At 44.1% G+C, this 124327-nt stretch overlaps 1 protein-coding gene across 8 annotated transcripts; it reads left to right on the plus strand.

The window, feature by feature from the left end:
* The first annotated feature begins 3335 nt into the window (after positions 1 to 3335).
* ADGRF5 (adhesion G protein-coupled receptor F5) lies at positions 3336 to 120696 on the plus strand. 8 transcript variants are annotated; one of them, XM_044929254.2, is made up of 23 exons: positions 22579 to 22730; positions 58322 to 58447; positions 66075 to 66129; positions 76282 to 76452; positions 78709 to 78885; positions 79014 to 79123; positions 81697 to 81755; positions 83311 to 83456; positions 86457 to 86678; positions 87661 to 87864; positions 92707 to 92877; positions 94013 to 94132; positions 94283 to 94492; positions 98002 to 98214; positions 100880 to 101032; positions 102967 to 103175; positions 104013 to 104192; positions 107352 to 108737; positions 110140 to 110181; positions 111059 to 111118; positions 111955 to 112039; positions 113454 to 113520; positions 114134 to 115396. In XM_044929254.2, the coding sequence occupies exons 1-22, from the start codon at positions 22650 to 22652 to the stop codon at positions 113516 to 113518; spliced, it is 4245 nt and encodes a 1414-aa protein (XP_044785189.2). In that variant the 5' UTR covers positions 22579 to 22649; the 3' UTR covers positions 113519 to 113520; positions 114134 to 115396. The 8 variants fall into 8 exon arrangements, with proteins under 8 accessions (XP_044785205.2, XP_044785189.2, XP_044785192.2 ...); XM_044929270.2 differs by lacking the exons at positions 22579 to 22730; positions 113454 to 113520 and adding an exon at positions 3336 to 3800; XM_044929257.2 differs by lacking the exons at positions 113454 to 113520; positions 114134 to 115396 and adding an exon at positions 120647 to 120696.
* Positions 120697 to 124327: the final 3631 nt, after the last annotated feature.

Here is a 124327-nt window from a genome sequence, read left to right on the forward strand (position 1 = left end):
CTTCCTGTTCTGTTGACAGGACCCTCAGTCATCTTTTAACCTTTTCACATCTTTTACTATGTTTCTCAACTATTCCACTTTCAGTGAAAGTAACACCCATTAATTAGAAACAAAATTGAGAATCCGTGAAGAAAATTCAACCTGTTGGTTTAAGGAATATCTTTGCTTTATTATAGATCTCTGTTGCTTTTGTTTAGTCACTAAGTCACGTCTGAATATTTTGTAACCGCATGGACTGTAGCATGGCGGACTCCTCTGTCCATGGGATTTTTCAGGCAAGAATACTGGAATGGGTTGCCACTTCCCCCTCCAGGGAATCTTCCCAACCCAGGGATCAAACCCGCGACTCATGTGTCTCCTGCATTGACAGGTGGGTTCTTTACCACTGAGCCACCTGGGAAGCCCCTTACATGTCTCTACATATACTAAATTACAGTTAACTGCACAAAACTAGATATTCAGAATAATACACCTTTACCTTATCTTTATAAGTATTATGTTATACATCTCTGCTACTACAGCTTTGTTCTCCAATCCAACAGCCTCAGCCGAGGCTTCTTAAACACGGCCCTTATATTTACATGAAGTGACCTTTTGGTTCAGAGAAACCATGAGAAGTAACCAGAATACACGAATACAGGCTCAGAAATTCTAGCAGGAACATTGTCACAAAGTATTCACAATCGTGAAAAGAAAAATAATTCTATGACTTTCAAAAAGTTCCCAGACCCAAGCAAAAAACAGAAGCTAATTTCTGTGTCCTAACAGCTACTCAGTGGCACATTCCGGACTCTCTTCTGCCCTTTGGGTTTTAGAAATCATGGGTTTGACTTATTTGCGAGCACAGGAAAGGCACCGAGGAGTCATGCAGGGAACAAGGAGTTCTAGATACTTCTAGAGGAGACGACAACCTGGACAGTCACCCCTCCCCCACCCCCCATTCCCCATCCCTCCGTCCCCATTGTTTTGCAGCCTTCATTGGACTCTCCTGTTTCTTCCTGCCTCTCCATCTTTACCTGTCTTCCCTTCCTTCCTTCCACCATCCTCCTGCTTCTTCCCTCTTTCCTTTCCTCTCTCCCATTTGGCATCACCTCGTGCCTTCTCACCTCCAACCTCTTCCCATTTTCCTTCACCCTTTCTTACTAACTTCAGTCCCCTCTCTTCTTGGCATGTCCAAAACTTCATTTTCTGAATAGGGATCATTTCCTACTCCTAACACAGTCCCTGTGGGAATGGGGATGGACAGCCCATGGCAAACTGTGGCATTTCAGTAACTGTTCAGCAACAGCCCTGCCATAGTGCCCGTGAAACTGCTCCACTCTGTCTGCCCGAATTTAAACGGTAAAACCATAACAACGATCTTATGTTTTCCTCTGAGTCATATGTTTTCCCCTTTTCAAAAAGTGGAGATCTGTAATGAATAATGCTCCTCCTGCTAAATCTCATCTTACACAAATCCTATCTTTCCGGGTCCTAGGCCTAGGGTAGATGCTGAAACAGACACCTTCATGAGTATATCAAGATTACAAGTGGGAGATGGGACAAGTGACAGAACTTCAGTGCCTTAAGCTCTCTTGGGAGAGAGAGAAGCATGGTCACCTAAGGACAAACACCGAAGGGGCCCAGCAATCTGAAAAGGACTTTCTAGAGGATTTGAGATTCGAAGGTTTAGGGGTGTGTAGAGGGCATCCTTCATAAGGAGATTTCTAGGAGAGGAGAGGGGTGGAGAGAGAGGGAAGGAGAAGGGTGTGAGGAGAGAGAAGAGGATTTGGGGCTCCAAGGTCAAGTGGGAGAGGACAGCCAGTGCTGGTCCTGAAGGCACTGTGAGCCTTGTTCAAGCATTTGACCTTTCTCCTTAGCCTGCTGAAAGATTTTAAGCTTCACATCATTTCACGAAACAGCAGTTGAGAGGTTGCTCTGACTTCGGGAGCGCTTCCCCTGAAGCGACTTAACATGCACGCACTGACTTCAGGGAAGAGAATGGATGAGGGCAAAGTGGTGGACCAAAGAACACCCAGGAAACCACTGGTGGGATTTTAACTCAGGGATGTGTTTGCGGTCTGTGCCTGCTCACACCCGCAACCCAGCCTCTGCTGCTTTGCACCAGCTTCTGAGTGCCCTGCCCTTCAAAGTCTGGCTGTCACTCCTCAGAATGAAATAGCCAGAGTCCAGCCTTTTGATGACAGAGCTTATTAGACCCAACATGCCCATGGTTCCAACCTTCCAGCTGGACATTATGGGATCTTTCCAAGGAGAACCCCTCCCCTACATCCTCTGCTTTATTTCCTCTCCACAGTGCCCAGATAATTGTATTTCATGCATATTTCCTGAGTTTTTCAGATGTTAAAAAACACCACCAAATAGAGGAAATGAACTACATGTTGATCATGAGCACTAGCCCTGGGACCTTCCGGCTCCTAAGGATAATGTTAACCCCTGTGACCCTGTCCTGTTACCTCATCACCAGCCAGAGAACTGTTCTCCAGTCATCACACATCCTTCAACCTCACTCCTCATCTGGCCTTTAGAAATGCTTTGCTGAAACCCTTTGGGGAATGTGGGATTTGGCGGGGTGTACGCCCCTTGTTCTCCTTGCACAGCCCTACAATAAAACCTTTATCTGCTCTCAAGTCCAGTGTTTCAGTTTGGTTGGCCTTAGTGTCTTTCAAGCACACGAACTTGTGATTGGTGACTCTAAGGTCGATGGGCTTCATGGAGATACTACCTACTCAAGCCACAAACGACTCCCCTCCTCAGAAGGGTCTCGTACTTGGTTTAAAGTTCTGCTGTTATCTTCTCAAAATTCTTTTTTTCCCTCGATTTTTTTTTATTATTTTGGACCTGCCACATAACATCTTAGTTCCCTAACCAGATTGAACCCGTATCCCCTGCAGTGAAATCAGAGTTTTAACCACTGAACCACCAGGGAAGTTTCTCCATTTCAAAATCTTTAATTTTTGAAGGAGTGGCCTCACATTTTCATTTTGCACTGAACCCCACCAGCTATGTAGAGAGGAGTCCTGTTGCTAGCAATCTGTAGATATTAGCCCTCAGAGAATTCTTTAAACCCTAGGGGAACATGGCCAGAGAGTTTGAGGAAGTGTTCCAGAATTAGACACAGACTGTCATCAGTGTTTCCAGGGTCAGAGCTAAGGGGGTCTGTCCCTCACTGGCAAGCCAACCCTTCCCAGGCCTGTTTCCGCCTGCCTCTGACCAATGGCTCCACATCACGGCATCTGGAGTGCGGCCAGAAAATTCTTCAGCTCCCTACAAGAGGATGAGGACGTTCTTGACTTTTGCAGAGTTAAACACTTGGAGAAACTTCAGGAAGAAAGCACTTGGTGCAAGGTTAAGCTAGCTGGCCCACCAGTCCTGCAAATTCTCATTTGCACGATTTTTAGCATGTTTATTCTCTTCTTGCCAGTGGCCAAATGACACGTTTAAATGTCTTATTTCCTCTAGGGAGCCTGGAGAGAAGCAACCAGCACCTAATACAGGAAATCGTGAAGAGATTTAACACAGGCTCCTGTATAACTTCCCTCCCCCCAGCCTCCACCCCCACCTCCAGCCACACTGAGTCTGTCGGCTTCTTCCTGCAGCACAGACTAGACGCAGTTCACCTCTGCTCTCTGAGGTCCCTGTGAGTCCGAGGAGCTGGAGTCTGGTCTTGGGAAAACCCCACCCTCCCACGGCTGATATTGAACTGGAGGCACTTCAGTTCCACCTTCCCAAAGTGATTCTCTGGGGGCTTTCCAATACAGGATTAAATTTCAGAAGCCTGCAAAGCACAGAAGAGAAAGGTGGGTTCCTGTAAGGATTTTCTTTTGTCTTGTTGACTGTGAACCAGGTTGTTCTGAATTGCGTGTCCACATGGCTTTTCTTGTAGGCTGTGTGTTTTCAACCTGTGTATCTGGTTGAGGCTTATTCATTTATAGGAATGTGGAAGGAAAAGAGTGAGAGGGGAAAAGACCTTTGGGGATTTTGAATTTGTGCATCTTTGGATAAAGAATGCTGCCCAGCAGAGTACCTAGAACATGAAGTTGAGTCTTCTTCCCTTTGGAGGGAAATCTCATGAGAAGTTGCATTTGGAGGCTTCAGTATAAAGTAAAAAGTTTACCACCTGCCTTTCCTTTTCAGCAATATAGGCCCCTCCTTAGTTTTTTTTTTTTTTTTTTTTAGTCCTTTCTGAGTTTTGTTCCTTTCAGTTAAAGATGTCCTAGGGGATTTTCTGACACAAATATAAATAGGTGTTTCTAATTTTGGGTGCTGTTGAGTTATAAGAAATGAACAAGCACTGTGTTCAGGATCTGGTGGACTGCCGAGTTATTTTCCAGAACTTGCTGTGAATCAATTGTTCTTCCTGAAGCTTCCTGAAGCTAGATGCAAGTGCCTCTCAAGTGATGGCTGAGAAAGCTAATTTTGTTTGCTCTCTTGTGATTATCATCTACAGGATTTTGCTTCCCTTGTTGTTTAGTCACTAAGTTGTGTCCAACTCTTTGCCACCCCATGGACAGTAGCCTGCCGGGCTCCTCTGTCCATGGGATTTCCCAGGAAAGAATACTGGAGTGGGTTGCCATTTCCCTCTCTAGAGGATCTTCCCGACCCAGGGATTGAACTCTTGTCTCCTGCATTGGCAGGCAGATTCTTTACCACTGAGCCACCAGGGAAGCCTTGCTCCCTTTAGCTGGTTGCTTTTTCAGTCCTTACTGGGGCTTGAGATGATGTGTCTACTGAGACCCAAAGCAGGGGTCGTTGGGTTGGGGGCGGTTGGTCAAGGTTTATTCAAATAACACTACACACAGCATGTTTCTATGATTTTTTTTTGCCTCTTATGTTTTTATTGTTTCATTTTTGTCTTCATAAGCAACTCTTTCTCTAGGAGAAATATTTTATAGTAAGTCCATAAAATATCAGTCAACTTACACCTGTTTATCTGAATGTTGACAGTTCTTTCCTTTACTGCTCTTTTCTTCCCTGAACTTTATTTCTTTCAGATGCTGAAAATTTCTTGCCACTTCTGTATTTCACCGCAGCCACAGACTCCCTCCATTCTGTTCTCCATACTCTGCTATAGGGTTCTTGGGAAAATGCAATTTTGATAATATCACTTTTCAGTGAAATACTTCCATTGCACCCACTGCTTATAGCCTTGCTTCCTATAAGGTTGTCCAGGGACCGGCTGCCTCAGTTTTCCATCCCTTCCCGGATTGACAGAATCTGCATTTTAACCAGGTCCCTGTGTAGTTCACATGCACTAAAGTTTGTGAAGCCCCAGCTTAAACTCTGATCGTTATCATCCTGCCAGCCTCACGTCTCACTCCTGACTTTCCAGTTGTATCCAGTACCTTCCAAATACATGAGATCTCTGCTGCCTGCCAGTGTCCAGCTGTGCTGTTCTCTCTGTCCCCAATAACTTCATTCATCTTTGCCACCCAACTGCCCACTGCAAGCTGATTGTTTCTCCACCCGCCTCATCCAGTCCACCTTACACTAAGTGTGCCTCAAGTCTGCAATTTTATGGCACTTAGCAGAATGCTGCTGCCATAGCCTTTAGTACATTAAATGATGGTTGCTAGGTTTATTTTCATCCTTGAGGAGTTCCTGGTCATTGATTTCTGAATGCATAGTCGTTGAACCAATGCCAGGTACATAGCTTGTACTCAGTGTTTTTGAATTCATGAATGAATGAATGGATGGACCCATGAATGGATACATTGTCCCAAGAACCCCACATCTTCAGACTGAGATCTTGAGATTGGAGTTTTCCAAGGAGATTGCCAATCTCTATAACATTTTCCCACACTCTACTTTATGAAATTTGCTGGTTTCTTTTCTTCACCACATATTTTGAGTACCTCCCATGTGCCATACCTTTTTGAATCTTTTTTTTTTTTTTACTATGAATAGCTTCTCCCGGGAGGTGTTTCTCTATCAATGCCCCCTATTCTCCACCACTCCGAGACAGAGACTCACTCATTTTTCAGCAAATATGTATCGAACACCTTTCCTACACCAGCTCCAGTGTTACTCTCAAGGAATATGATGGCCGAAGACAGAGATGTGAGTCCTGCCTCCATGCAGTTGCCCATAGAGAGGGTGTGGTTTTTTATTCTGCTTGATCCTGCTGCTTCTTAAAAAGCCTGAAGGAAAACTGAAAGCCTTATCTCTAACCAAAGCTGGCACATCCAAGTAAAGACAGCAGGAGTTCGAAGGCAGAGTGATTTAGTAGGAAGAAAGTTGGGCTGTGTTTCAGCATCTGATTTAGTCCAGTACCTGCAACTCCCTTGCCAAGTGAACTTGGGTGGGGCCACATCCATCTTGTAGACCTGGATTTTCTTAACTGGTGAACAAGACAGAGAGCGATAAGGAAAAGAAGCCCCTGTCTTCATGAGAGAACAGAGAAGAGACTATCCAGGGACCCTATGTACTCCGGTCCGTCATGTCACCAGAGGACTTGAAAGGCAGGGCTCGGTTGTTCCCTGGGTCAGACTGGCAAAGAGGAGATCTTAAGGGAGTCATTTTATATGCCCGTGGCTTAGCCATTACATTTTCCTTGTCACCTTCCATGGAATACAATGAGGCAGTGGCTTCCAGGGAGCAGCGCCGTGCAGCTTTGAGGAGTCCACTTGGCATTCGCTGTTGAGTGGAGAGCTGGTTTGAAGTAGGGCAGCTGAGGAGGGAAGCAGGGCTCATCCTCAGGCAATCTCTGCTTTTGGAAAGCAGCCAGGAGAAGGGAAGGAAGTAGCTCCACCAAGTAGTGCGCAAAGAATCCAGGAACCTATAAGACACAGAACAAAGAAGACATCCCGGACCCCGACTGTGTGCGGCACAGCTGCAAGGACTCCCTTCCTGATTACATTGGGTTTTTTCTAATTTGTGTTCATTTCACTTAGAATCAGAGGTTGGGAGCCAGCCACAGTATCCTTTGTCCCCAAGCTTTGTACCTGCATGCAGTGCATACACAGCTGGGAGGAAACAAATACTTTCTATTTGTTCTCCAGACACAACAACTAGGCTTAGGCTGCAGCAGACTCTTTAGGCTTTTTCAAGGGACCACCCTTCCCCTGTCTGAGTCTTCCCTTCCTGCTCCATCATTGTGTGAAGCTTCCAAATGAAATGCCTTCCAGACATCCTGAGTTCCTTCTTGATTCCTATTCCTTGAGCATCTCTTTGCCCAACATTTCCTGCACAACCACCTTGCCACCTAGCAGGCAAAGCATTTTCTGCCGGTCATTTCGTAGCCTCTCAAGTTAGCATTAATTTCTATCAGTAAGCACACCTTATAGCAACAGAAAAAAGAGGTTCACCCGTGTGAGGTGTCGTGGGTCTGTCGTGGGTCTGTCGTGGGTCTCGGGATGTGACTGAGATCAAGCTTGCCTATACCGGAGAACAATTTTTTTTTCATCAAAGTCATAGAGTGGGCTTAGAAAGAGGTAGAACCACTCTGAATCCTCCATCTGCCACTTCCTTTAATAAGTGGTTATATATCGAGTCTTAGATTTCTTTCTGAAACTTCAGATAATATTTACCAAGCAAGGTTGTAAATAAGATTAGTTATTTATAAAGTACCGAATATGTTGCCTCAAAAAATACATCAGATCTCAAAAGAGGAAGCTAACCAAGATGGTGAAAATGATAAAAAAAAAAAAAGTCATGTGCAGAATAGTTGAAGGAACCAGGGGATATTTGAAGTAAGAAGTAACTCTTGTAGTCCACGAAAGTTAAAGTGTTAGCCACTTAGTTGTGTCCATCTCTTTGTGACCCCACTGACTGTAGCCCGCCAGGCTCCTCTGTCCATGGAATTCTCCAGGCAAGAACACTGGAGTGGGTTGCCATTCCCTTCACCAAGGGATCATCTTGACCCAGGGATCAAACCCAGGTCTTCTGCATTGCAGGTAGATTCTTTACCAGCTTAGTCACCGGGGAAGCCCCGTAGCCCATGAATGCTGCCTTCAAATATTTAAAGATGGTTGTGTGTGGGAAAAGAGGTCAACATGAGTGGAAATTATAAGGTAAAAAGTCTTAGCTCAATGTACAGAACGACTTACCCACCATCAGAATTGTTTAAGCTGGGTGAGCTGCCTTGTGGCAGGGTGAACGCCCTGTTCTGGGCAGTATTCCAGGACCCTGGAAGCATGGCCGGGATGTTCCCAAAGGGATGCCTGCACTGGGTGGAGTGTGGGTGATGACCTCAAGGTCTTTCCCGCTCAAATCTACTAAGAGCCTTGTGATGTCAGGGTTCAAGTCCAAGCCACCAAATAAAGGTATACCAAAAAAAAAAAAAAAATTATCAGGCTACAGAGTGCCTGAGGCTGCCTTTTGACTAGCTAGCCCTACCCATCATCTGTGATGCTTTTTTAAATAGGGTCTTTGCAGCAACAATCAAAAGGTTGGACTTCCAGGAAAAAGAAAAAAAGAAACGAGAACAATGAGATGGGAAAAGTTCACTCCAAACCGCTCTTCTTGGGTTACTCTTCAACTAGATTGTGGGTTACTCCTTGTGTTTCAAACAGGTTCCTATTTGATGGAAAATTGCCACATTTTGGGATATTTTCAACTGCACTGGGGTCAGGCAAGTAATAGCAAGACTCTAATCTTTGTCCTCGATTTCTGCTCTATCTATAAAACAAAAGCACCACAATATGACTATGTATTCTTTGTCATCCAGAAATCTAATTTTTCAAAAATTTTTCATTTTTAATTGGAGGATAATTGCCTTACAACATTGGGTTGGTTTCTGCCATACAACAAGGTGAACCCGCTGGAAGTATGAATATTAATGTATCCCCTCCCGTTTGAACCTCCCTCCCACCGCTCTAAGTCATCACGGAGCACCGGCTGAGCTCCATGCGCTACACAGCAACTTCCCACTAGCTATCTATTTTACACAAGGTAGTGCTACTCTTTCCATTCATCCCACTCTCTCTTTCCCCCTGCTGGGTCCACAAGTCCGTTTTCTATGCCAGAAATCCAATTTTAAGAAGTGCAAAATAAAGTAATGCCATCTTCTAAATTGCAGGGATTGTGAGTGAAGTGTTTCCCTTTGGGAGGATGAGGAGAGCTGGCTGTAGCTGGCTGCCTGCTCTAAGCTCACCAACCGTTGTTTTCCACCCACCTTTCCTTTTCTGCTAAGTGAGCCGTATGATAACAGCCTTTCTGACAGCTAAGGACCTGGAGGCTTTTATAAAAAGGAGACTTTAGCTTAGGCAGAGAGGGCCTGTACTCAGCATCCACTGCTCCCTAGGATGTTTTGCTCATACTTCATCCTTCCAGGACACAGAAGAACTTTCTGGTCTTGTCATTTTTAACCCCACATCTTTCCGCAGTCGCTTGGGCAGCATCTTCGCATGCTTTTCGTTTTCGCAGTCTTTGTTTTGAAATCTCAGGGAAAAGAAACTGTTGTTCTTTCAACAGAAGCGGACATCAACAGGTGAGGTGTTTTGTCAAATCAAAACAAAACTACAGTATATTTTATTTTCCAGGTTTACCTAGGTTTCTTGAAAACAATAATAAAAAAAATCCTTTTGAAATATAATCAACTATGCAGGACAAAAATCAGAGAAATCCATGCAGAGCAGCATGTTTATTTTTAGATGCACATCAGCAGCACAGCATAGCAAAGCAACTGTCTAATGTCCAAGCTAAGGCCCTGGGAATTTCCTCTAACAAGCCTGCGCTTCCGCGCATTGTTACATTACAAAGGGCTGTGCAGGGCCCGAGGGCAGGGCTCCGGGTGACCCCGCCCACCGTGAAATCCGGAACCTGTAAGTCCTTAAGTCTACATGGTCCTCAGGGCTGGGGTCACTGTGCAGGTCACCCCGGCAGCTCTGGGCACATTCAAATGAGTAGGTGTGTACAATTATTTCATCTAAAAATATCTCAGAGACAACTGATGGCGTTTCAGAAACAAAGGTTCAGCTTTCTATTTGTGGCTGTGGATCTCCTCAATCCTCACCCTTGTTGTGAAGTGGACTCTGGTCTAGGCCAGAAATGGGGCTAACTCTGGGTTAGATTACAATTAATAAAGTGGTTTTAAAGCATATTTTATATATACATATTTTTTTTAAAGCATAGATGCCTATACACACAGCCCCAATACACACACACACACACACACACACACACACACACGAAAAGGAATCTGACACCTGACCCACCCTAGGTCTTTCATATTATCCTAGTTTCTGATTCTTGATTTATCTGCGAAATGGATGCAACAAACCTCACATCCTATTAGTTTGAGGAGAAATAACATGCAGTATTACAAATACACTGACCCAAACTAGACTTCTGCTTAAAGTTTTGTATTTTGGCCCTAATATACTTTAAGCTGACTCTAAGAAACTATTGTAAGAATGTCGGTTAGTGCTGGGTTAGTCGGTGGAAAGTCTTTCCTCTCTCTAAAGTGACATACAATTTTTTGTGTTTAGTTGCTATGTCCAACTCTTTTGCCACCCCATGGACTGTAGCCCACCAGGCTCCTCTGTGCATGGAATTCTCCAGGCGAGTTCCCATTTCCTCCTCCAGGGGATCTTCCCTACCCAGGGATGGAATACACATCTCCCGCATTGGCAAGCAGATTCTTTACCACCGTGCCACCTGGGTAGCCCTCTTGTAAGAATATTTGCCATCAAGTCTCCGGGGGTGTTTGTTGTTTGGAGGGTTTGTGTTTTTTGCCTTTGTTTTGGTTTGGCTTTTTGTCCTTGCAGAGGAAGAGTCCTCATTTGTTACTAAATGAACACACTGTGCTAGGAGAGTTTTCAGGCCTTTGTCAATCTCTCTCCACCCTGGGGAAGGTCAAGGCTGCCAAGCTCAGGGCTGTGTCAGGGATTAACAGGGAAGAGAAAGAGTGGGTCTCAGATCTGCAAGCAGGGGTCCATACCTGACCTGTGGGGTCGACTGTCTGCACCCCAGCAGCCGCCTGTGAGGATGGGGTCTGGCATGATCAAACACCCCAGGGGACCTGCACAGAGAAACACAAGCCCTGAGCCTGGATGAGACGGCTGGGCTCTGTCAGCAGGTGGATGGCCAGGCCTCCGCTGGGCCCACAGATGCAGGAAAAGGTGTTCTAGTCCTTTGGTGAAAAATGTGCAAATGTTAGTAAAAACACCTTTATGGATTGTTTTGTTTGCAAGTGTTTATTATCAGACACTCCTCAGGGGTTCACAGGGCAGGTCGCGAATGTCCGAAGTAGGGCCTGGGAATTTCCTTCCACCAAGGCTGTGCTTCCTCTCTTTGTTACTCCTCAAAGGACAAGTGGAAGCATTGCTCGAGAGCCTTACTTAACCCTTTCTTCTGTCCGCCTGCCCCATCGCAGACAAATCCATCTATCAGCCTTTGAAGAAGCAGAAAGATTGCAGACTTGGGTTGTGTGGGGACACCCACAGGTGCATATGCAGACAGGCTTGTATATATGTGTATGTATATGTGTGTATATATGTATATGTATTTGTGTGTATATATGTGTGTATATGTGTATGTACGTGTATATGTACATGTGTGTGTATACGTGTATATGTTTGTATATATGTGTGTGTGTTTGTATATATGTGTGTATATGTGTGTATGCATATGTATGTGTATATATATGTGTGTGTGTTAGTGGAGAGGAGATAGATAATAAAGCATAAAACTTCTTTTTTTTTAAACTTTTCTTTTATATTGGAGTATAGCCGATCAACAGTGTTGTGATAGTTTCAGGTGGACAGCAAAGGGACTCAGCCATCATATACATGTATCTATTCTCCCACAAACCCCTCTCCCATTCAGGCTGCCACATAACACTGAGGAGAGTTCCCTATGCTGTACACTAGGTCCTTGCTGGTTATCCATTTTACATATAGCACTGTGTACTGTCCATCCCAAACTCCCTAATTACCTCTTCCCCCAACCTCCCCCCTCCACCCATAATAAAACTTGCTTCTTTTTAAAAGTTCTCTTTCAGTATTACTACATACACCCAGTCATTGTTCAGACCAGAAAAAATTTCTACTTTATTTACCAAAACATACTTCCATAGTAAAAATGCTCACCCAATTTTAGCTCCCTGTCCCCATTCCCTGTTCCCAGAGTAGGCCCTTCCTAGGATGATAGTTGTTATTCCCCTTTGGAGTGGGTAAAATGAGTGGAAGGATCTTTCATGAACCAAGTTCTTTATTGAGCATAGGCCACCTGCCTGAACTCCACTAGGAACCAAGGGAAAGCAGAAGTTCTGTCTGTGAGAAAGTTCAAGCCCATCTGATGTATTTATACCTGTATGCCGACACATACACTCATGCCTTGAGGTGAGAGTACAAAGCAGTCAGGGAACTGTGTGATCCAAGTCCAGGAAGATCAGAAGAGGAACCTGAGCCCTTGTGCAGCCAGAGATGCTATTATGATACCCAGACACATTTTTCTCATGACTCCAGTGTCCTCAGCTCTCCAAGCATCAACAAAGCCAAGTACACACACACACACACACACACACACACACACACACACAGGGGGACACACAATTCACTCTCAAAAGACAGCTCTGCCATCTCAGGGGAAATTGACTCTCGACCCCAGCTCCACAAAAGTTCCTTCTTCCACACCCATCTCTTCTCATTCTTTTCCTGCCTCCAAGGAAGAGACAGGCCTTTGCTACATCCAGAGTCTTCTCAGATGGCACAGTGGTAAAGAACCTGCCTGCCAAGGCAGGGAACACAGGAGATAAGGGTTTGATCCCTGAATTGAGAAGATCCCCTGGAGAAGGAAATGGCAACCCACTCTAGTACTCTTGCATGAAGAACCCCATGGACAGAGGAGCCTGGTGAGCTATAGTCCATGGGGTCACAAAGAGTCGGACACGACTGAGAACACACACACACACTCACCCTCTCAGTGGCGTCACTACTTCACCACACTCTCCTCTGATTGGCTCTTCCCACTGTCATTTAAACCTGCGTAGGACCATCTCGTGGCAGAACCTTTACTGACCACGCAGCTACTCTTCATCTTCCTTTCCTCCTCACCGTGAAATGCAAGAAAGAATTGTTGATGTTCACGTCCTGTGTCATAAGTAACTACTCATCCAGCAAATGACTCTGTTCTGTCTCCTCATCTCCCTGACTTCCAAGACTCTCTGTGACCTCCATGACCCCAAGCCCACCTCACTTCCTTGTCTACAGCATGTGCCCTTGTGGACTACCACCTTCTGTGCTCTCCTCCTTCCTTCTGGGGTTCCAGAGTCTCCTAGTTTTCTAACTACTCAGTTTTCTTTGCAGGTTCCTTTCACCTACTGTTCCTGCCACTTCCCAATGGCCACGATCTGGATCACCTTCCCTTCTCCATCTCTATCACCTCCCTGCTGAAATTCACCTCTCTGTCCAGAGTTCTCTTTTCTCCCTTCTCTGTTAAGTAAACTATTGATCATCCAAGTGCTCAGGCACTCAGTCACGTTCGACTCTTTGTGACACCATGGACTGTAGCCTGCCAGGCTTCTCAGTCCATGGAATTCTCTAGGCAAGAATACTGGAGTGGGTTCCCATTTCCTACTCCAGGTGGTCTTCCCGACCCAGGAGTCAAACCTGCGTCTCTTGTGTTTCCTGCCTTAGCAGGCAGATTCTGTACCACTAGCACCACCTGGGAAGCCCCCACTGATCATCCAAAGTCTGTCTGAAATGCCACCAGATTACTTCCTTTTTACATGTCTCTCCATCCATGAGCTGACTTGTCTTCCAGGCATCCTTGCAACCCTTCCTTATATGGCCTTTCGTATTTGTATTCTCAGTAATTGTTCCCATACACTTATTTCCTGGAACATAGAGATGCTTCCTCATTCATCTTTGTATTCCTCACCCCCAGCACAGTTCCTGGCACATGGGGTTTTTCACTAAATTATAAAGAGTTGAGAATGTCAAAGTGTCATTTAACAGACACTTTAGTGAACTTGTCCCTAAGCTTAAATAACAGTAAACAATAAATGGCTTTACTGTTTGGGGATAAATGGTATTAGTAAATTTTTATGTAGATATATATTTAAATTTTTAAAATGCAAAAATTATATCTGAATATACTTTTTAAAGTTAACTCACATTTACACTGCTAACAATATTTCACTTTTCTTCAAGATGGAAGTTAGAGTCCTGAGCACTTCCTATTTGAGTGTTCAGTCTCTGTTTAAAAGCAGAAAGGAATGACAACTTGGATTTCATGTCGAATTAAATTTTCCCTCAGGGAGAATGTCTGAATGTGTCATGAATGATGCTGAATTTTCATGCACATGAAGTGGGGTTGCCATGGTGGAACAGGGCTAATATTTTGCCAAGGTTTTGCCACTTCACTATGCAGCTGGCATTACGTAAAATTTCCCCAGCTGCACCTGCAGGTCTTTTGAAGCCACGGAGATGGATTTGCTGAATTGTTTGAAGGAGAACCAGGGGCAGCCCAGGAGAATCAGCCTAATCACTGAGTCAGTACCAAATCCACTCAAGGTCCTGTCTCCCAGGAGCTCAAATGGCAGGGGTGGGTCCCAGAAGGTGGGGCCAGAGGCTCACCCAACTGGCTGGTGATAGTATTCTACCTCCTCCCTGGGGCTATGAAGAGAAAACATAGGAACTGCTATTTATGTTGAAAAACGTCATTCCTTTAAATCTCTGCATTAGGTTTTTGTAATAATGCATGTAAAATATTAGTACAAAAGAGCAGGAAATGGTATGTAAAATATGAGCCATAGGTAGCATGGTTTGTCCAAGTATGATTGAGAGATGGCTGGAGCACTGGTCAATATGCAGATTGCCAGGCTCTACCTAGATCTATGAAATCAAGGAGGAAAGTGGGGCAGGAAGCAGGAAGGAGAGCTGAGCTGGGGAATCCACATTTTTTTAACCAGCACTTTAGATGGTTCCTCTAAAGTCTGATGGACATTTTATTATGCATCAATAACAATATATAGGAAACACCTGGCAACCTGTGTTTAGAAAAGTGTCTACACTGGGCAGGTGGTGCAGTGGTAAAGAATCTGCCTGCCAATTCAGGAGATGCAAGAGATGCTTGTTCCATCCTTGGGTCAGGAAGATCCCCTGGAGGAGGGCATGGCAACCTACTCCAGTATTCTTGCCTGGAGAATCCCACGGACAGAGAAGCCTGGCGGGCTACAGTCCACGGGGCCAGAAAGAGTCAGACGCGTCTGAGGGCACATATGCATGCATGTTACACTGGGCACCCCTACCTTCTGTGCACCCCACTGGGGAGCTTAATGATTTTGCCATCTGGGCTCATCTTTGATGCAATATCCTTCCTGCTGAATTTGTAGCCCTTTCGTGGGCTCCAGGTTTGGAAGAGAATCCTGTACTGTTTTGTAGCATCCCTCACACCGTCAGTTTTAACAATTTGTGTGTTTATGTCTTGGCAGCTTATCTCAGCACGATATATTATAGAAGCAAGAGCTGGGTTTAGGATTTGGATCTACCCCAGCTTCTTCAATTTCTTTGATCACCAATCTATGTCATTTTTAAATGAGACTTGACAAGTTGATTAACCTTTCCAAGCTTCCCTTTCTCGAGCGGGAATAGCTAACCAGCTCCTAGCTTATTGTGAAAATTAAACATCATGCACACAGCTTTTTTTTAAAGGCACTCAGCACAGACCCTGTGACAGAGTGGATTCTCAGCAAGAGAGAGCAACTAAAAATAACAACAAATAAACAAGCTCCCACTGCATAGCACAGAAGACTATATTAAATATCCTATGATAAACTATAATGGAAAAGCATATTTTAAAAAAGAATGTATATGTATATATGTAAATATATGTATAACTGAATCGCTTTGCTGTACAACAGAAATTAACATAAAGTTATAAATCAACTATATTTCAGTAAAAAAATAACAACAAAAGTTTCATCAACACCAATCACTGAGGAAAAGAGATTAAGTAATTTGTCCAAATTTACTTAGCCAGTAAGTGATAGAACAAGGACGTAAACCAAGGTTGTCAAATGCCACAGCCCATGTTCTCAACATTTTATAGCAATTCTAATAATGTGCAACCTGGGGAGTCATTATTAACAAACAGGAATTGAGCACCAGACTCCAGTGTATTATGTGCTCCGGACATAGCAGTAGACAAACAAGGCCCTTCCTTGGACATGAGGGTGGGGACCAGGAAAATCAAAGGCTAGATGAAGAGCTCACAGATCTTTTTAATGCAGTTCAGGACATGCCTTGATGGAGGCAAGTGAGAGGCAGAGGTGTACACACAACTAGAAGGAGTTAAAGCAGCTTCTTGCCTGGAATGACCTTGACTTGGGCCTTGAAAGACAATGGGCATTAGACCAGTGAAAATAGGGGAAGAAGGCAGTTCTAGGCAGAGGCTGGAGAACACACTGCTGGCAGGGCACAGAGGAGGGTCAGAGAGGGGAGAGTAAGAAGAGAAGAATGTGATGGAGAAAAGTGAAGCTGGGAGGGTAGGCAGAAGCCCTAATGATTCAGTGTTTTAGCTGAAGACTCTTGTATGTCAAGCTTCCCCGGTGGCTCAATGGTAAAGAATCTGCCTGCCAATGCAGGAGATGCGGGTCAACCCTGGGTCAGGAAGATCCCCGGAGAAGGAAATGACAGTGCTCTCCAGTATTCTTACCTGGGAGATCTCATGGACAGAGGGGCCTGATGGGCTACTGTTCGTGGGATCACAAAAGAGTCGAACACAACTGAAACAATTAAACAGCAACAACAAATTGTATGTCACTTTAGAGAGAGGAGAGACTTTCTGTCAACTAACCCAGCAGCTGTCTATCTGCCAGTATTTCTCTAAATTTAGGCACAGCTTCTGATTCTACTGGCCTGGACCTGGAGACCAGATACCAGTATTTTCGCAAACTGAGAAGCACCATGGTAGAATAATCATTTTATATCTCAGTGATTATGAAGCTTTCTTGTGCCTCAGAATCACCCCCTGAACATTTGTTTAAGCACTGATATCTGGGTCTACTCCCTGAGTTTTAGATTCTGCAGGTCTGGAGTGGGCTCAAAAATTTCCATTTTTAGGAAATTCCCTGGCAGTCCAGTGGTTAGGACTCTGCACAAAAAAGAGTTTGCATTTCAAGCAAGTACCTAGGGAGTGTTAAAGCTGCCAATCTTCAGCACTTTACAGAGGGGAATCTCGGGGTGTGAAGCCAGGAACGTAGGCAACAGTACTTAGGCGATTCTTAATCTGCTGATTTGAAAATTCCTGGGAGGAGGAATGATTGAAATCTCTTGTCTTCTTTGCTCTAATGCTTCTTTAACTTTTAAATATTTCCATAGTGTAAGAAAATCAAAGCCAAGTATTCCTGATATTCTGGGTCATTTTGCCCTATGCTGCTGTGCTGTGCTCAGTTGTGCCTGACTCTTTGTGACTCCATGGACCGTAGGCCACCAGGCTCCTCTGTCCATTGGATTCTCTAGGCGAAGAATATTGGAGTGGGTTGCTGTTCCATTCTTCAGCGGATCTTCCCTCTCCAGGGATCAAACCTATGTCTCCTGCATTGCAGGCAGGTTCTTTACTACTGAGCCACCTAAGAAGCCCTCGTTTATGCTCTGTAAGTGGTCAAAATATGGTGACTTGGAGGGTTCTTTGGAATTTTAAAAATCCAAAATTTGAAACGTTTGTTTGCCAAGCAGGAAGTTTGTTTGCAAAGCAGGAAGTCACTTGCTGCGCAGAGCAAACACTCAGGTGGAGGGCATGCCCGCTCGGAGGCTTTAGACGTGCGACTTTTGAGCAAGTTTCTCTCCATTTTTAGAACAGCTTGAATCTGAGTCTCCATGGAAAGGGCTGTGAATGTGGAAATGAGAGATGGGTGTCTTCGTATGTGGTCAACCAGCTAAGGCAGGAAGAGGCTGGGAAATCCAAAGGCAATGAGAACAAGAAAAGTGAGGGCTTCCCTGGTGACTCAGATGGTAAAGAATCTGCTGCTAATGCAGGAGACTCAGATTTGATCCCTGGGTCAGGAAGATCCCCCAGAGAAGGGAATGGCAACCTACTCCAGTATTCTTGTCTGGAGAATTCCATGGACAGAGGAGCCTGGCGGGCTATGGTCTGTGGAATCACAAAGAGTCGGACATGACTGAGTGACTAACACTTTACTTTTAAAAACCAAACCCTACCCAAACTACCTTTTTTAAATGTCATGGTCACAAATTAATTTCTCACACCAAAGATTTGAAGAAAAATATTCGTGTGCAAAATAGCTAGTGGCCAAATTAAAAATCTTTAATACCAGTGAGTAATGAATCAAAATGAGGCTCCCAGGAACAGAAATAATTACAAATCATAAAAAAGGGTTTTATTACCAATCTGGTGTCTTAAGTTCCTCTCTCTGGAGTATTGAAATGCAAACACTTTTCTCAATATCTGGAAGCATCTGGAAATCTTCATTCATCCAAAGAAGATTCAGCTCCATTAACTATCTCTATTTCATAAAGAACAAATGGACTAACTGTATACTTTAAGATTTTCCAACAATGCAATTTTCCAAATTTTGACCTTTGTTTACCAGGAAAATGAATTAATGGAGTTCCCCCATTCCTTGGGGGCTTCCCTTGTAGCTCAGCTGGTAAAGAATCTGCCTGCAATGCAGGAGACCCTGGTTTGATTCCTGGGTCCAGAAGATCCCCTGGAGAAGGGACATGCTACCCACTCCAGTATTCTTGGGCTTCTTTGGTGGCTCAGATGGTAAAGAATCCACCTGCAATGTGTGAGACCTGGGTTTGACCCCTGGGTTAGGAAGATCCTCTGAAGGGGGGCATGGCAACCCACTCCAGTATTCTTGCATGGAGAATCCCCACGGATAGAGGAGCATGGCAGGCTACAGTCCATGGGGTCACAAAGAGTCAGACATGACAGAGCTAGTAAGCACAGCACCCATTTCTTATCCTCACAATATATTCAACCTCTGATGCAAGTTACTTAGGAGTTTTAAAACAATGAGTTCAAAGGGAAGTTACTAAAAATAACTGAAGTGGACTATGATTGTATGAAAAGGAAATAAACAGAAAACTACTTTCATTGAGTCCGAGAAACAATAAATTATTGACTCGCTGTTTCCCCTCATTTGTTTAATTTGCACATAGGGATTTTAGTAGAAACCCCCAGGTACACCAATTTGGTTGCCTAGTTACTTTGTGCCTCTGTGAGCTCACAGGCAGTGGGGTGCCTTCACACTTCCTGATGTTCCGCCCCAACACTTTTGAACCCATCTGGGTTCCAGTCCCAGCTCAGCCCTCAAGTTCAGTTAGTTCAGTTCAGTTGTTCAGTTGTGTCCAACTCTTTGCGACCCCATGGACTGCAGCATGCCAGGCCTCCCTGTCCTTCACCAACTCCCTGAGTTTACTCAAACTCATGTCCACTGAGTTGGTGATGCCATCCAACCATCTCATTCTCTGTCATCCCCTTCTCCTCCTGCCTTCAATCTTTCCCAGCATCAGAGTCTTTTCAAATCAGTTAATTCTTCATATCAGGTGGCCAAAGTATTGGAGTTTCAGCTTCAGCATCAGTCCTCCCAATGAATATTCAGGACCGATTTCCTTTAGGATGGACTGGTTGGATCTTCTTGCTGTCCAAGAGACTCTCAAGAGTCTTCTCCAACACCACAGTTCAAAAGCATCAATTCTTTGGTACTCAGCTTTATAGTCCAACTCTCACATCCATACATGACTATTGGAAAAACCATAGCTTTGACTGGATGGACCTTTGTTGGCCAAGTAATGTCTCTGCTTTTTAATATGCTGTCTAGATTGGTCATAAGTTTTCTTCCAAGAGTAAGCATCTTTTAATTTAATTCAGCCCTGCTTTTGTTCAATCCAGATGCCTTGAGCTTGGCCATATAGCTGACCCTGTTTACTCATGATTCCTATCCATAGGAAAGAATCACTAGTTAAAGGAGGAAACAGTGAGTCTCTTTTGCTTTGATGATGTCTGAAAAAAAAGGTGAATCACAGGGGGGAAGATAAGGGCCCCTGTGAAGACCTTTGTGGTGGAACATGGCAGGTGGTCTCTAGGACGGTACTTCTCAGAGTGTAATTTGCACAAGACTCACCTAGAGAGTTTTTTTTTAATGATTCTGGACTCCACCCTGAGATTCTGGTGAGAAGGCTTGAGAGTCCCCATCATTGAACCTCATGAGCTTATTAAGCATTCTCCCCATGAGGATCATGCAGTGCAGGTGCTGATTGGTACCCACCAGGATGTTCCCTCATACGGTGTGAAGAGCAGTGGGCCCCAAGGTCTCACCACTGGCTTTGAGGTGAAGTAGAGGAGAAAGCTTTCCTCGACCTCTTAGAGTCACTGGCTCCATCTGAAACTTGGACTGACAAAGGCAGGTGAACAGGAGGAAAGTATACACATTTATTTAATACGTTTCCCATGACGATGACTCCTTTATGAAGAAATGAAGACCTAAAGAGACAGTTAAACCTGAATGCTTCTTCTGTGGTACAGCTGGTGAAGAGTGGCGAGTGGAGGAAGGCTAAGGAAGGACAGAGTGTGAGGAAGTGTAGGGAACTGGCGAAAGCTTAGCAAGTCCTCTTTGCTCAGATTCTTCTCAGCATCCCTGGGGCAGAGACTGGGCACCTCTCACATGAAGGTCTTATGATCTGCTTCAGAGTGGATGGGCAAGGGAAGATGAGAGAGACTCTCCTGCTTCTGCCATTTTCCCAAACTCTGAAACTCCAAACCCCAAGATGCCATATTTGGGGGGACGGTGTCCTGAACTCCATCAGAGAGCAACCCACCTCCCGTGGCCTCATCCCACCACTTCCCTTTTTGATGGCAGCCGCCAAAGTGGCTCATTGTCACTGGCCACCTAGATGCCTGATAGAACAGAAATTACAAAAATATACAAGCACCAGTCAACAGATGGTAGGGTCTAAGGCCAGCAGAATGCAAGGCAAGAGAGGAAGATGCTTTGAAGACATGCTGAGTATAGTCTTTCTAGTAAGAAGTTTCAAGAACAAGCATTGGAATTAGTTCTGCAGGGAACAAAGTGGCTGGGCTTCCCAAACACACAAAATTTAATTACAAATCACATTGACTCACAAACTACATGACATAGAAAACATGTCTGGTTGTTGATAATGGAGGATCACCTTGGAACTAGGATGGTAACTGGAGGAGTGCATTTCACTTGGGAAGTTGGGATACACATTTGAATGGTGCAGGTATGATAGACTGACCTGCTTTGATTAATACAGATAAGAAAAAAATTGAGGATCCAGTGGAAAACCCAATAATAAGAGATTTGAACCAGTGAGGCTGGGGAGCGATGGCACAAGGGTTGGAAAGGGGATTTTGGGAAACATGTTAGAAAAAGTAGTGTGATGCCACGCACATACTCTTTATTACTTTTATGTTTCTACATAGCATGTTTGCCCATCTGATAGATAATTTATTTGTTTATTGTCAATATTACTGTGTCTGTCAAGGCCACACCAGGAAAGAAACCACACTCTCAAAGGTTCATTCATTGGAAAGGTGTAGGCTTTTAGTCAATATGGGACTTGCAGCACCAGGAAGCCCTTGATCACCTCCTGTAGGGCAGGAAAGGGTCAGAGGTTGGGGTGGGGTGTCAGAGAAGCCCGGCAAGATCTGTGGATGTGAAAGAGGGGGTTCCCCAGAATCTGTGGCTGAGGATGGAGCAATGCAGCCACTGCCAAACTGTAGCCCAGCGAGGAGGGAGGGCAGCAGATCCCCGGCGCCGCTTTCCTCCCATCCTACCATCTCCTGCTGGGATCTCCCGCTCTCCCAGATGACAAGGTGCTACAGGGTGTGGGGTGGATCCCTCGGGGCACAAAGCCAGGCAGAGAAGGGTGGGGATGGACCAGGAGTCCAGTCAGCATGCTCTTTCAGCTGGAATGAAGCTCCTCAGGGACAGTTGTGTTCATTACCGCTTATCTCTAGGGTCTCCGTTAGTGTCTGGTGTGCAGGTTTTTAACAACATCTGGTGAAGGAATGAATGATGCATGGCTTGGAAGAAGAGGCCTGGCATCTGATTATACACATATTATACTAGTAAGTTATCCAGAAGCCCACTTTGCCCACTTCTAAGTCTTGCTCTGTGAGCAGACAGACATGACTCACAGTACCCCATGGGTCCCAATGCTATACATCCAGCAGCACAACCGCAGAGGTCTCAAGGTTCACGCTCCAGAGTCTACAGATGCTAGGGGCACAGGAGGGGCTCACCCCCAGCTAACTACCCCCAGACAGGACAGAAAGGCTTTTGGGCATGGGCTGCTCTTGTTCTTTCATTCTCACAGAGTCAGAAGCTCTGAGACCAAGCATTCTAGACTGGCAGTAAAATGGGGATGAAAATCATTCATCCCTCCCAGAAACATGAGGCTTGGCTGGGCGCTGACCCACTGTCTGGCATGGTGTAAACACTTAGCAGTAGCTGTAAGGATTGTTTCCTGTCTCTGCTCCTGAGAGAGGCATGGGACCTGCGGCAGAGGCTCTGTTTTCTGCACTGGATCCTTGATCAGGCAGAGGGTCAGGGAGAAGAACAGGACAGCCCGTCCCAGAGGAGACTCCGCCCCATCCCCATGCAGAGCTTCCTGCTTCCTTCCTTCAGAGTTAAGTGGAGCGAAACTGGTTACCCTTCTGACTTCAGTCAGTGCTACACGCACACTTTTTTTCCTCCAGGTGGCCTGGGGATGCTTAGAAGAGTACTGAGAAAGAGACTGTGCCATTCTGCCTTCCTCAGGGTCAGTGAGATGTTTCCAGATGGAGCCGAGGTGAGAAGCAGGTGGGGGACTCCTGGAAGATGAGCTTCCCTGGGAGAAGATGGGCATTGCCTTAGAGTCTGGGGACTCAAGTAGTCTTCCTTTGCCAGAGGGTCTCCTCCACTTCTGTTTGCTGGTGCCAAGTCCTTCCTCCAGCCCTTTGGGTCTGTATTTCTAATAGCACCACTCCAGGCTAAAACAGAAGAGGCTAATAAAGACAGGATAGGTGACCCTCTAACACCAGTCTCCTGTAGTTGGGAGAGACAAGTTTACAAGACGCTCTGGAATCCAGGGCACAAAGGTGGGTATTGGTCAGAGGTTCCTCTGGGTTTCAGGCAATAAGGTGGTACATGTCTGGGGAGAATTTAAGATCAATAATGAAACAAACTAAATGCCTTTAAAAAGCAAAAATGATCACTGTTCAGTGGCAATTCCAAACAATGTCTGACAAAATGCTCTTCCTAAACAAATCTTTTGTTGGTCTAAGTTCTATATAATTACTGTTATCACAGGCAAGTTTCAGTAATAGAATCTAAGCTCCTAGTTACCACATTTGTATTACTTATCTTTTGATGAAGATTGTGTTCTGCATAGAAGTTAATTCAGAAAACTCTGTCATATACTGGCTCCTGGCACACAGGGACTTCGCTATACATGCTGGTTCCAAGAATAAGTTCCTGATGGTTTGGAATTGTCTGAGGTTGCTCCAAATGTTTCTGTGTGTGTGTTAGTCACTCAGTCATGTCCGACTCCTTGTGACCCCATGGATGGTAGACCACCAGGCTCCCCTGTCTATGGGATTTCCCAGATAAGAATACTGGAGTGGGTTGCCATTTCCTTCTCCAGAGCACCTTTGCATCTCCTGCATTGCAGGCAGATTCTTTATCATCTGAGCCACCAGAGAAGCCCCCCTGAAAGTGTTTCTATCCCCCTGCATTTGTACAGTACACTGCCCTGTATACTGCCATGCACGATCTGCCCCTACATTTGAACAGCAGCCTAAAAATAAGCCAAATTAGCATGGTAATTGTATACACAAATAAACTGGACAACAGTTAATTCAATTCTGTCATTCTGTGGGACTTCACAGAATTTTTATTTATGTTTAAAATTTAAAACAGTGAAGGAGAGTACTACTTGCACAGTGTACTCATTTTGTTTGACAAATACAGGTGTTAGCTCACACCGAAATGTTTTACTGAGAATTAATATTTCAGTGAAATTTTTTTTCTTTTTTAGTTGTTCTAAATCTAAAGAATTAACCAAGAAAATAAGGATTATTACTGAAAATAATGTTCTCATATAAAAGAGGGGAAAGTTAATAAAAGATCTGGTCCAGATGTCAAATATACTAGAGGCTTCCATGGTCCAGAATTATGAGTGCTGGTTGCTGCCTTATTCGATCAGAATTTACAATGCAGAGGAGTGTGTGTATGTGTGTGTGATAAAGGTGTATATATGCGTGTCTGTACCTGTGTGTATGTGTGTATTCATGGGTTTAGGGAATACACACATGTATTTTCTTTGTCATTACATAATTCTTGGGAGATTTTATGATGTCAAACATAAAAGGATACTTAAATATTGCTCTTAGTACATATAAATATCCCTAGACAGGCATTTGATATATAAGGTGATTTTGGCACTTAGGAAGGGACAATATGGGAGAATTACTGATGGAGGTCACCAACCCAAGGGCCGGAGGTCACTGATAAGAGTTCCCTTAGTCACTCAGTCATGTCCAACTCTTTGCAATCCCATGGACTGTATGTAGCCTGCCAGGCTTCTCTGTCCATGGTGATTCTTCAGGCAAGAATACTGGAGTGGGTAGTCTATCCCATCTCCAGGGGATCTTCCTGACTCAGGAATCAAACCGGGGTCTCCTGCATTGCAGGCAGAACAGCTGAGCTACCAAGGAAGCCCTTAGTGAGGGTCTAGCAGGTTCAAATAAAGAACCCCAGGAGAAGTTATGTATGTGAAACTCCCACTGGATAAAACACAAAGACCAGATCCTTCTGGCCATAAATAAGATGGAAAAGGGAACAACACTTGAGGAATTCAAGAAAACACTAAAAATATATGTGGTTTTCCCCCAGTTAAAGTTCCACGTTAGACAAGGCAAATGGAAGGGGTGGGTCCTGGAGTAATCATATAATTGTTCAAAGGTAGCTGTGTTTTGTGTACTATGCATCAACTCTAAAAATAGTTCAGTGGTCCCAAGAGGCTGGCTTTGAATTATAGAGGGTGATGTAGTTAGGAAAGGTCTTGAACTTGGAAACTTGGACTCATTGTTCTGACCTAGGTCGTGGAGTTGGAGGGGGCTGGACAACCTCCATGCAGTGCAGCAGCCCCTTGCTCCATGCTGGATCATTGCCAAGGGCCATAGCAGCCACCATGAACACCATCTCCTAACTCCATCTGTGCCTGAAACACTCAAAAAGTACAGGCTAGAACCCAGGACAACTAAACTTTGGGTTTGCCAACCCGATCACCAAACACACTGGTAGTTCAGACAGACTCTCAGAGTTTGCCATCATGGCATGAAATGGAACAGAGGAGTTTCCAAAGAGATGGCTTATGCATGACTTAGACTTCAGGAGTCAGAGAATTCCCTCAACCTCTGGATAGGGCACTTGAAAAACTAATGCTTTTCCCAATATTAAAACAAGTAAGTTGCTTTGAACAGGAGCTAGTTTATTGAGTAATATGCGTAATATCTGGTATGTGCCCTTCCATTTTCTTCAGAAGCAATTCACTTCCGGTAAAATAACAAGTGGTGTTCTCGGTCTAATGATGGACTAATCGCGCTAATGATAGACTAGCTTGTTTCCCCAAGGCTCAGTCATGAGCCATCTGCACTCCACATCTCTGGGCTTTTAAAAGCACATTCTTCCTGCTCCCTAAGGAGCTGAACTTCAGAAATGTTGATGGATTACCATTTGTGCTTCATTTTCCATCTTCATCACTCTTCCCCCCATTTTATGCTTCTCCTCCTGGAGGTTATTTTAGGCCCCTTCTTGGGGCTGGATTTGAGAGCCATTGTTGGTCACAGACACAAGCATCAGCCCAACCTTTTCCGATTTCTTTCAGAAACAAATGTTGTCATTGTGCCTGACATAATATGTATTCTTGAAAGAGCATTTTAAAAAGAATATATCATGGCTCCGAAGAACTGAGGGATGTGGAGGTGGAGAGACCCGACTGTCAGATGTGAAGCAACCTTGGAGCAGGGACTCAGATGGAAGGCAAGAGGTGTCCCTGGGGGGCAGCCAGCTTACCACAGGGATGGCCTTTGCTGGTTGACCAGAAGGTGATGCTGACCTAGTGATGTTACCCTTGTATTGTAGGTCTTGGGAAATTTATTGAGTGTCTCCTATGTGCTGAGGATTTCTAACTCTACCTTAAAAGTTATTTTCTCTCTTTGGCTAAGATGGGACTATCTCCTGCCCACCACCAACTGTCCCCTGCTCCCCGCCTACCCCGGTCCACACACGGGGACTCCTGTAGCCTTATAAATGAGTGGGGAAGCTTGGTGGGTGCAGTGTGTTAGCAGTCAAAACCATTCCATGTCTACGCCCTTGAAAATTCTGGATTCTCCTGACAGTGTATAATCCTAGTCCTTGGAAAGGGATGAACCCATAAAATAACATCTCCTCTTGATTCATTTAGTGATCAGAAAAGTATTCATTGAATATATACTATTTTCCTTGTCACAGTTACTTATTATTTTGGTACATATTTTCTTTTATAAGCCCATCTTCAAATTAATCATTTTTAACTAACAATTTTTTAAAAATCTAATAGTTAAAACACAGATTTTAAAGGATCAGTTCTCAAGAATTCAATTTTCTTTCTTAAATACATTGTTTCATGGATACCACTTGAATGAAATTTAGGGGTGGTGTCCACAAAATTGAAAGAGAAAAAAATCTTTATTTTTCATTAACCCCTAATTACTATATAGGATTTCCTTTAATTAGGAACCTAAGTGACAACCCACAGCCATATTAACAGTACATATGACTTTGTCACCAAGAGATATCGTTACTATGTTGCAGACCCTCAAAACTCTAGTTTATTCCCATCTCTTCATAAAGTGTGTGATAGTTATTAAACCTGTCTCATTAAAACTTTTAATTGAATAGATTAAGAAAGAAGCAAATATATTACTGAGTCACATTATTTTAATATTTTGATAACTATATTTCAGTATTATTATTTTGCCTTGTAATACTATGTATTTGTTTTATGCATTTAAAAGCATTATTCTGAGAAGGAATCGTAGACTTCACCAGATAGCCAAAAGGGTCCGGGGCACATATTCTGATTTTGAATCTTATCTTAATAGTCCTTTCAGCCAGGGCCAGGGAGATACAAGCTTTTTTAGTCTATGTCTAGAGATACCTTTTTCTTAAGATTTTTTTTTTTTTTGACATGAACCATTTAAAAAGTATTTAGTGAACTTGTTACAATAATGCTTCTGTTTTATATTTTGGTTTTTTGCCATGAGGCATGTGGGACCTAAGCTCCCTGACCAGGGATTGAACCCGCATCCCCTGCATTGGAAGGGCAAGTCTTAAACACTGGACCACCTAGATATATCTTTATTTTTCCCTCACTTATGAATGTTTTTTCAAGTGTAGAGCCAGGTGAGGCTACTCTGTAAGAAAACATAGGTGGAAAAGAATGCTGGGACCAGGGACCAGGCTAAATTTAGAGGGTAAATAGAGGAAGAAAGGCCACCAAGGAGATGGAGAAGGAGAAGAGACCCTTGGGTAGGAGGAAGATCTGAAGACTGGATGCTGCAGAAGCCTGAACAAAATGGGGTTTCAAGGAGGAGGGAACAGCCAACTCTGTGACATGCTGGATCAAGGACAATAAAAACAGCAAATGCACCACTGGCCGTGGAGACGTGGAAGTGATGGTGACTGTCATGGGAGCCACTAGCGAAGCACTAGGGAAGGAAGATGGATTTGACTGACGTAGAGGTCAGAGAAGAGACATGAAGTGGAGAGAAACGTTGATGTTTTCAACTCTTTGGTCAAGAGTTGCTGTGAAAGGAGCCTAAAAATATTGCAGTCAGTGAGGAAAGAGATGTCACAGCAAGGCTTTTCAAGAGAGATTCTAGAGCATGTTTGTGTGCTTCTGGGACTGATCAGTGCTGAGGATGAAAGAGGAAATGGGCCTCAGAGCCAAGAGAAGAAAGAGGCTGGTCTTTGGGAAGAGCAGGGCTGAGTCATCCTCTTACACCAGACAGAGGGATGATTTTATTGAATAAGCTGTTTGTCAGCCCTCAGGCACAGTTAAGAACTGCTCTCTGATTACATGGTTCTCCACTTCTCTCTAACCCCACTACTCTCTTTAAAAAATTTTTTTTATTAAGGTATAGTTAATTTACAGTGTTGGGCTTGTTTCGGGCATACTGCAAAGGGAATCAGTTGTATGTATATCCACTCTTTTAAGACTCTTTTTCCATGTAGATTATTACGGAGTATTGAGTAAAGTTCAAAGTTCCCTGTGCTGTGCAGTAGGTTCCTATTAGTTATCTATTTAATATATAGCAGTATGCATATGTCAATCCCAGTCTCCTAGTTTATCCCTCCTCCCTTATCCCATTGCCCTCTTGCTATCTCTGTGAATGAAAGTTGCTCAGTTGAGTCCAACTCTTGGTGACCTCATGGACTATATAGTCCATGGAATTCTCCAGGCCAGAATACTGGAGTGGGTAGTCTTTCCCTTCTCCAGGGGATCTTCCCAGCCCAGGGATCAAACCCAGGTCTCCCGCATTGCAGGAGGATTCTTTACCAGCTGAACCACCAGGTCATTTCCATATTAAAGCCTCATTGATGACTTAAACTAATTCAAGCTTATATGCAGCTCATTGGAAATGGACATGTCCACCTTTCAAAGGCATTTGAGTCAGAGCAGAGGTTGTTCCTTTGCTTAAAGCAATTTGTCTCTGAAAGTATAAGTTCAGGAATTAGGGGCAGAAGACATAGATTTTTCTGTTGCTTTTCAAATCCTCCCGCAGAGGTGATAGTCTATACTGCTAATGTCACCTGGCACCATCTTTTTTCAGACCACCATGGTGCCCTTCACTACACTTCCGATTCAGCTGTATCCTAATATGATAGGAAGAACCATTTAACATTCTTTCTTGAAAAAATATAGGCACTGAAAAAATTGGGGTGATTTATTTAGAGCTTCATTTCTGGTACTAGTTAAATTGTGGACCAAGCATCATAAAGAAAAGACTAAAAGATTAACACAAGGTTAACACTGTCTCTGTCTACTCAGAAATCATCACTCTATTTTGGGCATTAGGCTTAGGGATCAATCCCTTACCTGTACCTGGAGAATTGTCACGATTTAGGTAAGAAGAAAATGTATCTGAGTATCTGGAGAGGATCGGGGCAGGCTCCAGGGCACAATGTTAAGAGTCCCACCTGGGAAGATGGAAGATCTCAATTCTAAATCTGTCTCTGACACTAATGGGTTCTATGACCTTGGTGAAGCCTCTTAATTCCCTCTAGCATGGTCCCTGGGAAGAATGATCACTAGGCCGCCTTGGCTCTAAAATCCTTTGATTCTGATTTCTCTCCTATCATGGATGACTCTTCAGTCCATATTTGTCTGGTGGTTTTGGCATCATGGCTGTTCACTCATCAACTTGATAAATTTGGAGGTAGTTATTTCTCCAGTCAAAGGCAAAAACGGGGGAACCTCTGTTTTGGTGTCAGAGGAAGTGCTGAGGCCCTGAAAACAGGAAAGAGCCCCAGTGTCTGCATGGGAGGCACCTTAGGGGAATGGAGACTTGCAGCCCCAAACTATGGTCTGCTAAATGTTAGCAGGTGCCCTCACTGCTGCTGCAGGTACATGAAACCTGCTGACACAGGTTTCTGCACCCCGGACACACAATAGAAGAGCAGAAGTTATAAGAGGAGTGACCGCCCAGTGTTCATGAGCAAAGGAATTTGCACACTTGAGACCAAATGCAACTTCCTTCAAAATCGCTTCCTTCCCAGACCAAGACAAAAGGGCATACCCATGTCCCCCAGTACTCAGCTTTTCTCCATGATACTCACATGGCAGGGGGAGAAGGAGTCAATGACACGTGTGGTCAGTCCATAAGTCTGACATCATCCACATCACGACTGGAGCATGTGGGTGATATATGTCATGTCATGGGCATCAGTGAGCACTTTTTGCTATGTGGTATGTCACCTCTAAGAGCTAAAGGTGGAATCTGAGGGCTAGACATGGTTCCAGGCCATCACTGGTAAACCCTCCATAAAAAAAGGTCAAGACAGAAGGTCAACAAAGTGCAAGAGAAGGCTGTTGATGGCACCTCTATGGAGCTGTGTCCTGAATCTGCCTCAATTTCCCCTCTATGCTCTCCCTCTTTCAATAAAAGGCAGGAAAGGTAGTCTTGGCAATGATCCAAAACAGGGCTTCGCTTGGAGGGTACTTTGGATTTCTAGCCAAAGTTGGTGACATCACTGGAGACATAAGGTGGGTAGAATATGGCTGTCAACTGTATCCAATTGGTCCAAAAGATGGAAAGCTTTATAGCAAAGCTTCTACAGGAAAGCTCCTACAGCAAAATAAGTCTCTGAAAGATATGCACACCAAGAATGCATAATAAATCTGTCCATTAGTGGAATGGGTCCAGTAACAGCAAGTGCAAATAAAACCTAAAAGCCACAGCTGAGCACAAATATGAACAAGTCCAATTAGCAGAGACTCTGCCAAGATATACACACAAAAGATAAGAATGAGCCCATTTGTATACTATAAAACTGCCCAATTATTTGTCGGTTCCTTCCTTGTGTAAGGACAAGTCAGTGCCAGAAGGGAATTTTCCTGGCCTCACTATAGTAGATACCAAAAGAGAGAGGACCCTGGGCCACATTGGGTCAAAAAGGTTACCAACATCTGGTTGTGAATTAAAAGGAAAAAAAAAAAGGCTCCTCTGTCAAAATGTGGAAGTATATTTTGCAAGTGGAGGCTTTGTGGACTTTTGTATACCCTTCTGCTGGGTATATACTAATATTGTGGCTTTCTTAACTTTACTTGCATGTTAAACTTTCAAATACACTTCTTTAATGAACAAATAGACATCTCTGCCCTCAGGGAGTTCCCACAGTAGTGGAGGATTGGAAGGTGGAGACAACCAGTAAAATATTAATAAATAAGTACATTATAGTGTATTGGAGGGCTTCCCAGGTGACGCTAGTGGTAAAGAACCCACCTGCCAATGCAGAAGAAATAAGAGACCTGGGTTTGATCCCTGGGTTGGGAAGATACCCTGGAGGAGGGCATAGAAACCTTCTCCAGTATTCGGAGGAGCCTGGTGGGATACAGTCCATGGGGTCAAGAAGAGTGGGACATGACTCATGTGACTTGGCACACACGCACAGTGTTTTAGAAGTGATATATGATATGGAAAAAATTCATCAGGGAAGGGGGTTGGGAGGGCTAAAATGTGACATATGGTGGTCAGGGAAGCCCTCACTAAGGAAACAGTGTTTGGAGCAAGGTAGGAATGAGGTGAGGAGTGAGACAGGAGGATATCTGAGCTAAGAGCATCCAGGCAGAGGGGACAGCCAGTGCCAAGACTCTGGGATGGAACAAGGTGGCTCACAGGGAGGCCAGCACAGCTGGACCAACGTGGAAAGAAGAAGAGGAATTAAGTGAGGTATAGTCTGTTCATTTCCAAGGCAAACCATTCAATATCATGGTAATCCAAGCCTACGCCCCAACCAGTAAAGCTGAAGAAGCTGAAGTTGAATGGTTCTATGAAGACCTACAAGACCTTTTAGAATTAACACCCAAAAAAGATGTCCTTTTCATTATAGAGGACTGGAATGCAAAAGTAGGAAGTCAAGAAACACCTGGAGTAACAGGCAAATTTGGCCTTGGAATATGGAATGAAGCAGGGTTAAGACTAAGAGAGTTTTGCCAAGAGAAAGCACTGGTCATAGCAAACACCCTATTCCAACAACACAAGAGAAGACTCTACACATGGACATCAGAAGATGGTCAGCACTGAAATCAAATTGATTATATTCTTTGCAGACAAAGATGGAGAAGCTCTATATAGTCAGCAAAAACAAGACCAGGAGCTGACTGTGGCTGAGATCATGAACTCCTTATTGCCAAATTCAGACTTAAATTGAAGAAAGTAGGGAAAACCAATAGACCATTCAGGTAGGACCTAAATCAAATCCCTTATGATTATACAGTGGAAGTGAGAAATAGATTTAAGGGCCTAGATCTGATAGAGTGCCTGAGGAATTATGGACGGAGGTTCGTGACATTGTACAGGAGACAGGGATCAAGACCACTCTCATGGAAAAGAAATGCAAAAAAGCAAAATGGCTGTCTGAGGAGGCCTTACAAATAGCTGTGAAAAGAAGAGAAGCAAAAAGCAAAGGAGAAAAGGAAAGATATAAGCATCTGAATGCAGAGTTCCAAAGAATAGCAAGGAGAGATAAGAAAGCCTTCCTCAGCGATCAATGCAAAGAAATAGAGGAAAACAACAGAATGGGAAAGACTAGAGATCTCTTCAAGAAAATTAGAGATACCAAGGGGACATTTCATGCAAAGATGGGCTTGATAAAGGACAGAAATGGTATGGACATAACAGAAGCAGAAGATATTAAGAAGAGGTGGCAAGAATACACAGAAGAACTGTACAAAAAAGATCTTCATGACCCAGATAATCATGATGGCATGATCACTGACCTAGAACCAGACATCCTGGAATGTGAAGTCAAGTGGGCCTTAGAAAGCATCACTACGAACAAAGCTAGCAGAGGTGATGGAACTCCAGCTGAGCTATTTCAAATCCTGAAAGATGATGCTTTGAAAGTGCTGCACTCAATATGCCAGCAAATTTGGAAAACTCAGCAGTGGCCACAGGACTGGAAAAGGTCAGTTTTCATTCCAATCCCAAAGAAAGGCAATGCCAAAGAATGCTCAAACTACCTCACAATTGCACTCATCTCACATGCTAGTAAAGTAATGCTCAAAATTCTCCAAGCCAGGCTTCAGCAATACATGAACTGTGAACTTCCAAATGTTCAAGCTGGTTTTAGAAAAGGCAGAGGAACCAGAGATCAAATTGCCAACATCTGCTGGATCATCAAAAAAGCAATAGAGTTCCAGAAAAACATCTATTTCTGCTTTATTGACTATGCCAAAGCCTTTGACTGTGTGGGTCACAATAAACTGTGGAAAATTCTGAAAGAGATGGGAATACCAGACCACCTGACCTGCCTCCTGAGAAACCTATATGCAGGTCAGGAAGCAACAGTTGAACTGGATATGGAACAACAGACTGGTTCCAAATAGGAAAAGGAGTACATCTAGGCTATACACTGTCACCATGCTTATTTAGCTTATATGCAGAATACATCACGAGAAACGCTGGGCTGGAAGAAGCACAAGCTGGAATCAAGATTTCCGGGAGAAATATCAATAACCTCAGCTATGCAGATGACACCACCCTTATGGCAGAAAGTGAAGAGGAACTAAAAAGCCTCTTGATGAAAGTGAAAGAGGAGAGTGAAAACGTTGGCTTAAAACTCAACATTCAGAAAACTAAGATCATGGCATCTGGTCCCATCACTTCATGGGAAATAGATGGGGAATCAGTGGAAACAGTGTCAGACTTTATTTTTGGGGGCTCCAAAATCACTGCAGATGGTGACTGCAGCCGTGAAATTAAAAGACGCTTACTCCTTGGAAGGAAAGTTATGACCAGCCTTGACAGCATATTAAAAAGCAGAGACATTACTTGCCAACAAAGGTCCATCTAGTCAAGGCTATGGTTTTTCCTGTGGTCATGTACAGGTGTGAGAGTTGGACTGTGAGGAAAGCTGAGCGCCGAAGAATTGATGCTTTTGAACTGTGGTGTTGGAGAAGACTCTTGACAGTCCCTTGGGCTGCAAGGAGATCCAACCAGTCCATTCTAAAGGAGATCACAGTTCTGGGTGTTCATTGGAAGGACTGATGCTGGAGCTAAAACTCCAATACTTTGGCCACCTCATTCGAAGAGTTGACTCATTGGAAAAGACTCTGCTGCTGGGAGGGATTGAGGGCAGGAGGAGAAGGGGACCACAGAGGATGAGATGGCTGGATGGCATCACTGACTCGATGGACATGAGTTTCGGTGAACTCCGGGAGTTGGTGACGGACAGGGAGGCCTGGCGTGCTGCAATTCATGGCGTTGCAAAGAGTCGGACACAACTGAGCCACTGAACTGAACTGATACACATATTCGGGGCTTCCCTGATGGCTCAGCAGGTAAAGAATTCACCTGCGATGCAGGAGACACAGGAGATACAGGTTCAATCCCTGGATCAGGAAGATCCCCTAGAAGAAGGACATGGCAACCCACTCCAGTATTCTTGCCTGGAGAATCCCATGGACTGAGGAGCCTGGTGGGCTACAGTCCAAAGGGTTACAAAGAGTCAGACACAACTGAGAGACTGAGCAGGCACACACATATACATAGTGATTCTTTTTCAGACTCTTTTCTCAAATAGGTTATAATAGACTATTGAGTAGAGGTCCCTGTGCTATACAGGAAGTGCTTGCTGGTTATCTATTTTATATATAGCAGTGTGTGTATATTAATGACTCCTAATTTATCCCTCCCCCCACATTTCCCCTTTGGCAACGAAATTTTTGGTTTTCGAAATAAGAGAGTTTGTTTCTGTTCTGTAAATAAGTTAATTTATATCATTCTTAAAATTAGATTCCACACATGAGTGATATCATGTATTTGCTATTGTCTGGCTTACTTCACTTACTATGATAATCTATAGGTCCATCCAAGTTGCTGCAGGTGGCATTATTTCATTGTTTTTTATGGCTGAGTTGTATTCTACTGTCTATATGTACTATATCTTCTTTATCCATTCATCTGTTGATGGACATTTAGGTTGCTTCCCTGTCTTGGCTACTTGTAAATAGTGCTGCTAAGAACAGTGGGGTGCATGTATCTTTTCAAATTATGGTTTTCTTTGGATGTATATCCAGGAGTCGGATTGCTGGATCATGGGGTAGTCCTTTTGTTTGCTTTTCTGGATCACCTAGGACGTGCCAACACTGAACAAGGATCTGGGCATAGAATACACAAGACAAGGCCCAGCCCTCAAGGCACTTACAGTCAATGCATTAAAATGATCGTTTGAGTGTAGTGTGGTACCTGCAGAAAGACACATACCTCCTCATTTGAGGTCAGGGAGAAAAAATACTTGACTCAGCCTGGGAAGGGTGGGAAAGTCTTTGGAAGAAATAACATCTGCTACTTAATTGAAGATTAAAAGTTAGCCAGATGAAGAAGGGGGAAGGGCAAAAGCATGACACAGCCTGGAATGTTCCAGGAAAGACACATTTACTCGGTGCTTACATTTCTGCCTGAGCAAATAGCTCTGTCTCCAATGAGGCTAACCCCTCAGTCATAAATGATACCTCATATTAACACAAATGTCGATAACGTGACCAGTTGAATTAGTTACTCAAGCTGCACCATCGCAGTCAGGCAGAAGTCTAGTTTCAACTTGCCACCAACTCCAACATCTTAGAACTCAGACAAGGGCTCTTTCCCAGCGAACAGCAGCTTTAGCTGCGACAGGGCAAAGTCTTCCCATCAGCACTGGCCTCTGGGTTGCAGCCGAGACCATATGGTGGTTCCATTTTTTATTGGTCTTTGTTTTCATTGTGAAGAGAGTGCCACAAGCACGGAGTGTTCCTAGCAACAAACAGGACGGTGGGTGAGAGAGGAATTGCTCCTCAGGGAGGCAAACGGGCAGCCACCTTGACGACACCCAGTCTGATGTCGGAGTCCATGGCGCCCCACAACCCGAGGCAAACAGGAAAAAGACAGCATTTCCAAAGTGTGAACCCAGGATCTGACTCTGACAGCAGGGTGTTTTTTAAGGCAAGACGTATCCAAGTCAAGGTCCCCCACATTGTTACTCTTACTTTATTGAAGGACAGTTGCTTTACTTGTTGTGTTAGTGTTTGCTGTACAACAAAGAGGATCAGTTATATATATACATATATCCCCTCCCTCTTGGACCTCCCTCCCACCTCCCCCCCTCCCCATCACCCCTGTAGGTCGTCACAGAGCACTGAGTTGAGCTCCCTGTGTTGTACAGCAGCTTCCCACTAGCTGTCTGTTTTACACTTGTATACATGGAGCTTCTCTGATAGCTCAGTAGGTAAAGAATCCTCCTGCAATGCAGGAGACCCAGGTTCTATTCCTGGCTCGGGAAGATCCCCTAGAGAATGGACAGGCTACCCCCTCCAGTATCCTTGGGCTTCCCTGGTGGCTCAGACAGTAAAGGATCTGCCTGCAATGCAGGAGACCTGGGTTCGATCCCTGGAGGAGGGCATGGCAACCCACTCCAGTATTGTTGCCTGGAGAATCCCCATGGACAGAGCAGCCTGGCGGGCTGAAGCCCATATGGTTGCACAGAGTCCAACCCGATTGAAGCGACTAGGCAGCAGTGTATACATGTCATTCCCAATCTCCCAGTTCATCACACTCTCCCTTTCCCACCCTGTGTCCACATGTCCATTACTCTGTGTCTCTATTCCTGCCCTGCAAATAAGCTTTATCGTTATCATTTTTTTTTTTAGATTCCACATACATGTGTTAATATAAAGTATTTGTCTCTTTCTGATTTACTTCATTCTGTATGACAGACTCAAGGTTCATCCACATCTCTACGAATGACCCTCTTTTCTGAAGGTCTTCAAGCTTTCCTCTCCCGGACTGGGTAAACTCCGCTATCAGACATTCAATCCTCCCTTGCAATTACTTTCCAAAGCTCTGAGCCTGCAACATTCTTTTAGTGACCGCCCCTCTTTTTTTGGAGTATAATTGCTTTACAATGTTGTGTTAGTTTCTGCTGAACAACTAAGTGGATCAGCTATATGTATACATACATCCGCTTTTTCCTGAACCTCCCTTTCACCGCCACCTCCAATTCCATCCATCTAGGTCATCACAGAGCACTGGGCTGAGCTCGCTGTGCTATACAACTGGTTTTCCTCCTATGTTTTCTTCATTCCTTCCAGCACAGCTGGTGTCATTCATCTACACTTATACTAATCCACTCAGTTCAGTTCAGTCAGTTCAGTCGCTCAGTTGTGTCCAACTCTTTGCGACCCCATGAATCCCAGCACGCCAGGCCTCCCTGTCCATCACCAACTCCTGGAGTTCACTCAGACTCATGTCCATCGAGTCAGTGATGCCATCCAGCCATCTTATCCTTTGTGGTCCTCTTCTCCTCCTGCCCCCAATCCCTCCCAGCATCAGAGTCTTTTCCAATGAGTCAACTCTTCGCATGAGGTAGCCAAAGTACTAAAGTTTCAGCTTTAGCATCATTCCTTCCAAAGAAATCCCAGGGCTGATCTCCTTCAGAATGGACTGGTTGGATCTCCTTGCAGTCCAAGGGACTCTCAAGAGTCTTCTCCAACACCACAGTTCAAAGGCATCAATTCTTTGGCACTCAGCCTTCTTCACAGTCCAACTCTCACATCCATACATGACCACAGGAAAAACCATAGCCTTGACTAGACGGACCTTTGTTGGCAAAGTAATGTCTCTGCTTTTGAATATGCTATCTAGGTTGGTCATAACTTTCCTTCCAAGGAGTAAGCGTCTTTTAATTTCATGGCTACAGTCAACATCTGCAGTGATTTTGGAGCCCCCAAAATAAAGTCTGACACTGTTTCCACTGTTTCCCCGTCTATTTCCCATGAAGTGATGGGACCGGATGCCATGATCTTCGTTTTCTGAACGTTGAGCTTTAAGCCAACTTTTCAAGCTACCCCCAAAGGAACCAAATCTCATGACAGAGACAAGAAGATATATTTTGGAGGCATTTTCAAAGTGCCAGTCTGTGTGGAACCAGAGGCAAAGCCAGCAGAAAGCAAAAGGCAAAGGCAGTACCAAATCCCTCCATGTTATTACAACAAAAATCTCTTTCCTGCAGAAATAACATTTTTATTATTGTTCAGTCACTAAGTCATGTTCGACTACTTGTGACCCCATGGACTGGAGGCTCCTCTGTCCTCCACTAACTTCCAGAGCTTGCTCAAATTCATGTCCATGAAAATGGTGATGCTATAATAACAATAACAATAGCCAACACTTAACACACGCTTACTAAGTGCCAGGCACTTTCATAAGCATTTTTACAGGTGTGGAACTCATGCAATCTTCCCTACAACCCCGAGGTAGTTCTTATTATTACTCTGATTTTGCAGATGAGAAAACCGAGGCCCAGAAAGATGAAATAACCAAGTAAGTTTCTGAGGAGCTATGAGTGGGCAGATCTGGTGTCCACACGATTCACCCCAGGTTACTCTGGGTTTTCAGGACCCAGGTGTTTTCTACTACCTGTATTTAATATTATAGGTTTTTAGTGTAAAAATGAATCTGGAATATCTTTGTCAATTTTGTATAGGATAAGTCAATACTGCAAATATTTAGCACAAGAAATTTAGAATACAGTAGACCCTTGAACAACATAGGTTTAAGGATAATCACTTCTGCACAGCGGAAAATCTGCACCTAGCTTTACAACTGTTACTCTGTATCCTGGTTCCAGATACAAGGAGTCAACCAAGCAACTGTGGATCATGTCACACAGTTATATGCATTTAAGGGAAAAAAAAAAATCGGCGTGCAAGTAGACCCACACACATTGTCCAAGGATCGACTATATTCTAAAATATGATTTAAGCTTTTTGATTCTGTGTCTATGTGTCTTATATTTTATTTATTTACTGGCCAAGGGTGGCATTTTATTTATTTTTTATAGAATTATTTTTTAATTGAAGTATATTTGACTTACTGTGTCATGAGTGTTTTCTATAGAAAGAAAAGATTTATTTTTCATAATGATTCACCACTTTACTACAGGTAGGGCAATTAGTACTGGATTAAATAATAAGGCCCTTTATTGTGCCAGGTGGCTCAAGGGTAAAGAATCTGCCTGTCAATGATCCCTGAGTTGGGAAGATCCCCTGGAGGAGAAAATGGAAACCTACTCTAATATTCTTGCCTGGGAAATTCCGTGGGTAGAGGAGCCTGGAGGGCTACAGTCCATGGGGTCACAAAAGAGTCGGACATGAGCATGCACACACATTTTGCCGTTGATAGTAAATCCAGAGGTGACATACATCCATATCTGGCCATATGTCTAAGCATATCCCAGGGTCCAGCAAGGAGAATGATGTCACTGCACTTTAAACCTATCACAGTGCACCCCTGAGCGCATAACCAGGCCCAGGCTGGCAGCAGAGAAGAGGTGAGGGTCAGCTGTTGGGGCAACCACCACCATCTCCCATGCTGGTGTGGAATGGGCTGGAGAATACAATTGAGAATCAGTACCAAGAAGTGGAATAATAATGTTGACTTGGCCAAAAATTCATTTGGGTTCTTCCATAAGAGGTTGCAGAAAAACTCGAACAAAATGTTTGCCAACCCAATATTTTGAAGGTTCATCCTCATTTCGCCAAACACTTCACCCTTGTCCCCAGCCTGAATATGACAAGTAGTTACTGACATGCCTACAGGACGGGAGCTCTGGCTGGAAGGGAAGGCTGGCCAGGAGGAAGGGAGACGATGTGGGAGAGGGACGATCCAAGAGCTTGGAGGATTGGAGCCCAGGTCTCCAGTTCTGGAGTTCATCCTCCATGCCAGGCTTTTATCAGAGCCTTCACAGCCTCAGCAGTATTATTATTCCACTTTCACACATAATAAAACTGAGTCTCAGTGAGGTCTCATAACATCTCCAAGGCCACATAAATAGGAATCAGTGGCCCTATGGTTTGAATCCCTGCAGTCTGACTCTGGGGCCCTTGCACTGTCCTGACATTAGGAGGGTATCTCTCAGTGCAGTCTGGGGATGCCCTTTCTACTGGGGCACTTACAATGCAGATTCCTGGGCCCTAGGCGAGGGCCCATTCATCAGGCTTTCTGTGGGAAGGGCTTCAGAGTAGGAAGGTGAAGAGTATTCCACACAGAGAGATGTTTAAGAGCAACGAGGTGACCATTTGTCACTTCCCATCTGTGTTCTGACCTTGGGAAAGTCACTCTTTCTCCCTGGATCTTGGTTTCCTTGCTTGTAAAATGAGGATAGATAGGTCACTTTCATCTCAAGAACTCTAATTCTAATTCATCTTTTTTTTTTTTTACTGCAGTATAATTGCTTCATCTAATTCATCTTTAAACCCAACAAATCAACCGCAGCCTGCCTTTTTCCATGTATCTCCTTATCTTTAAACATTAGTGTTAACTGAGACAATAGGTTAAATGTTACAGAATTTGTAATTTGATGCACAAATATTCACAAATATTTCAGACTTTCCCTGGAAAATCTGGAAGAACTACATACCTCTGAATGTGGTGAATTTGAAGGGCAACCCTCCCAAAAACCCAGGGTTAGGACCAAATGATTTCACTAGGTTTTTCCATGTTCAGGACTTCTAAAATCTCTGATTTCTTGGTGCTGCTAGAAATGACACTCATTGATAATTTTAATTTTCTTTTCACTCTGAAAACACAATCTCATTTAGTGGGCATCTTTCAAAGGTTTAAACCAGGCATCCTACACTGGCCATAATCTCAACCCCATTTGCGGACTCTCTTTGGTTTCGTTTTCTGAAGTTTTTTCTCTGAAGAAAGGAAAGCGAGGATTAGGGGCTTTGGCCAAACAAGTCTGGCTACTCAGTGAATAGGTTTCCAGATAAGAAGGATCTGAAGGACTTCCCATGGGCGTGAGGGAAATAGCACACACCATCTGGGGAAGAGGACCAGGAAATCACTTCTTGTTTTCAAACAGCGGCGAGCCGTTGGGGATGGCTGTGTGAGGCTGGGAGGACCACGGCAGGGAGGTGCTGGTCCGAGAGGAGGCTGAGCTTGGCTCGGAGCTCCCAGTCCTGCCTGAGCCCTCCTCATGAGCCCAGCTTGGCTCACCCTTCGTCGAGCATGAGGCTGCGGGGCGAGTGGCCTCATAGCAGAGAGCTGGAACTTTGTTAGACGTCTGATCGGAGCCAGAGCCGGCCTGGGAACGACGGTGCTGGGCAGGTAACAGGCATTTCTCCTACTAGCGTTTGTCTCTCTTGGTAGTAAGAACTCAGGGGCACCTAGGTCACTCTGAGGCTCCTATTACGGCACTTTTCAGTTACAATCCTCTTTTCTGTAGCTGTGACTTGCATGTTGCAAGCACAAAGCATGGCTGGCCAGGGCATCGGGCGTGCGGCTGTTGGTCAAGTTGATGAGACTGTGTTTAGGAAGATGGAGTGTCCAGCAGTGAGCTGGGGTGCTTTTAGGATTTCCTCTATAATATAAAGAGCTTTCCATTTTCTATCTTTTTAATGAGTTTTCCCATCCCTGAGCCAGAAAATACCATAGAGACCAGAAGGTTCGTGAATTGCTTGCTGTGGATTTCCACGCCAGGCAGCCGGGGAGGCTACCCTGCATGTAGCAGGAGGTGTGCAGGTATTCTTGGGTCCTAGGCAGTCTGGAAACGTAAATGTAAGCTACCCACTTCCTCCCCCAGCTACTGAATGGAACAGGGTTTGCAAGTCAGCTCTGGGAAGGAGGTCAGATAAAGCACTGGGATCAAGAGCAGGCAGGCTTGCCCCAAGTGTTCTAGAAAGGAAGAGTTGCCCTGTGGTGTATGGTTTGCTTCAACTGTGTTTTCTAATACTTTACAGAAAGCGGGGTCATACCACTTCACAGCGGCTCAGTTTTTCCCTTCATAAAGAGCTAATGTTTCTGGACTTTCATTTTTGAATGATGCACGTAATGCATGGTTATATTCTTACTATAACAGAATATGTCTCACAATTTTTCAAACCCCACATGCCCCATATGTATTAGCTTCCTTCCCTCCCCAATGTTATCCACTCAATTGTTTGCCATCTATCTTACCAGTTAGATGGTAATTAGATGGTGGTAAGTGACTGATTTTTCTGTCTTCCCAGTTCTTAGGGCAAGCCAGGGCACTTAGGAGTACAAGAAATTCTCATTGTCAGATCCATGTATTGGTCTTTAACAATACCTTCTCCTCACTGTAAAGAAAAAAATAATACATGGGGAATGTGAGCAGTTGTTTTAATATTTAGAAAAGCTTTAAATAGTTTTTTTTTTTTTTTTACCATTGTTATTTATGTGTTGGTTTTGGCTTGGACAATGCATAGTATTTGTAACAACCTCCCATGGATTAAATTCTAGAATTTTCAACTAGTAGTTTGGGCTTCTCTCTTGAAGTCCATCAAAGGTATTCTGTTCTGGAAAATAAAAGAAGAGTAACTGAATAGATGGATGGATTTATACATATATAAATGACAGCTAGCCAGCTAGATTAAGTAGTTGGCTCTAGGGAAATGGGGGGACAATGGGAGAGATTTCCTTTCTTAATGAATAATAGATGTATTTAAAATGTGGGTTCACTTTCTGTTTCTTTTAGCTTTCTGTAAAAAGGTGGCCTTTAAGTTTTTTCCTTCTATTCATTATTATGAGACAAGTGAATAAGAAATAAAATACTATGAACAAATGAGTACGGGTCATGGGGATAGGATTTGCAATGAAATTACATGAGGAATGCCAAGTCTAAGAATAATCACAAAGTACTTTTCAACTGCTATTAGGCATTTTCTTGCCCTTCCCAAGATTTCTCTACTCCAAACTAGAGGGCCAGTTGGCTCTGATTTTGGACATTCTCTGGTGCTTTCTTGACCATCTTGTTAAATTTGCCCACGCTGATTCTTTCTCTGGGTATTTTGATGAATCATTTCACCCTACCACACAGTGCTAGCCCCTGACAGAGACCTCCTTCTCTTTCAACTCACTCATCACAGGTAAAGCAGGTAGCTTGCTCCCATTTTATGAAATATGAAACTGAGGAGCTCAGAATTCCAGGGGCACTGGAATGAGAAGAAGCCCAGATCTCTGCCTTTCCAACCAAGAGGTTGATAACATCATGAGGGTGAAAATCATATAGAGTAGAGAATGAATGTGATTGGCTGGATTCTATCAGTTTTGGAGCAACACGGGTTCCCAGTTGTGCTGGAAGTCTGTAGGTAGATTCAGCTATTGCCTGGTCCAGATCTGAGCACATTCTAACACCTGCCATTTATTGGCATCATCCTCAGCAACTTAGCAAAAGAAAACGGTGCCCAGACACTTCCCTGGAACAACTGAGTGAGAATCTCTAGGGAAATCTCATGCTGTTTTGCTTGGTTGGTTTTGTTTGTAAATCTCCAAAGTGATTCTTTTATGCAGCGAAGGTTGAGAACCACTGAGTCCAAACCGTAAGAGACAAAGTCTAAATAGTGAAGCAGAAGTAATACTGCTTCAGGTCGCCCAGAAGTTGGGGTCAGAAGTGCCAGCAGGGGTGAGCATCCTGTTTTAGGATCCTGGCTGTGGCTGTTTATGAGTGGAACGCCCCCCCCACCGCCCCCCCCCCCCCACACACCTGCAGGTGAGAATGAGGAGGCAACTCCAGCTCCCCAGACATGGTCCTACCTTTCGAGTTTCAACTGAAACAACCCCACTGGCTTCCATGCAGAGTCACTGGCTCCCTGTTACTTGCAGAGTTTACAGAATCTGATGAAATGTTCTAGGTAAACAGGATGTGTTCTTCTGCTGCCAAATGACTATGGTGGGAGGGGGTCATCCTTTTATTCAATGTCACTTTAACATGTGTCTCAATTCCCAGAAAAAGAAATACTAGTTATCTTTTGCCTGATCTGCCACTTTCTGGACTGATCTATATAGATGGGTAGAAAATAAATCAGAGTTGGGTTTTTGTTGTTGTTGTTTTTCAGAGCTTTTTTTAAAAAAAAAATCAGAAAATGTGCCCCTAGAAAACTTCCCTGCCAACATTCCTCATAGAGTCCAAATTAGTATCGCTCATCGCTGTAATCTTTGTCTCTAAGTGGGATCCCTCTCAGGCTCAGTTTCCCCAGGAGTTTCAACCCAGAGTAGGTGCTTTAGGAAGGCTTGTTGAGTTAAGTATCTGTGTTCACTATGGGGACGCTATGAATTCACACAACTCAGCATTTCAACTCACATTGCCTGATTGTGGTGATGATGGTTAAAATAATTGGAGTCTTGCCTGTTTCCTAAAAGATAATCACAAAAGTGAAACCTTTAAAGTCACAGCTTAGTAGAAGCATCTATACTGATAGATGTGCAAAGAGCTGTGGAATTACAAAGACAAAGAATCCTTTCCTTTAATCAGTTAATACTCCTGCTGCTGCTAAGTCACTTCAGTTGTGTCCGACTCTGTGTGACCCCACAGACGGCAGCCCACCAGGCTCCCCCGTGCCTGGGATTCTCCAGGCAAGAACACTGGAGTGGGTTGCCATTTCCTTCTCCAATGCATGAAAGTGGAAAGTGAAAAGTGAAAATGAAGTCGCTCAGTCGTGTCCGACTCTTAGTGACCCCATGGACTGCAGCCCACCAGGCTCCTCCATCCATGGGATTTTCCAGGCAGGAGTACTGGAGTGGGGTGCCATTGCGCTCTCCACTCATAACAGGAGGCAAAGCACTGGCCCTGGGGATTTTAATAATAACAGGTAATGTTTACTGAGTACTTAGTTTGTGCTAGGCACTGTGTTCAGTACTTTACAAAGGTGGTTAAGTCATGTAGTTATTTCAATAATCCCATGTCTCAGTTTCTATTATAATACCTAATTTATAGACAAAAGGACACACAATTTTAACTAAGTTGCCCGAGGCACAGAAAGCTGGCAAGTAGGCAGTCTGACCAGTCCATATGCCTAATAACTATGCTGTGCTCCAAAAACCACAATAGAGCTACAGAAAAATATGCATGCTACGGCCAGAGAAGTATTGGAGAAGGAAATGGCAACCCACTCCAGTGTTCTTGCCTGGAGAATCCCATGGATGGAGAAGCCTGGTAGGCTGCAGTCCATGGGGTCGCACAGAGTCGGACACGACTGAAGCGACTTGGCAGCAGCAGCAGCATGGCCAGAGAAGTAGCCAGGGAGGGAGATGCAGTCTATTCCACACAAAGGGTAAGAGTTCAGATTTAGCAACAGAATTGGTTATTATTGTGTGACTTTGGGTGTATGATTTAATTTACCCAAGTTTCAGTTTCTTAGTTGGTAAAATGGAGATAACTGATAGTTCTAACAATATAGGGTTTAAGGATTAAAATGAGCCTAGCACATCAGGTACACCGATCAGTCTAATGACCGGCATATAGCTGGTGGTGGTGGTTTAGTCGCTAAGTCGTGTCTGACTCTTGCGACCCCGTGGACTGTAGCCCGCCAGGCTCCTCTGTCCATGGGATCCTCCATGCAAGAATACTGGAGTGGATTGCCATTTCCTTCTCCAAGGGATCTTCCTGATCCAGGAATTGAACCCAGGTCTCCTGCATTGCAGGCAGATTTTTTTCTGACTGAGGGAAGCCTGGCATATAGCTAAAGCTTGATAAATGATAGCAATTCTTGTTGCTACTAAGGGAGTACAAAAGACCTGAAATAATGAGTAAATCTCAGAAGGGAGAAATGGGGCATTTCAGGTTGCCAAGAATAGTGTGAGAAGAAGTTAAGAGGTAGCAATCACTTCAACCAATATTTAGTGTTAATATTTATGACACATTTTGCAAAAGAAGGTACAATAAATGCTTGCGAGTAGGTCAGCCAGCCAGTTCTGTCTCCAAGTGTTACAGAAGAAAATTGTGTTGAATCTGGGTTTACATTCAGTTGTGGTAACCATGCTTGCCAGGTGAATTAGCCCAGATTTCCTCTGAGCATTTGAGAATGTTTAGGGTATCTGACTATGGCATAGTAGCAATATATGACAAATAGTGTTCTAGGCAAATGAATTGGCAGATGGTATTGGATATTGGACAGGGAGGGAAAGAGGAAGGTCGCTGCAGTCATTCTGGTGATAATGGTTCTGAGGAGATGATACCATCCACACCAATGTGGCGGCCGAGGGAAAGAAAATGCGGGCGCTGGAGGTATTCACAAGACTGAGCGAATGGCTGAATTGCTCCTCTCATTCCTGCCCTCAAGGCTTGTGACCCAGAATACCTGTGGGGTTGTGAGCCTGGGAACCTGGAGAAAGAAGCCAGCAGTTTGTCAATCTGGAAAGAGATGGGTTAGGAGAGAAGAGACGCATTAGCTCCAGATGAGCTGAATTTAGACCCAGGTGGAAATAGTGCATTTGGGAAGATGTTAGAAAAGTGACTAAGGTGGAAATAAAGTTTGGGGGATTCTCATATAAGTGGATAGTTAAAGCTGTAGACATGGACAAGCTCCCTAAGAGTGTCAAGAGAAATCAGCCAAGGACCCAGGGGAGGTTTGCAAGCCTACACTCAGACGGTGTAGGATGAGGAGGACGGAATCATAGGAGGAGGGAAAGGAGAAAAGACTGAAGTGAAGAGAGACCCCAAAGTGAAGTGAAGGAGAAAAAGGGGAAGGCATGAAGGAGGAGCAGCTAAGTGTTGTCAGAAACCAACAAGAAATCAGGAAGGACGAGGATTAGTGAAGAATATCACACTTTAGAAAATGCTTTTCATGATAAAGTGAAGTGAAGTGAAGTCGCTCAGTCGTGTCCAACTCTGCGACCCCATGGATTGTAGCCCACCAGGCTCCTCGTTCCATGGGATTTTCCAGGCATGAATACTGGAGTGGGTTGCCGTTTCCTTCTCCAGGGGATCTTCCTGACCCAGGGATCAAACCTGGGTCTCCTGCACTGTAGGCAGACACTTTACTGTCTGAGCTACCAGGGAAGCCCTTTCATGATGAGATGAGGACAAAAGTCAGACTATCCAGATTAAGAAAATCTTGGAATGGCCATGACTTCCCAGTGTGCTATATTTGGGGGGAGGGAGTTTTAATCTGTAATATTTAATTAATATGTAATATTTAATCTGTAAGTTTTAATCTGTATTTTTTTTTCATTTTAAGTAGCACACACATCTTTTCTTCAAAATAGGCAAATAATTATTTTTATTGAAGTATAGTTGACTTACCATGTTCTGTTAGTTTTTGTTGTACAGCAAAATGATTGTTATACATATATATATTTTCCATTATAAGTTATTACAAATTATTGAATATAGTTCCCTGTCATCCACTATTCTTAAATTCTAACAAAATGCCTAGGGAGGAAAATAGAAATTTAAGAGAAGTGAAGTCATTGGCCAAAGACCCCATGCCTGATGTCAGGGAGATGGAGGAACTGGGAGGTGGGAAGCGAGGGACTACAAAGATCTAAGAGGATCCTGCCAATTACTAAAATGTTGGAATAATTTAAACCACATGGTAAAGAAATAAGTGCTACCCTGGGGCCCCTGGAGGGTCTGGAGTGTCGCCTCCAGTCTCTGCCTCCATCACTCAGTCGCTTGCCTTGGGCCCTTGGGCCCAGGACCTCTGTTCTTCCAGTGATCAGAGACTGCTCTGATTGGCCCATTATTGTTGCTATTGGAAGACTCAGTATTATTTCAGATCTTACCTCATAAAGAGTAAGACCACAAAACTGTAAGGCTTGGACCCATGCCCAAGCCCTTGGAGTCTCACAGCCAACCCCAGGGCCACCCTCCATGGCAGCTGAAAAACACCTCAGGCATTGTCTTGCCAGGGCTTAGGAAAACCCCTCCACGTGGTAAATGAAAGTACCAAGATGGTTGAGACAAGAACAGAGTTAGGAACTTACTGGTTTCATGGAGATGGCAATCTCCTGCTGTAAAATCCTCCAGTGATTTACAACAAGAAGGATGAAAGGTTATCAACGCCACACACATGTGCGTGTGTTTTGGAAAACTTGACCCCATTGTGTACAAACAAATGTTCCTCTCTAATCTGATAGGACTGAGTTACCCTGACACAATGCTTCTCCTGAACCTTATTTTAAGGCAAAGGAAAATGAAACAAACAAAAAAATTTTTCAAGGCAGTTCTTTTATTGGTATTGTGTTTTGTGTTTGTGTTAAATAAATATTTAGTTTATAGTTCTGCATGTGCAAGGGAGATTCATCTCATTAGATAAGGTCAGTAAAGGCAAGTCATCACCTTTTGCTGTTGAAAACACAGATTTGTGAAGGTGGGCTGTTAGAGGAGCCCTTGAGGGTTTTTAATCTGTACTTCTGCACTCCAGGAGGGAGATTATTGATGCCATCCTGTCTTTATTGCAGTCTTGAGCAAAGAATAATATGCTCTTTGGTCAGTCACTAATCGTGTCTGACTCTTTGTGACCCCATGGACTGTAACTCACCATGCTCCTCTGTGGGATTTTCCAGGCCAGAACATTGGAGTGGGTAGCCATTTTCTTCTCCAGGGGATCTTCCTGACCCAGGGATCACACTTGCATCTCCTGAATCTCCTACATCTGCAGGTGGATTCTTTACCAACTGAGTCACCTGGGAAGCCCATGTGTGTGTGCTAAGTTGCTTCAGTCATGTCTGGCTCTTTGCAACCCCATGGACTGTAGTCTACCAGGCTCCTATGTCCCTGGGATTCTATAGGCAAGAATACTGGAATGGATTGCCATGCCCTCCTCCAGGGTATCTTTCCAACCCAGGGATTAAACCCAAGTGTCTTGTGTATCATGCATTGGCAGGCATGTTTTTTATCACTAGCACCGCCTGGAAAGCCCATAAAGAATAATAATGTCAGTCAAATTTTCAATGAAAGTCCTGAAATTTGCTACTACCATCCATCATCTGCATTAAGAAGAACTCTGCTTTGAATTATTCTCTAATAGTAGAATAATATATATGCATATTTATTTTTAGTCTCTCATCTGGTCTCTATTTTGATCAGAAGTACATGACTCAGGCATATATATATATGTGTATATATAGAACAAAACATAAGATATATCTTTGGCTTCTTTCAAAGAATACAATAACCTGTTCAGTTAGTCAGACGCAGGCCAAGATGCATGGCTTACCTTGTTAGTGTCCTAGCATACAATGCAATTCTTCTTTTATTAAAAAGAAAGCCATGTATATAGCATCACCTTCTGTGCATGATCTAAAACCAAGAAGTTTACCTATGGGAAGAATTGCCACTCTTTCTCTTCTGCTTTTTAATGAGATTTCTTGTGTTCTATATACCTGACCTCCCATTTATAGCTGAACAAAGCAGAGAATCTCCAACCAGGATGTAGTCATTTTCCTGAGCACTGAAGGGTGGGTAGAACTGAATATGCAGCAATAATGTTGAGGCAAAGGGGCAGGAAAAAAACGGAGATTAAGAAACCAAGTAAATCACAGGATTACTCTGGTTTTGCCAAAGAGTGAAAAATAGTTTGAGCAAATAATTACTCTTACATCTCAAAGATTAATTTTCATGTTTTTACCTTTGAATGGACAATGGAAAATCTCTTGCACTATTTTATTTATTATTTAATTCTCAACAATCCATTTTGCAAACGAGTAAGCCAAGTTTCAGAAAGGCTAAAAAAGAAACTTTCAATTCAGGTTCATATCTGAAGGCAAAGTCCCTGCTTCTCTATTCACTATTGCCTGTGGGGCTGGTGGAGTCAGTGAATAAAACATCAGCTGCGAAGGTTTGACCACGGTGTTTTTCTTTTAATGTTTATTTAATTATCTGCTTGCATTTTCTGTCCCCCTCCCTTTTTTTCATAGTTTTCTTGTTGTTGTTTTATTTTTATTTATTTATTTATCTTTAGGACATGCTGTGTGGCATGTGAAATCTTAGTTCCTCAGCCAGCTATCGAACCCCTTCCCCCTGCTTCAGGAGCTCAGAGTCTTAACCACTGGACTGCCAGGGAAGTCCCAGACCATAGTCTTAATTTTAAAAGCAAAACTACTCCTAGCTCAAGATCTGTCTTGCACTATTTTAAATGATGAAAAAGTTACCAGCTTTAGTTGTGTAAATGTGATAGATGCTTATTAAATATGCCAGATCTGAAAAATAAGATCCAGGTCATGGAGGGCCTCCAGCATCAGCAAACACCATTGCTTTTGTTCTGGAAGCAGTGGAGAGCTGAACAGAGGTAACAGGTGTGACGAGCGCTTGCAGAAGGTCAATCTTGTATCTATGAAGATGGTAGGGGAGAGAGGAAAAGAAGGGAAGCCATCACAGTGGTGCCTGTGTGGGGCAGTGAAGGCTTAGCTAGCATAGTCAATCAGAGGTGGAGTAGACAAATGCAAGAGAGAGTTATGAATAGGCTTGGAAACCTAAGTGAGGTTACAATGGATTTGAAATAACTGTGAGAAATTTTAGACTCTTTGAACAGCAATGGGACCATCAGAGTCCATGTCTTTCACCTCAATTTTGAAATCGCCAAGGGCCATCAACTCCTTGGCTTTGCCAAAAAGAAAATTGAGATGCAGAGAGGTGAAGTGACTTGCCCCAGATCATGAATGAATCAGTAGCAAGGTGAGGCTGGAACTCAGTTGGCTGGACTAGGGTTCACATAGAGAAAGCTTTTCATTTATTCTTGTTGATAACCCCCAAAAAGATCCCTAACCCAAATGGTACCATTTTCCCAAAGGAATAGATGGCTAAGTTTATAATTTTGTCGCTACTACGTATCAGCTGATTGACCTTGGTGAGTTACTCATCCTTCTAACCTTCCATTTCCATATTTGAATATGGAATAATTAAGGATAATTTAGTGATATTATAGGATTAATTGAGAGGGTTAAATGACATATTTCTTGAAGAGAGCTTCTATGCCTCTTGTAGCATTAGGCCTGAGACAGGTGTAACAGCACATGAATACTGAAATAGCTCTATGCCTGAAACAGACCTAATATCAGTGATCTGTGACCACCACCATCACCGCCATCACCATCACCATCGTCAGCTTTGCTGACAATTATTCTCCACCATTATAGGACAAATGACTTGTCCACTATAGGTCAATATCATTATCTAGAATTTTTGAACTCCTTAATTAATCTCTTCAGTCCTGACTAATTCAGCTCCCAGCTGCCTTTGAGACACACAGCCATTGCCAGGTCTTAGTTTTGTCATCTAAAAAAATTGGACGTGTGTGTGTGTGTGTGTGTATAGAGGGCTGGGGGTAGTGTTTGAACGAAAGGCAAATTCTTTTTCTTTTTTCCTTAGCAGATCATTTTCTTTAGATTTCTTTTTAATTGGAGGATAATTACTTTACAATGTTGTGCTGGTTTCTGCCATGCAGCAATGTGAATCAGCTGTATGTAGACGTAGATCCCCTCCTTCTTGAGCTCCCCCTACCAACACCCCATCCCACCCCTCTAGGTCATCATGAGCACCAGGCTGAGCTCCCTGTGTTACACAGCACGTCCCACTAGCTATCTGTTCTACACATGGTCGTGTATATATGTCAATGCTACTGTCTCAATTCATCCCACCCCTTCCTTCCCCCACTGTGCCCACAAGTCTGTTCGCTACCTCTGCATAAAGATTAATTCTAATCTGTCTTTCAGTTTTAACTGTGTATGTTCTGTGCTATAGTCAGATAACCCATTTTTTGATTTTCATAAAAACATTCACAGTATAAATAATAAATATTGGGTAGCAGACCAGAGGGTCAGACTCACACTTTTTGGGTGATAAAAAATAAAAAGAAGTATCATTTTTATTGAATTCTGTATTAGTTTTCTCAGAGGGCCATAATAAAGACCTGCAGACTGGGTGACTAAAATAACAGAAATTTATTTTCTCGCAATTCTGGAGCTTGGAGGTCAGAAATCAAGGTGTCAGCAGAGTTGGTTTTTTCAGAGGCTTGGAGATGCTGTCTTCCTCCTGTGTCTTCACGTGGTTCTCCCTCTGTGTAGGTCTCTTCCTCTTATAAGATCACTGTTCATCGCTTCTCAGCCTTTGGGCTAAGACAGAGTATAGTATCTGTTCTTATAAGGTCACTGGTCATATTGGATCAGGGCCCCACCCATATGACCTCGTTTTAATTTAATGACCTCATTAAAGACCTGGTCTCCAAATAAGGTCACATTCTGAGCTGCTGGGGGCTGGAATTCAACATATTAATTTTAGAGGGCACTAATCAGACCTTAACAAATGCAACCATGACCAGGCTTTTTCGAGCTTCATGGGCAGAAGTCTCTAGTCTCCACAACAATGCTACAAGGTCAGTACTGCGATCCCCATTACTCACATCAGGAAACTGAGCCTCGGTGGGGTTAAGTGTCTCACCCACAGTTAATAAGTGGTGAAGTGGCAATCAGAACACAGGCCTGTTTTGCATCAAAGCTGGTATTCTTTCCACTATAGTCTATTACAGGAAAGAGGGAATCACTGGGGCCCTAAAGCCATTGCATTCATTTTTTTTTTTCCGAGGCAGAGTAGAAAATAGCTCTGCCTTCCCTTGTTGATGGTGACTGTTCAGGAGAACAATGTGCTCTCAGGGATGGTGGCCAAGCCTTCATCACAGTGGTTGGACAAGCTACCCTTGGCAACCTCCACTAAGGGCTCAACGGACAGCTAAACATCACCCTTTGGGATGTTTTGTTCCCTTTAAACAGGGATAAGGCTCTCCACCTATGGTCTTCTCCTTTGCCTGAAATTCTCTTTTCTTTCCCCATCACATGTTTAAGCATTGCCAATCCTTCAGGGTCTGATCAGTGACCCTGGTCACTCCAAAATCCACCCAACTCCCCCAGGCCAACTTTTTCTAGTCATCTTATTACTTCACACTGCAGCTCACTTTCCCCACCACGCTCATCTGTCCATGGAATTCTCCAGGCAAGAATACTAGAGTGGGTTGCCATTCCCTTTCCCAGAGGATCTTCCTGATCCGGGGATTGAAGCCAGGTCTCCTGCATTGCAGGTGGTTTCTTTACTGATTGAGCCACCAGTGAAGCCCCGGAGACAGGCCAAAATGGGGGCAATTCTTACTGGTATTTACTAGCTGGGCAACCTGAATAAGTCTAATAACCTCTCTGAAAGCCTTCATTTTCTCATGCATGAATTAGGAGAAAACACCTACCTCCTAGTCTTATTGTGAGGCAAATTAAGTGAATGAACATACTTATAATTACATTTAGGGCAGTGTTTGGTCCCTAGTAGACATTTAGTAAATAGCATCTTTTAAGCTCACATTTTTCTTTCAGTCTCTGTTTCATGCCTTCCTGATATGATTGAGAGCTTTTTCAAGACAAGGACCATAACTTAGTTCATTTCGTGCATGCAAGTTAAGCATAACTTAGCACGATTTTAGGCCTATGGAACATTCTCTGTTGTGTTGTAACTGCGCACCACATTTGATACTACATGAAATATATGACACAACCTCAAATAACAGCCTTGGCTGCTGAATTGCATCAACTATTGGGTAGATCACCTCTGAGTCTATACTCCCATGAGTCCATTCATTCATCCACCATTGATTGATTGCCTCCTAAATGCATCCCCCCTAAGATTCTGTTTCTACGTAATTTCTTTAGTGGAGAGAGGACCATAGGGTTGTGATAGAAAGTGCCAGGAGTGTGGCTAGGGCAATGGGAAGCTGAAAGCTTTGACCTGCAGGCCTCAAACCTCCCTCTGCATCAGAAACAGCTGGGGCGGATACAGACACACCCCTTCACTCCTGCCCCCACCAGAAATGCTAATTCAGTTGATCTGACATGATGTTAAAACAACAAACAAATGAAGAGAGGAAACAAAGAAGTTCCCCAGGAGCTTATTCTGATGCGAAGGCAAGGATAAGAACGATTTAAGCAGATGATGCTCAAATACTCCAGGGAGCTTCCTTCTAGGGTGGTACTTCCCAGGGTGATGTTAAGGGTAGGAGTTGTGCTTGGACCCAAGCCAGGAGCAGAGACCTGAACTGGAGGAAGGAGGAGGCACCTGGGCAGAGGGTAATCAAATGTGGGCTTTCTTTTACCTCCTGCCTTCTTTCTCCCAGGAGGAACCAAGGAGAGTATTAAGGCTGGGGTCCCCAGGGAAGAGGGGCTGAGGACACCTGAGAGCACAGTAGGGCAGAGCTGTGTAGAGCTTAGGAAATCATTTCCAGAACAAGCCTCACTATTTCCCTCTATATACCAAGCTTGGAATCACAACTTGATCAGACCTCATAGATCTGGCCATTTCATGAACAGTCTTCTTAACTTGCAAGGTGTACAACCTCCTTGACCTCCTCCCACCCCTTCAATCAAAATTGGGCTGCTCAGGGCTGATGAAGGGATAGAGACCAGTTCATTTGAAGCCCTGGTTGTTTAGAAGATTTAGGAGAGCAGTTCCCTGATGTGTTTCAGGTCAGTTTCACAATGAATGTTCCTGGTGCATAATCCCTCTGAGAGAGAATGTGGTTTAAGACTGCTTCAAGTAATCTAGACCTTTGTCCTCCAAGAGCAGTAATGCTGAGAATCACGCCACTTCTTCCCGGCATATGATGTCAGGGTGCTTGGTTTCCCTCCCCAATCTTCTAACTTCACAGACAGGAAAAGAGTCTGAGGAACCAGGAAGTGGCTCATCCATCACAAGGTTACTGCTGAGCATGAGGTCATATCTCTCAGCTTTTTCTAAGACACAGCAGGCTCATATAGGTTGGTGAGTTTTAGTAGACTGTGTCCAGAATTTATAATTTCAAAGGATAAAGAAATTGGGAATGACATAAGATAATTCTCTTTTTCTGTCTCTGCTCATCGTTGAGTCTTTTAGTTGTTGTCTGCCATTTATGCTGGAGAAGGAAATGCCAACCCACTCCAGTACTCTTGCCTGGAAAATCCTGTGGAGAGAGGAGCCTGGTGGGCTTCAGTCCATGGTGTCGTAAAGAGTCTGACATAACTGAGCACATTTATTTTAGGAATTTGGAATAAATATGAACGTCTTGGGGATTTACAAAAAAAGGGGGAGCCCTACTCAAGATATATCACCTTGACGGTGGAATTTTACTCTGGGCTTTTCGTTGGATGGATCGGAAATTTTTTCCCGTTAGCCAAGTTAAACAGCCTCCACTAGCTTCCTCACTGATAAAAACAGCTGGAGGGTTACTGAGACATTATTGATGTAGGTGAGAAAAGTTCACTTTTAGAACTCCTCCCAAACATAGCAGGAACCCTGAAAGCGGGACTGAGCTTCAGCTGGTATCCTTGTTCATATGGGTCAGGCTCATGCCATATTGGTTGTCAAATATTTTTAATATTACCTCTCTCTCAAAACAATGGCCTTCTTCCTTTAAGTGGAAGACCTTCCCTTTACCCTTATTATATAACTGATGACTTATTTTTGGGGGCTCCAAAATCACTGCAGATGGTGATTGCAGCCGTGAAATTAAAAGATGCTTACTCATTGGAAGGAAAGTTATGACCAACCTAGACAGCATATTCAAAAGCAGAGACATTACTTTGCCAACAAAGGTCCGTCTAGTCAAGGCTATGGTTTTTTCCAGTGGTCATGTATGGATATGAGAGTTGGACTGTGAAGAAAGCTGAGTGCCAAAGAATTGATGCTTTTGAACTGTGGTGTGGAGAAGACTCTTGACAGTCCCTTGGACTGCAAAGAGATCCAACCAGTCCATTCTAAAGGAGATCAGTCCTGGGTGTTCTTTGGAAGGACTGATGCTAAAGCTGAAACTCCAATACTGTGGCCACCTCATGTGAAGAGTTGACTCATTGGAAAAGACTCTGATGCTGGGAGGGATTGGGGGCAGGAGGAGAAGGGGACGACAGAGGATGAGATGGCTGGATGGCATCACTGACTTGATGGACGTGAGTTTGAGTGAACTCTGGGAGTTGGTGACGGACAGGGAGGCCTGGCATGCTGCGATTCATGGGGTCGCAAAGAGTCAGACATGACTGAAAGACTGAACTGAACTGAACTGATTATCTTTTTTTCTGCATCCGGAGAATACCCCCTTCCCCACAGTGTGGTCCTTTCTATAATTGTATTTCTGTTGAATTGTGATTCTGTGGCTACAAAATAGGTCAACAGAGAAAAAGATGTCAATTTAATCAAGAACTATGTCCAAGGATGGTGGGGGAAGTTGGGAACGTCAGAAAGCATTGGCCAGTGGCTATTATACAAAGGGACCAGACATGACCATTTGGGGGGGGGGAGGTGTGACCATTTGGTCATTATCATGATCAAGGTAATCCTTGCTAGCTGTCAAAGGCCAATATTACAAAGTGATGAAAAGATGTGCAGTCATCTCCAATCCCTTTAATACCTCAGTCCCTTCCTGGCTCTCAAGTATTAAGGGAGACTCATTAACTATTCATGGCACCCCACTCCAGTACTCTTGCCTGGAAAATCCCATGGACAGAGGAGCCTGGTAGGCTGCAGACCATGTGGTCGTGAAGAGTTGGACACGACAGAGTGACTTCATTTTCACTTTTCCCTTTCATGCATTGGAGAAGGAAATGGCAACCCACTCCAGTGTTCTTGCCTGGAGAATCCCAGGGACGGGGGAGCCTGGTGGGCCGCCATCTATGGGGTCGCACAGAGTCAGACATGACTGAAGCGACTTAGCAGCAGCAGCAGCATTAACTATTCAGCTACTAAATTTTCTTTCCTTGATTAACTGCTTCAAAACGGAACCAGTTAATACAGGCAGAAAGTGGATGCCTAAAAAGATTAAATTGCCTCTGAAATACCTGATTCATCCCCTAGACAGTTATTACCCCCAGGCTAAATCAGCCTGCTTCATACCCACCAAAGCCTACTGCTTTTCAATAAGGAATGAGTTGCTATGCTTTCCCTATGGTAGATGCATCTGGCCTTAAATATCTATTCCTGTAACCTAAATTGCGAAGCATTTTCCAGAAGCCATTGAGTTGCAGAATTAAAAAAATGTATTTCATTGCCAGATCTGCAAATTGGGTCAGTTTTCCAGGGCCTAATGCTTCCTTCTTTCCCCTTGGGGAAGAGGAAAAGGAGGCAGCCAACAACTGGTGATTGAAACATGATCCTTGCTGGCGTGTAAGTCTTGGCTGTCTCTCCGTGTGCCATCCTGGCCAAGTCCTCTGATGCTCATGGCAATGCCTGGACCAATGCCTGCCCTTCCTGATGGCTGCCCTCTGGATTCCGCTGTCAGGGTGGTTCCACTGCAGCTGGCATCACTGAAGCTCTGCATGACTTTTAATTACATTTGAGCCTCAGAAAAGTCCGTGAGAGAGTTAGAGGAGGTCTAAGTATCCCCATTTCATAGATGGACAAATTGGATTCAGGGAAGATAAATGACTTATTCAAGGATACAATTAGATTTTTTTTTTCTATAATTTTGTTTATTTATTTATGGCTCTGTTGGGTCTTCACTGCTGTACGGGTTTTCTCCAGCTGTAGTGAGTGGGGCTACTCTTTAGTTGCAGCTTACAGGCTTCTCATTGTGTGGCTTCCCTTGTTGCGGAGCATGGGCTTCGGTAGTTGCGGCACGTGGGCTCAGTAGTCGTGGCTCCCAGGCTCCAGAGCACCGGCTCAACAGCTGTGGCCCACAGGCTTAGTTGCTCTGTGCCACGTGTGATCTTCCTGGACCAGGGATCAAACCCACGTCTCCTGCAGTTGGCAGGCGGATTCTTTACCACTGAGCCACCAGGGAAGCCCCTGATGCAATTAGTTTGGTTCCTATCTCCTGCCCCTTTGTCAAGTATTCTTTTCACAAAAATATGAATTTTAGAAAGTCACTAAGAAGAGAAAAGTAGTTTGTCCTGGTCCCTAGACCCATAGGATCTGGGATTATTCCATGTGATTCTCTACTTTTCAAATGCAACCGTGATTAATCTGGTCATCAAAAAAACCTTGTTATCATCACCAGCGTTGTAAAGCGATAGCAATCAAGAATCAATATATGATATATTCTCTATTAATATTCTATGTTATATACTCTAAAAATCTCTAAAATATATCTTGTATTTTTGTGACCAATAGGCATAGCCCATTGACATGGGTCTTAAAGTCAATTTAGGGGCCTCCCTGGTGAGTCAGTAGTAAAGAATCCACGGGCAATACAGGAGATGTGAGTTCGATCCCTGGGTCAAGAATGTCCCCTGGAGAAGGGAATGGCAACCCATTCTAGTATTCTTGCCTGGGAAATCCCGTGGACAGAGAAGCGTGGCAGGCTTTAGTCCATGGAGTTGCAGAAGAGTCAGACAGGACTTAGCAATGAAACGCACACACGAAAGTCAGTTTAATAGATTGCTGCCAGGCTTAAAAGAAGACATAGGGTAAGAGAATAGAACAGCACTGAAAACGTAAGAGTGTGTTGCATGTAGCCAAGGAAAGGACTGTTCTCTGAATCCTTTTGTTCATATGTACTGAACCATAAGGTTAAAAGTATTTCATACTGAGTAGTCTTTCCTCTTTCTCCTTTCTCTTTCCTCTTCTCTCTCCTTCTCTCTGTCTCTAGGAAACCTACCTAAAGATCTGCTATCTTTGATCCATTCGCAGGTACCATCCCCGGTCTTCCCCAGCCACCATCTCTCCTGACATTATCCTTTCATCACCCCAGGGTCTGGAGTGGACACTGTTCTCTACAGTTGATGCCTTTAAGCTCTTTCCTTTCTCCCCTCCACTGAAAATGCCCATTTGCCGTGTGACCTTGGAGTCAGCATTTCCTAGTCCTTTTCTAAGTTTGATCAACAACTCTATCTCTAAATCATCTTATTTCCATTTCAGGCAAGGCAACTCAAACTTGAAGACATGAAGTCCCCAAGGAGAACCACTTTGTGCTTTGTGATTATTGCCATTTATTCTTCCCAAGCTACACTGAGTTTGAATTTAGAGTCTATTGTTTATCATTCGGTGAGTAAATCCATGTCTGCTATATTTCCCTGTCACATTTTTTTCTGGTTTCCTGGGAAAATCATAGGCAGAAACTGCTTTACACAAATGTTCAGGGCCTTTGAGAACATGTTGCAAATGGGGGGAGGGAGTGGTGGGCCATAAATGGTATTCATCTGATAATAACACCCTGGGTACAACACGTCATACTCTGGAATCAGTGGTGATGTCAAGGGCTTCCCTCCTTAATGAATTTACCGCTTCTAGGCTTGGAGCTCCACCCTATGAAACTGACAGCCCATCGATAAAGCAGATTTTGAGGGCTGAGCAGGACATGCGTCCTCAAAGGAATTTTTTTTTTTTTTTTTAACCAGGAGCATCAGACTAAAACACATTTCAAGAGGTGTTAATTTGTGTCGTGTTATAATCACAGATCTATATACTTGAAAGGGCCATGGGTGATCACCCAAGCTTTTGTAAAACAAATTAGCCAGGTTGTTTGGTCCTTGGGAAGTTAATGGGAGTTTAGCTCACCCCCTTGTTCCTTGTGGGAATCACTGGGATCTTCTTTCCTTAGGCTACTCCATGCACCAAAGCGGGGCATATTACTGGTTATGAAATCTTATGGGACAGATGTGATTCTCTCTGTGTCAGCTTTTTCATCTGTAAAATAATGAAAATAATAGTATTGATTTACTGCTTGCTATGAGAACTAAATTAGTTAATATTTACAAAATGCTTTAGACTAGTGCCTGACACATGTAAAAAGGCCTTATCAGTGTTTGCTATTATCATTTCTCTTCTTGTATTTTTTTCTACTGGCTTTTCAAAAAGATATTTCAGTGCTACTTCATTCCATCTGTCACAACTGTTAGAGTTTTTCATTGATAGATATTAGCATCAGAAAATGTCTCCTCTTTTCCTGGTTGGAGATTTTCAATTTTAATTCTCTGTCCTCTATTCATTCCAGTTGTTGGTTCTGTTTTTGTGTTTGTGTTTGCTTGATCTTTATTCTTTATTTTTTGTGTAGCTTTTAGTATATTTCTTTGCTTTACTGGTTCTTTTATAAACAATGCATGTTTGAGATTCTTTTCTTTTAACCTGTGGAGAAGGCAATGGCACCCCACTCCAGTACTCTTGCTTGGAAAATCCCATGGACGGAGGAACTTGGTAGGCTACAGTCCTTGGGGTCGCAAAGAGTCGGACACAACTGAGCGACTTCACTTTCTTTCTTTCTTTTAATCTGACTGTGATTGGGGAGTGTAATTTATTCACATTTGACGTCATTTAAAATTCTTGCTCTTACTTTCAGGATTTTTTATGGGTTTATGCATTTCTTTCCTCTTTTTCATTTTTGTGTCTTTCTTAGTTTGACCTAGGTCTTGTCTTTTTATTTATTTCTCTCATAATTTGAGAAGTATACTTTGTGTCTCTTCTTCCAAATTGCAATATGCCGGATACAACCCTTGTGATTCTATGCAGCAGCTTGCTCTTATAAATAGAAGATGGAAACATTACTTTTCCCGAGGATGTGCATGGTCAGTACAGAAGTCTACTTACCCCATGCATATGGGGAGAAAGCCAGAGACTGACCTGATCAATGGGGTCAGCCTTGCCTCTGTTCCGGAGATTCCCAGCATTCCTGGCTACAGCGATACCCTTCCACTGTGCCAGCTCTACCTTCCCGAGCATCCATAACAAAGCTCCTCCATCAGCCTGGTGGACCAGGATATCTTCCTGGATAATCCCACCACCATCCTAAAGGGCCCCACTTTCCCCCTTTAGATATGCCTTCAAGATATAATATTTTCATCCGGTTTGGAGGCTGAAGACCTCCATTGAAGAGATGCCCTTGAAACTGCCTTATCAGCTTATAGGGCCCTAGGCTGCCACTCAGCTCCCACTTCTACATTGTAACAGTACACACGGTGTAACATACAGTGATGCCCTGTTAAAAAAAATGACCATTGTCACCATTTTTAAGTGTGCATTTCAGTAGTGTTAAATACATTCACACTGTCACACAATCCATCTGCAAAACCATCTTGCAAAACTGAAACTCTGTATCCATTAAACAAACCCCCCTCAGCCCCCCGACATGATCCCAGCTCCTAGAACTCACTGTTCTACTTTCTGACTCCATGATTTTGATGACTCTTGAGTACGTCATGCAAGTGGAATCATACAGTATTTGTCTTTTTGGCTTATTCACTTAGGGTAAAGTGCTAAAAATGTATCTGTTGTATTAATAGTATGCATCAGAATTTCCTTCCTTTCTTAAGTCTGAATAAGGATCCATTGTATGTATATCCTACGTTTTGTTAATCTGTTTATCCATTAATGCACATTTGGGTTCCTCTCACCTCCTGGCTGCTGTGAACAATGCTGCTCTGAACATGGGGGTGCAAATACAGTGTGACAGCCTTTTGAAGTGTGATTGATGATGTAGCTTCTCAAACTTCAATGTGTGCATGAATCCAGCTGGGAACCTTCTTAAAGTGCAAATTTCAGCTCAGGAAGTCTGAGGGTTGGGCTCTGGGTGTTGCCTTCTGACTAGTTACTCTTGTTCCCGTCCCAGTGATCACACTGGGAGCAGCAAGGCTGCAGATTCTCAACGCTGGGATCAACCCTGAGTCCAAAGCCCGGCTATAACTCTCACTAACTTCGGAAATTTCATCTCCTTTTTTTCATCTCCCTGAACCTGTTTTCTCACATAATATGAGAAATAAATAGTGTCTCATTCTTCAGCTTCTTTAGGATTACCTGTTCTCAGATATACATGGCTTAGCATCATGATTGGCACACAGCAAATGCATAAGATTTGGTGGTTATTTTTACTATTCTGGTACAAATAAACCTGGGTTCGCATGCCCAGGAAGAAGATATTTTAACGGGATCCCTGCTGAGACAATTGAGGCAAAGATGCAAAACTGGGTGAGATCTGTGACTATATATTTGTCATCTGGCTCCCTGGTTTGTTTGTTTGTTTGTTTGTTTTTGCACTTCTAAAAATGCCATCTCTCATTCCTGACTGTCTGCTCCCTCTTCAGGCCACTCCCCACACTCCCATTACTTGTAAAGTTCAACAAGTGGGGCATTTCCTGGAATCGGTGACCTTGTATCTTCTGACTGAAGCTTGGCAAACAGGAAATCCCTCTGGGCAGAGCTGGTCATTGTCCTCTGATACCCATCTGGGTACCTTTCCATGGACAGGCAGAGGCTCTGGTTTTTGTCTGAAATCGTACTCAGCATTAAGAGACCCTGGCAGGATCTGTGTGCAGCCTCATATTTCCCCGAACTGGGGTGACATGAGACTCAGGCAGGCAAGACTGTCCCCCAGTGAGCCCAGGCCAGATGGGCACATGGGCTGTCAGCACTGCCAGAGATGCATCACGTTTTTCACGTTCCTTGTTTTTCAAAATGTGAGAAACCGAGGCTTGGAATGAATGAATGAATGACTTTTCCAGTTAGAGAGAATAAAAGGCAGAGGGATCAGTTCTTGGTGTGACTCCAACACCTGCCTTCTTGAAATCCAGGCCCCATGACCTGGCAGTCTAACTCTCGGTGCTTAGTCAAATCTGGGTGGCCGAGGGTCTTTGCCCCCACCAGCATCACCAGTGAACAGCTCAGAGGCTTCAGTGCTTTTAGATGTTTTCCCTCCGTCTTTTCCCAATGATTGTTGTTCAGTCACTAAGTCGTGTTTGACTTTTTGCAACCCCATGGACTGCAGCACGTCAGGCCTCCCTGTCCCCCACTGTCTCCTGGAGTTTGTCCATTGAATCGATGATGCTATCCAACCATCTCATCCTCTGCTGCCCTCTTCTCCTTTTGCCTTCAAACTTTCCCAGCCTCAGGGTCTTTTCCAGTGAGTTGGCTCTTTGGCCAGCAGGTGGCCAAAGTATTGGAGTTTCAGCTTCAGCATCAGTCCTTCCAATGAATATTCAGGATTGATTTCCTTTAGGATTGACTGGTTTGATCTCATTGCTGTCCAAGGGACTCTCAAGAATCTTCTCCAGTACCACAATTCAAAAGCATCAATTTTTTGGCACTCAGCCTTCTTTATTGTTCAACTCTCACATCTATACATGACTACTGGAAAGACCATAGCTTTGACTGTACGGACCTTTGTCAGCAAAGTGATATCTTTGCTTTTTAATACACTGTCTAGGTTTGTCACAGCTTTCCTTCCAAAAAGCAAGCAACTCAATGATTACAGGGTTTAAAATCAAAAGTCAGTTATTCTCATAAAAAGTTGTGAGAAATAAAGAGTTATTCCTCACTGAATAACGGAGCCAGTAGGCAACAGCTATGTGGAAGCAGCACTTAATAGAGGTGTTCCATGAAAGTTTCAGATAATCACCATGAAGATTCAAGAAGTAGTTAAAGAGCAGAGGTTCTCAATAACTGGCCTCCTGTCCAGGGATGTGCCGGTTAAAAAAGCAGTTTTCTTTACCCTATTTGAGACCTGCTAAATCTGATTGGGGGAGGGAAGGGAGAGGAGTCTCATGCTCATGAAGATTAGAAGTGCGCTACAAGAGAGGACTGAAATGTACCTTGATTTTAACCCACAGTTGCCAGTGGCAAGTCATTAATTCTCTAGCGACCCCTGGAAAATGGAGGAAATGAAACCTTGGCCTGCTTCCCAAAGGTGACCTCTGGTAGTCACCTTCTCCTGGGCTGAGTCCCCCTGCAGCAAGCCCACAAAGAGTGAACAGAGAAAGCTTCCTGGTGGCTCCCCCTACCTCCCCCGAATCCCAGGGAGGATGGAGGCAGGAAGACAGCCAAAGAACCTTTCTTTCTGCCCAGGCTCAGCGCCAGAGCAGACTCCCGGGGAAGTCGGGCAGGAACCAGCCCTATATATCGACTTTGTTATTTCTTGGTCCGTTCACATCTCGGTAGAGCTGAGATAACCTCACGGAAAAGGAGGCAGCACCTGAGCTTGCACATTCCAAACATCAGTCATCATTCCTCTGTTCACTTCTTCAAGAACATTTGCGGACTCTCAGGTCCCTTCACATTTCCTGTGGACATTAATACTAGTCGCTGAAAAGAAGTCAGGGGTGGAAGAGGCAATAGAGAAAGAGACAAAGTACTGGTTAAGAGAGATGGGGTCACCGAGAGGAACCCAGTTTCCCCGTGCTTTCCCAGGATATCGCCTGGCAAGATGATGCTGTGCCTGTGTGGATAAGTGCAGACTTAGGAGGAAGGTTAGCTGGGTTTGAGTCCCGATTCTGCCATTTCAAGGCCGTGTGACCTTAGGCAAGTTATTTGACCTCTCCGCACCTGTGTTTTCTTATCTGTGAAATGCAGATGATGACAGTATCTACACCTTAGATTGTCATGAGGATAAAATAAACAAGCACACACCAAGCACTTAGCAGTGCCTGGCACCGGGTGTTGAAGACGTCTTAGGAACTATTCTTCTTGATATCGTTAAGATGGGAGATAACTAGGAAAAAATGGCAGAGACCACGGAGGGCAAAACAAGCTCTGTCTCAGGTGGTGCTCTCTGGTAAGGGGGAGGCGGGGGTGGGGGGAGGGAGTTCAAGGTAAACTACACACCCTGGAGGGCGGGGGTTATCTGGCTCCTTTACTGAGACTTAAAAGAAGTTTGGGATGGGAAACTCATCATAGGAAAACTCACTTGGAGGCAGGGATGAGCTAGGAGCCACATATCAGGTCAGATCAGATCAGATCAGTCGCTCAGTCGTGTCCGACTCTTTGTGACCCCAAGAATCACAGCACGCCAGGCCTCCCTGTCCATCACCAACTCCCAGAGTTCACTCAGACTCACATCCATAGAGTCAGTGATGCCATCCAGCCATCTCATCCTCTGTCGTCCCCTTCTCCTCCTGCCCCCAATCCCTCCCAGCATCAGAGTCTTTTCCAGTGAGTCAACTCTTTGCATGAGGTGGCCAAAGTACTGGAGTTTCAGCTTTAGCATCAGTCCCTCCAAAGAAATCCCAGGGCTGATCTCCTTCAGAATGGACTGGTTGGATCTCCTTGCAGTCCAAGGGACTCTCAAGAGTCTTCTCCAACACCACAGTTCAAAAGCATCAATTCTTCAGTGCTCAGCTTTCTTCACAGTCCAACTCTCACATCCATACATGACTACCGGAAAAACCATAGCCTTGACTAGACGGATCTTTGTTGGCAAAGTAATGTCTCTGCTTTTGAATATGCTATCTAGGTTGGTCATAACTTTCCTTCCAAGGAGTAAGCGTCTTTTAATTTCATGGCTGCAGTCACCATCTGTAGTGATTTTGGAGCCCAGAAAAATAAAGTCTGACACTGTTTCCACTGTTTCCCCATCTATTTCCCATGAAGTGGTGGGACCGGATGCCATGATCTTCGTTTTCTGAATGTTGAGCTTTAAGCCAACTTTTTCACTCTCCACTTTCACTTTCATCAAGAGGCTTTTGAGTTCCTCTTCACTTTCTGCCATAAGGGTGGTGTCATCTGCATATCTGAGGTTATTGATATATCAGGTCAAGGTGAGGTTATAAGCTTCGGAGCTGGCAGTGAGCCCAGCAGCAAAGCCAATCAATGTCAGTTCTTAAAGAAGCCACGTGTTGACACTAGATGAGCTTTATGGAGATGAAGCAAGTGGTTTATGCAGTCGGGGGGCAGGAGGTGTTCTGTGTGAATGGTGCCCCCAGAACAGTGTGATGCCGTGCCCCAGAATAGCACATACTATGTCACTAAAGCTATTCTAGTGTTCTACCTTGATTAATCATTTGCTCCTCACAACAACCTCAAGAGGCAAGCTATTTGTATCTGTATACTACAGGTGAGTGCTGAGGCACAGAAAGGTTAAGTAACTTGCTCACGGTCACACAGCCATTTTATGGAAGAGCTAGGATTTGAATCAATGTCTGCAGAGTACTTAACTCTTAACTATCATACTATATGATGTAACTAATGTTTTTAAGAGCTTAGTATAGTCCACATTGCAGTTGGCTTAATTCTCATAGCAATTCTATGAGGTCGACACTATTATTCCATTATACAGAAAAGAAAACTGAGGCTCAAAGAGACTAAGTAACTTCCTCAAAGTCGTAGGCGAGTAAGGGGCACAGCTCTGTACCCTAGAAGTCTGGCTCTAGAGCTGGGTCTCAAAGGCCTTGCCCCAGAAAGCAACCATAAAACCATCGAAGAGTAAAAGGGCTAGAGAAGGAGAAAATAATTTCTAAACATGCATAGCCTAAATAGTCCCAAGGCCACAGAAATACTGGGGTGGGGACAGGCTGAGTGAGTGCAGAGGAGAGGTCGTGAGACTCGTCTGAAGTGCCGCCCGAATGACTCAGGATTCAAGCCCCAGTGCAATGGAGAACAGCATAATTTATACTTCTTGACAGGCCTCAAGCTGCAGGAACTCTGAGAGACTCAGATAGGCTGATTTCTTCCGCTTCTGAATCTAGTGACTGGTCTATAAAAAGTCAATGCCAAGGTCATATTCCAGAGGCCAATCCATTGCATCTTCCCTACCCTCCCATTGCTGGTGGACCGCCATTCACAGGGCATGAGGTATTGACCCAGAGCCAGCAGCCCTACGCTCAGCTTGAACATTCCTGGGCCTGTGAGCAGAAAACCATCATGAAAAGACATTGCTAACACTCACTGACTATTTTCTAAAATGTTCTTTCAGCTTCTCCATGAACATGAACTAATGGAGGAGGATCCAGTAAGACAAAAACGAGCTGGTATGTAAACATTTCCTTGACCGTCTTTTCTAGTAAGTCCCATCAAACAGCATGTGTTGTAACTTTTTGAAACACTGGTATCTACATGATTCGATCTCCAAGCACCTCAGGGTTCAATTTCTAGAAGTAACTGCGAAGGCACTCCATTCTCTGTCAAATGACATTAAAGGGATCTTATCAACACCCTCCATCCAAGTGTCCTGTCCCATCACCACTCCTCAGATCCCGAAGACTACCCCATGGCCCTTCCCCCAGCAGCCCTGTACCACCACCAAAAAGCCGCTTCTCTCCTCTCAACCCAGCAACCTTGCCTCTTTTCTTTTTCCTTTTTCTTTTAATCTTGGCTCCTCTCACTCCTCACTTAGTCTCATGGATCAATTTAACCACTAGACCCAAGTCCTTCTCTGTTTCCCATTCCAATTTCCCCACTAAATTCCAAGGAAGAGGTCTGGGAAACACAGCTCTGCCTTTTGGAGGGTCTCACAGCAGGTGAGAGCTGTGAACACCTGCATGATGAGCCTCAGTGTCCCCTCCCCCATGTGAGACCTGGGGCAGGTGGGTCTGTCTGGAGGCTGCATTTTCCAAGGACCAGATCCTCCTTCCATCACAACAATCTTGCGATAGCATCAACCAGACGCTGTCATTTCCCTGCATAAATCTGATCATCCTCTCACATATCTCTGTATCTGCGAGAGTCACAGAGAGTCACACAGTCAGCATCCCACCCACCATGCCCCCTTTGCTTGTCTGGGAAATCAATTCACATGGATTCATGTCTTGGAAGCTCTTCCATCAATTTCCCCAGACAGGGAGGGGCTGTTTTCCTGGGTTCCCATTATCCATGACACATCCTCATGGCCCAACATCTATCCCAAAGCACTGCAATTCTTTAGCTTCCTGTTTGCCACTCGCAGGGGACACGAGCCCCCTTGAACCCTCTTCCTCTCTGTAGCCTGGCCAGTAGCCCAATGTCTCAACAGACCAGTGAACAAATAAAGAGAAGGCGTGTCTCTGTCATAGCCACTTGTGTGAATTCAGAGGCTGTGTCCCTTTTCGCTAGGAGTCTGCTGGCTTTGGGCTAGACCAAACATCTAGAAACTTCTTAACTTGTAGCACTGGGATGAAATCGTGACTTGGTCTTTTCAGTCTTGTGGTAGGAAAGAGACATTAGGCTGACAGGGAGAGCAAGCTTGCCCAGAGTGCAGGATAGAGGTATCTGGTAGACCCTTCACAGGCCATAACCAGATCCGACTCTTACCCAGTGCCTGAAATGAGAATTCGATCACATTATTAATAAACTATCAAAATGCTCACTGAAAGTTTATACTGTTGTGCTTCTCTCCTTCCCTTCCCTTTCTTCCCTTTCTTTTCTGTTTTAGTCTGCTTTTATATCCCTATGGGATTCTCACTCACCCTCCTCCTTGCGTTCCCTGAAGTGATCCACAGCAGGGGTCTCCAGCCTGCAGGATCTAATGCCTGATGATCTGAGGTGGAGCTGATGTAGCAATAATAGAAATCAAGAAAACAGCGAAAGTGTTAGTTGTTCAGTCGTGTCCAACTCTTTGCGACCCTATGGACTGTAAACATCCAGGCTCCTCTGTCCATGGGATTCTCCAGGCAAGAAGATTGGAGTAGGGTGCCATTCCCTTCTCCAGAGGATCTTCCCAACCCAGAGCGAACCCAGGTTTCCTGCTTTGCAGACAGATTCTTTACCATCTGAGCCATGAGGGAAGTCAAGTGCACAATAAATCATTCCAAAACCAACCCCCCCACCCCCCCCCCAGTCCATGGAAAAATTGTTTTCCAAGAAACCGATCCCTGGTGCCAAAAAGGGTGGGGACCACTGGTCTACAGCGCAGACTGTACTTCCTGTGCTTTAAAACAAGTATCATCATCTCTACTCCATCCCCTACAGCCCCTTGAACAGCAACAGGGCCAACGAGGTCCCCAGTCAAATATTTTGAAAGACTTCTCTTCCAAAAATCAAACCACTTGGGTTAAGTCCCAGCTCCAGTCCCTGCCAGCTTCCTCAGGAATGGTTGGTGACCCCACAGCTGGAAAAGTAACATCTTTCTGCACTTCCAACTATTTGTGACCCTTGGTGACAGCCTGAGAGATCAGCTGTCAGGGAGGAAACCACTTGCACGTCTAGGAATTTGACATTCCACAGTTTTTCCAGACACTCTTTCATTAAAAACGATCACGGCAATGATAAATCACCAGGAGAACATGTTTTCTGTTTTTTTAAATATGTGGTCCTGTGTGCTCTTGGGCCTCTGGAGTCATTTTGGAAGTGTTAATGACTCAGCTCATCACCTGTAACAGATGGTTTGGCTTTGGTACTTTTACAAATCACTGAAGCAAGAACTGATCATGGAAAGTCCCAGGCACTAGGTCATGGATACTCAGGATGTAAGCTGCAATTAAGAGCATCGCACCCCAGGAAAACTAGGAAAGCAACAGGAATGTTAAATCCAATAAAGGCCACACAGGAATGTCTGTGTTCTGGAGGCTTAATACCAAACAGAGGCAAACAGAGGTTTCAAAACAAAGAATTCTTAAAAGCAATTTTCTTTTGAGGCACTGGACCAAATATTTAGAGCTTTAAGTTTTGAGATAGAAATCACCTTTCAAGAGAGGATCAATACTCTTCTTCCTCCATCACCTATTATGTGTCAAAAATCTATCACACATACCCAAACCCACATATAGATACATACATACAAATATGTGCGTATGTGTGCTTTGTCACCCAATCGTGTCCAACTCTTTGCAATCCCATGGACTGTAGCCCACCAGGCTCCTCTGTCCATGGAATTTCCCAGGCAGGAATACTAGAGCAGGTTACTTTTCCTACTCCAGGGGATCTTCCCAACCCAGGGAATGAAATTGCATCTCTTGTGTCTCTTGCATTGTCAGGCAGGTTCTTTACCAACTGCGCTACCTTGGAAACCCACATACAAATCTCCAAATATATTATTACTATACAGGCATTGAGAGAATTAAATAATATTTAGTACATATTGTTCAATATTAATAGCATTATCTAGAGGGTACTTGTTTTGTTTGTTTTAATGTTTCTTTAATTAAAACAAATTTAACTGACTTTTAATAAAAATGTTGTGTCTGAAAGAGCCCAAACTATACTTGGTGCAGAGAAGATTTCATATAACTCCTGAAGGCAAAGGGATGGGTGCCATGATATTAGCATTTTAGGAAAATTCTTTCAAAACTCTGCTAAGGAAAAGAAGCCTGAACAAAAACCCAGAGGCCAGAGACAAGAATAGCAGAATACTTCCTGTTAGAGCAGAGTGGTTCTTGGGGAGCAGAGAAAAAAAAGCACTGGTCAGAGTATTCAGAATTCTGCCTTAGTTCCACCAGGACGTGGATTCCATACCAGCTGAGAGGCTCGCAGAGAAAGAACTGGTGGAAGCCATCGGAAGTGAAAATTTGCCAGATGGTTATGACTGAAGGAATTAGGTGAAGTCAGCACTGGGAGACCAGCGAGGATGCTCAGCAGTGCTGACCATCATGGGCCAGGTCTCTGGAATGACCTAGGAAAGGGACGTTTTGAGAAATGAATCCAAAGGACCTGGGAACAGACTTGGCATAGGGGTAACAGGGAATACACAGACCTGGGTAACTGAGAAGGTGGAGGCAATAAGCAGAAGCCAGAGCTGGAATGAAAATCTTATTTTGGAAACATGCCAGTCAGCTGGAAACTTAGTCTTTATAGCAATCTTTTCAGGGGATTGAAAGCAGAAGTTTCTTGGGACTTCCCTGGGGGACTAGTGGTTAGGGCTTCATGCTTCCACTGTGGGAGCATGGGTTCCATCCCCGGTTGGGAACTAAGATCACACATGCAGCCAAAAACAAACAAATAACTAAAGTGCTTGGATGGCCTGACTTAAAAGTATTTTCTAAAAAAAAGTTTCTTGTTGGTTGGAAATAATACAAATGTGTCCTCAACATCAGCTATCAAGTTCCCCAAGCCAGATTTTTGAGGTTAACTGGGAACATGTCTCGGGTCCTGGACTGAAGAGCCCACATTGGTTCTTCTTTGGCTTCAGAAGAAACGGCTGGTGGGAGAAGACATTGGGAGAAAGGGAGCCCCAGGATGTCCTGACCCCGAACTGGAGGCACTTCTGTCTTTGTGCCTGTTCAGGGAGAGCGAGGTTCCTACCAGGTTGGGTTGCCAGCTGCTAGCCTGGAAATCCTGAACTTTCTGCAGATCTGCAGTCCAGGTGTGCTGGCTGTTTTTGATCTGGATTCAGGAAATGCAGTGCCTTCTCCAGGCTGGGGAAGAGATTTGCAGTTTCCCCTGGCACTCATCTTCCGTATGATAACTTGTGGCGTTTCGGGCTCTGAGCCGGCAGTGGGGGTGGCAGAGTAAGGAGAAAGAGGCGCTGGTGTGCTCTGCCTGTTTGTTTGCTTCCCTAGCTCAAAAGGGAGACCTGGTTAGAATAGAATCAGAGGTTTTGTTGACCTGCCAGCAGACATGGGCATAAATGATAATCCTCATTATGATCAGTATTATTATTTCTACACGCTGTTTCAAAGTGGCTACTATATGCCAGGCTGTTTGTTAGGGGTCTTCATACCTCAGCTCCTTAGCAACAATTGAGCAGAGAAAATAGTGCTCTGTTTATAAACAACCAAAACTTGGCTCACAGAGTTCAGTAGCCTCCCAGGTAAGAGGACATTTATCTCAGCTCTGGCTCCAAGTCCAAGTTCATAGTTACAAGTCATAGTTTTCAACTTGTGTTTCTGGCTCTTGCCTGTGAGATTCCATGCCATGGCTTGTTTTGTTTTTTAGCAAAAAATTCTCTCCAACATGTATTTAGTATGTATTTATTGAATGCCTTTTGGGCACCAAGAACATAAAACTCACTGCCTGCCTGCTGTCAACTTTTAATCTGGTTATGAGGATAGGGTATAAAGTTTGTAATATGGAAAACAGAGTCCTCACACAATGGGAGTCTGCAAAAGGCAAAGCTACCGCCAAGGAAGTAGTAGCAGCTACAGAGAAATAGGTCTGAACTAGATGTAAGTTACTAACAGAACTGACTAATGATGAGCTGGACCATTTACACGGAGGCGAGTTTGATGTCATGCGAAGTATTCAAGCCAATCCAATAAGTACTTGACAGGAGTGTTTATAGAGGGCATCTGAAGAGTGGTTACCCAAGATGATCTTTAAAATACTCAAACAACTTCACAATGCCTTGATTCTGTGAGTCCTCGGGTCAGTGAGCACCCGTGGGCTCAAAGAGTGACCAGGTTGAGGCCTGGAAGAAGGAGCAGATATGGGACGGAAGAAGGGAGGGAGGAGGGAGCTCCGGGCAGAGGGAATTCCAGGAGACTGATGGTGGTCTGGGGCTTCTTCTTGTGCATATATTGCAGGAGGAAACTAAGATCTCGCTAGCATATTTAGAGGAAGGTTATGCAGCTGTGATTCTCAGAGGGGCTTTATTGAGTAAGGGGCACAATCACCACTTTATATGGTGCTGACTTTGATTATTCGGGTGTATAACAAGCAACTAGAATTAACTCTTTTCTTTAGACCTCACAGCCTAATGTTCTAAGCCATAGTGCTGCCCACCCTCCCCACCGCACCCATCCACATCTGCCCCTGGCAGATTTCCCCTGCGTGAACAAACCTTTCTAAAGGCTAAAGGGAGAACCAGGATCTTTGATTCTCCACTGACAATGGTATAGTAGAGCCAGACGATGCTGCCAGACTGCTACCTACTAGACCATGTCAGGAAACAAGCAGAACAGGTAGCTTTTAATATTTACCTGCTACAGGACTAAGGGGGAGAAACCAGAGAGCCAAATCTTCCTTAATAAAAAGGCGTGGTCCCTGTTGGTCAAGAGAAAACCAGAGCGAACCCATTTTTCCTGGGCAAAGTCAGCAGGCTCGTTGTCTTGCAGGTGGGAGATGGATGTATGCATTGAGTTAGTCTCTGACTTCTGAAGGAGCCATAATTCCCAGTGAAGTGGTCAGGCAAAAATCGCATCGTTGGCTTAAACAGCTGTGATTAAGACCCAGAACTGTGTGTCACACTTTGTGGCCAGCTTTCCAGAAATGTCTCTTTAAGATAAGTGCTGTGTGGCGGGCAGTGATTTATGGGAAAGGAGAGGGGAAATCCTGGCTGGTTTGTGCTTCCCAGGGCTGATGAGAGGCCTGCATCTGTGACATTGATGATCTACCTTCCACTGGGACATCCGTGAGTCTGTGAGAATTCAGACAAACAATACCAGGGTGAAGGAGCTCGAGACAAAACACACTGAACTGTCTGGAATCAGGTGGCCCAGAGGCAGGCGAGGAGCACAGAAGGGCATCTAAAATATACACTTAGTGTGGAGGCATGGTCGTGTTCCTTCTGGGTCCCTTGTAGCCTTGGCAGGACCACCAGCTTCGCTGTCCCAAGCTCAGAAGCCCTTAGGTTTGGAGAAGGCAAAGAGGACAGAGAGTGGTCTTTTGACCCCAAAGCATGCCACCTGACCCCACCCTCTGCAGTCATGCTGATCCTGAGCATGTGGGCTTCGTCCCTTAAATTCAGGTGCTCTCCCTAGGGCATTACAGGCACCGGAGGCCCAGTGGTGTTTCCGTGTTCTGTTTTCCCATAGCACCATGATACTCTAGATGGGGAGAAATGACCCAAATCAGGAAGGGCATCTTCTTCAGCCCAGGCTACAGATTTCTGGACTTAACTGATAAAGATTCTACCTTGACTCACCTAAGTTGAGGCTCCAGAGTATTTGTGTGTAGAATTCCCTACCTGCAGTGATCATCAGCCAGGGGTGGGGACTACTGGAATAGATGATTCTCAAGGACCAGCCTGTACACAGCTTTCTGAGGCACTATGCCTGAGTTCTTGAGCCTGTTTGAAGAACTGACCATTTTCAAGAAGACATTTCTCTATTGAATGTTCCCTATCCTTATCAGTCTCTGGAGAATTGCTGCTCAGGCTGAGGGTTATTCTGAAACTCCCTTAGAAGTTGTCAAGAACATAAAATATGGAAGAGGAGAAGAGGGTCTCAGAGGCTGGTGCTTTAGTGATTACTTGCACAGGGACTTCCCTGGCAGTCCAGTGGTTAAAACATCATGCTCCCACTGCAGGGGGCACGGGTTCAATCCCTGCTCAGGGAACTAAGATCCTACATGCTGCTCAGCAAGGCAAAAAAGAAAACGGACACAAATGCCATAGACTATAACTCACTAAAGTCACAGAAACAGTCCTCATCGGAATACAGTTTCAGAGAGCTATTTTATTATTTATTTTCATATTTATGTATTTAAATATTTATTTATTTGGCTGTGTCAAGTCTTAGTTGTGGCACATGGGATCTTCTTGAGTCATGTAGGATCTTTCTTGGTAGCACACAGACTCTCTAACTGTGGCACAGGCTTGGCTACTCTGTGGCATATGGGATCTTAGTTCTCAGACCAGGAATCAAACCCACATCCCCTGCATTGCCAGGCGGATTCTTAACCACTTGAACATCAGGAAACTCCCCTCTTAGTAGTATTTCAGGCTTTTGGCTCAGCTCCTTGTAGGGTCTCAGCAGAAGAACTACCTTGGTTTCAGTGGGGAATGATGACATCCAGGAATTACCATGTGCTTTTCAAGGACATGCTTGTTCTCTGAGCATGTAGAGAAAGGTGGGCTCAGGGATGGATAACACTAACTGCCTTCAGACAGGCACTGAAATCATGCTGGGATCAGACCCTGGGAGGCAAAGATGCAGGTGATGAAGTGGGTGATGTGGGATTGTTACTGACCTCACTTATCACAAAAGCAGCTAGTGTCCAGGAAATCCTGTTTACATTCGTTCATGGGAGGGGAGTAGACTGACCACAGCAAAGAGGATCCTGGAGCTTCTGAATCCTCTGGAAAAAACAAACATGGCTGCATTACCTTTCAGGAAAAAGAATGTGCTCTTAGACAGACCTTGTAAATATCATGCAGCCACCATGGCAAACGTTCCTAGCAGACAACATACAGGTTAGGATCACTCAGGAGAAGACTAGCAGTCCTTCCAGGAAGCTTGCTTTTCCTCATAGAATCATTTGCAAATCAGAAAGAAAACAGAAAACTTCAAGATATGCCGTAGTATCATGACAGACTGAGATTCCATTCTAGGTTTTAAAAGTCACTGTGTTCTACTTGTAAATACATGTTTATATGGAGGAAACAGCTTAAGAGGCGTTCGTAATTTTAAGAAAATGTGCACAGACATTTTTAAAAGGTTGAGTTAATTACAGCAAGTTGATGAATGCCAAAATGAAATAATTCTCAACAAGGCTGATAAGTAAAACCAAACTCCTAGAAAAAAAGAGTTTACACCTCTAAGTGGACAAATGCTACCATTTTCTGCAATAAACATTTATCAGTTGGAGTTTCCCATAGTAAATGTATTTCATTTTAGGTTTGCACATAAATAATCCTTGGAATATTTAAAACAAATCTTACAATATTATGAGAGACATTCTTTGCCCTTTTAGAAAACAGATATAGAATTTTAATGTTAAGGTTTTAGATTTATATATAACATATCATGTATATTTATATATTATCATTTTATATATCATATATATCATTTTAAATATATATAGTCATATATATGATATATCATACTTCCAGATTTTACATTTTTGCAGATTTTACTTATATTTTAAAAGGAAAAATTTTACAAGTATTCATTAATCTTTTCCTTACTTGACCAGCAAAATAAAATAAGCCACAACTTGTCTTCTCAAGGCATCTGTATAAAAAGATTCTCCTATTCTCTAAAGGCTCTGCATTAGCTATCAACCAAGCCCATGGCTTCTGTTCCAGTTATGTATTTCAGCCAAGAGTGAACCAAAGATTCTGTCTATGACATAAAGGTGAATCTGAGACTCAACTCAGAAGTCACAGGCTTAACAAGAATCTACTGGACATGAATTTATTATGTGCTGGGCTCCATGCCAGATGGAGTGGGTAAGGCCATGAAAAGTGAAAGAAGCAGTTTCTGCCCCTAAGAAGCTTACAGCCAGTGGTCCAGATGTGATGTAATAGTGGAAACCACGCAGGCACCTTCCGGTAGATCTATTGTCTGGCTTGCCTGGTGTGGGAAGCAGACGCATCTAGAATGCCGTCCAGGCAACCAGTTTGGAGACAATTTGGAAAAACAATGAATTGCTGAAGGTCTCTTTTATTTTACTTTCCAATTTGCCAATTTTGCTTTTGTCGAATGTCTACCATGTTCTGGACACGGGAGATACAGAGTGAGAACAAAGAGTCCACACTGCGTGCACAGGCTAAGAATAAAGAGAATTAACTAGTGGCTTTTTCCAGAGGTCTTCAAACCATGCATCCTTGAGCTCTCAAAACACGTGCATGACCACTGAGCGGTGTCAGAAATGCACTGACTCATTCTGGTGAGTCAGGACCCTGGCTTTGATTGTCTAGACAGTTGCCAAGTTCCCCTGCTGGGTCTCCCTGCTTCTATTCTTGTCTCATTAGAGTCTGTTCTCACACAGCCTTGGACATCAAAGGGGGGTTATGAGAATGGAGAGGACGGACAAGTTCTCATCTTGGTCTGTGAAGCTCTCAAATGCCTGGAGACCACGGTGCTGATACCAGTTAGATCTATTTCATTTCTCCTCTAAATAGCAAAGTCATAGAGAGGAAGCCCATGAAGGGAGGACTTGGTGGTGATCAGTAAACAAACTTCTCTTTCTCAGTAAACAAACGTAAAATAAAAATGTTTATTAGAAATTCTTAAAGGGTGATGAGTTCTTAAAGGTATCCATGTGTCTCCATCATTGGCTTTTTAAAAATGTTTTATTTTATATTGGCATATAGTTGACCTTCAGTGTTGTGTTAATTTCAGGTGTACAACAGAGTGATTCAATTATACATATACATATATCCATTCTTTTTCAGACTCTTTCCCCCTATATGTTATTACAGAGTATTGAGTAGAGTTCCCCGTGCTATATGGTAGAGTCCTTGTCGGTTACCTACTTTATACATAGTAGTGTGTATATGCTCATCCTAAACTCCTAAGTTTCATTGGCTTTTAGTTCTAAAATGTCCATCTGTTCTCTCTCCTCCCCACATGGTAAGTACTCACAGCCTTTGTCTGCTTTCTTTCCAGTTGCCATAAGCAGCCCTGCAGCTCAAGAGTTCACTGTCGATGTTGAGATCAGTTTTGAAAATGCCTCCTTCCTGGAGCCTATTAAAGCTTATTTGAAGAACCTCAGTTTTCCAATTCAAGGGAATGACACTGACCTAGCTACCAACATTTTGAGCATCGAGGTGTCAACGGGTAAGTAAAAGGCCTATTGCTTGAAAGAGGAGGATTGAGATAATCAGAAGAAACTACTCTGGGCTGCTTGGGAATGCGGGGTGTGGAGGGGAGCAGCCTGGGAAGAGTGAACCTCAGACAGGAGGCGATGGATGGGTGGGTGAGGAGACTTACTGACCCAATATTCATATTTTAGCACCCCAAATTTCCTCCCCCCTTTTCTATGTCTCCCCCTTCCTCTCTTCCAACAGCTTATGTTATGATCCTTTCAAGAAAGGTATTTTTAATTAATTTTTTATTGAAGCATGGTTGATTTGCAATATTGTGTTAGTTCCCACCGTACAGCAAAGTGAATCAGTTATATATACACATGTATCTATTCATTTTTAGATTCTTCTCCCATATAGATCACGACAGAGTATTGAATAGAGTTCCTTGTGCTATTCAGTAGGTTATGGCTTATCTGAAAGGCATTTTAAATCCTGGTACACAAAACTGAGTATTTTTAAGGCCGGACAATGTGTATCAAATACTAAACAATACCTGGAATGTGGTAGATGGTCTGGGGATGGTCACTTTTGCCATCCTCTTAAGGCACATTCATTTTCACGTGGGAGTCCAAAGTTATTCAAATCCCACTCCCACATCTATCTCAAAAACAAGCAAATGAAAACAGCACCAACAAAACAAAACAACCAAAAAGGCTTTAGCAGTGGGATTTCAGGTCAGTAAGAGAGAGAGTTTTCACCAAGAGGGTCTTGTTGGTTTCCTTTGAATTACCAGTGCCCACCACACTCACTAGCAGCCTCGACTTCCCTGTTTCCGCTTCACCCTCTCCTACTACTGGTGCGCAGGACAGCAGTGGTGTCCAGGGATTCCGGGGGGCTTGGGTGTCCCTCCTATTTCAGCAACAGTTCTTTGACGACTTTGCTTTGGAAAGTCATCCTATGGGCCTTTGCCCAGATGCCCACCTGCAGAATTCCCAGGAATATGGTGTTAGTCCAGTTTTAGATATAACTTCAAAGTGTTCAGAGCATTTTTCAATGTCAGTTTTCAATGGGATTAGGGTCTGCTTGGGCTGTTCACATCTGGCTTGAATATAAAAAGCACAAGTTTAGAATTATATTCTATATTTGTTATCCATTGCTTCCCCGAAACAGCATCTTAAAACAACAAACTCAGGATTCCCTGGCAGTCCAGTGGTTAGGACTCTGCGCTTTCACTGCCAAGAGCCTGGATTTGATCCCTGGTTGGGAAACTAAGATCCCATAAGCCACACGGTGCAGCCAAAGCAAACAAACAAACAAAAGCAACAAACATTTATCATGTTACACAGTTTCTGAAGGCCAGAAATCCAGGAAGAGTTTAGCTGGATGGCTCTGGCTCAGGGTCTCTTGTGAGGCTGTAGTCAAGCCATCAGCCTGAGTTGCAGTCATCTGAAGGCTCAACTGGGGCTGGAAAACCTGCTTCCACGCCCACACGCATGGTTGCTGGTAGATCCTCAGCTCCTCCATAGCTATTGGCTGGAGACCTCAGTTCCTAATCATGTAGGCCTCTCTGTGACATGTCCTCATCAATGCAGCTGGCTTCCCCCAGACCAAGTGATCAGAGGGGGAGAGAGAGAGAGAGAGAGCACATGTAACCAAGAGGGAATCCACATTGTCTTCTATAACCCAACCTCAGAAGTGATATAGCACCACTTCTGCTGTATTCTGTTGGTCATCCAGAGCAATCCTAGTATAATATGAGTTATTGTTGCTGTTTAGTCACTAAGTCATGTCCAACTCTTCTGCAACCCCATGGACTATAGCCCCCCAGGCTCCTCTGCCCATGGGATTTCTCAGGTAAGAATCCTAGAGTGGGTAACCTTTTCCTTCTCTAGGGGATCTTCCCAACTCAGGGCTTGAACCTGTGTCTCCTGCATTGGCAGGTGGATTCTTTAGCACTGAGCCAGCAGGAATCTATAACAGGGTGTGAGTACCCAGAGGCAGGGATGGCTGGGGCCATCTTAGAGGTTGGCTGCCATATACTCAAAGTCTGAGAATCTGTTTACCATCTTATCATTGTAGGCAGTGGCTGGGATAGTTAGCATTGCCTTCTTTTAGATGGCCATGCCTCACAAAAGGTAATATGTATGGGAATTATGAGAACCTCATGCAAAGCCACTGAACTTCCCAGAAGGGCAATATGGAGTGGCATTAGGATTTCCTACAAGCATAAGAACTTGTAATCTATAAATTACACCTTTTTTCTCCTCACTGTTCTGGTTGACGACAGTCTGCAGGCCTGCTGGAAATGAAATCTGGTGCTCCTGTGAGACAGGCTATGAGTGGCCTCAGGAAAGTTGCCTCCACAATCTCACTTGTCAGGGACATGATGGTTCCTCTGCAGGGCATCACTGCAGTTGCCTCAAGGGACTGCCTCCCAAGGGACCTTTTTGCCAGCCCCAGGGAGGTAAGTAACTGGTCATTGAATGTTTGTTTGTTGAGTGCCATTTGATATCAACTCAAGAAAATGTTTCTCTGTCCTGTGTGTACTCAATGCTAACATGGGATTTTAAAAATATGGCCCTGTGTTCTCAGCAGATATTATCCTGAGAATGTCGGTCAGACTCAATGTGGGCTTTCAAGAAGACCTCAGGAACTCTTCCTCTGCCCTCTATAAGTCCTACAAGACTGACCTGGAAACAGCGGTGGGTTATGGTCCCAGGAGTTTCTTCACCAACAAACTCTGAGCTGAGCTGAATCTATTGCATTTACAGTGGGTTGTTTGCTTGAATCTGTCAGAATTCATGAAGCTTATGTTGAAATTATTTCTATACCTCTGGGATGATGATTTAAGAACTGCTCAAATCATACTGTGTTCAGAGGATGTTTTGACATCTTGATTTGATATCATCTTGACCTGATATTATCTTGACCCATGACATTATCTTGCCCTTTGACATCAGCTTGACTTCTTTGGCTTCATCTTGACTTTTGGCATCGTCTTGACCATTTTGACACCATCTTGACCTTGACATCATCTTGATCTACCATCTTTTACATCATCTTGACATATAGGTGGAAATTTTTCCCAGAATATAATTGATTCAGATAAAATTTGGTGGCATTAACTCACTAAAACCTGTTCAAAGGTCCAAAACCTTGGTCTAGAAGTATCAGATGGTGCATTTCTATTCATCTTTACACTCCACACTGATGAAACCCCTAATATCTTTTGTGCAGAACAGTTAAGTCTGACATAGAGGATTCCACACCACTCGATACTAGAGGTCCTTAAGCATTCACGCTTAAGGCAGATTTAAATTTACTCATGTAGATAGATTCATCTGTGTCATACTTCAGATTCCACATACCAAAACAGACTCGCAGATCCAGAGCACAGACTTGCTATCAAAGGGGAGTGGAGGAAAGGACTGGGAGTTTGGGGTCAGCAGATGTAAACTATTATACATAGAATGGATAAAAAATGAGATAGTTTTTTTGGGGGGATGTCTCTAGTTTCAGTTTCATTTTAATCCCATAAAATGGATTATACATAAATGGATAGCATAGGGAACTATATTCAGTATCCTGTGATCAACTATAATAGAAAAGAATATGAAAAAGTATGTATGCATATGAAAATCTGCTCATGTTAAATTAAAGAGTATTCCCTCAATGTAAAATGTGTGCCAAACACTGTTCTAAGTGCTTTACATTGGATTAATTCATCTAAACCTAAATACTTTGGTTGAATCAACTCATTTGGAATAGAGCTTCTCAACTGGTGTGGTACAAATTGCTGTAGGTAGACTGATGTAATGACTCCCCTTAACTCTCCAGGCAGCCAACCGCCTGCTCAAATCAGGAGCAGCCTCCCGCTTACCCTAGTCAAGTAAGGGTTAATATTTGTAATCGGTGCCATGATGCAACGCTGATACAGGAGAGTTCTTGGATATCCGATTTGCATATCAGGCATGTAATAGTTCTGCACAGCGTGAGAATCCTCCTCATGCACACAAGTCACACTACACATATCACACGACATTGTATACTTCTGAGGAAAAAAGACAGTAACATATTAATTGTTTGATCCCGCCCATCCAGCTCCCTAACACAGCACTCTGCAGCTGTAATCTACCCTGTAACTGTAACTTGATTCACATTGAATCTCCTGCAGAGTTGGAATTCAGGGAAACAAAGTGGAGTTAAAAACATCAGTAAAAACCACATTGGCTCAACCAAAACTGTGATATGTTTAGTGAGGAATCAGGCGCTGTACTGGTCACAAGAAGACACCTGGTAGATTTCCACCTGCAGGAAATGTAAATTGACCGTGGGTCCCAACTGCTGCCCAGCACCAGTGGATGAGCAGGGCAGATCTGTGTAACAAACGCCTGACTCCTTTGAAGGCTGCACTGTGCTTCTAGGCTCAGTCTAGATGATTTCACCTCACCTCCCCTCCTGCTCAGTTGCACTCGGGTCTGATGGCTCTGTCTGCCTTCCCTGATGCCTCCTCATTGCTTTCCTCTAGGCATTTCCCTAAGTCTTTTTTTTATTTATTTATTTAACTTGTGTATGGCTGTGCTGGGTCTTCACTGCTGCGTGAGCTTGCTCTAGTTTCAGTGAGTGGGGCTGGTCTTCCTGGTGATGCGTGGGCTTCTAATTGCAATGGCTTCTCTTGTTCCAGAGCAGAGTAGGGCAAGTGGGCTTCAGTACCTGCAGCATGTGAGCTCAGTAGTTGTGGGTCTCGGGCTTGGTTTCCCTGAGGCATGTGGGATCTTCCCAGACCAGGGATTGAATTCATGTCTCCTGCAACGGCAGGTGGATTACTACTGAGCCACCAGGGAGCCTCCCTAAGTCAATATTTTTGCACATTTACTCTGGTGTTTGCTTCCTGGAGAACCCAGAATGACCCAGGTAAATAGGAATTACTTCTCCAAAGATCTGACAAAGCTAGTGCTTGTTCGGACACCTAACAAAATATACAGAGAGCATTTTACCCAAAGAGATAAGCAATATGGGCTTCCCTGGTGGCTCAGTGGGTAAAAAATCCACCTTCAATGCATTAGACACAGGAGACACGTGTTCAATCCCTGGGATGGGAAGATCTCCTGAAGGAGGGCGTGGCAACCCACTCTAGTATGCTTGCCTGGACACATCAGAAGTGACTGAGCTGCACACACAATAAGAAATACACACTTTTTACTCTGTTTCAAATCATTTGACATATATTTCAGTGGACCTTGATTAATGGTACTTGTCTTGCTTTATTTTCCAGTTCTGGAAGGGTTACAGTATTTTACCAGGCTTCAAATTGGTGACGGTGACAGGGTTCAGGTAAGAATGCTATAATAGGGTAATTTTATCCAATGGCGGGCTCAGTGGTAAAGAATCTGCCTGCAAGGCAGGAGCCGCAGGCGACATGGGTTTGATCCCTGGGTGGGAAAATCCTCTGGGGGAGGGCTTCGCAACTCACTCCAGTACTCTCACCTGGAGAATCCCATGGACAAAGTAGCCTGGCAGGCTACCATTCATAGGGTCGCAAAGAGTCAGACACGACTGAAGCGACTTAGCACCCATGCACGCATCCATTGGCAGATACCAAAAGGTTAATGAAAAAGCAAAAGCCTGTTAGAGGAGCACCATCTGGGATGCCCAATGGGAACAGTTTGATAAGAGGTGAAGACAAAGCCAGATTTCCGGGGCTTAAAGGGGAAGGAAATAATGAACAGCAGTTCACTCCTTAGAGATGTACCTATCTAGAGGGAAGGTGAGAAAAAGATTTGTGTTATTCTATGCATGCATGAATTATGCAAACAAAGATGTGGCATCTAGAAGGTCAGAAATACAAAAATGAAATAATGTCATGCCATGATGCCCTTATTTTATTTTTTTTTAACATTTATTTATTTGGCTGTGCCAGGTCTTGGTTGCCGCACATGGAATCTTTAGTTGCAGCATGTGGAATCTAGTTCCCTGACCAGGGAGCAAATCCAGGCCCGCCTCCCCCCCCACCCCCCCCACCCCCCCCCCCCCCGCCGCATTGGGAGCACAGAGTCTCAGCCACTGGACACCAGGAAAGTCCCAAATACGCCTTTATTTTAGAAAATCAGCCAGTCAGCCATGGCTACAATGTTGTACAACACCGTGGAATGCCTCCCCGTGGAGTTAGGTGCCCTGACAGCCCTGAGTATGTTCACCCAGTGTTTCAAAAAGTCACTTGCCAATTGAAACATTAAGAATGTTTCCAGAAGCATTGAGGATTTTGACTTCACTGGATATTCGGCATAGCTGGTAACCCTGGGTCAGCATGGCTGTGTGACAACAGTCTCTACCTTGTACTTAATACCCTTGGACCACTTGTGGGATTCAATTCACTCCACCCTATCTGGCTATTCTGGCCATATGTGTTACCTGTCTGCAGACATTTGAGTGTTTGAACCCTGCCTCAGGCTTTTAACTGCTGCTGCTACTGCTAAGTCGCTTCAGTCGTGTCCGACTCTGTGCGACCCCACAGACGGCAGCCCACCAGGCTCTGCTGTCCCTGGGATTCTCCAGGCAAGAACACTGGAGTGGGTTGCCATTTCCATCTCCAATGCATGAAGGTGAAGTGTGAAAGTGAAGTCGCTCAGTCGTGTCCGACCCTCAGTGACCCCATGGACTGCAGCCTTCCAGGCTCCTCCGTCCATGGGATTTTCCAGGCAAGAGTACTGGAGTGGGGTGCCATTGCCTTTAACTAGAGCTTAGAAATAAGTGGATTTCAGTGAACCCTCAAAGAAAAAGGTCCCCAGGCTCTTCCTGCCATTTTGCTTTCTTATGCAAACAAACCATAAGGATCTAGACTCTTCCAGGTCACTTACTGCTTTTACTGAACTGAGTGGTCTCCATCCAGGCCTGGAAGTGTGGTTGTGACGTACGAAATCACAACAACAACAACAGCATCACCTGCGTTAATGCATAAAGCGAACGAGAAAGTCACACAGAACCTCAATCAGACCTACAAGATGGAGAGCAATTCCTATCAGGTTACTTACAGCAGTAAGTAGACGATTGCTGCATCCTTCCTACGTGTACATTCTACTTAGATATGGTAACAGTATTTATCATGATGCGTAAGCCTGAGAAGTCACATGACGACTTCCTCTGTGGAGAGAAACTCTCCAGTTCCTGGCATACAGGTTTTGTGCCTTCTTCCCACCACCGGCCACTTTGGCACCTCCTTTGGATGGTGGCAGGCATGGAGGGTCCCAGCAGCGAGAGATTTTACAAGGCCGCAGAGCCATCTGGCCACAGAGCCATCTGGGTTTACGGAGTTTTTTTTTTTTTTTTAATTAACAGACTCAAAACATTCAAAAAGGAGAACTAACTTTGCGACGGTTGTTGCTGTTCAGTCACTCAGTCATGTCTGACTCTTGTGATCCCATGGACTATAGCACACCAGGCTTTCCCATCCTTCACTATCTCCCAGAGCTTGCTCAAACTCATGTCCATTGAGTCAATGATACCATCCAACCATCACATCCTCTGTCTCCCGCTTCTCCTTCTGCCCTCAATCTTTCCCGGCATCAGGGTCTTTTCCAATGAGCTGACTCTTCGGCCAAAGTATTGGAGCTTCAGCTTTAGCATCAGTCCTTCCAATGAATATTAGGGTTGACAAACCCAAAACCTCCCCAGAAGTAGAACTAACATTGTGATGGGGGGCGGGGGCGGTGGGTATTTATGAGATGCACTGATATTGACCAGGGGTCCATTGTTACTTTGGAGCAGTAGTTCTCAAAGTGTGGCCCCACCAGTAGCATCCGGGAACTTGTTAGAAAAGCGAATTCTGGAAGTCACCGCAGACCAACCTGGGCCAACCTGTATTTTGGCAAGTCCTCCATATGATTCTGCTGCAGGGGAGATTTGAGAACCACTGCTTTGGATCACATATAGCAGTGGCAAGAGTCCTGGCATTTTACTTGCTCTCCCTCATTTTCCAAATGGGGTATAGAGTTGGGCTCTGTTGTGTAATTAGGTGGGTGGATCTACTGTTGTCTGGTGGAAAGCAAGGGGAGTCAACTGAGCAGAGATGTGATGAGCAAGCGATGACTGGCAGCTGTTATGTGTAACTCAGGCCCATGGTTCACGACTGAAGGGGACTCTTTGGAAAAACACAGCCCACCATGGGGACAGTGCCGAACCGGCTGTTGCAGGCACAGGGGAAGGAAAGGCACCTCTTCTCAGGAGGAATGAGACCATCCTAACAATGGATTCATACTCTACCTTTTTACATTCACTGCTAATATTTTTAGACATCCTATCATTCAGGAAGGAGAGGGTGGGACAAATTGAGAGCAAATCACCCTCAGGGTAAATGACTTGCTCAAGGCCACATGGTAAGTAACATCATTTTGCATGCCTCAGGTCACTACGTGAAATGTACACAGGAGGCTTTGCTTCTGAAGAGTTGAATGTGATGCTCTGAAATCTTATTTTATTCAGGAGCCTGAAAAATGCGGCAAGAGATATTTAGATACCTGGATATTTTGAACATAGCACCCCAAATTAATTCTATGGTATATTAGTCCCATGTTTACGCTATGAACGGGCTTCCCTTGTGGCTCAGCTGGTTAAGAATCTGCCTGCAATGCAGGAGGCCTGGGTTCGATCCCTGGGTTGGGAAGATCCCCTGGAGAAGGGAAAGGCTACCCACTCCAGTATTCTGCCCTGGAGAATTCCGTGGACTGTATAGTCCATGGGGTCGCAAACAGTCGGACACGACTGACTGACTTTCACTTTCACTTTCCAGTAAGAAACAGGGTGTGGCCTGAGCATAAAGAACCATCCAAAAAATGCCTCCCAGAACCTTATTCCTCAGCGCCTTAGATTTTCTCAATACATGGAATTCATGAATAACATAGCTCAGCTTAGAGGGAAAACCTGTATGTTATATAAGCCAGAAAAGCCCCAAAATAGAGAGTACTGTGTTTTTATTTATGTCTGTGAAATGACGTAATGCCACTTTTCTCGAGAAGTTTACTGTGAAACCAATAAGAATAGCTATTATCCCTCCAAGTCACCCCCCAAGATAGCTCTCACTGCTCCTATTTTCCAGACAAGGAAGCCAAGGTTCAGAGATACTCAGCAAGCTCCCCAGTGCCACACAGCTATGCCTGGCTCAGAACTGGAATTCAAATTCAGATCTGTGTGTCTATAAAGCTGCCACTTTTATAGGCCCATAGGTGTTAAGTCTTTAAAAAATGTCTTATTTCCCAAGCACACTTTATTGTAAAAAATTAATTGGTTTTCCCACTTTTAATTTATCAAAGGCACAAGACAGAGCTTTCAGTCAGCTTGAGGTATCAATTATCAGTAACAAACAGTTGATATTTCTCAAATCAGGGGCAAATAAACTTGATGTTTAAGTTAGTTGGTGTGACTTTTTCATAAGCAAATGTACAATTTTCTACCAGACTATTAGAATTTTTTTTTGCGTTTTTATTTTATAAATTTTATTGACGTATAGTTGATTTACAATGCTGTGTTAATTTCTGCTATACAGCAAAGTGGTTCAGTTATCTGTATTTATATTTGCATGTTCTTTTTCATATTCTTCTTGACTGTGGTTTATAGTTCCCTGTGCTCTACGATAAAACCTTGCCATGTATCCAACCTATATATAATAGCTTGTATCTGCTAATCCCAACCTCCCAATCCATCCCTCCCCTATTCTCCTTCCCTTTGGCAACCACAAATCTGTTCTTCGTATCTGTGACAGACTATTTGAAACACTGAAAATAGATTTAGGATCCCCATTAGCATCATTGACAACTCTTAAGTGTGCAAAGATCCCAAGCTAGAAACCGCGTCCCTAATAGCTGGCTCAGTCACTCCGGGGCCCTCAGGTCCCAGCTGTCCAGGGAAGGAGTGTGGGGAACACGATGCATCATTCATCGCCACAGAGACATCTTGGGAAAACCTGTGGTGGTGGCATTGGGGAGTAGCATTCATTCCATTCGTTTGCTTTGGGATCCTAATAGCTTTTGTTTGGGTTTCCAGATGAAACGAAATTCTCCATCACACCAGAAATCATCTTTGAAGGAGATACAGTAACCCTGATGTGTGAGAATGAAGTTTTTTCCACCAATGTGTCCTGGACGCAGGTGGAAACGGGCTTCGACATCCAGAACAGCACTGAAGCCTCCATCTACACCTCCGTGCTCAACAACATGACCTCCGTGTCGCGCCTTATCATCCGCAACATCACTCGGGGTTCCATGGGTGGGTTGCCATGGAGTGAAGGGCTAAGAAAGAATCAAACTGTGCTAGTGTGTGTAGACAGCCTTTTCCTCTTCAAAAAGAAGCTCAAATTTTCACAAATGAAAATTAATCCCATGGTGAATGAGCCAAGCAAATTTAGCCTGGGGAGACAGATATAATTTTCCACATTTACCAAAGCTTATGAGCTGGAACCTAAGACAAAAAGCAGGTTTATTTTTTTTTTAACATTTTTAAAAAATGTGAGAAGAGCTTTGTTGAGGTAGAACTGACATGGAATAAACTGTACATATGTAAAGTTAGTATGCTTACATTTATAATTTAAATTATAACTTACACGTATAATTTTGCACATATAGTTAAGTTTTGGCATGTGGGTACACCTGTGCAACTATCACTGTGATCAGGATAGTGAACATATTCATCACTGCTCTCCCCAGGTTTTCTGCTTCTCTGTTGTAATCCCTCCCGCCTGTTCCTCCCCAGCAACCACAGAAGCATAACTCTTATACCTGACATTCTAAAATTTAATAGCATCACTGCAATCCAGATGTCAACAGAGGCATCTCATTTTCTCTCAAAGAGAAACTGGACTGCGGACACATGGATTCTATGGGGTGTTTGTTGACTCTGACTTTGCCACAGAGTTAAATAGGATGCCAAAATGATCCATGGGTTTCCCATCTTCCCTTTGTACCTCTGAAGCATCCCCACACTTTTTTCCCTTACCAACAAGGACTCAGATTTCTGCCTTTTCCTTAGAACATCTCTCTACTCCTCACCTTGTGGCATTAGAAATATCTCCCTCAACCTTCAATACCTCCTGAATATTCCTTTAGGGTTGCTTACAAGAAGTCTTCATATGCTTTTGAAAATGATGTTTCATGAAGTACCACCATGACACATGAGATGAGGCCATCCTTCTTCTAGGGAACTAGATATATGTAATAGCAATAATCTGTGTCTTTTTGTGTATTCGCTACAGGTGAATACATCTGCAAACTGACATTAGATATTTTTGAATATGCATCCAAACGAAAAGTGGAAGTTCTACCCATCCAGATACTGGCGAGTGAGGCCACGGAGGTGATGTGTGACAACAGTCCTGTGTCTTTGCAGTGCTGCAGTGAGGTGAACGTGAATTGGAGTCAAATTGAATGGAAGCAGGAAGGGAGTATAAGCGTTCCAGGTGAGCCTGTTCGAAACCCTTTTGCAAATAGGTTTTTTGCATTTTGGCCAAGTAAAAATAGAGATGCAGTGGGTAAAAGAGCAAATGTCAGGTAGCTGGGTTTTTTCTAGACCTCAGACTGTGGAAGAAGTACTAGGTTTGAGGCCAGCTCCAGCTAAGCCATGCTAGAACAAAATTCCCAAAATATGTACATATGAGTGTCGCATGTGCTCTGTGCTCAGTCATGGCCAGCTCCTTGTGACCCCACACACTGTAGCCCAGCAGGAATACTGGAGTAGGTTGCCATTTTCTCCTCTACTGGATCTTCCCAGTCCAGGGATTGAACCCGAGTCTCCTGTGGCTCCATGAATAGCAAGTGGATGCTTTACCTGCTGAGCCATTGGGGAAATCCATAAGTGTCATGCCTGGGATGTAAACAAGATTCTGGCAGAGAAGATTCAAGAGGGAGTGATGGGGTGACATAGGTTTATGGCATCTTCCCTGCAGAAAATCTTGTCCCCACTTCCCTTTCCTTTCCCTCGTCAGCAAAGAGACAAAGATGAGGTCATGGGTTTTGCTTTGAAGTCTGACTTGAAGAGTCGAATTCCTGAGTCTCTCCTCCTGGTGTCTGTCCTTCCCACTAATTATCTGACTCTGTGTCTTTGGTTCTATATCTTTCTCTATCAACCTGTTTGTCTCTCAACCAATGTCAATTTCTGATCCTGTTGGTTATCTGAGATCACGCTTGAAATTCCCCACCTTTCAGTTTGTACTGATGAATAATAATAAGTAGAAGAAATTAAAATAGCAATAGTGCTCTTTTTGTGTAATAATTTATGATCATTTTTTAAAAAACATGTTATCACTTGAAAAAAATTTTATTTATTTTAATTGGAGGATAATTGCTTTACAATGTTGTGTTGGTTTCTGCTGTACAGTATGAACCAGTTATAAGTATGCACATATTGTTATCACTTTAATGACATTTGAATTTGACCACAAGTTTGAAGCAGACATTTTTTTTGCCTTTCATTTTCAAATAAGGAAATTGAGGTTCAAATTCAATGACTTATCCGAGGATGTCACAATAGGAAAAGAAAATAATTCACCTTGCTTCACAGTCTTTGTCTTGGCCAAACTATATCACACATGCCTGGTGAGTCAGCCTTGGCATAAGCTGATCCAGCAGAAATTGTACTGTGAAACAGAAGACTGTTCTCTGCCTATAAACCTCACATAGGCAATTCTTCTCTTAAGAAATGACAGTATTATGTGCTCATCTTTCAAGTTAAAAAAAAATCATTAAAGCAATTGTAGCTTTAGCCATGAAATCATCAGTGTGGTAGAACTTTTATAAAGCCTTCCCTATCGGATAATATTAAATCATAAATAAAATAAGGATCAATTGAGATGTAACGTTTTCTGAGCACATCTAGTTTGCAAAGCACATTTGTTTCCACCTTAAAGTACTCCACAGAATGGTAAAGGCATCTGGTAACTGTTGAACAAGTTGACATATGGTCCATTTAGCCACTTCCTTGATTCTTAAGGAAAAGGAGGTGTAGACATCCTAAAGGAACTGCCAGATGGGAGAAAGACCTTGCACAGTTCCCGTGTGCTGACTTAGAGGCTTTTAACTGTGAGCGGTGAAAAGCCTCGCCCTCTGGCAAAGGAACCAGGAAGTCTACAGTACAGATGCTCAGGGACCTCTCTGTGGCCGTCCCTGCTACAGACATTCTTAATGCCCCGGGCAGGCTCAACCAACAACAGAACAATGGATTTCCTGCCACCCTGGCTGGAGCAGGCTGCCTGGGGACCCTTACAGGGGATTCTCTGATGAATTTAACCTCTGCTCTCTCTCGACACCTGTCCTCTTTCCTTCTCCTTTGCCCTCCCCTCGCTGGGGCCATCTTTTTCCAAATTCCACAAGTTCTCTTAGCAGACATTTTTCTAGATCAGGAGAAAGCCATCTAGCTAAATAATTCACCCCAGTGTGTTGGAACTGAACGTATCGCCTCATCTCAGAAACAGTTGCACTGGATTTTCAAAGTACTTCCAGCAAGGGATAAGATGGAAAGGAAGTAATCCATAGTGTCAGAATTTCTAACTTTAAGAAGATGAAGGTGGTCTTTTTCAAGCAGGTTGGGCTTTCTGGGGTTTTGGGGTATTTCAGGGCTTGTGGAATCTTAGAGATTGAACTCGGCAGGGACAGCGAAAGTGCCAAATCCTAACCAGTAGATCGCTAAGGAGCTCCCAGATTTTCATCTTTTAAATAGAGACAATGGCACCCATTTTGTGAGACTTTTGGAAGAAGAGAAAAGAGATAATAAATGTCAACATTTAAAACAGAGTTGAATACATTGAATCTGCCACAATAACTGCTTTCTGATAATGATGATAGCTTTGAAAACCATGCCTTCACTTATCCTCAATGTCCTGGGAATTCTTCATTGGGTATTATTTAATCTTGAGCAACAAACTTGTAACTGTCTACCACCTCTACCCTGGAAAGCAGAGTGCCAACTTACAGGCTGCATTGAGTACCTTCCATTGTTCTGCAGCCAAGGGAGATGGATGGAGTGAGAGGTCCTGGAGGAAGTGGGGGAAGTAGGTTTTCCAAAAATGAGTGGAGGTATGAGCCTTAGAGATGAATGGACCTTTGTACCTATGAACCAAGAGGTATTAATAATATACCCAAGGTGGGAAATCAGTTTGGTGTTCTGAATTATCATTTTGGAGACTGGGGAGAAAAGCTGGTTCCTTTTCAATCAGAATATTTTAAATATCATTGATCCTCCAGCTAAGGCTGAAAAAGATGCATTTATGTTAGAGTTCATCAGAAGGGTTTTTTCTTTTTCTTTAATTTTTGGAAGATTGTCAGTGTTTGAGGAATGTCTTCAGGGTACATGGCAGAAGGCAAGGATGGAGGGGAGGGATGAAGGAACCGAAGTAGAAAAAGGTGTCCAAGAGAGCATCATAGAGACACAGGCAGGAAGTGAGATGGCGTGGAGGGCAGAGCATCTTGGGAACGGAGAGGAAGACAGGAAGGAGCAGCTATTCTGAAGGGTGAACTGCTGGTAACTGAAGAAAACACGAAGGTAAAGCTTCGACTAAAACATATGACTAATAGGAAGGAATAAGTTATGAAAACAGGTCTCAAGTGAGACGAGTATCAGAGGCCTGAGTCCTGTTTCTTCCTCCTTTTAATAGTAAAAATAGTCAAAATAATCTATCATCTTTTCCCCTTCCAACTGAAATCATATCCAAAAACATGACTTCTCTTTTTAAAATTTTCACACTTCAGCAGTCATCATGGTCTTGGTTAGAGGCTGGTCCCAGCCAGCCACTATCCTAAGTGTTCACATAATAACTCCTTTTACCTGACTACAATCCTAGGTCATAGCTGTTATATATCCCCATTTTACATCTGGAGAAACTGAGATAGAGTGTGGCTTAGTGACTTTCCCAACAACACCCTGCCGGTAGGTACTAGAGTGTTGGGGACTTCCCTGGTGGTCCAGTGATTTAGACTTTGTCTTCCAATGCAGGGAATGAGAGTTTGAGCCCTGATCAGGGAGCCAAAACCCCACATGCCTCGTGCCCAAAAAACCAAAACACAAAGAACAGAAGCAATATTGTAACCAGTTCTGCTGCTGCTGCTGCTAAGTCACTTCAGTCATGTCCGATTCTGTGCGACCCCATAGACAGCAGCCTACCAGGCTCTCCTGTCCCTGGGATTCTCCAGGCAAGAACACTGGAGTGGGTTTCCATTTCCTTCTCCAATGCAGGAATGTGAAAAGTAAAAGTGAAGTCACTCAGTCGTGTCTGACTCTTAGCGACCCCATGGACTGCAGCCTACTGGGCTCCTCCATCTATGGGATTTTCCAGGCAAGAGTACTGGAGTGGGGTGCCATTGCCTTCTCTGGTAACCAGTTCAACAAAGACTTTTTAAAAAAAGGTCCACATTAAAAAAAAATTTAAAAAGATAATAATACAGTTTGGAAACTGCAGCCAGGCCACCTGGATCCTAAAGTGGCAGGACTAACCATTATACAATCCCGCCTCTCCATTCAACAGAAGGCAATGGCACCCCACTCCAGTACTCTTGCCTGGAAAATCCCATGGATGGAGGAGCCTGGTGGGCTCCTCCATGGGGAGCCCACCAGTCCATGGGGTCGCTAAGAGTCGGACACAACTGAGCAACTTCACTTTCACTTTTCACTTTCATGAACTGGAGAAGGAAATGGCAACCCACTCCAGTGTCCTTGCTTGGAGAATCCCAGGGACTGGGGAGCCTGGTGGGCTGCCGTCTATGGGGTCGCACAGAGTCGGACACAACGGAAGCAACTTAGCAGCAATAGCAGCAGCAGCCTCTCCATTCAAAGAGAAAACTGGATGTAAATAAGGAGTCATGTTAGCTGATTTGGCTTCTTGTTTTTTTAAATAACTTTATTCATTTATTTTTGGCTGTGTGTGGTCTTCATTGCTGCTTGGGCTTTTCTCCAGTTGTGGCAAGTAGCAATTACTCTGTAGTTGTGATGCAAAAGCTTCTCATTGCAGTGGTTTCTCTTGATGCAGAGCATAAGCTCTAGGGCCCTTGGGCCTCCTTACTTGTGGCCTATGGGCTCACTAGTTGTGACTCCCAGGCTCTAGAGCACAGGCTCAATAGTTGTGGTGCACGGGCTTGGTTGCTTTGCAGCATGTGGGATCTTCCAAGATCAGGGATCAAACCCATGTCTCCTGTATTGGCAGGCAGATTCTTTACCACTGAGCCACCAGGGAAGCCCCCTATTTGGCTTCTTTGCTACCAAATCAGAGAGTCAGATAACCGTGACAGTAAGAGAACCTCTTATGTTGTTGCAGGAAACGCTGAAATAGACACAGACAGTGGCTGCAGCAGATACACCCTGATGGCCAATGGGACTCAGTGTCCGAGCGGGTCATCTGGAACAACAGTGGTCTACACATGTGAGTTCATCAGTGCCCACGGAGCCAGAGGCAGAAAGGACATAGAAGTGACATTCATCTCTGTGGGTAAGGACTCTTTCACTAGTATTTTTGGGCTTGCCCCTCAAACCAGGGGCTGCCAGTGAACTGGGAACATCCATGAGCAGTGAAGCCGGACCTTCCCTGGTTGTGAGAGGGTGGTTGGGGTAAATCACACAGTGGGATTTGCATCTCTGCTGTTTAAATTCACAGGAATTCCTTACAAGGAAGGGTAAGAGTAGGAAGCAGTGGTTGCAGGGAAGGAACCACCTACGTTGTACTGAGAAGGCAAAAAGCTGAAGCAGGTTTCACACTCAGATTAGTCACTGAATAAGGAAGGAATCCCACGTCTAAGAGTCGGACACAATGGAGCAACTTTCACTTCACAATGATAATGCCCCTTATCTCCTACTTTTTCTCTCATAATCCCATTCTCCCTCTCTTGAATTGCAATAGCTTGGCTCACTCCCCACCATCCTTCATTCCCCCATTTTCTCTCCCATTTTCTCTTTTTCAGAGAGAATGCAGCAGAAAGCTTTAGGAATCTGGTACTTCCTGGTTATCTTACAGTTGTAACAAGTGTTTGCTTGTTTTCAATGTTTCAATTAATTCTAGGACTCTTAAAAGTATCGTTTCTACTGCTTATATCTTAAAGCATTCTAACTTCACCCCTATATCAGACACTTAAAACTTTCTGTTGCATCCTCTGCAAAAATTGGGCAGGCAGACATGTTTTTGCTCCCATCATACAAAAACAATTTACATAAATCATCAGTTCCCACTTCTGAACAATTTGGGTGTCTCTACTTCTCAGTCCAGATATAATTATTTGGGCAGTGTAACTGCTGTGATCCCTCTGCTTCACAAGTCATTCCAGAAACCACTCATCTGCTTGGTGAGCACCGACTGGGTAGTGGACCCAGTGCTGATGCTGGCGATGTGAACGAGGACACGCATGAGAGGGTCCTGCTCTTAAGGAGCTCACATTTTTATGGAGAAGAGATACAAAAGAGAGAAATTAAAATACACTATGGCATTTTAAGTTATTTTGAAAGAGTAGAAAATGATACGGTCATAGGAACTGAGCCATTGAGTTTCCTTGAGGTACCTGGAAGAGGTTGGAGGGGAGTTGAGTTAAGTCAACACTCTTAAGTTTGCAACCTTTTGCCCTGCTGATCATTAGGAGATAATTCCAGCCACAAAGGGGAAGTGCGCGAATCCCAAAGGCTTGTGATGGAAATGAGTACAGTTCAGAGCACCACCAAGAACAGCCTAGAAACAAGTAAAGCCCGGGAGCAGCAAGGTACCAATGCCGCGTTGACCCCAGTAGAGTCAGGACCGCTCATGCTTTCTGTCTCCATGTGAAATTTCACTCTATGTGGACGTCACCAGAAAGACTAAATATTATACTTGTTGTTGGTTTTCTTTGTCTGTTTTATTTGCATTCTTTTAGCCAAGCTAAACATAACCCCGGACCTAATTTCTGTTTCTGAGGGACAAAGCTTTTTTATAAAGTGCATCAGCGATATGAATAACTATGATGAGATGTACTGGAACACTTCTGCTGGAACTAAAATATACAAAAGGTTTTATACCACGAGGAGGTATCCTGACAGAGCAGAGTCGGTGCTGACAGTGAAGACCTCAACCAGAGAGTGGAATGGTGAGTGAAAGCCCAGATACCCTGCACCCTGGTTCTGGGACCCCTAGAAATACACTGGAATCATTACCATCCATGGAGGGCCTGGCCCGAGCCATGCTTGTTCCAGCCACTCTACATGTCATACGTCATCACTAAATGCAACAGCCCTTTGGGGGAAGATGTCACTATTACCATTTTACAGATGCAGAAAATGAGGTTCAGCGAGGATAATAAATGTGCCTAAGTTTCCACAACTTAAGTTGTAGAGAAAGAATTAAAACTGGTCTCTGATTCTAGAGCCTGTGCTTTGCCGTTAAGAAGATTTTTTGTTTTAATTTAACTATAGTTAATTTACGATGTGTTTAGTTTCAAGTGTATGGCAAAGTGATTCAGTTTTGTATATTTATATGCTGCTGCTGCTGCTAAGTCACTTCAGTCGTGTCCGACTCTGTGTGACCCCATAGACAGCAGCCTACCAGGCTCTCCTGTCCCTGGGATTCTCCAGGCAAGAACACTGGAGTGGGTTGCCATTTCCTTCTCCAATGCATGAAAGTGAAAAGTGAAAGTGAAGTCGCTCAGTCGTGTCCAACCCTCAGTGACCCCATGGACTGCAGCCTTCCAGGCTCCTCCATCCATGGGATTTTGCAGGCAACTGGAGTTGGGTGCCATTGCCTTCTCCGTGTATATTTATATATATATATATATTTGTATATATATATATATATTTACACACACATATATGAAGATATCATGTATATGTGATATATATAATCCCCATGTAATCACATATAATCACTTATATATGTGATTCAGTTTTAAATATAAAGCAATTCAGTTTTTATATATGTATGTGATTCAGTTTTTTATATGAAATGATTCAGTTATATATATATATACACATACATATATATGTTCTTTTTTAGATTCTTTCCCATTATAGGTTATTATAAGATATTGCATATAGTTCCCTGTGCTATACACCAGGTCATTGTAATTCATCTATTTTATGCATTAGTGGTATGCATATAATTCCAAACTCCTAAGAGGATTTTTTTTTCAAGTATTTTTACCACACTCTTGTTTCACCCAACAGAGGTATAAAAATTCTTCCTAAAGGTTTTATATGCCCGGTTCCAAAAGAGGAAAGAAAAACGTTTTTGTTTTCTACTTATCCCTGCTGCTAAGTCGCTTCAGTCGTGTCCGACTCTGTGCGACCCCCATAGATGGCAGCCCACCAGGCTCCCCTGTCCCTGGGATTCTCCAGGCAAGAACACTGGAGTGGGTTGCCATTTCCTTCTCCAATGCATGAAGGTGAAAAGTGAAAATGAAGTCACTCAGTGGTGTCCTACTCTGAGCGACCCCATGGACTGCAGCCTACCGGGCTCCTCCGTCCATGGGATTTTCCTGGCAAGAGTACTGGAGTGGGGTGCCATCACCTTCTCCAATACTTATCCCTAGATACTGTTTAAGTTGAGAGAAAATGCAAATTTTTGGAAGAAAAAGAAATTTGATAGGATCCCTTCAATAATAATTGACATTTCTTGAGCTTCTGCTGTGTGATAGACATTGTGCTAAGTATTTAAGTACATGAATTAATTTAAAACAATAAACCTAGAGGAGAGTGTCATCATCTCCATTCCGCAGATGAGGACACTGGGGCCCAGAGAGGGTAAGAAACTGCCTGAGATTATGCATGCATCTGCTGAATGGCAGAGCGGAAGGGAAAAGGTGACTGGCTCGAGGCCAAGAGTTCTGTTTTTTTGGGGGGTGGGGAGGCTGCACTTGTGGGATCTCAGTTCCCAGACCAGGGATTGAACTAAGCGTGGCGTCTTAAACACTGGACCACTAGGCAAGTCCCCAGAAGCCAATTATTAACTACTTTGTTCTAAAGCTTTTCATGAATGATAGGCTTAATCAGTCCAGATCCTGTGAGTTCCAGGTTGTCTTGATTTTTTTCCTGTAAGGAAGGTTTAGGCAACACTGTAGAAATAACTGCTTTTCATCTGGTTGGACTTGGTGGATACCATCAGGAATGGGGAATATTCCCATTTCTCCTATGCTGAGCTCATACTTGCTCTGCCCAATAGCCCTTTCCGACTATCAGACAATACTGAACTATTAAACAGTCCCACTCAGGTTCTAAAAATCATCTGTTCTCATCAAAATTGACTACACTTTTCTATTCAATGTAAAGTTTCCCTCCCTCCCAATGGGAATCGGAAGGCATTTTCTCTCTGGTCTTTTTCTACTTGCTTTTTCTCTGCCCAGCAGCTGCTCTGACTCCCCCAAAAGTTAGGGCAAAGAGAAGGAATGTCAGCAACATTGAAAGGTCCTACTTAACTGTAGATGCTGTGATAAACTTCCGGCTGTCCCCACAGCAGCTGACCCAGCAGCGGCTCATCCCCTGATGGGCTCTGGTGTGAAGTCCAGTGGGAAAGGTGGTTTTCATGAAGGTCAACCCAAGACCTGTCCGCAGTCCACTCTGCTTCACCAAGCACTGGGCGTGCAGGCAACTCCCGCTGCAGCCTTCTCTTTTCAGTCCTGCAAAGTTGAGTTGGCCATTCTCATCTTCAGACTTTTCTAGATAAGCGTCTGACATCTAATCCCAGAGTCCACAGGTCAAGCTCTCCCAAGAGTTCACAATCCACTTCTCCCTCCTTCCCCCTTCCCTCTGCACTCCTTAGCGGTGCCATGATGTGCCAGAACCAGAGGCATCTACTCCCTTAGAGATGGGTGTCACAAGACCCCAGGGCTCTGGCTCCATCTCACTGACAACTTTCTTCAAAGAACTCCCCAGCCCAGCACATACCAAAATTCTCATTTTTTCCCTCCTGGTTAAAGAAAGAGCCTTGGAGGAGGTCTTGGGAACCTGATTTGAAACTCGATCCCACTCCAACAGGCTGTTTGACTCTGGATAAGCCACTACATTATATTCAAAAGTAAGTGAATATTTCCATGAGGATGTGTTCAAATGCATAGAGAGCCCAGAAGGGGCTCTATGAAGCGTTTTCTCATCTAGGGCCCAGGAGGGGTCACTGTGCACTCGTCCCAGCTTGACAAGGAAACCCAATCCTCTTCTTAACTTTTTCAGCCAATGCCTTCCTGTTTTTTTTTTGTTTTGTTTTGTTTTGTTTTTTTTGCAATTGCTTTATTAAATAAAATTCATGCACTATAGAATTGATTCATTCAAAGGATACAGTTCAGTGGCTTTTAGTGTACTGGAATTGTGCAAACTTTACTGTAGTCGATTTGAGAACATTTTCATCACTCCCCACCCCCACCAAGAGAAATTCCATATGCTTTACAAGTCACTTCATTTTCTACCAAACCCCCAGCCCTAGGCAACCACTACTCTATTTTCTGTTCCTGTGTATTTGTCTACTGTAGACGTTTCATAGAACTGGGATCATACGATATGTGGCCTTTTGCATCTGGCTTCTGTCACTCAGCATGATGTTTTTGAGGTTCAGCTAGTGCCTTTCTGGAGTGATGACTTTTGTTCCATCTCTTTTTGGCTTCCTTCCACTCAGGAACCTATCACTGCATATTTCGATACAAGAATTTGTACAGGGTCATGGCCAAAGATGTCATCGTGTACCCGCTGCCTCTAGAGTCCAACATCATGGTTGATCCTGTGGAAGCTGCAATTCCATGCCAAAGCTCCCATCACATCAGATGCTGCATTGAGGAAGATTCAGACTACAGGGTTATTTTTCAAGTGGGTTCCTCGTCCTTTCCTGCTGGTAAGATGCCCACTGCTGAATTGTTAGGACATAAGATTCCATATACATGGAGTCTACATATTTACTCTTAAAGTAGGGGTAAAGAGACGTAAGGATTCCATCAGACAGAATATAACAGAGGAGTCCATGAGGCTTTACTGCCTTCTATTTTGCTATGTGGCCAGTGGCTCGTTGAAAAGTGAAAGTGTTAATTGCTCAGTCATGTCTGACTCTTTGAGACCCCATGGACTGTAGCCCACCATATAATTCTCCAGATAAGAATACTGGAGTGGGTACCCATTCCCTTCTCCAGGAGATCTTCCTGACCCAGAGATTGAACCTGGGCCTCCTGCATTGTAGGCCAATTCTTTACCATCTGAGCAAGTGGTTTGTGGCAAAATCTTGAGAGTCTGTGAGAGTGGAGCCCATTGTTTCTAGTGATGGCTGTTGAAGACCATATTAAGTTACCGTCACGAGCCTTCTACATGTTCCATATAGTAGACTAGATATTCTGATCATCCCTCCCTCTGTGCAGGAGTTAGCATGCAATCAAAGTACCACAAGAATCCTGTAAATGCACAGTTGAGCAGCCCAAAGAGTAACAGAAACAATGGAGTCTATTATACAGAGTGAAGTAAGCCAGAAAGAAAAACACCAATACAGTATACTAATGCATATATGTAGAATTTAGAAAGATGGTAACGACAACCCTGTATGCGAGACAGCAAAAGAGACACAGATGTATAGAACAGTCTTTTGGACTCTGTGGGAGAGGGAGTGGGGGATGATTTGGGAGAATGGCATTAAAACATGTATAATATCATATAAGAAATGAATTGCCAGTCCAGGTTCGATGCAGGATACAGGAAGCTTGGGGCTGGTGCACTGGGATGACCCAGAGGGATGGTATGGGGAGGGAGGTGGGAGGGGGTTCAGGATGGGGAACACGTGTACACCCGTGGCGGATGCATGTTGATGTATGGCAAAACCAATACAATATTGTAAAGTAAAAATAATAATAATAATTTAAAAAATAAAAATAAATAAAAATTAAAAAAAAAGAAGAATTAGACGAAATGTTTTTGCTAATGATGGGATGCCCTGAAGGCATTTGCCAAACTCAGAAACCCAGAATCTTGAATTTGAATTTGAAAGCTCTGAAGTGTATTAGAGAGAAGGCCTGGATCCCAAGGCAGTAACTAAGGCACCCCACCCACCAGCACAATGTCAGGGCCCTCAGATGATGACGTGCTTAGTAAAAGAAGAATCTAGGAAAAAACCAAAATTCATCTGCAAGAGTTAAGAGCTTGGCCTCATTGCTGATAAAAGGCAAAAATTTCACCTGAGAATTATGACTGTCCTGCCTAGGTTTGGGGCTTGAATTTATACTACCTATGTGGTCCAGGAACTCCGAGCTGAGAAATAATTAACTTAAGAGACTCCATTGGTAGCACTCAATGGTACCTGACCAAAGAAAAAAAAAAATTCAAGTCCTGTCTGGTTGAATGTACCTTCCACCCAGATCCCTCAGGATTCATTCCGATAAAGATCAACCAAATATGACTTCACAACCCCAAATCTTAACTCACTGACACCATCACCAGGGATTTAGGAGCTCATTCATACTTTCAAGAATGGTTCTTGGGGACCTCCTGCTTAATACAGAACACAATGAATACAGGAAGCAATGAAAAGGAGATCAAAGAAGTGGGGCATGTAGATTAATATCTAGAAGAGCATATGTCCTAAAAGGCAATATGTAGAATATTAAATACTCCAAAATGATCATTAACAGATTGAAAGAACAATGGAAGTTCAGAAAAGTGGGGAATCCCGTAAAGACTAGACAATGTAGAGAAGAATGCATGGCAGGGGGATATGAAATCAATCTGGGTACTGAAATATTTAAGCATTTCAACATTCTGTGGTAAACATGCATGTGTTCAGTGTTTTCTGTGTGCCAAATACTGACCTAGGTACTAGGAGATGCAAAGATAAGTATGACCAGGTACCTACCTGCTAAAATCTTAGGGTCTGGTAGGAGTTGTTGTTGTTCAGCCACCCAGTCGTGTCCAATTCTTTGTGACCCCATATGCTGCAGCATGCCAGGCCTCCCTGTCCCTCACCATCTCCTAGAATCTGCCCAAGTTCATATTCATTGCATCGGAGATGCTGTCCAGCCAGCCGTCTCATCCTCTGACACCCTCTTCTCCTTTAGTGAAGTGTGAAAGTCACTCAGTCGTGTCCAACTCTATGTGACCCCATGGACTATACAGTCTGTGAAATTTTTCAGGCCAGAATACTGGAGGGGGTAACTGATTCCTTCTCCAGGTCTTCTCCTTTGGTGACCTCTAAACAAATGTGATGAAAGCAGGGTAGGATAAAATTGCAGAGCATGATGGGGTTTCAGTAGATAGAAGGATGCTGAGAAAGCATCCTGATGGTCCGAAACTGGGTGTGCATAGACATGGAGCCATGAATGGTGGAGGTAGGGTTTTGGCCAGCACGCATGCCAGTGCAGGCTTACTTATTTCTAGGCTAGTGGCATTTTGCGAACCACATAAAAGATGAATGTGGCACATAATCTTGAAAACAGTTTGAACAAGTTTATCCACATTGGATGATTTTAACAAAATCCGTGCTTTGAATACTTATGTTGTGACTTCATTCTTTGATTTTATTTTAGTAAAAGAAGTTAATGAAAAGCAAGTGTGCTACAAACACCATTTCATGGCAGACTCGGTTTCCTGTCCAGAAAATGTGGATGTGTTCTGTCACTTTACCAATGCCGCTAATAATTCAGTCCAGAGCCCGTCTATGAAGCTTAACCTGGTTCCTGGTGAGAGCACTTTTAATTATTTTAAAATGTTACAGTCATGGGCAGAGATTCATTTATTGATTCACTCCCTCATTCATCCATCAATAAATGTGTGTTAATCTCTTTCATGTGGCAAGACTTGAGCTAAGCATGGGGGATTGAAAAGAAATAAGCTCTGTTTCTTGGCCTCACATCTAGGAGAGAGATACATGTGATTTTAAAATGTTATCACATGTAATGGGATAAGTTCTGCTCTAGAGACGGTTGTGGGTGGCTAGAAGAGGCTCTCTGATTAACTCTGGTAGTGATTAGGTGGGAAGAAATTAAGTAAGCTCGGCAGATAAAGCCATATACCCATTGATTCTGAGAGTTGAAGCCCTGCCCTCACCAGTTAAGAGTGGATGGTGTTTGTATGGGCCTGAGGCCACTTTGAACTTTCAGCAAAGTTACAGACTTTCAGCAAAGTTCAAATATCCAGTCTACTATATGCCCCCATCAGCACTGTTTCCCAGAGCTACAGAAAAAGAATCAGAGGGACTTCCCTGGCAGTCCAATGGGTAAGACTTCACCTTCCAATGTAGGGGGTGTGGGTTCCATCCCTGGTTGAGAAGCTAGGATCCCACATGCCTCGGGGTCAAAAAACCAAAATATAAGACAGAATCAATACCATAACAAATTTAATAAAGACTTTAAAAAATGTTTCACATCAAAATATCTTAAAAATAATAAAACATCAGAAATTGTCTTTCCCATCCTTTGTTATCGCTGAGCCAATACCACCTCATATACTACTTTTTAAGGTAAAAAGATACTCCTGGGCCTGCATCATAAGCAATCTCCTGGCCCCATAAATCGTCTCTATAAAAGACCCCATGATGTCTGAAGGATCTATGGCTCTGTTACCAAGCCTGTTTGAGTTTATTGAGGGATTTTTGGTCCTTCTCATAGGTGTTGGTATCTGAGGCCCAGACACCAAAGTAGGAAGCAATGAAGAGCTCCCTGTATCTCTGAGTCACCACCCCTTGACCCCACCAAGCACACCTTTTCCAGAGGGCAGCCAAGGTCACTTCTCTCTGTCCTCCCGTCTTAGCCCAGGTGCCATCATGTTTTATTCACTTACCTTTGTTCTCCTCTTTGTTCTTCTTGCAAAGTCTGATTCCTCAGCCTTTTCCCAATAGAAAATTACTTAGGTATTTTAAGATTTTTCTACAGTGGCTGGGAACTCAATAAATGCTAAAAGATGATGGGGAGGTGTTTCTGCTCATCAGAGAGTCCCAAGTTCCCTGGAGATGGAGATTCTGCAACAAATGCCATTTTCCTATGAAGTCTGGTCTTAGGTAGAGGAAAAGGGAAGTCATCCTTAAGGGAAACCAGAAGGAATAAATGCTTATAAATATTGTCTAGAATAGTCAGGTCATGGGTGCCTAGAATTCCTACTGCTAATTATAGCTTTAGATTAAAATGGTGCCTCTTATCCTTGGCTGTACCAAGGAATCACAAGCATGCTTTAAAAACTGTTGAAGCTTGAATTTCAGCCTGAGAGGTTCTGATCTACTTGGACTGGAGTGAGCCTGGACATTGGTATTTCCAAGGCTCCTCTGGTGATTCTTAAGCATCAGAGTTGAGAATCCCATGCATGAAGATCCCATGCATCCCTAACACTCATGGTCACCTGCATCTCTTTTATCTGGATGAGGACACATTAATCTTGTTATTTTCATCGCTTAGATTTTACAGGCAGCAAAGAGAAAATTCCTGGAGATCGGAGGTGGGAATGAGGCTTAGAGGAAAAGCCAGTGCAAATTAGAATCAGATCTGTGTGGAAACTCGGAAAAGGTCACTGAAAGTGAAGAAGATGAGTTCAAATATCAAAACGCCACCTAAGCCTGGTCCTGTTTCAACTATCTTTTCTCCTCTTTTCAACTGTGCCTTTTATATCCACGTTTCCAATGCAGGGGAGAGCATCACTTGCCAGGATCCTATCCTAGGTGTTGGGGAGCCTGGGAAAGTCATCCAGAAGCTTTGCCGGTTCTCGAACATTACCAGAAGCCGTGAGAGTCCTATTGGAGGGATCATAACTTATAGATGCGTGGGCTCCAAGTGGCAGATCGAAAGAAATGACTGCATCTCTGCTCCAATAAATGCTCTGCTCCAGCTGGCCAAGGTGATCCTTAAACCCTTGACTCTGAGCTCTTGGTGGGGAGCTATGTTTAGCTGAGCCTATTTCTCAGCACTTAGGAAAATGGACTTTGAGCTGCTTTGTGTTGCTCTCAAAGCTACACTTGTTTATTTCCGAAGAAGATGCAACCCTAGACATGCTTAATATTTTGCTTGAATACCAATAGAGAGGCAACATAATGTGTGTTATGCCCTGGGACCAGCTGTGCACCTTCACCTTGGTTTCTGTTAGCTCAATGATAAAAGTCATGTTGGTGAAGTCATCCCCTCTAAATGTGCTCCTTCGAAGAATTTTTATATCAAGCTAATAGTTCTAATCTTTTCATAAAGAAACCAAAATAAAAAGTAAGATTCATGGACTTCCCTGGTGGTTCGGTGGTTAAGAATCCTCCTTCCAATGCAGGGGACGCAGGTTCAATCCCTGGTCGGGGGAACTAAGATCCCACATGCCACAAGGCAACTAAGCCCATACACTGCAACGAAGACCCAGCACAGCCGAAAAAAATAAATTAATTTTTTTTAAATAAGGTTCATCAATAGGAAAAAATATATTGGGCTTTATGCTTTTACAGGTCTGAGACTTCCTTTATCTTTACAAGTCATCTATAGTCCTAGAAGGGGCTAGCTGACCTCTCTTACCTAGAGTAGAAGTGAGTGCCATGCGGCGAGGACATATGTTTCATTTCATCAAAATAAATACTTTCACCTCTCATGCTTGTGTTGCTGAAAATTCAAGGGTCCTCAAATATCATGAGTTACAATAAATGAGTTGCAATTTTTTTTTTTTTGTCTTGTCTGATTGTGTTGGCTTTTTTGTTCTTAGGCTTTGGTTAAGAGCCCCACCCAGGATGAGAAGCTCCCGTCCTACCTAGGGAATCTTTCCATTAGCACAAAGCAAGTGAAACTTGAAGTCGACTCATTTTCTGGGACCCTGGGAGCTATTATTAACATCCTGGACCTGTTCTCAACAGTTCCAACCCAAGTGAATTCAGAAATGATGATGGTGAGTTTGTTCATCTTACAGGAGTCTGGCTTCTCATTTCTTCATCCCTCAGCACTTGGGGTCAAGAAACATAACTTCTCTCCACTGCAAATTCTCTCTTTTCCTAAGCAGCACCTTGCCAGCTCTGGCTTTTAGCATGTGCGTGTATATCTTGGGATCTTAAGATGATTTTTTAAAGAATCTCATTAGTTTCTTAATTAAAAGAGAATGAATTCTTACCTGCTTTCTAAGGAAACTAGGAATGAAAGGTTTTCAGAATATGTACAAGGTGGGATTCTCAACAATCTCTCACCAAACGTGACCTTTGAAGCAATCAATGTTCTTTATTTTTTTTAACTGGAGTATAGTTGCTTTACACTGTTGTGTTCATTTCTGCTGTACAGCAGAGTAAAGCAGCTGTACATATACATATATCCTCTCTCTTTTTGGATTTCCTTCGCACTTCAGTTGGGGCTTCCCTTGTGGCTCAGCTGGGAAAGAATCCACCTGCAATTTGGGAGACCTGGGTTCGATCCCTGGGTTGGGAAGATGCCCTGGAGAAGGGAAAGGCTGCCCACTCCAGTATTCTGGCCTGGAGAATTCCATAGGCTATATAGTCCATGGGGTCACAAAGAGTCAGACACGACTGAGTGACTTTCACTTTCACTTTCCCCACTTCTGTTACCACAGAGCACTGAGTAGGGTTCCCTGGGCTGTACGATAGGTCTAATTAGCCATCTATTTTACATGTAATAATGTACGTATGTCAATCTCAATCTCCCAATTCATCCCATTCCCCTTTTACCCCTTGGTATCCATATGTTTGTTCTCTGTTTCTGCTTTGAAAATAAGATTATCTATACCATTTTTCTGTATTCCACATATATGCATTAATGTACAATATTTGTTTTTCTCTTTCTGACTTACTTCACTTTGTGTGATAGTCTCTGAGTCCCATCCACATCTCTTCAAATGACACAATTACCTTCCTTTTTATGGCTGAGTAATATTCTATTGTATATATATACTACATCTTTATCCGTTCCTCTGTTGATGGACATTTAGGTTGCTTCCATGTCTTGGCTATTGTAAATAGTGTTGCAATTAACATTGAGGTGTATTTATCTTTTTGAATGATGGTTTTGTCTGGGTATATGCCCAGGAGTGGAATTGCTGGATCAAATGATAGTTCTATTCTTAGTGTTTGAAGGAACCTCCATACTATTTTCCATTCTGCCTATATCAATCTACATTCCCACCAACAATGTAATTTTTTCCAGCAACCAGTGTTCTAAGAGGAAAGAATTCACCCACCAGAGTTCAAATGAAGATACTTTAGCGAAGGGATACTTACAGAGGTAAAACTAGGAATTTTTTAAAAAGTGTGAGGCAACCAGAGACCAGAAACATTTAGAAACCTTTACTACCTTGAGGATTAACAGGGAAAAGGGGGAAATAGTGCACCCATAACCTTGGAGGAGGGATCACTGAGCAGGAGCTGTAGTACTGGAAGGACGTAACTATACCAAAGATATGCTGACAGTAGAAATGAGGATGCAGGAAAAACAGATCTCAGCTTCTTTCTTCTCTCATCATCCCACCTCCTGCTGATGTTTCTCACTGGACAAACCCAACCAGAGGCAACCGGCAAGCAGCCTGGGTTACAAGAGTCCAAGGAGCTTATACAGATCTCCGAGGGCTGTTCTAACAAATTGCCATAAACTGGGTGGCTTACAATGACAGAAACTTCCTCTCTCACACTCCTTGAGGCTAGAAGTCTGAAATCAAGGTGTCTGGGGACCATGTTTCCTCTGAAGGCTCTAGGGAAGAATCTTTGATCACCTCTTCTAGCTTCTAGTGAGCTTTCCTGGTGGCTCAGATGGTAAAAAAAAATCAGCCTGCCAATGCAGGAGACCCAGGTGCAATCCCTGGGTCAGGAAGATCCCTGGAGAAGGGAATGACTACCCGCTGCAGTATTCTTGTCTGGAGAATCCCATGGAGAGAGGAGCAGGCAGGTGACAGTCCGTGGGGCTGTACAGAGTCAGGCAAGTCTGAATGACTCTCAAATTCACTTCCCAGCTTCTAGTAGCTCCAGGCATTCTTGACTTGTGGCTGCCTCATTCCAACCTCCGACTTTGTCCTCACATGACTCATTTTCTTCATTTAGCTCCTCCTCTTCTGTCTCTTTTAAGGATCCTTGTCACTGGATTTAGGGCCTAGCCAAGTAATCCAGGATGATTTTTCTCTCAAGATCCTTAATAACATCTACCAAGACCCTTTCTCCAAATCAAGTCACATTCACAGAGTTTGGGAATTAAGACAAGTCATTTTGGGGCCACCGTTCAACTAACTCCAGGGCTCATCATTTCAGAGAATAGAACCAGGTGAAGAAGGGCAGAGAGAAGCTACTTCTCTCCATGGAGATAAGCCACAAATGACAATTCCCAGTGTATGGGAGAGAGAATCAAAATGTCGAGCAAAAAAGAAAGGTGCCTTTAACAACACTCACGTGTCTTATTTGATACTCAGCATTTGAGAGGGTCTTCCAAGACTCCCTCACCCTTGCTGGTGAAATACCACCCACCCAAAAAGCCTTTACTGGCTTGAGATTTAAAATAAAATAAAACACAAAGCAATTAATAAATATCTCTGCCAGCCTGCTGAGTCGACCTTAGTGAGTTTTAAGGGTGGTTCTCACGTCACAACTGCTAAACATTTCACAAAGTCTTAAAGTTGGGGGGTCCATCCTCTGCTAATTTTTCCCATAAGAAGGTGGATCATTGTCCCCTCAGCCTGTGATGTTGCACTTTCCCCTTCTCTTTTCTTTTTCCCTGTACCCACTTAGAGCTTCCCAGGTGGCTCAGTGGTAAAGAATCCACCTGCCAGTGCAGGAGACACTGGAGACTTGGTTTCCATTCCTAGGTCAGAAAGATCCTCTGGAGGAGGAAATGGCAATCCACTCCAGTTCTCGTGTCTGGGAAATCCCATGGACAGAGGAGCCTGGTGGCCTTCAGTCCATGGGGTTGCAAAAGAGTCTGACATGACTTAGCAAATTAGCATGCACGCCTGCATGTACCCACTTAACCAGTTTCCAAGGAGATGTTCTTTTTCTTTCTCTCTCTCTCTCTTTTATGATTGAAAACATTCAGTTGGTTTGATCCCATGCCTTGTCAATTACAGCACGTCCTCTCCACGGTCAATATCATCCTTGGCAAGTCTGCCTTGAATACCTGGAAGACGTCACAGCAGCAAAAAACCAATTATAGCTCACAGCTGTTGGATTCAGTGGAAAGATTTTCCCGAGTTTTACGGGCAGAAGACAGCACCATCTCCCAACCTAACGTGCAGATGAAAAGCATGGTCATAAAACCTGGCCACCCCCAATCGTACAGGCAGAGCTTTGTTTTCTTAGACTCTGACCTCTGGGGCAACGTGACCATCAATGGATGCCAGCTGGAACACCTGCAGCCAGATTCATTTGTCGTCACCGTGGCTTTCCCAACTCTCAAAACCATCCTCGACAGGGATGTTCCGGGACAGAACTTTGCCAACAGCTTGGTGATGACCACCACCGTCAGCCGCAGCATAACCACGCCATTCAGAATTCTGATGACTTTCAAAAACAACCACCATTCGGGCAGGATACCGCAGTGTGTCTTCTGGAACTTCGACCTCGCCAACCACACCGGGGGGTGGGACAGCAGTGGGTGCTATGTGAAAGAGGTGACCGAGGACAGCGTGTCCTGCAGCTGTGAACACCTCACCTCCTTCTCCATCCTCATGTCCCCCGACTCCCCAGACCCCGATTCTCTCCTGAAAATCCTGCTGGATATCATTTCCTACATCGGGCTGTGCTTTTCCATCTTGAGCTTAGCAGCCTGCCTCGTCGTGGAGGCCGTGGTGTGGAAATCGGTGACCAAGAACCGGACCTCCTCCATGCGCCACATCTGCATTGTCAATATCACCGCTTCCCTGCTGGTGGCCGACGTCTGGTTCATTGTGGCCGCCGCCATCCACGACCATCACTTCCCGCTCAACGAGACAGCCTGTGTGGCCGCCACCTTCTTCATCCACTTCTTCTACCTCAGCGTCTTCTTCTGGATGCTGACCCTGGGCCTCATGCTCTTCTACCGCCTGGTTTTCATCCTGCACGACACGAGCAAGTCCATTCAGAAGATGATCGCCTTTTCTCTGGGGTACGGCTGCCCTCTGGTCATCTCCATCATCACAGTGGGGGCCACCCAGCCCCGGGAGGTCTACACGAGGAAGAACGCCTGCTGGCTCAACTGGGAGGACACCAAAGCCCTGCTGGCCTTCGTCATCCCGGCCCTGATCATCGTGGTGGTGAACATGACCATCACAGTCGTGGTCATCACCAAGATCCTGAGGCCTTCCATTGGGGACAAGCCGAGCAAGCAGGAGAAGAGCAGCCTGTTCCAGGTCGCCAAGAGCATTGGGGTCCTCACGCCGCTCTTGGGGCTCACCTGGGGTTTTGGGCTGGCCACCGTGTTCCAGGGGAGCAACGCTGTGTTCCACATTGTGTTCACCCTCCTCAATGCCTTCCAGGTATGCTCTGCAGGGCAGCGCTCTCAGCCAGGATCTGCAATGGTAGAAACACAAACAAGGGGAGGAATGAGGAAGGGTTTGAGTTCAGAGGCAGCCCTGGCCCTAAAGAACAGTAATGGCAAGAACTCAGTGCAAGAGAAAAGGCACGTTCCTCTGCTCCCATGGAACCTCACACCTCTTATCACCTGCATTATAGTTTAGTTGCATATGTGCCTCCTGCTAAGTGCCTTGATGATGCACATGGGAGGAAAGTCCCTCCCCTACACTGGATTCTGCTATTTATCCAATGTTATCTTGATGCCATCTATTATATCCTAAACGCAAATACCACCGTTAAACCAAACAGCCTCTCCAGTTAATTTTCACAAGCATTAAATGCGCTCTGCCTTGGTGAGGTGGAGGCACCTCTCTTACTTATCAGTACATCCCTAGTTCAAGCAAAGACCTTGGAACAGGCTAGAAGTTGGGTAACCTCAACAAATGAAGTGAATGCTTGGTACCACATAGTAGGTTCTCAGGTAACATTTGCTGAAGGCTGAAAGAATTCTGCTCCATTCATTATATGAATGGGCTTCCTTGGTAGCTTAGATGGTAAGTCTGCCTGCATTGCAGCAGACCTGGGTTTGATCCCTGGGTCAGGAAGATCCCCTGAAGAAGGAAATGGCAACCCACTCCAGTATTCTTGCCGGGACAATCCCATGGGCAGAGGAGCCTGGCAGGCTACAGTTCATGGGGTCGCAAAGAGTTGGACAAGACTGAGCAACTTCACTTTCATTATACGAAAATGTAAAAGACATTCCCTTTGCTCTCCAGCAGTGCAAAACTAATTATAATACAAGTCACATTGTTGGGAGGGCTTTAACAAGCCTTTGGAGCACAAGGAGGGGATGCTTGATTGTGATTTGACCAATAGATGAATGGTAACCCTAGGCTCCCATGCGCTGGTGAGTAGGCAGGGCATCTGGAGGTCATGCTGAGACATCACCCTAGATGCTCATGCCAAGACCACGCAAATTCTGCTACTCCAAACTCTAAGGCTCACGTCTAATGATGTCTTGACTAGGAGGTACTGATTATTCTACCTCATGCCCTATGTTCCCATTACAACTATGAGGGCTACTGTAGACATAAGAGGCATGTTTAATAACATAACCAGCAGGACCTCCAGCTTATAATTGGGTGGAAATAGGGAAATTGAAAATATCCTTATAACATTATAACATTGAAGGTCCCTTGGTGTGAACCTGCTACATCATTGTCATCTACTTGACCATAAATGCAGCTGTAGCAAGAAGGAGCTTACAAATCCTATGCTATGTGAACAATACTTCCTATTTTGCTGGACAAGAATATGATTAGTAAATAATATGATTAAAATGCACTTCTTTCTAATTTTTTTCAGGGATTATTCATTTTACTCTTTGGATGCCTCTGGGATCAGAAGGTAAGAACCATGACAGTCATGCTCCTAGAAAAGTCTAACGAACCATGACATGTTAGGTTGACAATGGCCTCTTTTTTTTTAACCTTTTCATTTTATATTGGAATAGAGCTGATTAACAATGTTGTGATAGTTTCAGGTGAACAGTGAAGGGACTCAGCCCTACATATGCATGTATCCATTCTCCCCCAAACTCCCCTCCCATCCAGGCTGCTACATAACATTGAGCAGAGTTCCCTGTGCTATAGAGTAGGACCTTGCCGGTTCTTCATTTTAAACACAGCAGTGTATACATGTTGATCCCAAACTTCCTAACTATCCCTTCCCCCCACTCTCCCCTCCTAACAACCGTAAGTTCTTTCTTTAAATCTGTGAGTCTGTTTCTGTTTTGTGAATAAGTTCATTTGATCATTTCTTTGTAGATTCCACATATGAGAGATGGCACACATTATTTCTCCTTCTCTGACTTACTTCACTCAGTATGACCATCTCTAGGTCCATTCACGTTGCTTCAAATGGCATTATTTCATTATCTTTAATGGCTGAGTAATATTCCATTGTATATATGTGCCACATCTTCTTTATCCATTCCACTATCGATGGACATTTACATTGCTTCCATGTCTTGGCTGTTGTAAACAGTGCTACGGTGAACACTGGTGTGCATGCATCCTTTTGGACCGTATTGCTCTCTGGGTATATGCCCAGGAGGGGGATTGCAGGGTCACATGGTAGCTCTGTTCTTAGTTTTTTAAGGGACCTCCACACTGGTCCCCACAGTGGCTATTACCAATGTACATTCCCACCAACAGTACAGAAGGCTTCCTTTCTCTCCAAACCCTTCTCAGCATTTGACAGCAGCTTCTCTTAAACTCTGCAGGTGCAGGAAGCCTTGCTGAATAAGTATTCACGGTCAAAATGGTCTTCACAGCACTCAAAGGTAAATAGTTTCTTTGTAGAGACTCTGAAAAACCCCTCTCTCTCCACTACCAATTGTAGTGTAGTGTAATAATTACAGATTATTCCACCGTCTTTGCTTTGTACCTGATTCTGCCTTTTAATCAAAACCATGGCAATGAACTAGCATTTAGATGCTGTCCCCACATCTTAAAATAGAGGTTATAGGGGCCAATAGCACAGAGAGTATCAACTGGAAGTTAAGACCAAATTTCAATGAGAAGCAATCTTCTGGGGAAACTCAAGGCCATTTATGAGCCTTGAGAACACAATTTGAAGAATAATGATGAATTTTGTGTAGTTCTTCTTGGAAAATAACTACTTGTTTTCACATGTCAGAAGATGATAAACCTTATCAAACAGTAAAATACGTATTTGGAAGTCAATTGCCTAATACCTATGACGAGATTCCGGTGTTTCAAAAGGTGGCTTTCCTGCTTAAATTGAAAGTGGTATTCACTCAGTCATGTCCAGCTCTTTGGCACCCAAGAACTTAAGCCCACCAGGCCCCTCTGTCCATGGAATTCTCCAGGCAAGAACACTGGAGGGGGTTGTCATTCCTTTCTCCAGGGGATCTTTCTGATCCAGGGATTGAAGCCAGGCCTCCTGCATTGCAGGGAGATTCTTAATGGTCACCGGTAGGCTTTCCCGCTTAATTTGTCTGAAATAGAAATTCAGGTTTCATCCAGGCCCTCTCCTTAGGTGAGATGAGAAGATGCAGGCAGTGACCACGAGAGGGCAGCAAACAAATCATCTTACAGATTCAAACAGGACCTTGGACTAACATGTTTACTTTGTAATTCTTTTTTTCTTCTCTAGTCAACATCCATAGGTTCATCTACACCTGTATTTTCTATGAGTTCTCCAATATCAAGAAGATTTAACAATTTGTTTGGTAAAACAGGTACGTAGCGTCCTCTAGATGTTTCCTGGGTTGACCTAAACATATTTGCCCTGGGGGGAAATCTCACCCCTAGTGTCCAACTGTCCACTTCATAACATTGACCCACAGTGGCCTTACTTGGGGCAGAGGTTAAATACTTGCTTATATTTTCCCAAACTACCAGGAGGTTGGTACAGAGGGCAACTGCCTTCAGCCTGCAGAGAACTCTATATCAAAACCATATCCACCATAAAAATGGGAACTGTATGTTAATTGCTATCCTGATCAAACACAAACTCCTATTCATGTTATATAAGAGTAGGTAGGTCATAGTTCTGGGTTATGGTACAGTGAAGAAAATAATTAGAGGATCCTACCATAGCATCCCACGCTGTGAGTTTCATTTCTTTTTTTTTTTTTTCTTTTTTTGGAGTGTTCTTGTTTTACACATGGGCATTTTTAAAACCTTGCATACGTATGAGGGATCACCCGAATTAGCTATTCTATTAGGGATATGTGCAGTGAACATTTTCTCCCTTTAGACATAAGATGAAGGATGTGAATGACTTTGGGCCGTGGGCCTCAGCTGTTCTGGCAAGCTGAAACTCCTGTCCCATGTCACCCCAACTCCTCACCTCCTGCCAGGGAAAACAGGCACTAGAATTCCTTCCAGCTCCTCCAAACTGAACAGATCTCACAAACGAAGAAATGTATGAAATGTGTCGAAAGCCTTCCAGACCATGGCTCTCTGGATAAGAGTGAATTTGGGGAATGCCTATTACTTATTAAAGCTCAGGAGAACTTGGCATTTGGGGCTTCAGCTTGATGTTTTACTCATGAAACTGGAGGACCTTCGCTTTTTGTTGGATCTGTTGTGAAATCATCCGAGATCCAGGGTATGTTAGAACATTTCCCCTCGGCGGGCATTGCCCCTGGATCGTGTTTGTGCGTGCTAAGTCGCTTCACTGTGTCCAACTCTTTGGGACCGCATGGACTGTAGCTCACCAGGCTCCTCTGTCCATGGGATTCTCCAGGCAAGAATCCTGGGGTGGGCTGCCATTTCCTCCCGCAGGGGATCTTCCTGACCCAGGGATCAAACCCGCATCTCTTGCGTCTCCTGCGCTGGCAGGCAGGCTCTTTGTCATCAGTACCACCTGGGAAGCCCCGGATGGTGTTTAGCATTTGCATTAAAGTGAGAACGGTGAAAACTCTATGAAATGATTCCACAGAATCTGAGTTACACATTATGTAAGGCCAGTGAAGTGTGTTCCCTGTTTCTGAACCCATCAGATCAAGAGCTGGGGCCCAGATCCCGAGGTCCTAGGGCCCGAGTCTCCGGGCCGCTGCCACTCAGCCTTTCAGGGTCATTCATGCTGATCCAAGGGGGCCTATTCGAGGGCTCCATAATCACTATAACTTTGGTTTATGTTGTCAGCAGCCCCAAGGGCTCCCCCAGGCAATGATGGAAACCCTGTTAGCCGTGGCAGTCCGCCCATCTGATGGTAGGGTGGGCACCGTGTCACTTCCCCTGCCCAACACACAGCCCCTACCGTTCGCCTGCTCTGTCCTCCCCCCCGCCCCACGCTGGCATCAGTCTGTGCCGTTGCTCCTGGGCCGTTCTCCCTGCTACCCCTGTTGTTATCCCCTGACTCCTGCTGCTTTCCTGGTCCTGCCTCTTCTTCCCCTGCAATTTCCTCTTTTTTTTGACTTTCCTCCCTTTCCCCCGCTCAGACCCCTCCTGAGAGCTTCCCCAAGTCACACCAACCCAAGGGGACCAGGGATGTTCCTCCATATGAATGTCCCCCAGGCCGTTGCATGAGGCAGCATGCAGAGGGCTGCCCGTGTCAAGATCTCCCTGTCCTCTGTAGAAATCTGGCTGCTGGTGTGATGTGAAGTAGTTAGTGCTTGTCTTATCGGCTGCCATGCATGCTTGAGAACAGCTTGGTTTGTTCTCCAGGACTTCTGGGTCTGGGGAGGAGGGCAGGCATGGGTTCGTTTCCAGGCATGGCTTAGCTGGCTCCTGGAGTAGAGTGCCCCCTGGGCGAGCAGCAGAGATTCACACCCCAGTGATCATGAAGCGGTGACCTTCAGCTGAGCTGCTGTTGTGTTTTTCAGGAACATACAATGTTTCCACCCCGGAAACAACCAGTTCATCCCTGGAAAACACATCCAGTGCTTATTCATTGCTCAACTAAGGACAGGAAAATCCAGCCCATGGGACCTCTTGGGAAACAGTGGATGTGCTCTGCAAAAGAGATCCTTTCCAAGCCATGGGTAACATGTTTTTTCCGCAGGCCTCTGGGAGCAGTTGCTGAAGAGACTTTTTTTTATGAGGGAAGAGGCTTTCTTTTGTAAAGACAGACCAAAGGAAATTGTTGCATTTATGTTGCTGCCCCACCCCTGTCTCTTGTGGGATACCAAATGTGTATAGTATTTAATTGAAACTCAAGCCAACTTCTCTGTCTATATTGTAAAATAGAATTTCAGAGACATCTTTCCTTTTCACACCCTGGGCCCAAAGATAAGCTTTGATTAAAATAATAAGTAAAAGGCCAGGACTTAGGAAACTCTTCAGTGAATTCTAGGAAGGAAGAATGGAAGAGAGGAAGAAACAAAGAAAAGAGGGATGGAGGAAACTACAAGGAAAAAATATAGAGAATAACGGAAGGACGACATGTTAAGATTTCTGTGTTAATGACCCAATACTTTTACTGCAACACTGAAAAATGACTCCAAAATGAAAACTGAAAATTAGCCATGGAGAAAGTTCAATATTTTCCTGGTGTTTTCTTAGCTAAGAGAGATCAAAAAAGGAAAAAAGAAAAAAAAGGCAATGAAAAAATAGGGAGGAAATTATATCATCAAGATGCTTTTAAGTGAATGATGATATTTACAAGAATTTCACAGAAGACATGACTCTCCTGATGCTAAACACATACATACGTGTTACTGTGTGTTAAGGTTGGAGCTAAGAGGAATGAATGGACAGAGGAAGTGTGATTAGATGATTAGATCCCAGCTGACCACCTGCTGATTACATTTTTATTATTAATAGTTTAGTAGAACAGCCTTAGGTTTTGGTTTGTTCCACTTTTTATAAGCAAAAATATATATATTTGTCTATCCATTCATTTCCAAATGTGATATATTGCACTGAAAACAGACCCTCCCAACTGTCATGAATTATATTTAACAGCTTTAACCAGGTACTTTTCTGTGCATGCTAGAAAAGTTTGAATGATCTTACAGCGTTGTATATTATTATTTTTGTAGTTACTATGGATTGAGAGGCCCTGGATATGCTGTATAGGGTCTCTCTGTGTTAATTCTTTCAGTTCCTAAGTTCCCAGGCCAATATACATTCAGAGTTTTCTACTGTCTAATTGGTATTTATTCTAACTACTTAGAAATCTTCTGGGAAAAGCTCTCCAGCTGGCTAGTCTGTGCTCCTAATGACACTTTGCCTTGATGAACAGATGGTGCAGATTGTTTGTGAACTATGCGGCTGTGTGTGTTTCACCTGTGTGTGTGTGTGTGTGTGTGTGTGTGCATTTCATAAAAATATAATATAAGTATTTATTAAAATCACATCCATAGCAAAGTTTACCATGTGCTGTAGCTACAGCAACCAAATATTCCAAATCACAGTCTGATCCTGGGGCCATAATGAAATAGAATAAAAAATGTGGGACTTCTCTGAAAATATGGGCAGTGTGGTCTTCATAAGAATGGATCTAACAGGTCCAACCATCAGGAAGAAAAGACCAGAGAGGCTGAGATTCAATTACCATTTATTCGCTGAGATTTGAAAGAGTTTTAATAGTTTTACTGTTTAAAATCACTTCCTTTTATTTTTAATTAAATTCTACCTCTGTCTCTCTTTTCTTTATGAGAAGGGAGAGATCAGACAGAAATCACAATCACGTTTCAAGGAAATGAACTCTTTTTTTCCCCCCTTTTCCTACATACTCACAAGTGACGTATATACCTATGCCCACATTTGCCAGCAAATTGTCACATCATTATCCCAACTGAAGAGTTCATTATTTAAAATCCCTGAAGGAAATGATTATAAAGCTCAAAATTCTCCAGGGGATGATCAACTTTGGGCAGAAGTTGGTACTGAGAAGACAGAGCCAGAGGTTAGGCTGGGTGATCAACTGAATTCGATTTAGACATCAGGAAAAGAATGGCTTTACTGATTTGGTTTCTGGGGTTCTATCCATGAAAACTGAGACAGGGTTAGGCAGTATTGATGTGATCAGCCAGGGAAAGCATTGCATTCAGAAGGCTGTGGTTCTCCTGTTCGAAATCACAGAACTATAAGAAACACTGACCTTCCACCCACTTCTTAGGGATCCTCTGGGAATTGTTGTCCTGAACTTTGTAATGACAGGAACCTCCTGTGGGGCTCCCCAGGATGGGGATCTGGTTCTTTGCCAACATTCATTAATGGAGGCATGTTCCCTCACCCCCAGTGCACACACACACATGTGCACACGCATGCACACACACACACTCAAGGTGTGCCTGTACCTCCCCCCTTTCAAGTCAGAATGCTGGATCCACATTCCAGAAAAGCTGTACAAACAAAACATTGGAGAAGTACAGTACATGCTGGTTTTCTGCTCAACTCAAAGAGGCATAGTTCAGTCACTGCTCTTTGCCAAGAATACCCTGAAATAAGCAACAGAATTCAACATTGTAAAAAAGAGTGATCTATGAACCTGTTAATTACAGCAGGAGCCATGCTTGGCCCTGGGGTCACTGGTTTTCAATCAGCAATGATTTCAGGGCTCTGGGCAGCAGATTTCTGAGGGAAGGAAGAACGGGAACTCTGGTGTTGGCACAAAGTGAGATGTGGTGCCTACTTCACCTGGCAGGTGCCCACTACTTTCCCACGTCCCTGAAATCTCTCAGTGTATAAAGCTGGTTCCACCGGGCAAAACCTTCTTGCATTAAGGGACCTTCTGGTAAGTCAGTGTCTTGCAATGAAGTCTGTACTGATACTTCAGAGGGTGTGAGGTCAGAGCATCCACCACTGAGCAGTGGATACAAACTACAGAGGTAGTCTCAGCCCAGAATAACATTCTGAGTCCAGTGCAAGGCATCCTCTCCTGGATGAGTCATACATCTGCCACCCTCCCGTCCGAGTCATACTGTTTACTTGGAGAAAGAGGTAAATACAAGTCCGTGGGGATTTCAGGATCTAGGTTGCTAAGGCCAGAAATTAAGAAACACCGTGGGAAGACATAGCCCTTTGTGGTTTGTGTAGGGAACTTCACAGAGGTTGAAAGACTAAAAAAAAAAAGTTTTGTGGGGATGAGAAAGATTATAGCAACCAGCAAGCACAGAGGTGGCAGAAGACATTATTCTGAGTCACAAGTCACAACCATTTTAGAAGACAAAGGAAACAAGTAAGGTCATAGAAGTGGCCTGTAGGAAGAACACATTTTATTTGTGGCAGGCGAAGGTGCTGTCGAATGGGGCTCTACATCCCCTAGAGAAAGTCAGTGACTCAGGCCAGCAGAAGTCTGATTCCCCAAGTGTCCAAAATAAAGGAGGGGCTTTGTATTTTTTGAACACCCATGAAAAGAGTGACTCATCACTTCAGAGGTATTATCTTTGAAGTGCAGAGAAGGCAATGACACCCCACTCCAGTACTCTTGCCTGGAAAATCCCATGGACTGAAGAGCCTCGTAGGCTGCAGTCTATGGGGTCGTGAAGAGTCGGACATGACTGAGCGACTTCACTTTCACTTCTCACTTTCATGCATTGGAGAAGGAAATGGCAACCCACTTCAGTGTTCTTGCCTGGAGAATCCCAGGGACGGGGGAGCCTGGTGGGCTGCCGTCTATGGGGTCGCACAGAGTCGGACACGACTTAAGTGACTTAGCAGCAACAGTAGCAGCAGCTTTGAAGTGAGATGCTATAGGTTTCTAAAGTTATGACTTGGGATTTTCAATCATGTCTTAATAGCATTCCAGCATACAGCTCTGTTCATGGAGTTCTTGACTCAGTGGACATGAATCTGAGCAAACTCTGGGAGATAGTGAAGGACAGGGAAGCCTGGCATTCCGCAGTCCATGGGATCACAGAGTCGGACATGACTTAGCGACTCAACAACAACATATAGTTCTATGTCTTTCCCCTGATTATAATAATAAAATATCTAAAAAGATGGTGTGAAGCTTTTTTTTAATATAAATTGTCTCCACTTTTGCAATAGGCTACTGCCGCTGTTTCAGACTTCTCCACGTCCACCAGAATTTAACTCCTTCTTCTCCAGCAAATGGTCACTTCTCTTCTCCAGGCGTGGGGACGTGGGTGGGGGTGTCTGAAGCTCACAAGCTGAGGGATAACATCTTTCCTCACACAATTCACATTCCCACTCAGCATATGGAGCCCAGAAACTTAAGAGGCTTTAAACAGGAGGTAAAGTTTTCAGTACCTGACTGTCGGAGAATCCAAAAAAAAAAAAAAAGTCTGTTATGACATTTGGATGTGGCTTGGTTGGCATTTTCATGGACAGCTGAAAACAGAGCCCTGTGACTTCTGTTAGCAATAGATATTTCTGCAACAGGTCCTGTATTTCCCATATTAGTTTTATATGGCTGTGTGACATACTACCACAAAGTTAGAGGTTGAAAACCATATCCGGTAGTTATCACACAGTTGCTGGGCATGGTTAACGCCACCTTCGGCTCAAAGTTTTACCAGGCTGAACTCAAGCTGTCAGCTAGGGCTGCAGTCTCATCTGAAAGCTAGGATCCTCCTCCAAGCTCAGCAGTTGCTTGGCAGATTTCTACTCTTTAATTACAGCACTGAGGTCATCTTAGTTCCTGGAGGTGTCTTACCATCCCCTGCACTATGGTCTTCTCCCAGCAGGGCAGTTGGCTTCTTCAAAGTCAACAGAAGAGCTTCTGTGGCCACTTGGAATCTCTGGTACTTCTTCAGTCTCTGATCTCCAGACACACTTTTAAAGGACTCACCTGATTAGGTCAGGCCCACCTGGGATATTCTCCTTTGAGATGAACTCAAAGCCAGATGATTAGGGACCTTAATTACACCGGCAAGGTCCCTTCATCTTTTCCCTGTAATGTAATCTACTCATGGGAGTGATATCTCATCAGAGACACAGGTCCTGCTCACAGTCCAGGGGAGAAGATGACACAAGTTTTATCTTCAGATTATTTTTTAAAAAGAAGTTAAGGACCCCACACTGCTCTGTAGAATCTGTATGAGGTCTGAGCTGTAGACATGGTGACCTGCAAACTCTCCTTTATCCTTAGGAGTAATCACTCTGAGAAGGGTCTCTCTGGATAGTATCAGTAATACGGCTTGCGTGCTGCAAATATGTCCACCCTTATTCTGTCTGCTGAATACGCAAATACAACCAAAGTCACCTTTCCCAAAGGCATGGCTTCCAGGTGTGTGGAAAATTCAGGGAAAGGGTGTCATGTGGGAAAGCTTGATTTGTCCAGATGAAAAGAGGCTCACAGCTCTGCAGCTGACAACCTTCCCCACACTGTGTGTGTCTGGTGTGGCAGGTTGAGTGAGCCCAGGAGCTAATATACCACTGACGTTTAGGCCAACAGGGCAGAGATCTGAACACACAGGTGCTGGCCTGTCCTCTAAGCTTTTGTTCATCTGACCTCTCACTCCTTAAAAACCAAACCAAAATGCTTGCAATGCTGGGCTCGTCGCCTTCAATTCCCTCACCACCAGTGAAGTACTGCCACCTGCAGGTCATATTTGGGACTGCAAACGTTTTCATACCTTAAGAGACTTGTGTGTGTGTGTGTGTGTGTGTGCGCGCGTGTGCGGGTATGTGTGTCTGTCTGATAGTTGCTTAGTCGTGTCCGACTCTTTGCAGCCCCATAGACCGCAGCCCACCAGGCCCCTCTGTCTATGGGATTCTCCAGGCAAGAACACTGGAGTGGGTTGCATTTCCTTCTCCAAAAGGAACTAGAGAAAGAAAGAAACTGAAGTCATTCAGTCATGTCCGACTCTGCAACCCCATGAACTGGATGTAGCCTACCAGGCTCCCCCATCCATGGAATTTTCCAGGCAAGAGTACTGGAGAAGAGACTCACGGAGGGACTGAATTCGCAATGCTGGGGTCCCAGATTCCATCTCTGGTCAGGGAACTAGATCCCATGTGTTGCAACAGAGTTTGCATGCTGCAACTAAGACCCAGCACAAGCAAGTAAACAGATAAATATTCTGAAAAAAAGATCCATCGATCTCTCATGGGGTAAGCTGCCATCACATGACTACATGGGTCACAGGACTTTGGAATTTTCTGGTCGTTTGCCCTGATGTCTTTTTTTACTTTGTGTGTGTGTGTGTGTGTGTGTGTGTGTGTGAATATTTTTATTTATTTATTTTTGGCTGTGCTACATGGCAGGTAGGATCTTAGTTCCCCAGCAAGGGATGGAACCTGTGCCCCCTGAAGTGGATGCTTGGAGCCATAACCACTGGACCATAGGAAAGTCCCTTCCCTGATGTTTTTCTTTGTAAAATAATGTATACCTCATTCAGAAAGGAAGGCATTTAGTTTTGTATTTTGAAGACTTCCTCCCCAACCCTGACTTTATGAAGTTTATACTTTATTCATATAAATAGGAAGAAAAGCATGCTTCCTAGAATCCTTTATGTGACAAGGAACACATTTTGAACTATCGAGGAACGCGGGGAGGGCAGAATGGTCTGGTTGGACTATAAGGTGAGTCACGTGTTTTTTTTTTTTAATTGGCTGAACCTCACAGCATGTGGGAACTTAGTTCCCCAACCAGGAATCAAACCTGAGCCCCCTGCATTGGAAGCACAGAGTTTTAACCACTGGGCCACCAGGGAAGCCCCACGTGTATTTTAAGTTTTGTAGGAGCCACTTTACAAAAAGTCAGGAGGTAAAATTGCAGTAATATATATATTGCTGAATTGCAGTAATATATTTGATTTAACCCAACAGATCCCAAATCTTGGCATTTCAGGGTGTAATTTGTGTAAAGTTCTTAATTAGCTATTTTATATTCCTTCTTGTTTTAACACCAAGTGTTCACAACCTAGTATGTGCTTTACACCACAGGTGCCCAGCAGATTTCTAGCGCTAAGGACCCACATGTAGCTAGAAGCTGCTGCACCGGGGAGCACAGCTTAGAGCATAAATCAGGGACAGCTTCCGCTGTTCTGTTTCCTTTCTCTGTAGGAACACCAGGGTAGGAAAATGAATTTAAAACAGGCCTTGCCACATCATTCAGGCCGGTCTCTGCAGAGATGCTACACATATGGGAGCTGGAGGGACCAGAAATCCATAAGACTCCAAATATTGGGGGTGGCCATGAAGTTCGTAGGTGTTCGTATTCATTTACATTCATTCGTAACAGCTTATGGAAAAACCCGAATGAAATTTTGGGCTACCCCCAATACTACTCTTCCATACGACTCCTGCCCCTCCAAGCTGGCTTGAAAGCCACCCTCTTATACCCTGTCCTTGGAGATCGCTGACAAGCATGGGGTATCAGCCCTGAAAAATGGCAGCTTCATGTCTTTCCCAGGAAGAAGTAAGGGCCCGAAGATCTCCATCACCTTCTTTGTTGAAGGGAAAGCTTGAGGTCTCATTGGCGGGATGTAGCAGAAAGCACATGGCTCCTGGAACAGAAGACACCTTTCCTCATTCTTCTGGACACTTCACTAAAGCTCTCTGGCCCTTGGCTTACCCATCTGAAAAATGGGAATCATTTTAATTACCTCTCAAGTCTATTCTTAAGCCCCCAAAGCATAGTTTATAGGAATATGTTTTGGAAATGTCAAGTATCATGCAAATAAAAGATCATTTTCAGGACTTTCTTGGTGGCCCAGAGGTTAAGAATCCGCCTGCCAATGCAGGGGACACAGGTTCGAGCCCTGGTCTGGGAAGATTCCGCATGCTGCGGGGCAACTAAGCCCGTGCACCACAACTACTGAGCCTGGCTCTAGAGCTCGTGATCTGCAGCTACTAAAGCCCGTGTGACCTCGGGCCTGAGCTCCACAGCGAGAGAAGCCACCACAATGAGAAACCCGCGCACGACAATGAAGAAGGGCCCCTGCTCGCCACAAATAGAGAGAGCCTGCGCAAAGCAGCAAAGATCCAGCGCAGCCAGAAATAAATAAATAGAATAAAAAATAACTTGCTTAATAAATAATATAACTTAATAAATAATATAATATAAATAATATAATATAAATAGAATAAAAAATAACTTGCTTAATAAAAAAAATAACTTGCTAAAATAAAAAAATAACTTGCTTAAAGCAGAAGATCATTTTCAGTATCACTTTGAAAGGCAGGGAGAGGCTGACCACAGGGGAACTTTGAGGAGGGGACAGTAAGCTCTAGTGACCCTAGTGAGAATCCAGGGGAGTTCTAAGCCTGGGTGTCAAGGGTCACCAGGAGAGACACAGGGGTCATCAGGATGGGTAGGGTACTCTTTATCAGATGCCCGTGGGGGCGTGAGGGAACACGCAACAAATGACTGACTTTGAAGATTTCCTGCAAGGAAATCATCCTACAGGTGACAAGATGACTTTTCTCACAAGGACCCAAAGCACACAGGCAGGTTGGCAATCTTTGGGCAATGTTGCTCCAAGACATGCCTTTACATTGGTCTTCTGTGCTTCCCACAAGGGTCCAGTCTGTCTTCCTGGAGTCCTAGGCATGACCCTGCCCCAGGCCCACACAGCCCAGTGGGCATATACCGGACCCCTGTCACCCACCAGTGTAGGGAGAGCCATCAGAGGCCCAGACCAGCCCCAGATGCCTTCAGAACCCTCCTGCAGGTGGGGACCTCTAGAGATAGACTTCCAGCAGTGACTACCTCAGGGCCCTTTGAGCTCAGGTTGGAGGGCCTGTCCCAGGGGATGAAAGCCCGGGGAAGCAGGAAAGCCTATGAAGCCATGATGAGTGGGTTCCCAGGGGAGGCCTGCTTTGAATTCGGCCTCCCCAGCATCAGATGGACCCCAGGTGTCCTTCTCCCAGGAGCAACAGCATCACTCACAGGCCACCTGTCCCTCTGGGGGCTCATTGCAAATCATCCTTTATCTCCGCCAGTGTCAAGCAGTGGCCAAGAGCAGAGAAGAGACTTGCCCCCTGGCCTGACACAGCCCCCTGTCTCTCTGTTCCCATCCCGGGTCCTGAAGGAAGTGGGGTGGGGATGAAGCCCCTGATTGTTCCCATTTACCAACCTCACCACCCCATCTTTCCTTATGTCCTGGTGGACAGATGTTGAAGTTTATCCTCTTACACGCTCTCGAGAGGAAACAATTTTCATGACTCTACAATTAAGTGAATATGGAGCAGACAGGGGAAAAAAAAGAAGAAGGATGGGCACAATTACTGAAGCCAGCCCTGTGCCAGACTCTTATTATTTATCTCCAAATACTAGTTTCCATGTGGTGTGGGTTTGATCTAGATACAAGCATCTTGTCTATTTTTAAAATAATTATCTAGACATCTATTCTTTCCTTTTCACCTGAAAACTTTGAGGTGACGAACTGAAAGGTCATGAGTGTTCCCCCTGCACGAATGGGCCAACTTTGGGGATTACTCCAGCCCGTTCTCATCCCAAGGTTTTTATTTTTTCATGCAGAGCCAAGTCCCAAACGAAGTATGCTGATGACTATTAGAAACTACACAGCAAATTCAGAAGTCCAGGAAAAAAGCAAACAAAAAACAACAAGAAAAAAAAAAAAACCCACCAGGCTCTTTCCTCATCATGAAAAGAAGCAGGAACTGATTGGGCAAGTCCTGAGCAGATGGCTGCCACCTCCCACTTCCCATGTTCCAAGGTTGACTTAGGACCCTGCCTTTTTGGGAACCACTTTTGATGGGTATCATCCCGGGTCCTCCATCCTGCCAAACAGCCCACCCCGACCCCCTACCTCACCAAATGCAAGAGGCGTTTGATTTTGATTAATCGAGGAAATTCGTACATCCCTTTACTGCTTTTCTGGAACTGTTAGTGTTTCCCATGCCCAGAGGCGCTCAGTTCACAGCCGTCCTGGTCAGGGCAATTCTGATGGACGGCGGGTTGGGCTGATGAGTGACAGTTGTCCTCCACGCTGGGGCTCCTCCCACAACAGGCCGCCGGCTTTCCCTGAGGCTTGATCGCCACCTGCTGGCTATTAGAGGAAGCGCCTCCTCTGAGCCCCTTGGCAGGACCTCGAAGGTGTGCAGCTTACTCTTGGCAGAGGGGTGAGAGCCCGGAGGGCGGCGGGCAGAGGACAAGTAACTTGGGACGTATGAAAAGAATGACAGAAACCAGGCAC

The sequence above is a fragment of the Bubalus bubalis genome, chromosome 2, assembly GCF_019923935.1.
Source record: "Bubalus bubalis isolate 160015118507 breed Murrah chromosome 2, NDDB_SH_1, whole genome shotgun sequence".
Taxonomy (NCBI): Eukaryota; Metazoa; Chordata; class Mammalia; order Artiodactyla; family Bovidae; genus Bubalus; species Bubalus bubalis.

Bases quoted from the DNA above. Each gene is read 5' to 3' on its own strand.
- ADGRF5 (XM_044929249.2), top strand. From the start codon at position 22,650: ATGCTTAGAAGAGTACTGAGAAAGAGACTGTGCCATTCTGCCTTCCTC. The intron at 92,878-94,012 runs GTAAGGACTCTT...GCTGATCATTAG, and splicing joins AGTGACATTCATCTCTGTGG to GAGATAATTCCAGCCACAAA. The intron at 103,176-104,012 runs GTGATCCTTAAA...TTTTGTTCTTAG, and splicing joins CTCTGCTCCAGCTGGCCAAG to GCTTTGGTTAAGAGCCCCAC.